The sequence below is a fragment of the Rhipicephalus microplus genome, chromosome X (genome assembly GCF_043290135.1).
Source record: "Rhipicephalus microplus isolate Deutch F79 chromosome X, USDA_Rmic, whole genome shotgun sequence".
Lineage (NCBI taxonomy): Eukaryota > Metazoa > Arthropoda > Arachnida > Ixodida > Ixodidae > Rhipicephalus > Rhipicephalus microplus.
In genome coordinates, this window is record NC_134710.1 from 430,377,783 (window position 1) to 430,486,839 (window position 109,057).

The 109,057-nt window shown below is 44.8% G+C and overlaps 1 protein-coding gene across 1 annotated transcript; it reads left to right on the forward strand.

Moving 5' to 3' along the window:
- Positions 1–9,407: 9,407 nt before the first annotated feature.
- LOC119161832 (uncharacterized) lies at positions 9,408–102,113 on the forward strand. Its single transcript, XM_075880434.1, has 4 exons — positions 9,408–9,823; positions 19,404–19,555; positions 22,789–22,987; positions 93,355–102,113. The coding sequence occupies exons 1-3, from the start codon at positions 9,754–9,756 to the stop codon at positions 22,948–22,950; spliced, it is 384 nt and encodes a 127-aa protein (XP_075736549.1). The 5' UTR covers positions 9,408–9,753; the 3' UTR covers positions 22,951–22,987; positions 93,355–102,113.
- Positions 102,114–109,057: the final 6,944 nt, after the last annotated feature.

The following is a 109,057-nucleotide window of genomic DNA, read 5'->3' on the forward strand; positions in this document are numbered from 1 at the left end:
ATAACCGCATACAGTGGCCCTTTCTATTCGGTTATTCATGTCATGACCACATTTGCAGGTTTGTTACACCCTCAGGCCTTTAAGTAACCAATTGTGAGCGCATCGATAGCTAGACAGACAGACAGACAGACAGACAGACAGCCAGACAGACGGACAGACGGACGGACGGACGGACGGACGGACGGACGGGCGGACGGACGGACGGACGGACGGACGGACGGGCGGACGGACGGACGGACGGACGGACGGACGGACAGACAGACAGACAGACAGACAGACAGACAGACAGATAGACAGATAGATAGATAGATAGATAGATAGATAGATAGATAGATAGATAGATAGATAGATAGATAGATAGATAGATAGATAGATAGATAGATAGATAGATAGATAGATAGATAGATAGATAGATAGAGTTATTTTTAAAAATGTGCTTTGTTCTTGAGAGCAAGAATTATCACAGAAGAACCAATACCTTTACCTCTTAGTCTGCATTTCATTAGGATTCGAGTGAAAACAAAGAATGATAACATGCCAATGAACGGTCTGACACTCGCCGCATATTATACTCGAATTGTTGATGGAAAGGGAGTCCGACATTTAAATGGGAGAAAAACTGTGTGAATGAAATTTGAAAGGCATTTTCAATTTTTTCAGATAAATAATAATAATTGAAATCATGCCTAAACGGTGATTTTGTTCCCGACAACGCTCACCCTTATCCGAAAAAATTGTTTGATGGAGTCACTCTCAGAATGCTTTTATCACACGACAGCCTTCGGATTCAGTATTCTGTCTACCCTCTTGATCCTACTTTTTCATTTAGGAAACCGCGCTGGATCCGTTAGTGCGGGGAACAAGACACCTTTTCCTTGTTCGACCGATAACTTCTTTGACACAGCGGCACAATACACGTCCTTTCTTTGCATTGCTGCTTAGCTTTTAACATCTAAGGATGTTGATAGATTTGTGGGGTTTAGCGTCCCGAAACCACCATATGATTATGAGAGACGCCGTAGAGGAGGGCTTCGGAAATTTTGACCACCTCGGGTTTTTTAACGTTCACCCAAATCTCAGTACACGGGCATACAACATTTCCGCCTCCATCGGAAATGCAGCCGCCACAGCCGGGATTTGATCCCGCGACCTGCGGGTCAGCAGCTGAGTACCTTAGCCACTAGACCACCGTGGCGGGGCATCTAAGGATGTTGTAGTGTACATATGGCACCGTCGAACTTCACAGTAAATAAGATGGCAGCTGTCACACATTGATTTTAATCTTGGCGAGGCCCTGGCAGCAACAGGACGAGAGGAATTTCGCGCGTTCGTGCAACCTCTCGACACACAGCGCCGCTTGTGGCATCTGAGTGCAGTCATCACATGCGGAGTCGCCCTCTCTCGTACGAAATGCGCGCGCTCAGACACTAGCCAGTACATTTCTAGACACTGAGCGGCTAAAACTATGGTCATAATCCACGGAGGAAGGAAAAAGGTAAGAAGAGGGCATGCCCAGCCGGCGCAGGGCGTAAAAAGTGTGGCGAAAATGACATCATGGCGGCCATATTCACTAGGCACAATGGCGGCGTTGCTATGGTTACGTGTTGCGCAGTGGAGCTGGTCTAGCAGTGAGCGGCCGCGGCTGGCGGCGGAATGTGTGCCTCCCCAGGTCTCGTGCTGAGCCGTGGCGGACAATATCTGTGCTCTGCGCCGCGTTATTGGTTACGCAGTGTTCTCCTGGCTGTTACATTACTCTTAGCAACGTTTACAAATCCCTTTGTCCATCACGGGGTTTCAACAGTGCGTAGAACAAGTGCATATCCATGTGTCGTGCGGCGGATGACGCGGATGAAGCAGTTAGTGTTCAGCGAAATTGCGTTGGGCACCATGACGAAGCTGAATGACGACGAACGCCTTGCAGGTCAGTGACGGTGGAGCAGTGCTCCTGCTTGTGACAACGGACGGCGCTGTTGAGCCCAGCAAGACGCCGTGAGGACCATGTGAACATACGTAGTTCCGTGTTGTGTGTGTACAGTAACAACTTGCATGTGCGTATTAAAACACCTTTTTTGTTCCGCTTGGTACACTCTCCACCAGCATTGCATGTAATCTCAACGTAACATCAACCAAGTTCAACTGTCACTAGCACCGTGCTCAGTCACCACGGTCGCAGAATGCTGACGCCGGCTATTTTCACGCGGAACACGGACACAGTGGCAGGACGCTGCGTCGGCCGCGTGGCGGAATGCAACCGTAGAAGGCGCACGACCGATCGTGTTGTCTGTACAGTTGCTGAATTAATGACGTGAAAGCACTCGCCGTTGTCAGTGCATCTAGCGCGCGTTCTCTTGTGGTTACTTCGTTGTCGGCGAGCTGTTACTCCCTGTTATTACTCGGACGAAGCGACTTCGCTGAAGGTGTCCCGCTGGCTCAGAGTGATGAGCCCAGTTCCATTAGTTTCGGATCGTCACGACACACGCGCTGCGCAGCCCACGTGCTTTCCGAGCCGGAGAGGGAGTCGCGCCTTCTGCTTCGCATTCATATGTAAACAAGAGAGGAGAATTTGTCTAGTCAATATGGCCGACTTCCGGCTTCATTGCGGCTTCACAACGAGCACGGACACGAGCGACGTCAGGGCCTCTCCTTACCTTTCCTTCCTCCGTGGTCATAATCCGACTGGAGCACTTGGATTGGCTCGAATCGGCCTTCATCAACACGTACTTCAACACTGATCAACTAGATGGCGCAACACGCTCCACGTTCGTTACGTACGCGGGTACTACAGCGTACTGAAAGCCCATTCGTGGCAAACGACGCCACGCAAGCAAGGCGCTGTCGTGATGCGCACGTAGCACCATTCCGCAGTACTAAAACTCTCTAATTAGCATTACATTTGCACTCCGACAATATAGGATCAATATCGCATTAACATCCCTGATCCGTTTTTATTGCAGTCAAATAAACGTTGCAGATGCACTCCTATGGCTCGGTTAACTATATCCAAATGTTAGTCGATTCAAGCAACGCTTGAATACTCGAACGAATGCTACGTATGACGTTATCGCAACGTAGCTTACCCTTCGTTTCTAAAAAAACTGATGTCTGTGCTCTGACCTTGTGCTGACGTTATGCGTCAGAACACAATGTCACCTTTAAACACCAGTGCCGTCGACTTGACTGAAAAGTCGTGATGATCACACAATTAGCCCATTTACAGATACACGTTGATACACTTCGTAACGCTGCGTCAAAGCCGAAAAATACAATATGGAAAGCCGCTACTCCTTGACTGGTTCGCATGAAACAGAATCCCAGCATATGTTGGGTCTATGGATTTTATTTTTGTTACTGTTTTGTACGTATATGGACGACTTTTGTAATTACGAAATAATTACATCCACAAAGCGTGTGAATATATTCCAAACAACCAAAATGAGGAATAAGAATAAAACAGAATCTGACCAGTGCACAATTATGACATATATGTAAATATATTCTATAAGTTGAAGAAATTTCAAAAGTATAAGTCGAATGAGCGCTACACTCGACATTGGTTGTAGTGCGTGGTCGCTCAGAAAAAAATAACACGGGAAAGCCATCACGGAATTCTAGCCACGTCTAACGCGGCTTCATCGAAACGAGCGACTTACGCAGAAATTTCCGTGGTCGGGAAAGCATCGGCCCCGCTTCTTTGGATCCGACTCAATGGAAGCATACAGTGCCCATATGAGCAGCCGACGCATTTTCGTATTCCTCAACAGGCACGAAGTCTTGTACCCCACTTACTCATCCCAGGTGGGAAAACAGGTGAAAAGCTCTCGGCCTACTCGAGGGGGAAGATGTGGCGACGGCGACTGCTTTAGGCTTGTCGGTGCCACGCGCTGCCCGTGCACACAGCACCACCGACGTCATGTTGGCTACCGCAGCACAGCAATACTGCGATGATCAGGTGGAAGGCAGACACTTTGAGGCCTTGGTATGGTACGCGCCGACTGGAACGACACCCTGCACCAACTGCGAGATCATTCGCCATCCTGTTGAACTGGGGGCGTGCAGCCGGAAGCGTTGACTTGATTGGACCACTTGGTGCTTGGTATGAATGGCAGGCGCTACCTCTTGGGTGTTGCCTTCCACTGAAATAAATATTTGAGTGCGGAAGAAATTAGAGCATTCGTGTCAGCCTCGATAAGAATGCAGAAATTCCATGCTTCGTTCGAATCGGTTCCATGCGTAGCTCAGCGTGTATGCATGCTGAGTTTTCCGGCTTTAAGCCTGCAGCTCAACGAAGGATGTACGTTTTTTTGTTTTAACGTGATAGCATCAAAGAGCTCGTTCAGAAGAAATTCCGGTGTCGGCGTCGTTGGTTGTGAGCAAAGAATAACCTTGTGCGTGAACTCCCGCGTCGTTTGTAGGGCAAGTGGGTGTTCTACCCCAGAGCTAGGCGCCTGCTTGCGAATACAGTGCAAATATCTTCCTCTACCTAGAAATGCAGTGAAAGTAGCTATCATGCTTTATAAACACGCGCGTCCTGTATAAGTGCTTCACAATACAAGATGAAAAATTGCAGTAATAATGCGTGGTACAAGCTTACATTGCAATCTGGCGTCCGAACAACTGATTATCATGACTTCATGGTTTAAAGTTGGCTACCCACTACAAAAGGCACACACGTTATGGCACCTTTTCTCTTAAGGCCATGTAGTGGGTGCATAGCAAGTCTGAAAAGATTTTATGCACTATGGGTTTGAAGTACGCGCTAGGTTGCTATTGCTATCGCGTTCATTTCTGAAAGGCAAAGCTTAACGGTCCCCCACTTGATTTTTTTTAAGTGTAATACTTGCGTGCACATGGTTGGATTATTAAGAACGTCGAGTACACTGGCGTTCAAAAGGTAACTTAAGGTACAACGTAACGTTAGCATTCACATAGAGCACAGGCGTGGGTATTATTGAAACAGAGTACACTTCATGGTGTGTTGACGTCAATATTATACGCGACTTTCGTTAGCATAGTTCTTCCTATTCGGGAAAGTCATATAACTTGCTGAGTTGTATGAATACAAATGTAGTATAGATTATACTGCTATAGCCACTGGGCCAACACTGTAACCCCAATTTTCGGTAAGCCAGCATGTCGTCGCCCGTGGGCATAAATAATTTGTCAGTCACCTGCGATGCATATCCACATGCCGTCGCCCGTGGTATACTTTTAAGTGCCGAACGTGCACAGATGCGAAGGTTTGACGACGTACGCGACAGATTTTTCGCGTTATATGTCATGACCTGACCATTGCGCAGTTTCATCCGTCAAGTCCTCTTACCCTGCCATTCCACCAATTTTGCTCTACAGCATGCTTAAGAATAGATAGATAGATAGATAGATAGATAGATAGATAGATAGATAGATAGATAGATAGATAGATAGATAGATAGATAGATAGATAGATAGATAGATAGATAGATAGATAGATAGATAGATAGATAGATAGATAGATAGATAGATAGATAGATAGATAGATAGATCGATAGATAGATAGATAGATAGATAGATAGATAGATAGATAGATAGATAGATAGATAGATAGATAGATAGATAGATAGATAGATAGATAGATAGATAGATAGATAGATAGATAGATAGATCCTATTGCAAAAATCAGCGCTACTGGGTACCGGTGTCCAGTGCCATGTCTGGTTATGGGCCCAGTATGGCGCTGGTACCAGCACCTGCCAGCGCAGGTACTGGGACGCTGTACTCTGCGCAAAATGGCTTCCCAGGGATAAAACGGGGGGCGCCCATTCGCCATAAATAAATTAATATATAAGTAAAATAACGCGCATTCACAATAAAAACTAAAAAAATTAAAATTGAAAAAAAAGCTTTCCACTTGACGGTATTTGAATTTGCTACCTCCTGATCTCTAACCGAGCACGCTACCCAGTACGCCACATATTGTAAAACGACTATTTATCAAAAGAACACGTCGTTCAACTTCATGTTTACAAGTCGCACAGTCAAGAGTGACACGGTATTTCTTTCCAAATAACAACTGCGTCTTGATTCGACAGTGACGTACCGCTTCCGGGCACCGAATGACGTGCAGATATTAGCAAGGGCGCAAAGTTTTTCGAAGCATCTACATCTTAACTCAGACAAATCTCAAATTGACTGGAGAAGCAGCCACAGATTGTCAGCTATTGCTGCCGATAGTCTTTTTTCCTTTAATAGTCGTTTCTAGCACTTTCTACTGGTCAACAAGTACAGATGATTTACATGTCTTGTTTGGTAGATATCCACGCACGCGAGTGAGAATTGAGTTCTTTTTTTTTTTTTCGCTCAAGCGATGATGTAGCAGTACACATCCGGCGTGCCAGATCACATATTTGCAGTTATCCGATATCTGCAACTAAGAAACCACCAAAGAAATGACTAATGCAATCCGCTGAAAAAGTATGCCAGTATGTTAGTTCACTAACGCGTACCAAATTGACAACTCAAAATTGCGTGTTCTTACATACGAGTCTGAGAAGTACCGGCTCCTGCGCTCAGAAGGAAGCTTTCGGTGATAGCCTACGTTGCTGAAAGCACGACACATAGATCGTCGCCGCTCCTTGTGCGGGCACCGTACACGCAGATAAGGGGTCGATTTAGGCTCAGGGATGTCGAAACTCTACTTTACAGTCATTCTTACACTTTAGAACTGTGCCTACTTAAAGTAAAAAGTGCCGGCAGCAGGTACACCGACGCGGCCGGCACGATAGGCCTCGCTGGGACGGGGCACTGGGTAAGGCTCCTTTCGAAGCAGCTGAGTTGCGACACTTGAAGTTTCTGCATTTGAGCTTCACAATATTTCTAACTGTTACCTAAACTGTAACTGAAGTAAGTGGAAGGTCAATAAATGCCAGGAATGGGTTTACGGAGTAGCGATGGCGAGCGACAGCCGTTTTTCTGGCCTCTGCTGGAAGTAAACAGCGGGCGTGCCAGTGTACAAATATATGCAGTTATATCAATACCAACAATTAAAAAACACTAATATAAATACCAATGCAATCCGCTGAAAACCTATGCCAGGGAGTCAGTTCACAAAGGCGCACCAAATTACCAACTGAAAATTGCGTGTTGTTACATATCAGTCAGAGAAGTACCAGCTAAGTACGACCGGCAGCTTTCGGTGACAGCCTGCGTAGCTGAAAGCGCGACGTTCGATCGTCAGCGCTTCTTGTGCGAACGTCGACAAAAGACAAAATAGTTTATTTAGGTTCATATGGATGTCTAAACTATACGTTACAGTTATTCTCACACTTTAAAGCTGTGTGTACACGAAGCAAGAAGCGCCGGTAAAATATATACCAACGCGGCTGGCACGACAGGTTTAATGCTCGCTGGGCCGGGCTCTGGGTAAGACCACTTACGTATGCTTAGTATCTGTTAAACAAATTACGTATGCTCGGTATCTGTTAGGGTGGCATCTCTCCTTGCCGTCCAATCAAGCGTTTTATATTCAACGACACCGAAACAAACCACGGCACACGCTACAATAACATGCACGCTGCAGCTGCGCTGTGCGTGCTCCAGTATTCACCAGCGCTTCCCAGTGAAAATTCGAGCGCTTCCAGCACTTCGCAGTGCACACCAGCATCACAGCGGTTGAGCCAGCGCCCGTATACCAGTGTGACACAGCTTTTTCCTAGTGCGCCCAGCGAAGTGCCAGGGATTACAAGCGTGTACCAGCGCCTCCAGCGTGTACCAGTGCCAAAAAAAACGCCCTGGCATCACGATGTTTTTGCAATAGGGGATAGATAGATAGATAGATAGATAGATAGATAGATAGATAGATAGATAGATAGATAGATAGATAGATAGATAGATAGATAGATAGATAGATAGATAGATAGATAGATAGATAGATAGATAGATAGATAGATAGATAGATAGATAGATAGATAGATAGATAGATAGATAGATAGATAGATAGATAGATAGATAGATAGATAGATAGATAGATAGATAGATAGATAGATAGATAGATAGATAGATAGATAGATATGGCTTGGAAGAACTGAAAAGGGGCGAGTTTGGTTCGGTAAGGGTAATGAAGCGCGAAATCAGACCGTTACACAAAAAGGCAAAGCCAACATGACGCGTGCTGTAGATACATTGAAGACATTGACGTCCTCAGGGAACAATGTCGGCAACTAGCCCTTCATTAGGTAAAGGTACGCTCAGGGTTCTCATTTTGGCTTCATAAGAATTGCACTACAGCGATCGGGAATTGAACCGACACCCCGGTAATCAGCAGTTCATAGAACGCCACCCACGGCCAGCGACTCAGCTACAGTGTATGCTTGTTTTTCGCTCTAGCGCGAAGGACAACTGTCAGAGTTCGCTGTTCACAGCACGCGTCGCAGTGATGTTCACTTGACCTTGAATATGCTGCAGTCAAATATGTGACATCAAATTCGTCCGCTCGGTTATTCAGCCGAGAGAACTCGCCCACGCACGAAATTCCACCTCGTGCCAACTGGCTTCGTGGATGTGGTGCACTCGGCTGTCTTGTCGGTTTTGCATCTGAGTTGCCGTTGATGTTGAGGCCGCAGTAACACGTGTAATGCGATCGTTTGGCTGTTTGTCTTCTGTTCTCAGTGGCACCGCATGATGAGTGGCGCATCTCACTCGCGAGTCGGCACACGAGCGTGCCGTTGCCATGTGACGGTGGTGAGGGCACCAGGCCATGCTCCCTCGCAGGTCACACAGCGTATTGATCCCGCCGCCCTGATGCCGTGCACGGAGCAAGCTATAATACCTGCGGCTAAAAGGTAGTGCCTAATTGTTCCGAAAAGATAACCGCTGGCCGAAAGGAGATTAACGGCCGCACTTTTGTTGTCCTTATGCACGACCCCTTTTACTACGTGTCTGCAAACAATCACAAAAAATGTTAAATTTTAGTGGAACACGCTGAGTGCCGGTACTACGCTTTACAAGTTGTCGTTTTTGTTTGATTCCCGTTTTTTTTTTTTTTTTTGCTGTCACGTCGTAGTGGCTCAGAACATTGCCCTACATTTAAAATAAGAAAGGAGGGCGACAGTACCCAAAATCACGTTTTGCCATTTTATTTACTACTACTTGATTTGCTGGCCAGCTGACGATAATTGCCTTTTTTTCCTTTCAATTTTTTGTGTCCTTCCAAAGCCGGTGTACACGTTCTAGGTAACCCAAAGAGCCACGACGTATTGGTCGATGGACTCGCAGAAGTACCTCAAACTGAGAGCAAAGGTGTCTCGCTTTCACTACCGAATCTGTATTTTCCTGTCGAACACGGAATGAAAACAAAACCAGAGGGGGCGATCCGTTGCGCGATGCCTTCGCGCTCTTCCGGGTGACGTCGCGCGAGGGAGCCCCGCGATTGGGCCGCACGGTTCGCCCTCTCCCGCGCGGGGCTCGCCAGGGTGACTCAAACGCGTCACAGCTCGGGTCACGTCCAAGAACTCCACCCTGTTCTGTCAGACGTCCCTTGAGGATTCTGCCGGCAGTTCGCGTTTGTCGTTCTCGTATTTTTGTTTTCTCCCGGCGGTGGCACAGCGCCGTCGTGCGATAGCCTGTCTCGCCCACTGTTCTGTGTTGTCAGCTCACGTACGGCGTGATTGCTACAGGGCTGTAATTAAGGTGCGCCCTTTTGACGGAAGTGGAAAAGGAGAGAAAAAATATAAGCTGCTTTCCCTATGCCACTGGTCAGCTATCAGTCTTTTTCGGGACATGGGACGGTACTGTCTTCTGGTCTCCGCCTGCATTCTGCTGGCCGCTTCTACATTCGTCCGGGCGCAAAGTGAGTAGAGTATGTCTCTTCCATGCGCGTATAGTATGTAGCTTCAACTGGCTAACAATACGAACTAACGCGAGGATGTAGTTCATTGTGAAGCGATATGTTTTTCATGGACGATATAGCACAGTTCACCGCAAGACATTACCGATTGCAGTTTCAGGTTTGTGCGATTGCCCAGAGAAAAAGGCCGTCAATTTCCACCTCGATACATACAAGCATCTAGCCAAAAAATAAACCGTCGCTGAAACGCCGAACCAAATGTTACCTTTATTGCCTATCGTATGGCTACAAAAGGAAAAAAATAAATGGGGGGGGGGGGGGGGGGTATGGGCACAACTTTTGAAGAGTACTGTCTTCAAGGAGTGACTGTCTTCAAGGTGTAAACATAAAATGGTTTTGGTGGTGAGGAGGGATTGTTGAGCGTGTTTGCAAAGCGGTGCGCTTGAGGATGATTATCGGAAACGACTGACACTTCATTTCGAGTATGATTTCCCTCCTTTTTTCCGATTGGGCTAATTTTAACCCAACACGACGCTTGGCTTCAAATTGAGCCCACATTGTAGGGACAGTCAAGAAATGTACACTGCTCGGGTAGTGCATGCATCATACGTGTTAAATATGATGGACAGGTACGTCTTACCGATCGTTTTCTCTTTCCTCCAGCTGCGAAAACTTTCCCGCGTCCTGCACTTTGACACCCGCATGATAGGAGGCGACTAACAACGCAGAATAACCTAAAAGATATTATTCATATTGGTATATAAGTTCATTAGCTTGAATGACGTGGACAAGAATTTCTTACGTGAGGTATAACCGGTTCTACTGCTCCCTGGAAACACTGTTGTTTGTCCTCCTAGCTTGTTCTAAGTGAATTGTGATGAACTCAACTCCAAGAAGAGCTACCGCAAGCAGGCTAACCTTTCATCAGTTGCGTGGAGATTAGCAGACTACGATAACGGCTTGTGCGTAAAACAGCACACAGCAGTGCTGTCGTTGAATATAATATTAGGCTGCCTCGGTATAACGCCACAGTAGAGCGGTAAATATGAACTGTATCCCCGCAACGCTACAGCGAATTGCAGGTTACTTACTCAAGCGTAACACACTGCGTTGTATTTATATTCCAATCATGCAGTAGCGTCACAGATGTATGAATCTGGTTTCATGCTATCGGTGGACAACTTAGACATTCATGAGGTTCAAGAGCAAAGACGGAAAATAGTAAACCATGCTCTCTTCGTTTACTTGATGAACCGTTTCCGTACTTCTAACGCATACTGTTGTAAGCTCCTCGTCTGTGAAGCGAATGATGATGCGAGCGAGCGGGGACACGGCTAATTTAGTGAAGTTCAATAGATCGAGGAGGCATGATTGACCTACAACTCTGTTCTGCTAATACCAAGACGCCGAAGAGCACGCCGCTGTCATGAAGACGCTGAATTTACGTAACAACTAGGTCAGCTCTTTTATACTCAGCGCTATAAAATTGTGTCCAAATAATTACCCATCGCGAATTGTAGCAAATGAGCTTTCCAGCCGTGATGAGTGAGTCGTTAGCTACCCGTTTCAACAACAAAAAAAAACAGATGCAACATTTTTTTTTTCTTTTTGCGTCGGTGCTCTGTTATTCGGTCCCCCATCCCATACCCACGGAGCTATGACAACACCCTCTAAAAATTCTTCAGGTTTCTTCCTAACCTCCTCTAACCGCATGCTACGTCAAGGAGAGTGTCGAGCGGAATGACTCTAAAAGCATCTGGCTACACTTTATGGCTCCACGTCTGTTCTCGGCGATTCAGCACGCTTGCCCGGGCAAGTCAGTGCATGCGCGCCAACCTGCTGTGCAATTTGTGTTCTTCGTGACGTGCGTTCGCGCTCAATTCAGTGTTATCGTGTCCGTGTGAGCGTTCTTTTTTTCGGCGTACACGTGTTAACGCCCGACGCGATGTTTGGAGCGAATTGCAAGGATCGCAATGACTGCAAGTTCGTGCAAGATGGGCCGGTGTTGTGTTCCTGGATGCCCCGGAAACTGAGAAATTGGGTCAAAAGTGTGCCTGTATGCATTCCCAATTGATGACGCCCCGAAACAAGCGTGGTTTTGAGCTATCCCCCGCAACAACAGTGCATTCCAAGGTACAAAATTCTAACATTGCTTTATCGGGTGTGTGAATCGCTGTTCTTAGCTGCAACTACTCTAATTATTGAAAGAGAATACTTTTTTGTACATATTGAGAATAGTTCAATACAACAATTAATAAACAAGCATTTCTCGTGAATATTCACTGACCAGTGGAGTCAGTTTATAAAAGAGCAGTGCTAAGAAGGGTATCCTTCTCGCAGTATAGTTAAAATACCTTCTATTTTGCTCTTTCTGTCATAAAGCATGCCTGGTTTGGTCGCTGTGTTTTGTTTTCTGCATGTTGATGTGTGCAACCATCCTCCGATGAAGCGTCTTATTTAGCAAGTTGTTACAACAATAAAAATGGAATTCTCAGAATGTGATACAAGAAAGAAAACAAAAGTAGTAACAATGTAATTCCCTTTCGTTGCAAATGTTGAAATCTGCCTTTAAAGTTAGCTTAATTTTTCTTCTCTTGCTTCCTTCATTTTTTTATTAATTGAAGAATCGTAGGCGCAGTACTTTCCCGGTCCGTGGATAGCAAAATTCATAGCGTCGCGTAAAACAAAAACTGTTTGCTATGTTACGCGCATCACTGTGCCGTTTTTGTTTTTTAATGAATGACTTCGTGCTTATACCGTAGTTAAATAATTATGAAAGAACATGTCTTCGCAGGTTATATCTACGCGTAGTGTCTTTTATGTGTAGCGCGTTTAAAACAGCCGCTTTTTTTTTTCATGCACTCGCAGGTTTGTGAGCTTCACTTCCAAGCAAAGAATATCATGACGACGCTGTCACATCAAGATGAACGAATAGGAAGGATAATAGAAGTAGAACGGGAGAAACGCAAGCTGAAGCACAATGAGCCCCGCCGCGGTGGTCTAGTGGCTAAGGTACTCGGCTGCTGACCCGCAGGTCGCGGGATCAAATCCCGGCTGCGGCGGCTGCATTTCCGATTGAGGCGGAAATGTAGGCCCGTGTGCTCAGATTTGGGTGCACGTTAAAAAAACCCAGGTGGTCGAATTTTCCGGAGTCCTCCACTACGGCGTCTCTCATAATCATATGGTGGTTTCGGGACGTTAAACCCCACATATCTATCAATGAAGCACAATGTTTTACCTTTCGTCTTTCACAACTGTCTAAAGTACTTGTCCTCAAATCCAACACGTCGTGAATAGGCAGCGAGAAAGATCGCAAGAAGGGAGAGTGCTGCTTTGCAAGAAGCTATAAACAGGTCACTTGAGTCTAGAGAACTTGAGCAAAAAAGAAACAAGGTGTCTTCATATGCGGACTTCAAAACAAAACTGTAAGGGATCTGCGATTATAATTTTTGGACAGTACCTATCAGCAACGAGTGCGTAAGGTTTCGTGTCATCAAAAACAATCATTCTCCTTACGTTAAATGCTCATTGACTGTTCTCCCAGATCTCTTACATTCCGTTGTTTGGAACAGAGTGCAACTCCGATTGCTTCTTTCTGGTAGCGCTGTTCCTAGTGCAGTGCTTGGGATATCGCTATGACATGGTTCTGGTAACGAAGCTAGTTGTGCAGAAACTGTCATTGAGAGAATACGCCAAAGAATTTCTCTCATGCAGTGACCAACGCGGTATCGTCGCTTCTATGGCATTTTCTTTGCTGGACCACAGACTGACATTTATACATCTAAAAATGGTCACACCGCACAAACTATCTTGCGCTTGTAGTTCACAGAGCAACCAATGTTGTCTTGAACAACTTCTTCAGGCTGAAAAACTACAACATCTAAGACAATGCGCAGAAGAAGGCCGGAGCACGGAAATCAGCAACACCGAAGAAAAAGTGACGTTTTAACGGAATAAAGCTCATTTTCTGTCGTATGGTTTCTTCTTACGAGATTGAAACTACCTTCAGAATGCTTACGTTGTGCCCGAGAAAGCTTTTCACATACATGACATGGCATTTTGTACCGATCACGGACTATTCCAACACCAGTAGAAGCAAGCGTGACGCTCCTAAATATCGGAACGCAGCGCCCGCACGGGCCCACAGGGTGATGTCACGCAGTCTTCGGAAAGGCCTTGGGAATCGAGGGGGTGTTGGCTATGACCGCCAAAGTAGGCGAACTGGGAGGCATGCAATCTTTAGGTAAGCACGAACTCAACATGTCTTAACCCCCGCGGAATTAGGGAGCACGATTAGCAAATGACAAAAAAAAGCCTTTTTTTTTTTCGAGAACCATTTTTCGTAGCGTCCAGCGCCAAGCGCCATCAACCTTTGTCTGTGCAGTGATTGTAACAGGGAAGCTTTCAATGGGCATCTTCTAACCATATTTCTTGAGGTATGAAGTGTTCCAAGTAGACCGTGCCGCCTTCGAAAACGGTGCGCGTAACAGACGACGAGCAGACGACGCACGACGCGTCGGGCACATCACGTGATCAGGGAGCAAAGTCAGCGCCTAGGCGGGTCATCGGTACGGACTACAGCGCCGTCTCACACTGCCTACGTGTGAAAATGAAGTCTGTGTACACATTGTACAAGAATTAGCAACATACTAAATTTATAATCGGAGTTGCTCGAAGTTGAATGCGTAAAAATCGCCTGTAAGGGTTGTGTCCACACCTCAATGTTTTCTGGTCGTCTGTTTGTCGTATGCTCGTCTTCTGGCACAGAGCGAATTGACCAAGTCTTGCAAAAGCATGGAATGCTATGAGAAGGAATGCTATCGGTTAACTTTTTAGGATCTGACCTCGCGTAACTCTTTGATACGCTAAGGGTGTATGGGAGTACGGTGGCTTCATTGAGCGAAGTGGATTGCGTGCTCTGTAATCTAAACGTGAACTAAGCGGGCCGTTTGCTTACGTCTACCGAGACAGCACGCACGTTATCGCCAGCGACCACGCTTTTGTGGTCAGAGTTCATAGCCAGAGTTCCCCGCTCACATCACAGATTTCAAATTGTGTTTTAAATGCGAAGCATTTTTTATCGAATTGCGGCGACTTTGAGCGTATCTATCTATCTATCTATCTATCTATCTATCTATCTATCTATCTATCTATCTATCTATCTATCTATCTATCTATCTATCTATCCGCCTACGACGTTCAGCTCTCCTGGCCGTTTCGATAATGGGGTCTATACCAAAATTGATATGGCATAACATGATTGTATGGCGAGCTTAAGTGACTTATCATAACATGAAAATCTTGAAATGTGTGTCATGAATCTCATTATTTATATGTCATGGTCCTACTGTTACTACGGTAATATGGTTCACATGACATATTGCAATACTGGTATGGTAGGACATTACTGCATGGCGAACATAAGTGATAGGCCCTAACGTGACATTCATGACAGGCGTGTCATGTGTGTCATGAGTACACGCCACGCTCATGGTGTGCTCGTGACCGTTTCGCTAGATTGTCACACACCTGATTTGATATTACGCGAAATGAAAGGATGGCGAATGTGTATGACTGGTTCAAACATGATAACATGCATGTCATGTAAAACATGACTACATGCTACGCTCATAGCGAGCTCGCGGCCGTTTCGCTAGCTTCACATATACCAACTTTAGTCTTATGTTACTTGAATCGACGACGAAAGCAATCGACACGTCCAAACAGGATAATCATCTCTGGATATGTGTGTCATGTAACATCACAACGTGCTATATACGCTCACGCGCTCACGGCCTTTTCGCTAGCTTCACATATACCAAATTTGGTGTTTTATAACGTAATGAATGAAGTTATATGACTGGTGCAAATATGACAATCATGACTTGCGTGTCATGTTAGAACATGACTACACACTACGCTCATGATGCGCTCGTAGCCTTTGTTAACTTGGCATATACCATGTTTGACATGCGAAATACAAGCCGGGTGAAAACAAATGCCAAGTGAAAACATGGTAATCATAACATGGAAGTCATGAGAGACGCAATCCGGGCTTGTTGGCCCGCAAGACATGTACGACATAATTTATACACCACGCTCATAGTACGCTTGCAGCCGGTCCACTAAAGCTATATACGTCTTAGTAGGGATCAAATGACGTCGCTATAATGCGAACTTGAATTACATATTCTAATATAGAAATGACGACATGGATGTCGTGTACATACGTATCTGCGTATCAATGCTAGCGCTAGTATTGCAAACGTTAGAGGTACCGTAGTTACACGACTATAAGCACCATACTTGCATCTTATCTAGATACGTGCGTCCGTCTCATAACATTGTGCTGATTTTAAAGTGACTTATCAAGCTATCTCATTTGTGCTCCGCATATTATCAATTCCCAGAGTACGCGGGATCTGCCAATTTTTTTCATACTTTGACGTCATTACTGAGCACAATTTCCTGAAACTTGGTATCCTTCTCTCAGCGAACAATGTACCTCATACTCACAGACTGGGAGCTTCGTAGGTCCTAGAAGATGCCGTAAAAATGTATAAAGTTGCTGATTTTGGTACGCAAACTTGAAGGTGGCCCTGGCCTGTCGCAATCTTCTTGTTGTTGTTGTTGTTGTTGTTGTCTCACTTGCAAAGCTTCTTCAGGCGGCAAGCGCGGTGATTTTGGAACGCTGAAGTAGTAATTAATTATGTGAAAAAAATCATTTTTTCTCGTCGTTGGGCCTTTAAACACAAACATGAACGAGACTATGTAGGTTGAGCGTGTGCAAAATGAAATGACCTGCACTGTGTCAAAAACACAGAAAGGCGGCGATGCCACTTCTTCCAGAAGGCATGCATACGCCTCGCTAGGGCTAATGCGCGCAAAAGCGACTCCATGAAGTGGCCGCGCATCCTTGTCGTCTATTATGTGTCTTAATGGGCTCCTCACCACCCAGCAGTCAACGACGAGGAAGTGGTTTCCTCCTCTCCTTCGCACGCGCGGTTCGCCATCCTCGCCTTTTAGTTCTTAAAAGCACGTGAACAGTGTCAGCACGAAGAGATTCCACGCTTCTTGGGCTACAGGCTGTAATCGCCGCTTGCGCACTTGTAAACACACAAAATGAAGCGTGATCGGTTGATCGTGCATGATATTCGTGTGAGACAAGCTAGAATGAATGGGCGGCCTTTCGGCAAAACAGTGCAAGAGACAAATTACATTTGACATTTCGCGTGAAGGCACTAATCGAGAGCATGTACACTATAGACATCATGGCAACTACTGTCTGCGTCACACATGTGCGCAAGGTGGACAAGAAATATCACAAATATTTTTTTTTGTATTTCTAGAGCCTGGTGAATAGCCCTTCAAGTTAAAAGAGCACCATTCTCATAGCTGCTTTATTATCGATTTTTAACTAGCAGTTTTGGTATGGCAGGAAAAAAAAAACGTCGGCGTTGTTGCCGAAAGCGATGGATGCACGACGACAGCATAATTGCGCATAGCGCTTGCGCTTATTAGGCAAACTTCTAGGCAAATTCGCCATGTTAGCGTATCTCACCGTTCCTTATTTAGTGCAGGTATTGCCTTGCGCATCCTCATATATTACTTGGGACCTTTGGACACGATGGATAACAACAAATTACTGCGTGTATTACGTGCACTCTACGTGCATTCTAGCTAAGCCCCCAGTGCAGCCAGAAATTTGTTATCGGGGTGGAGGAAAGGGGGGCGACGACGCACGTGAGAAGCTTAGTCACCCTCTATGTGGGTCCATGCGTGTATTTGTATGCTTACCTATACAGGATGTTTCAAGAAATGTGTTCAAAGGTCCTAAAAATGAGGGGAAATTTGTTAGGGTAGGGTGGGGTAAAATGAGACACGAGGCAAAACGCGGCAATTTGATTTTGCCGGCCTCTGTAGCTCATACAAAAACAACTTTTCTTTGTTTCTCTTTTCCAGCAATAAGTGCTCGTCCTTTTCCACCTTTTATTGTGTAAACGTTGGTGATTGCTCACGGCGTTCGCACGGGAAAAATTACGATGCAGGTGTCTGTTTCATCGCCGTGACCAGTCAAAGAGGGGCGAAATTCTGCTCGGCCAAATGTTCGTATCCATGCATGAACCTACTCCTGCGTCTGTGCAGTAACGTAAATATATATTTAGTCATGTATGACTACAAGCTACATAAAACAAAAAATTTGGTTTGTTTGATGCCCTGGGACAATGTTTTTTTTTTTAATTCTGGCATGTGACGGGGCAAATGCGACAAAAAGGCATCCAATTGCATGAGAGTGTGTATCATTGATTTAACCATTAAAGTACAAACTTTATGTATTATATTACTTTGTTCAAAGGGTTTCAACATACAAAAGAATATTACATAAAGCTTCCTGGGAAAAAAGCGACATAAAAATCATTGAATGCCGTTCAAGACACGACTCCCTCCATTCTTGCTGCAACGAGGTTTTTTCGTGTTCCCAATGATTCTACCTAGAGACGCATAAGAAATTGCGGAATCTCCAAGTCAAGTCGTTGACAAACACTTCATTGGATTATATTTTAACGATGTTTATCATATACCCCAAATAAAAAAAGAAACAAGCGTTATAAAGTCTGAATGTAGCCCAGTTTTAAATTATTTGGCTCCCTAAGTCAAGCGGACGAAGTTAAAAGTCATAAAAATCTTGAGCAGTGATGCATCAAAACTGTAAGAAGTGGTGAAGGAGATACGTCAAAATATATCTAGCCTCCAATCGCTGAATAATCTGTTGAGGTGCAAAGGTTTAACGAAACACAATATTAGCACAAAGAAAGACTGGTGAAGCTGGATTCGCAAGGAGATTCGTAGCAACATATCCCCGGATTCTTTCTAGATGTAATGCGTGGAGTCCAATGACCGAGATTCTTAAGGCTGGTTAAAGGGCCACAGGCCAGTCTTTTTACAGCGAAAGCTGGAAAAATGAATTTTTTCACATTGTTTAGTTTAGCCCCACGCAGTGTTTTGTTTTTCCTCGCAGGTTGGAGGAAAAAGAAACATCTGGAGCATTATTTCTCTATTTTGAAAATCATGTTTTCAACGGTGGCAACATGGCAATATATGTAGCACATACTTCGTACCGAAAGAGAAGTTTATGCATTGGTTTTAACTGGAAGTAGTGAAATGAAAAGAAATATTCACAGTTTTAAAACTTTTGTCGCATTTTACCTTATCATACGCTCTGCTTGCTCGCATTCTTTATACTTTTTTGTGCTGGCTGACATCTCAATAGCTTCAGTCGTTAAATCAGTGCTTGTCCATAGCTATTTCTCATGTGCTGTCTTGATGAAGCTGAGAGTGTGGCGGCGTCCCGCCTAGTCGTGGAATAAGATGGATGAAAAAACCACAGCGCCAACTAAAGTAAAGATATATTATAATCCTATAAAGATGTTTTGGCGTCTTTTTAAGGATATCTGTTTAGTTTGGTCTGCGCTGTGTTTTCTTCGCCCACGTTGTCTTCTTGGGTATTGCCCATGGATAGAAAGCATGTTCCCGCACGCTAAATTAAACCAAACGAACTACTGTGTGTGACGTTGGGGCCCAGGAGACACGGACTTCTACTTCGGCACCAGGGTGCGCTGCCACACGTGCGACGCCGACTTCACCATCGAGAAGTTCTCGGTGGACCACCCCTGCCTGGTTGGACAGCGGGAGAGGGACGTGGCCTACTGTAGCGTCAACTCAAACTTCTGTAAGGTGGGCAGAGCCTTTGATAGCGAGATCAAGTCCATCGGTCCTCGCGCGTGCCTTCACAGGCTGCCCAAACAGCTGTCGCGGGCTTTAGCTTCCTACCTTTGTGCAACCGATGAGAAAGGGCTGCCATGCGGGCTGAGGGGTACGCACGAGTTATTCGAGCTTCGTCTGTCGTGTATATGCAAATTAAGCATGCGCACATGCATATACTTGGTCTTATTGAATTGGTATCGATAAGTTGCGTGTGTTGATATCTCCGCTCCCTTACTGTCGCACTCCCGTGTCTCTCTCGGCTAGTGTTCTAGCACGAAATTGTTTTATGCCGGAGTCCAGCACGGCTCCACTTGCGGGTTTCCGTCAAGGATAAGACGTAAAATCTATATTAACATATTGCGTGACAGTTCTGTTTTGTGCGGCTTTAAAGGGCCACTCAACAGGCCCCGTAACAAATTTGAGTTGGACCGAGGAACTTGTTGTGTACTCGATGAAGAACATTATGCCATTTCTTTCAATCTGTTTATTACGAGCGGAGAAAATTGAAGGATGTGAGCTCTAAACCCTTGCCGCTCACCCCGCGTAGCTTTCGCAAGCCAAATCTCTTCCCTAGTCTCTTCAGCATCCCGTCAAGAGGTCACGTGCCCATGACGTGCCCGAATAATTCCGAAATCCGAGTAAGCGAGCGGCGTTGTTTTGCTGACCAGCATTATTTTGTGGTCTGCTGCTTGTTTCTCCAGGATGGTTTGGAGACGCTGGCTTTGACGTGGTAGAATATATGAGCATAATGAGTGATAGAATGCGCAGAACCATTCATTTTTTTACCAGGACAAGCGTCTGCTTGATGCGCTGACCGCCAGGACACGACCGCATGCGAAACGCAGGATCATTAGCCCCGCAACTCGTTGTAATTCATGGGAGAAAATGTAAAAGACGTGCACATTCCCTCATTGCGTCTCGTTATTTACCTCAAGTTTTATTCACTTATTCGAGCAAAAGTTGAATAAACTACACACGTGGTTGTTTCGTAATTTTAGCCATGTCACGTTCTACTGTTACACAGTCAGAGCACAGTCGTCTGCGCAGTGGAACAACATCACAGTACTGCCGTGCACATAAGGCAATTCTTACGTGTGCTTTATGCCCTCATTTTCTGGGCGCGTACACGCCCGCGAAAGGAATGGAAAGCAGCGTTCATTTCAAAATTTGACCCATTTATGCGGCGCGTAGCGTTGCATACTTTGGCAGACGCGATCGTGAACATCCCATGTACGCATTGCGCTTGTCAGGTCAAAATTGAGAAACCTGGTGAGTGGCCCTCTAAATTCTTTCTGTTTGAAATGTGCGCTTAAGTGTCGGGCTGCGACAGTAAGTCCGCGCTAGGCCTTTGTATGCTGTTTCCGTGTGCGCTTTCTGTTTGAGGTGCGCGTTGCAAGTTTCGAACTGGTTGTCCTTCTTCGCGTGACATCGCAATTTGTTGCTGTAGCATTCATTCTTTCGCCCTTGTGGTGAAACAATGCACAATATGCGCTAAGCTACCTGTGTAAAGACACGTTTCACTTTTGTGTCATAGCGATTCCTAAAAAGGGGGATCAGCACCATTTTTTCCACTATCCTAGCAGTCACGACTTCTCAAAGTCAAGGATTCTGTTCTTTCTCGTCGAAAAGAAAGATGGAGAAATAAGTGAAATGTGTCAACTCCCACAAACATGCTTTATACCTTCAGACACAAGAACACAGTGTGTGTGTGTGTGTGTGTGTGTGTGTGTGTGTGTGTGTGTGTGTGTGTGTGTGTGTGTGTGTGTGTGTGTGTGTGTGTGTGTGTGTGTGTGTGTGTTGTACAAGTGAATTTGATTCATAAGCCTACTCAATTGAGATCGAAATACAAGCATCAGGAAATACGTATTATGAAAAATAGCCTCCATTAGTTTGCCGCGTCTCTACATTTATAACTGCGTACCGGATACCAACATACAGGAGCTCCCTTGCCACTACACATTGCTCTGTTTCAGGCAAAACATGCTTTACAGGGACGGTCCCAGGAGAAGCATTGGCGGTAAGCGAGTTGCCTCAGTGGACAAATGAATTAGATGTTTATTGTTTAATGAGCCTGTGTGTTGTCTTCACATTTGGTAGGTGGCCATCACACTCCAGATAAGTATCCACTTTTGTGGCGTTCACGTAATCGCGAGCGCTAGAATAAGTTGAAGAAGCACCCTGCCTATAGTGGTCATATTTTCACCCGCAACTAAGTCAGCTCATCATACAAAAGAAAGGAGGAGTTTTCAGCAGCGGGATAAGCGTACGCCAATCAAACTACGCCTAAGGAGTGCCTTTAACGTTGCTTTTGTTTTGGTTAGAATTTTCCAACATTCACTGAAATACAGTGCAATCGCTCTGTTATGGCTTGCATGGCATTGCGAAAACGCAGACGATAGAGGGTTGCTGCAGTAGAGCTGATTTCGAAATGGGCAAAACAGAAGACTACGCAGGTCACCTTTTGCACCTAAGAAAAACAAAACTTCTTACTCGTCAGTATGATTTAGTAGAGTGGAAAGTTGGGCTAGCTGGAATGCTTGCATGATTGACGAAGCGCTAGTGAAGAAGACGCACTCTGTGTTCTTTCGTGTTCTCTGTATAGCACTGCGTCAATCATCCCATGCTTTGAGTGTGTGCAGATACAGTCTTTCTATTCCCAACAGGCTATGACAACTTATGACAGTTTTGTGAACAACAGAGCACTTCCACCCCATTCCAGTAAAAGACTTTGAAAGACTACCCTTTCTACTGTACCACATGAAATGAAGAAACGCTAAAAAAGAATATTCAAACACTTATTTTTTCATTTCATAACGTACAGTTATGTTTTTTTTTTGTCTTTCAGAACGTCGACAATGGGCGGCAAGCGAAAAGCGCTTGTCAATTGTCAATACTTTGTATTTCTTTCCTGGAGAGGATCGTAGCACTAGCTTTCTTTTTGTTACCTTTAGGTGTTCGCACTCGGAATATTTCGTTTACAATTTTTTTTAGGTATAATCTTCAATTTAGCTTTATGTCTCAACTCCTTTTTTTTTCTGTCTCTCTTTGTGCCGTTTCATCTTCTTCGAGAAGACTAGACTGGGTACAAGCTCAGACGTTGCGTTTTCCCTTTTGGGAAAATGCAATTTGTTCCCATTTTTTTCACTCGCCGCAGTCTTCTCGCAATGCATATTGTTGTTGTTTGTCTCCACCAATGGGCGCAGGTGGAGGTGACGCGCCTCAACGGCGTGCTGGTGACGTACTCGCGGCGGTGTGCCGACAAATGCTCCCCGAATTGCTACGAGAAGGGCTTCGGCATGCTCAGGGAGCAGTGCACCTATTGCTGCCGCCGCAACCCCGCCTGCGGGGAGAAGCGCAAGCCCTGACGCCCACCGCACGGTGCACGCACGGCCGCCACCACAGGTATACGTACAGGCAGAGAACGCATACTGGCCATTCCTTTCACAGCGAATGCTGCGCGCCATCTATCGGAGAAGCCACCAAGTGATTACGTACGATTTTAAAAGAGCATTTTCAACGTCCAACGGGCATTTTCAAAGCTGAGAATCATCAGTCGAAAGGAGCACACCTCCATGAGTGCCAGCAACTTCGCAAAGTATGCTTGCGCCTATTACAACATCCTTTGACACTTTGTTTCTTACAGTCAATGCAGTTGTGCAAGTAAAAATTTTGTTGTGTGTATTTAATAACAATACGTAAGAAGTGTGAATAAACCAAAAACCTGGCAAATTTATCTTTAGTGCTAGAAGAAAACAAGTGTCCGCATAAGAGTACGCTGGGAAGGCTGTTACGCTAGGTCCATCATACTTCTTCATTGTATACTTGGGAATTTCACCAGCCGGCAACTATTTTTCAGCGCATATTAGTTGTAATGATCGTTGACATCATCGTTCATTCTCGTTCATTATCGCCATCACCAACGCCTTATTCCTCACGTTCAACGTTTTCATCGTCATCATCATCCTTGCCGTTCAAGGCCCATTTCCTTTCCCACAGCTCTACTTGATTCACTGTGATACTGATCATATTTATCATGGTTTATCATCACTACTAAAGCGTTCATGGTTACGAACAAACTGAATGCTTCCATGATCATCAGCAGCAATGTTGAAATGGTTCGTGGATAGCTCTGCTTCAACGAACAAATTATTTCTGCTTTCCAAATCAGATCATTCGCTTTCGCTAGACAACTCAAAAACTATGGCAGATGTATCTTTATAACTAAATATCTCTCCAGAATAAAGCATATCGATTGGCAAGATAACTTTAAAAGTAGTATTTACCTATACTACAAATAATGTTCTGTAAAGCCGCTTGGTGATGAAACAACTTCTTGTACCACGCAACGTTCTACCAGCCTCTTAGATGAACTCGGCATGCCTGGCTTCCACAAACACGGACGCTGCAGCGCCAATTTAGCTTAAAAAACTTTGGTCATTCGCAATGAAACAAAACTCAAACAAAAACAAGAGAAACCTTTCCTTTCCTCAAATAAATCTGACTAATTGAGAAACGCTGTGGAGTTTAGAGTGAACCTATAAAAAACATCTATAGACATACACATCTACAAGTGACGTGAACAGAGCGCCATTTGTGTGCGCACACGTACAAACTGTTTTTTTTTTAAAAAAAGAGGACATGTATATATGTTTGTATGGAGCTCCACAAAAATAGCAACATTTTGAATCGATTTTCAGGTAATGCGTTGGGCAGCCTCATCGCACTACGCAGACATGTTCTTTCCACGTATTTGGGCGCTAGGATATAAAGCGTTACTGTTGTAATACGAAGAAACGCGGGTGTTTTGCATTCAAATATTTGTGCTTGTTTTGCATTTCGTGCTTTTGTGGTTTTTTATGTATTGAAGGTTCCAACCTTTCAGACGTTTAAACACACCTGGTGAGCATGGCCTACACTTTATCACATTAGCTGTGGCTGCCCAAAGCACTCACTACACCTGACACACACTCGCGCATGTGAATTGGTGACATCACGTGTGTCCAGTATTTACGATGTTTTATTGGTCATAATTCCTATGTTGCGCTGAGTTCTGTATTCCGTTTCGCCTTCGTTATTACTGGTTCGTTATCCGTGAAATGTTGAACCAATGGTTTTTCGACGGGATCTAGCCTTACCGTGTGACAAACAATGATGATCATTACAATAGGTTTTCATACAGATGAAGATGACGAAGTACATAGTGAGAGCTCACGCTATTTTCTTCATTTGTGAAATTGAAGTTTGCAAAAACGAGGTATATGCAGGTTTTCCTAATGGTTTCTGGTTGTTGTGTTCGTTTCGTATTTTGGTCATTTCGGTAAACGCGTTATCAAAGCACGGGTGATCTCGCATTTTGCAGCTGCGCCCGAAGCTCTGAAGCTTCGGAGTAAACAGCTAGTTGGCATTGCTGCTGTGCCACTGCTTTCCAAAATCTCGCCTCCGGGCTAGCCTGTCGTCTGCGTCAATGTTGCCTTTCACGGTCCAGAGTGCATTCACGAGCGTTCTCATCCGTTGCAGGAAGAGAGCGTGATTTGGAACGCGCTAATTTTTCTCGTCACCAAATTACAACTGGTAAAAAACAAGACGAATGCTTATTTTTAAGTCACCAAAACTCTTCGGGAAAATCAATCTCATATCCGAAGAAGGTGTAATGAACCCTTTTAATGGTTACATCCTTTACTACTGTCGTGAGCAGCTAGAACGCACCGGAAATATCACGTGGTAACGTTGGGACCACGTGACGCTGGGACCGTGCTATATATTCTACACAAGCAGCAAAAGCGTTCTTGGTAGTCATGTGTTTATACTCGTATACTCAGTGTTCCAGTAGTGTTATAGCGTCTATAAGGTGAACCCCTGGGACCAAGCAGCCGGTGGCGCTCGGAAAAAGCAGCGTCTGTCTCGCTTTTCAGAGCGAGAACGCTGGCGGTTAAGGGTTGTGATTTTCGCGTCATCTGTACATGGTCGTCCATAATCTGCCGAGAGAACCAAAACACAAATATGGTAAATACAAGCTCAGTGGTAGAAGACGGACTGATACGTGTCACTAGTTATGCGACCACTTCCTTACTTATAGTGCAACAAACCTGGACATTGAGGTTCGTACATATCTTATTCTTAAATTTATTTCAAGAAACGAGCGACGCAGCAAGTCCTTTTGCATACCGAGATGCATCGTGTAATTTTCATTGCTTCTCCTTTAACTGCCAGCGCCACGCTTTCGGTGGCGTCTTCGGAAGAAAACACCAAAAGGAAATTGTGGGTGCCGTGTGTTAAAAGTTTTTCCGCTTCGTAAAATACCAGTTGCGTAAAAACGTTTTTGTGCACCCGTGTGACAAAGGTATCCCGGATGTGTAGCGGGTACCTCGCTTATTGGCAGGATGAAAAATGGCATAGCGGGTGCTTCACTATTTTGTGAAAGTTGCACTCGACATGTAGGGGGTACCTTACATGCGCTGCGCCAGGACCGACACATGGACAGACAAGCCTAAACTCTACGGTGCTTTGCCGCTAAAATTTTGATTTATGGCGCGGTTGATACCATGAAAGTGTGCTTGCAATAGTTGCTCCAACAAAATGGGCTCTATAAAAAAAGTTCTTGCAGCTTTCGCAGTGACTGTGCAGCGCAATCCGCACAGGCCTGTCAGTTTCTTCAGTTATAAAAAATGAACATAAGTTTCATTTAGAACAAAGTGTTGAGGACTCATCTCCGCCATCTTATCTCTACATAGATTGTTTTCCTAAGATACTTTAGACAATAACTGAAAAACGTGCGAATTTTGAAGATACCTTTATTGTAGATTTTTGTACTCGGGCCTACAAGGGCTTCTATTAACGAGACGAAATTAACAGGAATTTTTTTTCTTCTGGTTTCCCCACCAATCACCAAGTTGTAACCGGAGCTTCACTTCACTCCACGGCTTCTTCGCCTTTTTACTTTCTCTTGAGGCGCTTCGTGCCCTTGCCGTGCCTCGTGCGTCTCCCGTGTGCTGTTGAAGATGCGCCGCTCGAAGCCCTCTCTGACTTTGCGCGCCTTCCTCCGCGGCCCGAGGCCCCATGACTGTGGAAGCGGCGTCGCTTTTCGCCTCGCTTCGAGCGCTTGCTCGTTGAGGATGCAGAGCTATACCTGGCACGATGGCGGCTCTCTCGGGGTCTCTTCTTCCTGTCGCGGCTTTCTTCGGACCGCGTGGCCGAACTTGTGCGGCTACGGTGTTTACGCGTGCGTCCGGCTCGGTGACTGCGGGACGAGCTCCGTGATCGACCTCGGCTCACCTTCCTGCTGACTCGGCGACGGTTCAGAGCCACGCTAGTCGCATCGCCGGTGCTGCTAGGAGGGGAGCTCCTCGAGCGCTCCTTGCGGCTGGCTCTCGGGCCGTTCTTCGCAACAGCCCTGCTGGTTGACGGCTTTTGGTCATCGGGCTCCGGTGCATCTGCTTTTTTTCGCGACTTCCGAGCCACCGTAGTCGCAAGAGGCGTCGGTGCTAGCGGCTCCACCATCACGGCCTTCGGTGGTCGACCTCGTGGCCGCTTGGCAGCTGGAGCCTCGTTTGCAGGCCCGGCGCCATTGTCGGTTGAAGCAGCGGCAGCCTTGCGCTTAGCTTGCCGAGTGGCCTTCGGAGGATTCTCGTCGGCCTCCGCCTGCTTCTTCGGCATGGCGGCGTCGCTCCAAGTTCCGTCCTACCACCAGCCGTCGACCACGTGCAGCCCGCTGTCGCCTTCAGCGTTGCCGCTCACCGGTGAGAGGGGCCCCCAGAAGACGGCTTCGGCGAGATCCCAGGCAGCCAGCCGGGCTCAGCAAGTGCCACCGACTGAGGCCGCGTTCTGCTCTCGTGCACCGCGTGGGGCCATTTCATCTTCGTCGTCTCGTTGATATCTACAGCCAGGACAGTTTAATCGACGGCCCAATGAGCAATATGAATAATCGCATTGCAACGCATACTTATAAATGTTCCTGTGATTTCAATAACGGAAGGCATTTAGTATACATGGTGCTAAACTTCGAATTGAAATGCCTGAAACGGAGTGAATTTTATCCGGGCCTTTGGTCGATCTTGAAAACAATAATGTTAACATAACAGTCACAATACTATTTTCAAAAACGAGCCCTACCAACTTAGTATACTAAGACCAAGCATCACTCTGAACAATGTTCCGAAAAAAAAAGAAAGTAAATCGACATTTGCTTGAGTCTGTTTCTTTAAACGTGCTCTCACCTTCTATCCTTTCAATTTCTTTCCCTTTTTTGTATTTCTCTCTTTCGCTGTCTTTCTAGCTCTTTCCGGATACTCGTCTTCTCGTGCATCAGAGTTGTTACAACGACCACCGGACAAATAGGTGCACGTGTTCTGGGAGCGAAGCAGGAGTTCGAGAAATGGAAGACAATAAAGAGGACGACGAGAATGCTCGCCAGTGCATGTTCATGATAAGGTCAGGATACGCGGCTCAACAAAATGCATAATAATAATAATAATAGTAATAATAATAATAATAATAATAATAATAATAATAATAATAATGTTAATATAATATCATCTGGGGTGTTACGTTTGAAAAACCCGGTATGATTTTGAAAAACGCCGTATATTTTTAGAGTCGTCTCCATCCTAAAGGAGAACGGGAACGGGGCGAGTTGCCCTCTCCCCGTGCCTTGTTAGCATAGAGGAGAGAATAAGAACCATATACGCGCTGGCGCTATAAAGAAATAAGTTGTAGCCTTGAAGAAGGCAGGTCCGCTTGTCGAATCGTCGGCTGCAGCACGCAACCCCTGTGAATTTGTTCTTTACATTAAAAACTTTGCAAGATCAGGTATTGGTAGATCGTTTTTTAACTGCACATGAATATCTTGTATAGTGCGAGCAATGTCGTTAACGCAGGTAAGGCAGTTTTGTATGTGTTACAGAAAAAAACTTTACTAAATACGCTACCGGTTATACGCTAACGAAAAAGGAAGGTGCTACCGCAGTGCGTTACCCAGAAGTTAACGCGTTACCGTCACCGTGGCCTAAAAAAAAAAAAGTAATTGACGTTACTCGCGCTGTTGCTCCATCGTCAAAAATTCTTTCATCTTCGCCTCGAGAACCTACATGGCTACTTTATAAAACATATATTTATATTTCACATCAAAGTTGTCATCTAAATCAAGATTCAACCCCAAACACCAATTAAACAATTATAATTGGACAAATCTGGCGAATGTTTTTTTTTTGTACTCTAGTCACCTAAGTATTCTGTATCTTTGCATGTCATGACTTCTAATTCTGTGGAACATTTTATGAGGTCTCATTAGGCATCAAGTAATCCATTTCAGCATTTACGCTTCTTGAAATAGAAACAAACACCACAAAACAAACATGCAGTATTTATGACAGCTTGTTTATACTGATACAAATCACTACGCAAAATGTGCAGCAATAGAGATGCCTTTAAATGGCATAAATCTGGGGGAAAGTATTACCACTCATTATTTTTTTTACATTGACCTGTATAATCATCCTAAATATGGTGACTGCGTACCTGAAAGGATTCGTCAGCCTCGTTTGCTCAGTTCAATAACCGTAAACGCTGACGCAGTTGTAAATATAAGAAGTAAAACTAATTTCCAATACGAAGTTAATAAACATGCACTAGAGTAAAGCAGGAATGATTTCGTAATGTAACTACAATACGATCGATATATGAGACATCTTCGTTAGCTTTACTCGGGCAGTTTGACTCGCCTATTAGAGAATACGTCCACACGTAGGCTAAATATGAGTTCGACGAGTGCACTATACGGTGCTACTGTATTAACTTCGGGCTAAAGCCGGTGAAAGCGCGGAGAGGTTTACTTCAGCCAACTCCACTCTTGGTGATGCTATGCGGTACAAACGGGAACCAGAACAGCCGCGCGTCTCTTTTGCGATTATTCTCTGTATACGTGTTTGCGAAGAAGTCATTCTCTGTTATGCTGGGGCTCACAATGAGCCTTGGCGGCCGCAAGCGGCCCGGAACTGCACAGCTCCTTTTCGACGGCCTCAAGAACCGCCTTACACTTCGCTTCATCGGCAATCAACAACTTGATTCTCGACTGCAACGTTGCTGTAACTCAAGCAAATGCACTTTAAAAACCTTTGGCTATTTGCTTCCCATGGTAGTTTCTACCGCGAAAAAAAAAGGATCCCATACGCTGTTGCTTTGTCAACGCTTCACGGGCCAAGAGCAGTACGCTGCAGCGACAGGATAGTATCTGGGCCAGCTCTCACAAAGGCGCTCCCACAAGACGATTCAATTTCATGTGAGATTTCGAGATAGGTCGAATGAGAAATAATGATTAACGTGACACCTCAGGTTACTGAAAACTACGACGAAAGCACGCAAACCGTTAGAGATCCGAAACAGTAACCAGTACTTAAGTTAATTACGAAAACGTCAAGCCGTTACCTGTAGTACTGTTGTAATGTTTCGTAAGAGAAGTGTAGAAATCCGTCAAGTGTCACACCACCTGAATTGCGCATCGTGTGGGTGGCTGCAGTAAAGAGACATTCACTACCAATCTTTCAAAAAGAAGTATTAGAAATGCTCACAAAAGGCATCAACGAAGTACGCAAAGAGAGAGAAAGAGAAAGGAAAGGGATAAATGCAGAGAGGTCTATCAGATTTGTAGTATCGAGTTTGCTACCGTACTCTAAGGGAACGGGGTGCGCGTGTTGCGTAACGGACGTGCATCGTCATCAATTCGTAAATGGAAGAATAAAGTCCTAGTGGGCACTTTTGAACTGTACGTACGGTAGAGCATTCTCTTGCCCCGCTAGCTAAGGTACTCGTCTGCTGACCCGCAGGTCACTGCATTGTATCTCGGCGGCGGCGGCTGCATTTTCGGTGGAGGCGAAAATGCTGTACACCCATGTGCTAGGGTTTGGGTGCTCAATAAAGAGTCTCAGGTGGTCGAAATTTCCGGAGCCCTTCTCTGCGGCGTCTCTCATAATCATAATGTATATTTGGGACGTAACCCCACGTATCAATAAATTGGTATAGCATTGTACGAGAGCGTGAGACAGCCGCTTACGATAAGACGTTCGATTCCTTGTGACACGGATGAACTGTCTAACGAGAAGTGAAGCTAGCCAAGGGATTGAGAAGACGACAACGGGTGTTGTTAACTCAACTGAGTCTTCAAGGCGAAGCTCAAGCGTTCTGTAATGTTTCAAAGTGCAACTCTAAGACGCCCGTTCGTGCATCGAGTGGTGTGACCGCTATCGGCGAGACCGACAGAGCGAACGAGTTCTAAAGCGAAAGAGACAGCCCCGTGAAGCTTTACATTATGATAGTAAGCGAGCCGTTGTCTAAACGCCTGCGAAGCCTCCTTCCTTCCTTCCTTCATTCCTTCCTTCCTTCCTTCCTTCATTCCTTCCTTCCTTCCTTCCTTCCTTCCTTCCTTCCTTCCTTCCTTCCTTCCTTCCTTCCTTCCTTCTTTCCTTCCTTCTTTTTTTCTTTAAGATTATCAATGAACGTTGCAGTGATATTGTTATTTAGCTGCACCTTCAGAGAGTTATAGTCGCAGGGATTTCCGCTCTGCTATGTCTGATTAGATAAGCGAACCAAAAAGATCCATGCTCACTTAGTTCATTTTTATGTCTGCATATATTCTTCCTTCAAAATCCGCCATTAATTTCGATATAGTCCAACCTTTCGCACGGTAAGCGTTTTCAATGATGCGATGTTCTAGCTTTCACTTAATTTGGCAGCTTTGTTCAGCTTCAAAGGCGTAACCTCAAACATCCTGCCACCCGAATCTTGGTCCATCTCCTTTGTGGTTGAGTGCCATGAGAGAGAGAGGAGACCATCCTCTTTATAATCATCATGCACATGCAAGAGTTTGATGTGGAAAAACAAAAATTAACATCAGAGTCACGCCACCATTTTAGAAAAAAAGTTTTTTTCACTTTATACCATTATAGCAGGCGTCACAAAGAACAATGTTTCGAAAGAAAAAAAATCAATGCTTACTTCTCTCTGTACATGTTTTTTCATCAAGCTTCTATGATTTTCTCTCTTTCTTTCCTTTCCTTTCTCGGTTTCGTAGTCTATCTGTTTTTTTTTTTTGGTATCATATATCTAAGTACTCGTTCTCTATAGCTCATCAGTTATTGCAACCCCTGCCGGACAAATAGACGCGCATGTTCAGAAAGCGAAGCAGAAGACCAAGAACAAGAAGACAATATTGAAGAAAACCAAGCGAGTGCTTGCCCATCGATTATTTTTTTTATTTTTCATGTCACGCGATGCGGCATCACGAGAATCTTAGTAACAATATTATCTGGGCGTTTAAGCACCAACTACGCGATACTATTTTAATGAAGAGCTTATTCCGCACGAGCTGCGGCGTCGACGTCGTGCCAGCTCCGTGTGAGGATCGAACCCAGGCGCGGCAAAGTGGGTGTTCTACCTCATAGCCACGCATGTGCTTCGAAATGCGGCGAATATAACCTTCATGCTTTACAAACGAATGGGTCTTCTATACAGGATTCACAATACAGTACATAATATCGCAGTTATATTGCATGGCACAAGCATACAATGTCATTGAGTGTCATAACTTGTGATTATCGTCGGTGGTTTCAAGCCGGCCACCCATTGCAAAACACGCAAACGTTACTTCGGTTTTACCCTTGAGACCACTTAGTGGGTGCAAGGCAAGTTCAAAAACACGCCACACGCATAATTGCTCGTTGTTTAAAGTACGCTACTCATTACAAAGGATGCAGTCGTATGCGACGATTTCACTCACGTAACCCACTTTCAAGTTCATTGATTACAATGAAGTAGTCCACATCAAAAAATTTTCCAGTAACATGATACAATGAAAAGTTTGCACTAAGTGGTTCAAGTACGCACTGAACGACAGGAAATAACTTTCGCGTTCAACTTTTAAATGTGAAGCGTAATGATCCCCCAGTTTAGGAGAAACGTTAGGTGTATATATATATAAATATATATATATATATATATATATATATATATATATATATATGTATATATATATATATATATATATATATATATATATATATATATATATATACATATATATATATATGTATATATATAAGGGAAAGAAGTGTATACCTAAGGACTCGTTTTTCCGTGTTTTGACACAAGATGATTGAGATTTCACAGACAATAATGTCAAGGAATGTATAGGGGAAGCTATGAGAACTATTGTAATGTAAATAAGAAGAAACATGCGTGAAAAAATAACTTGCCTTGAGTAGAAATTTTAACTACGACCTTCGAATAACGCGTTCACATCTCTTATTGCATTATAGCAATATTTCAATGATGCATTATTGCCTGTTAAATCTCATATATATATATATATATACATATATATAGACATATATATATATATATATATATATATATATATATATATATATATATATATATATATATATATATATATATATATATATATATATATATATATATATATATATAGACATATATTCATTTAATTATGTATATATATCTACAGCGAGCTGTGATAAAATGGTTTAATGGTTTTATTTACAGGAGGTGAACGATGGTCATTTGCGGCAGCGCACTGCGATCGTGCCAAGATTCCTCGTCTTCCTCTCCTTCTCTTCGCTACCTTTTACTAGTCCATTACATTCCCCCGCAAGCAGACGAAGCCCGTAGGGCGAGTTATGATGCACAAGGAAGGTAGAAAGGTTTCAGGCGAGCAACGTGAGTGAGCTGCGTTCTGTTCGATCGTCGATCATTAGACAAAAGACGAGCTAATACGTGAGTGAGCTGGCTGAGACGCCCCAAAACTACAAATGGGCCTGAATATTGTGTCAGAAGTTTTTGACACAATCCACGCTTGTGTTGCGGGGTCCCAACTAACGCCAAGTCCCCTTTTTCGAATAAAACCGGTTTGTGACGGTCGTCGTATCGTTTAACGACGTTGAGAGGCCAGAATCCGACGACGAGCGATTCGACAGGCTTCTCAAGCGAGGCACAGGCTGTTTTATACAGAATCATCATTGTGTAGAATGAAGGGTAAGAAAGTGTCTAGAGGGCTTAGTGGCAACCAGGCGTACAACAGATAAAATGGGCATAAGTTCGTTGTCTCATGTTCCGCCGTGTTGTACGCCTACGTGATAAAAGGCAGCACTTCATCCCAGTTCTTCTGATTGAAAGAAAAGTACATGTCAAGCATGTTGGTCAGTGTTCTGTTTGTCCGTTCAACGAGGCCATTCCTCTTCGGATGATACGGTGTGGAATGACGGAACTGTGTCGTGCACTTGGTAGTATTTCTTCAACGGCATCAGCAGTGAACTGGCGGCCACGGTCGCTGGTAATAACACGCGGTGGGCCATGGCGAAGGACCACGGAGTGAAGCAAAAAGCCTGCCACGGATGCAGCGGTAGAAGAGGAATAGCAGCGGTTTCGGCATACCGCGTAAGATGATCTACGCAGACGATTATCCAACGGTTCTTATTGTTAGATAACGGAAATAGACCCATAATGTCAATTCCTACTTGTTCAAAAGGTGTGCTGGGTTGTGCAAATGGCTGACGGGGACCTGGTGTTGTGGTGGCCGGGCGCTGGTGACGTTGGCACGTCTCGCAGCTAGCGACGTAGCGCTTCGTTGTTTCGTACATCTTGGGCCAGTAAAAGCGTTTCTGCGTGCGGTTCAGCGTTCGTATGAAGCCGAAATGAAAGGACGTCGCATCGTCATGCATGGCACGTAGAACATCAGAGCGAAGGCTCTCGGGGACAACCAGAAGAAAACGTGCTCCAGGCCTGGAATAGTTAGTTCTTTAGAGCAACTTTTCTCGGACCGTAAAGCGACCGCTGTGTTGGGAGGCACGTGCGGCGGCAAAAAGAGGATCCAAGTTGAGATCGTTGCGTTGTTTTCTCTGGAAGTCAGCCGCATTGGGGAACGTGCGAGTAACAGCAGCAAGGCAGTCGTCGAAATTCTCAGCATCGCAGTCGGTAGTCACAAGAGGAATCCGGCAGAGTCTTCTGCGTCAGCGTGACGACGGCCACTCTTGCACGACCCCGTAAAGTCATATTTCTGAAGTCGCAGTGCCCAACGTATGAAGCGGCCAGAGGGGTCACTCAAATAGACCAGCCAGCATAACGAATGGTGATCGGTAATTATCCTAAATGGCCTCTCGTACAGATAAAAAGGAAACTTCTGTACGGCGAAAACAGCTGCCAGACATTCCTGCTCCGTAATTGTGTAATTGCGTTCACATTTGCTCAGGCAACGCCTGGCATATGCCACGACATGCTCTGCGCCATTGTGACGTTGTACAAGCACCGCTCCTACACCGATACCACTAGCATCCGTGTGCACCTCAGTCTGGCAAAATGGATCGAAGTGACGCAACAGTGGTGCTGACGTTAGTACAAGCTTAAGTTGTGAGATTGCAGCGTCACACTCTGGTGTCCAGCTGAAGGTTGCATCCTGTCGCAAGATGTTCGTCAGCGGGTACACGATCTTCGCAAATCGTGGAACAAAACGACGAAACTATGAGCATAGGCTTACAAATGAGCGAAGTTCTCGTGCGGACTGCCGTGATTTAAAAGAGCCCACTGCTTCTATCTTGCGAGGATCGGGTCTGACGCCATCCTTGTCGACCAAGTGCCTCAGCACGAGAGTTTGACGTTCGCCAAAGCGACATCTTTTAAAATTCAGAACTAGCCCAGCTTTTGCGATGCAGTGTAGAACAAGACTGAGACGGTTGTTATGTTTCTGAAACGTACGGCCAAATATCACAACATCGTCAAGGTAGCACATGCATATCTCCCATTTTAGACCACGTAATACTGGGTCGATAAATTTTTCAAAGGTGGCTGGAGCATTACAAAGGCCAAAAGGCATGACAATAAATTCAAATAAGCCATCCGGAGTTACCAAAGCAGTCTTTTCTTTGTCACCGGGTTCCATAGTTATTTGCTAATAGGCTGACCACAAATCAAGCGTTGAATAATAGTAAGCGGCATGCAAGCAATCTATGACGTCACAAATCCGCGGCAAGGGATATACATCTTTCATCGTCACAGTGTTTAGAGGCCTGTAATCTACGCAGAATCTCCAGGAACCATTCTTTTCCTTCACAAGAATGACCGGGGCTTCCCACGGGCTGGACGACTCTTGCACCACACCTTTGTTCAGCATGCCCTTTACTTGTTCGGCGATAACTTTGCGCTCAGAGGATGAAACTCGGTAGGGCTTTTAGCAGATGGTGTGTGCAGAGCCGTGACGAGCGCGGGACGAGGGTAACTGAAGGGATGCATCTCTATGTTCGAAGTCGAAAGCAGCAAAATGCCGGGAAAGGACCCGCTCCAGCGCTTGCCTACTGAGAGTCTTGCTCATCATACCGAGCATTATATAGATCTTCATTATGGGGAATATCACAAGGAGAGGAAGCGGTGGTGAGGCCCGTAGCTAGTGTTGCTATTGATCTGCATGAGGCTTCATCGAAGAGAGCTATCTTCATCCCGCGAGGAAGCACAAACTGCGTGAAAGAACAGTTCAGCGCCCACAATGTTGCTACCCCTTTTCTCGTGCACACAGCAGGGCACAAGTATGTCCTTCTTAGAACAGTTCTTACGGAAAGGCCACACTACGAGGTAAACACAAGCATCATCGACCGCTGTGGAAGAGACTCAAACGGGTGTCTGGCACCAAGATGGTGCTATCACTTCATCAATCACAATAAGTGTTTTCGTGTCTTCGCCACGGTAGTCTTCTTCGGAAAGCGTCGGTAGAAACAAATTCTTTAATGGTATTTCCCCTCTACCACAGTCGACGGAAGACCGCATTGCTGCAGAAAATCGATACCAATAATGACATCGTGCGAACAACGAGATAGAACCAGAAATTTGGTTACAAATACTTTTCCAGCCAATGGAACACTGACAACACACACCAGGAGGATTAAGTCACTCGCCGCCTACACCACGAAAGGGGATTGTATCGTTTCATGAAAACATAACTTTGCGACCTAAGCAGTTCCTGAAGGCGAGGCTCATCACAGACACAGTCGCCCCAGTGGCAACTAACGCCATCGTCGGTATTCCATCAATCAACACCTTCACTTTGTTTTTAAGCATAACAATAGGCAGAGGTATATCTTGAAAAGGCCGTCCGGCGACCTCACCTCCATTGGCCGCGGATGCTAGTTTCCCGGCGGCGGAGAAGAAGAACGACGTAGAGGAGACGGCGAGCGACAAGAACGGTTGGAGGGTGGTGTCCAACTCCGCTCGGATGCTGGCGAATCACTGCGTCTGCTCTCGCACGAAAAACGGTCCCTTGGAAACAAGTCGGTTGTCCACAGGTGATATGAAGCACCGGGTCTTCGTGGCGAAGACATGGTTGGTGTCCTTCGTGATTGGAGGCGTTGTTGGCGGCAATACCGATCAATATGCCCAGTGAAGCCACAGTTGTAGCACACGGGAGGGTCATGGTTTATACTATAGTCATCGGAACGAATCCTGGGCCGCTGCTGTCGGCGAGGAAGTTCGTTATCACGCGAAGAACGGATTTCTGCCACTCTCTAAAATCGATTGTATTCGTCGTAAGTTGCATCTTGGTAGTAAGGTCGGTACTGTCCTTGTCGCAGCGGGACGTAGTCCGGCTGAGAGTCCTGAGTATAAGAATGCGGCTGTCCTCGTCGTGATCGTGCGTCATAGGCAGGGCCTCTATCGTAGAGACGTGGCTGATACTGAGGTGCGGCATCGGAATACTCAATGCCCTCCGCCACTCGGTGCTAGGAGAATGAAGCAACGTTTCGCTCGAACTCTGGTGACTGGTAGGGGGGATGAGTGCTTGGGCGGCGTGCCACTTGCGCGTACAGGCCGAGTTCTTCACGTAATATTTGCCGGATTGCTGATGCAAGATCAAGAGTCTTCGGAAGAAAACTTCAAAAGGAAATCGTGGGTGCCTTGTGTTAAAAGTCTTTCCACTTCGTAAAATACCAGTTGCGTAAAAACGTTTTTGTGCACCCGTGTGACACAGGTATCCCGGATGTGTAGCGGGTACCTCACTTAATTATAGTAAGAATGAAAAATGGCATAGCGGGTGCTTCACTATTTTGTGAAAATTGCGCTGGACATGTAGGGGGTACCTTACATGCGCTGCGCCAGGACGGACACATGGACAGACAAGCCTAAACTCTACGGTGCTTTGCCGCTAAAATTTTGATTTATGGCGCGGTTGATACCATGAAAGTGTGCTTGCAATAGTTGCTCCAACCAAAATGGGCTCTATAAAAAAAGTTCTTGCAGCTTTCGCAGTGACTGTGCAGCGCAATCCGCGCAGGCCTGTCAGTTTCTTGAGTTATAAAAAATGAATGGAGGCGGAAATGTTGTAGGCCCGTGTGCTCAGATTTAGGTGCACGTTAAAGAACCCCAGGTGGTCAAAATTTCCGGAGCCCTCCACTACGGCGTCTCTCATAATCAAGTGGTGGTTTTGGGACGCTAAATCCCACATATCAATCAATCAATCAGTTATAAAAAATGAACATAGGTTTCGTTCAGAACAAAGTGTTGAGGACTCATCTCCGCCATCTTATGTCTACATAGATTGTTTTCCTAAGATACTTTAGACAATAACTGAACAACGTGCGAATTTTGAAGATACATTTATTGTAGATTTTTGTACTCGAGCCTACAAGGGCTTCTATTAACGAGACGAAATTAACAGGAATTTTTTTTCCCTCTGGTTTCCCCACCAATCACCAAGTTGTAACCGGAGCTTCACTTCACTCCACGGCTTCTTCGCCTTTTTACTTTCTCTTGAGGCGCTTCGTGCCCTTGCCGTGCCTCGTGCGTCTCCCGTGTGCTGTTGAAGATGCGCCGCTCGAAGCCCTCTCTGACTTTGCGCGCCTTCCTCCGCGGCCCGAGGCCCCATGACTGTGGAAGCGGCGTCGCTTTTCGCCTCGCTTCGAGCGCTTGCTCGTTGAGGATGCAGAGCTATACCTGGCACGATGGCGGCTCTCTCGGGGTCTCTTCTTCCTGTCGCGGCTTTCTTCGGACCGCGTGGCCGAACTTGTGCGGCTACGGTGTTTACGCGTGCGTCCGGCTCGGTGACTGCGGGACGAGCTCCGTGATCGACCTCGGCTCACCTTCCTGCTGACTCGGCGACGGTTCAGAGCCACGCTAGTCGCATCGCCGGTGCTGCTAGGAGGGGAGCTCCTCGAGCGCTCCTTGCGGCTGGCTCTCGGGCCGTTCTTCGCAACAGCCCTGCTGGTTGACGGCTTTTGGTCATCGGGCTCCGGTGCATCTGCTTTTTTTCGCGACTTCCGAGCCACCGTAGTCGCAAGAGGCGTCGGTGCTAGCGGCTCCACCATCACGGCCTTCGGTGGTCGACCTCGTGGCCGCTTGGCAGCTGGAGCCTCGTTTGCAGGCCCGGCGCCATTGTCGGTTGAAGCAGCGGCAGCCTTGCGCTTAGCTTGCCGACCAGCCTTCGGAGGATTCTCGTCGGCCTCCGCCTGCTTCTTTGGCATGGCGGCGTCGCTCCAAGTTCCGTCCTACCACCAGCCGTCGACCACGCGCAGCGCGCTGTCGTTTTCAGCGTTGCCGCTCACCGGTTAGAGGGGCCCCCAGAAGACGGCTTCGGCGAGATCCCAGGCAGCCAGCCGGGCTCAGCAAGTGCCACCGACTGAGGCCGCGTTCTGCTCTCGTGCACCGCGTGGGTGATGATGATGATGATGATGAATCCACAGACATGGCTCGTACCCACTCAGGGGGATTGGCCAAGAATCGATGACTTAATTAAGTAAGTTTTTTTTAATATCGAAACCACCCACCACAAAAAAAGAATGAAAAAAGTAAAGACACCCTAGTCAGAATGAATGGAGTGCAATAGTTGCTTGTCACTGGTGCAGATAAGACAACTATTCATTACCTTGAATAAGAATCAGGATAGTTAAACAATGCTCTTGTGTTCGTTGGAATTATTTTTTTTCATGAATAATAATCACGCAATTAAAAGCTTAATTCTTTTACTTTCATTCAGGTACTTGCAAACTGCGTAGAAAACGTTCTCGTGGCTGAAGCCCAGATCGTAAGCACCGAAGGAAAGTATGTTTTCTATAGTGAAATTCAATCCCAGGCTAGCAAATGGGAGGGCTAAGAATGTTTTCCTAAGCAATTTGTATCGGCGACATGATAAAAAATAGTGCTCTATTGTTTCCAATTCTGAACAAAAGTTGCATAGTGGTGATATCGCCAGACCAGCCCTATGTGAATAGAAATTTAATGGGGGGACACGACATCTAAATCTGGTTATTATGGTTTCCAACTGTTTTGTAGGACACCAATGACTTTTCCATGGAAATCTTAAGTGAGTAAATTCTGGTGTTGACAATATTGCTTCCATAGCGTCTGCACTGAGCGCAAGCTTTCTGTATCTTGTCGCCGTTATAGTGGCCACTTCGGGAAGGACTGATAGTACTGGCCCTTCCAATGCTGTTCGTGCTAGAGAGTCGGCGATTTCATTTACTTCTAAGCCGCAATGACCGGGTACCCATACTAATTTCAGTAGCTGCAGCTGAGGAGGAACTAGCATAAGGAGCGTCTTTAAGGCCATCGATTTTGTTGACGCCGTAATCGACGTACATACTGACAGGGAATCCGTTATTATGATCGCATTAGCGGCATTCAAAGGTAGCTTTCGCAGCGCTAGAATTATTGCCAACAGCTCAGCTTCAAAAACTGGGGTGAAATCCGGTAATCTTAATGAAAAAGACCAGTCAAGCGAATGTGAGTATATACCTACACCTGTCTTTTCATTAAATACTGAAGCACCTGTGGCTATAATGTTATTCGTTTCCGCATGTGCAAGATAATCCTGCAGTCGGCTATTTAAGACCCTATAGGATTGTAATTTGGCCTTAGAGGGAAAAATGTCATCGAATTCAATCTTAAGAATTTGATTTGTATCCTGCGCAGCAATCACATCTCGAATGTTTACATTTAACCGATCTAGTTGTTTCTGGACAAAAGCAATTTGAGGTGTTCGAAAGCGTGGCCAATGGGCAAGAAAAAAGCTGTCTGGGTCATTTATAAAATCATACTCAGATCGTCTTGGCGCATAGCTATAAAATTTCAGAAACGTCTGAACCGTTAGGGTACGAAAACGGCAAGGCAATGTAGGTAATCGTGCTTCCTGATACAAAACATTGTTTCTTACAAACCTCGGAAGTCCTAGACACAATCTCAAGGCTTCTCGTTCCAGCATAACCAGAGGCTTTATTTTATAGGCAGAGCCACCTGAGAACAATACGCACCCGAATTCTAGGATTGGTCGCATATACATTTTATAGATCATCACCATTGTGCTTCTGCGTAGACCATATCGGCGGCTGCTCAGTCTACGAAGAATTCCTAAGGCGCGTTGTGCTTTAGATGCCATGCTTTCTATGTGAGGAGTCCAGTTTAGGTTGGCATTATAAGTTACTCCCAAATATTTAAGAGATTCCACCTGTGGAATGGGCTCTTGTTTATAACATATTGAAATTGAGATGGGATCGGATAACGGGAATATCAATACTGCACTCTTATTTACATTAAAGTCATGCAGACTGCATCTAGCCATCTCTCCAGCATATTGACATATCTCTGTAGCGTTTGATATAAAGAATATATGTCACTATGTGCCGTGAAAAAATGCAATATCGTCAGCATATACAAACACCTTCACGTCCTGGCAATGCGGTATAGTGCTCATTAAGATGTTAAATAGAACTGGCGATAATACAGCGCCTTGGGGGACACCACGTGTTTGTTTGCACTTTGACGATACGCAACCATCCTTAAAGCAATAGAACTCCCTTCCTCTCAAAAATTCCCTCACCCACGCCAATATATATTTTGGGAGATTGTGGCTCTCTAATATGTCTAATAATACTTAATGTTCTACACTATCGTATGCCTTAGCAATATCCAATGTCACTAGTGCCGCATGTTGTCCTTTTTTGCGAGCAAGCTGAATGCGGCTTTCTAAATCTGCGTGTGCACACCAAATTGAACAATCTGTTCTGAAGCCAATTTGATTTGGATTTAATATCGAATTTTCCTCCATCCATATAATAACTCTTTTATTGAGCACTCTTTCGATGAGCTTCACCATATTAGATGTAAGAGAAATGGGTCGAATGTTTTCTATGACATATCCGAATCCTTGTCTTTTTTGTATCGGCACTATTTTAGCTAATTTCCACTTATACGGAATCCAGGCATATTTTAACGAATAATTTACAGTGTTTAGTAGGTCACATGGTGATAATTTGAATAATATTTTTATCATAGCAGTTGTGATTCCGTCCAGACCAGGAGCTGACGAGGGCAAACCTTGTATCACTTGTGCTAACTCTTCCTTTGTAACTTCAGTAACTTCAATCGTTGACGCTGGTTTTTGTGGATCGTAAGGCTTAGTTGATGTAAATCTACATTCCAGGCCTTTAGCCATGGTTTCTAAGGATTTCTTTGTTTCTTCCAAGGACATAATCTCAAACCCTATATTATTTTGAGATGGCATCATTTTACGTGATCTCATGAACCTGAACAGCGCCTTTTTGTTACAAGCTTTTGAAAGGTGATCATAATGTTTTCTATCATATTGTTCCTTAGCTAAGGAGACCGTGCGTTTGAAAATTGCAGCGTGATACTTGTAATCAGACCAGTTTTGAGGGCACTGGTTATACATAAGTTTTTTCCAAGCTGCCTTTCTTCGTCGGAAATCCCGGGCACAGTCCGAGTTCCACCACGGACTGTGGGTTGTGCTCTTTGCGGATTGCACAACGAATTCTGCATTTTTATATGTTCTTTTGATCAGTGCACTTAGTCTCATGGCTTTTGTATCTTCTTGCTCTTCAGAATGAGTTGCCAAAGCAGATTCTAAATCTTTCCTAAATTTGGTGTAATTAATAAACACTCGAGTCTGAGAGCCTGACATTATAACGTGGCAAGCAATCTCGAATAATATTGGCAAATGATCACTGTTAGTTGCACAATCACACGCACTCCACGACAAACTAGTGAGTGATGAACTCACAAAGCTTAAATCTAAGGCTGAACGAGACTTATCACTAATGTAAGTGGGTGTTCTTGAATTCAGGCAACACAAGTTATTATCCGCTGTCCACTCCCACAATCTCTTACCGCATTGATCAGTTCGGAAACCCCAGCACGTATGATGAGAATTGAAATCGCCGATTAGAATTTTATTTTGATAACTAGAAGTCACTGCAGCGTCTAAACATCGAGTATCTATTACACCTTTAGGAAAGTATGCATTCACCACCAAAAAAGGCATGCAGCCTGGTAAGGTTATTTCTAAGGCGAGAATTTCACTGTCAGGTGACATGAGCTTATACGCAATTTTTGCTTTGAGACTTATTCTATTATTAATAAAAAATGCCAAACCTCCACCTTTCGATGGACGGTCTAGACGGAAAGATCTGAATCTATTTAATTGAAAAAACTGATGCATTGAAAGCCAAGTTTCTTGCGGTGCAATAATATCTGGAGAAAATTTCGATGCGAAATATATTAGATCAGTTGCTGCAGAGTGAATTGATCGGCAATTCCAATGAAGAATTTTAAGTGACCCTATTTTTGCTCTAAAATAGCCTCAGCGATGGCCTTGTTTAGAATATTTTCTTTAAGAAAATCAGCTTTAGACAGGGTGCTCTTCTGGTACTTTTTGGTTTTTGAATCGACAGGTGCGATGCCTTTTTTGTATAAAGGGGATCTCGAGCGCTTTAGCGATCGGGGATCCATCTCCATTTCGTCTGAGTCCTCCACTTTCTTGGTAAGCTCGCATTGAGATACGCTACCTTACTCTACTGAATCTGCAGCTACCATAGGTTGCTGTGGCGTATCGGAGCCATACTTCTTTGAACATTTAGGGGAGTCACGAATGTGAAGGGCTTCCGTAGCCTGATGTGGCGTAGCAGAGTCATACTTCTTTGCAAACTCCGAGGAGTCACTAATGTTACGTGGTGCACTGTGGTTGTTTTCCGCTGTACCCAACATTTGAGCCATCTGCTTCGATAGAATCTGGGCCAAGGACTCACAAATATTCCCAGCGATGCGCTCCATTGCCTTCTCCACTGCCTTCTCAATCGCTTCCGCAATAGGGACAGAAAGAGCTTCCATTGTTGGCATATTACGAGCTGTAACACCGGCGTAGCCTTGTGTTCGTGCTTGTATTTCAAGTGCTGCTTCCTTCCGTGAACACCGTCTTCGTTCTACTATCTCTAGAATTTGCAGTTCACGTACCTTTGCCGAACAACTAGAGCTATCGGCCGCATGAGCTTCGCTACATAGGCAACACTTTTCTTTATCACTCAGACAGTCGCTAGAATTGTGACCTTCCCCGCATACCTTACACCTGACCGCTGACCTACAACCTTTCATTGTGTGACCATAACGCCAGCACTTTATGCATTGGAGCGGACGAGGAGAGAGCGGCTCTACTCTGTAAATTAAAGGCCAAGCCTTAATTTCTGATGGTCGGACTGATCCCGCAAAGGTCACAATTACAGACTCAGTTGGTATTTTGTTGTTATCAACCACCCGTCCACACCGATAGACTGAAATAGCACCTGCTGGCAAAAACAGCTCTAGTACTTCGGAGGGTGGCATGTTGGCATCGACGCCACGCACTAGACCTCGGGTACATGCTTAATGAGAAGGTATGAACGCGCTCACCGGCTGGGATGCAAACGTTGAGCACTTTAGCAGATCTAGGACACAGGACTGGTCTGGCGAAAAGCACAGTATGCCTCCTCTGCCGAACTGGCAGACCTCCGTTATGGACTGGTATTGGGCCGTCACTGACCGCAATTCCGCCTGAATGATCTTCGGGTTTTTCATCCTAATGATGCCGTCATTGTTCGGGACTAGATCCACTGGAACCGATGATATTCCGTTGTTCAAAAAAAGATCCACTGGCACCTCCTTTGGATCCGTAGAAGCAGACCAAAGAAAAGTCCCTGGCCCTGGCGAAGATAAGGGCATTTTGTCTTGTCTGAACTGCACAAAAAACACTGATCAAACAACTATTGCAGTATAAGAAACGATGGTAGATCAATTAACCAACAACAGCTACTTAATTCTTGGCCACACCCCGAGAGCAAGCTTCAACGGCTAGAGCCGACCACCACCGTGTCCGCCGTTTGGGAGAGTACTTCTTCTTCTGCCAATGTCAATATCCAATTGGATATTGCACTGCGTGGGGCCATTTCATCTTCGTCGTCTCGTTGATATCTACAGTCAGGACAGTTTAATCGACGGCCCAATGAGCAATATGAATAATCGCATTGCAACCCATACTTATAAATGTTCCTGTTATTTCAATAACGGAAGGCATTTAGTATACATGGTGCAAAACTTCGAATTGAAATGCCTGAAACGGAGTGAATTTTATCCGGGCCTTTGGTCGATCTTGAAAACGATAATGTTAACATAACAGTCACAATACTATTTTCAAAAACGAGCCCTACCAACTTAGTATACTAAGACCAAGCATCACTCTGAACAATGTTCTGAAAAAAAAAAGAAAGTAAATCGACATTTGCTTGAGTCTGTTTCTCTAAACGTGCTCTCGCCTTCTATCCTTTCAATTTTCTTCCCTTTTTGTATTTCTCTCTTTCGCTATCTTTCTAGCTCTTTCCGGATACTCGTCTTCTCGTGCATCGGAGTTGTTAAAACGACCACCGGACAAATAGGTGCACGTGTTCTGGGAGCGAAGCAGGAGTTCGAGAAATGGAAGACAATAAAGAGGACGACGAGAATGCTCGCCAGTGCATGTTCATGATAAGGTCAGGATACGCGGCACAACAAAATGCATAATAATAATAATAATAATAATAATAATAATAATAATAATAATAATAATAATAATAATAATAATAATAATAATAATAATACCAATAATAATGATGATATTAATATAATATTATCTGGGGGATTACGTTTAAAAAACCCGGTATGATTTTAAAAAACGCCGTATATTTTTAGAGTCCTCTCCATCCTAAAGGAGAACGGGAAGGGGGCGAGTTGCCCTCTCCCCGTGCCTTGTTAGCATAGGGGAGAGAATAAGAACCATACTCGCGCTGGCGCTATAAAGAAATAGGTTGTAGCCTTGAAGAAGACAGGTCCGCTTGTCAAATCGTCGGCTGCAGCACGCAACCCCTGTGAATTTGTTCTTTACATTAAAAACTTTGCAAGATCAGGTATTGCTAGACCGTTTTTTAACTGCATATGAATATCATGTATAGTGCGAGCAATGTCGTTAACGCAGGTAAGGCAGTTTTGTATGTGTTGCAGAAAAAAACTTTACTAAATACGCTACCGGTTATACGCTAACGAAAAAGGAAGGTGCTACCGCAGTGCGTTACCCAGAAGTTAACGCGTTACCGTCACCGTGGCCTAAAAAAAAAGTAAGTGACCTTACTCGCGCTGTTGCTCCATCGTCAGAAATCCTTTCGTCTTCGCCTCGAGAACCTACATGGCTACTTTATAAAACATATATTTATATTTCACATCAAAGTTGTCATCTAAATCAAATTCAGCCCCAAACACATATTAAACAAGAATGATTGGCAAATCTGGCGAATGTTTTTTTTTTTTTGTACTCTAGCCACCTAAGTATTCTGTATCTTTGCATGTCATGACTTCTAACTCTGTGGAACATTTTTGGAGGTCTCATTAGGCATCAAGTAATCCATTTCAGCATTTACGCTTCTCGAAATAGAAACACACACCACAAAACAAACATGCAGTAATTATGACAGCTTGTTTATACTGATACAAATCACTACGCAAAATGTGCAGCAATAGAGATGCCTTTAAATGGCATAAATCTGGGGGAAAGTATTACCACTCATTATTTTTTTTTACATTGACCTGTATAATCATCCTAAATATGGTGACTGCGTACCTGAAAGGATTCGTCAGCCTCGTTTGCTCAGTTCAATAACCATAAACGCTGACGCAGTTGTAAATATAAGAAGTAAAACTAATTTCCAATACGAAGTTAATAAACATGCGCTATATAGAGTAAAGCAGGAATGATTTCGTAATGTAACTACAATACGATCGATATATGAGACATCTTCGTTAGCTTTAATCGGGCAGCTTGACTCGCCTATTAGGGAATACGCCCACACGTAGGCTAAATATGAGTTCGACGAGTGCACTATACGGTGCTACTGTATTAACTTCGGGCTAAAGCGGGTGAAAGCGCGGAGAGGTTTACTTTAGCCAACTCCACTCTTGGTGATTCCATGCTGTACAAACGGGAACCAGAACAGCCACGCGTCTCTTTTGCGATTATTCTCTGTATACGTGTTTGCGAAGAAGTCATTCTCTGTTATGCTGGGGCTCACAATGAGACGTGGCGGCCGCAAGCAACGCAGAACTGCACAGCTCCTTTTCGACGGCCACGAGAACCGCCTTACACTTCGCTTCATCGGCAATCAACAACTTGATTCTCGATTGCAACGTAGCCGTGACTCGAGCAAATGCACTTTAAAAACCTTTGGCTATTTGCTTCCCATGGTAGTTTCTACCGCGAAAAAAAAAAAAGGATCCCATACGCTGTTGCTTTGTCAACGCTTCACGGGCCAAGAGCAGTCCGCTGCAGCGACAGGATAGTATCGGGGCCAGCTCTCACAAAGGCGCTCCCACAAGACGATTCAATTTCATGTGAGATTTCGAGATAGGTCGAATGAGAAATAATGAGAAACGTGACACCTCAGGTTACTGAAAACTACGACGAAAGCACGCAAACCGTTAGAGATCCGAAACAGTAACCAGTACTTAAGTTAATTACCAAAACGTCAAGCCGTTACCTGTAGTACTGTTGTAATGTTTCGTAAGATAAGTGTAGAAATCCGTCAAGTGTCACACCACCTGAATTGCGCATCGTGTGGGTGGCTGAAGTAAAGAGACATTCACTACCAACCTTTCAAAAAGAAGTATTAGAAATGCTCACAAAAGGCATCAACGAAGTACGCAAAGAGAGAGAAAGAGAAAGGAAATGGATAAATGCAGAGAGGTCTATCAGATTTGTAGTATCGAGTTTGCTACCGTACTCTAAGGGAACGGGGTGCGCGTGTTGCGTAACGGACGTGCATCGTCATCAATTCGTAAATGGAAGAATAAAGTCCTAGTGGGCACTTTTGAACTGTACGTACGGTATAGCATTCTCTTGCCCCGCTAGCTAAGGTACTCGTCTGCTGACCCGCAGGTCACTGCATTGTATCCCGGCGGCGGCGGCTGCATTTTCGGTGGAGGCGAAAATGCTGTAGGCCCGTGTGCTAGGGTTTGGGTGCTCAATAAAGAGTCTCAGGTGGTCGAAATTTCCGGAGCCCTTCTCTGCGGCGTCTCTCATAATCATAATGTATATTTGGGACGTAACCCCACGTATCAATAAATTGGTATAGCATTGTACGAGAGCATGAGACAGCCGCTTACGATAAGACGTTCGATTCCTTGTGACACGGCTGAACTGTCTAACGAGAAGTAAAGCTAGCCAAGGGATTGAGAAGACGACAACGGGTGTTGTTAACTCAACTGAGTCTTCAAGGCGAAGCTCAAGCGTTCTGCAATGTTTCAAAGCGCAACTCTAAGACGCCCGTTCGTGCATCGAGTGGTGTGACCGCTATCGGCGAGACCGACCGAGCGAACGAGTTCTAAAGCGAGAGAGACAGCGCCGTGAAGCTTTACATTATGATAGTAAGCGAGCCGTTGTCTAAACGCCTGCGAAGCCTCCTTCCTTCCTTCCTTCCTTCCTTCCTTCCTTCCTTCCTTCCTTCCTTCCTTCCTTCCTTCCTTCCTTCCTTCCTTCCTTCCTTCCTTCCTTCCTTCCTTCCTTTCTTCTTTCCTTCCTTCTTTTTTTCTTTAAGATTATCAATGAACGTTGCAGTAATATTGTTATTTAGCTGCACCTTCAGAGAGTTATAGTCGCAGGGATTTCCGCTCTGCTATGTCTGATTAGATAAGCGAACCAAAAAGATCCATGCTCACTTAGTTCATTTTTATGTCTGCATATATTCTTCCTTCAAAATCCGCCATTAATTTCGATATAGTCCAACCTTTCGCGCGGTAAGCGTTTTCAATTATGCGATGTTCTAGCTTTCACTTAATTTGGCAGCTTTGTTCAACTTGAAAGGCGTAACCTCAAACATCCTGCCACCCGAATCTTGGTCCATCTCCTTTGTGGTTGAGTGCCATGAGAGAGAGAGGAGACCATCCTCTTTATAATCATCATGCACATGCAAGAGTTTGATGTGGAAAAACAAAAATTAACATCAGAGTCACGCCACCATTTTAGAAAAAAAGTTTTTTTCACTTTATACCATTATAGCAGGCGTCACAAAGAACAATGTTTCGAAAGGAAAAAAATCATTGCTTACTTCTCTCTGTACATGTTTTTTCATCAAGCTTCTATAATTTTCTCTCTTTCTTTCCTTTCCTTTCTCGGTTTCATAGTCTATCTGTTTTTTTTTTTGTATCATATGTCTAAGTACTCGTTCTCTATAGCTCATCAGTTATTGCAACCCCTGCCGGACAAATAGGCGCGCATGTTCAGAAAGCGAAGCAGAAGACCAAGAACAAGAAGACAATATTGAAGAAAACCAAGCGAGTGCTTGCCCATCGATTATTTTTTTTATTTTTCATGTCACGCGATGCGGCATCACGAGAATCTTAGTAACAATATTATCTGGGCGTTTAAGCACCAACTACGCGATACTATTTTAATGAAGAGCTTATTCCGCACGAGCTGCGGCGTCGACGTCGTGCCAGCTCCGTGTGAGGATCGAACCCAGGCGCGGCAAAGTGGGTGTTCTACCTCATAGCCACGCATGTGCTTCGAAATGCGGCGAATATAACCTTCATGCTTTACAAACGAATGGGTCTTCTATACAGGATTCACAATACAGTACATAATATCGCAGTTATATTGCATGGCACAAGCATACAATGTCATTGAGTGTCATAACTTGTGATTATCGTCGGTGGTTTCAAGCCGGCCACCCATTGCAAAACACGCAAACGTTACTTCGGTTTTACCCTTGAGACCACTTAGTGGGTGCAAGGCAAGTTCAAAAACACGCCACGCGCATAATTGCTCGTTGTTTAAAGTACGCTACTCATTACAAAGGATGCAGTCGTATGCGATGATTTCACTCACGTAACCCACTTTCAAGTTCATTGATTACAATGAAGTAGTCCACATCAAAAAATTTTCCAGTAACATGATACAATGAAAAGTTTGCACTAAGTGGTTCAAGTACGCACTGAACGACAGAAATAACTTTCGCGTTCAACTTTTAAAGGTGAAGCGTAATGATCCCCCAGTTTAGGAGAAACGATATATATATATATATATATATACTGCAAATAATTTCACACCCTTAAGGGTGGATTTTTCAATAAATCACCCACCTTACACCTATTATTTTTGCCAAACTCATCCGCACGGGTGTAATTTCTGCAATTCCACCTTTTGTGCACCCATTTGTTATTTTTAGGTGTACTTTAGGTGTATGTTTGCAAATTACACCCAAGGGTGTTTTCTGGAAAGTTACACCTATCATATATGCATATAGTTTAGAGCATCAATACATATCACATCTCAACGGCTCCAATCAAACCGCGTGCCAGTTTTGGTGAAATTATCGATGTTTCTTTCGGCCTTTGTTTTCATTTCCCGTATCCTTCGCCAAAATATATCGTGCTATGTATTATATTTATTATATTACCCCCTATTTACATTATTCAGAACATTTTTCACATGTTCAACGACTTAATTCATGGGTTACGTTTTTGGGATTCTTATTAAAAATATTTTGCTGCCGCTCATGTCCATTCTTCTCTAATTCTCACAGAGACATCGGTAAAAGAGACTATGTTGCGCTTAAACATAACATGAAACAATTACACACGGTTTTCGACAGGCTATCGTGCGCGCTTCCTCATTTGAAATCACACTAAGTTTTTCGTACCAGAGCTCCTGGTTTATTAAAAACGATAGTCTTTCATGGGGACCTTCGACGCAAAAATTTTGGTCTGTCTGTCTGTCCGCCTGCACATTTGTCTGTTTGTCCAATCTATTGAAATACTACGGGTTCAGCTGACGCTTTATTCAAGCAACAGCTGGATGGCGCCGATGATGAAGAGGAACGGAACGAATACTGATGATGGTTATTGACAGATGAGGAAGATGAAGTCCAATGAATTCTTTGACTAATTTCCCCCGTCGACGGAAGCGGCCAGCCTGGCCGCGAATTACGCTGTGGAACGCATACGATAGGGCTTTAGACGCGAAACGTGCACAATCTCTGTCCCGCGGCAGCGTTGGTCAGTGGGGGCATGAACAGGTGTGACACGGTAGTTCACCGTTGAGGTCTGTTCGACAACTTTGTAGGGGCCAAGATAGCGTGACTCAAGCTTCTCGCATAAGCCAGGCGTTCGCGCCGGAGTCCACAGAAGTACATCGTCGCCAGGGCGGTAGAGAACGACGCGGTGAGTGGCATCGTAACGATGTTTACGATCTTCTTGGCTAGCTTCGGTGTTTACACGGGCAAGACGACGGCATTGAACAACACGGGACAGAAACTGGTCGCAAACGAATGGTGAAGAGTTGACGGGGCCAGAAAAGAATGAAACGCCGAGTGGTGATGTCGGTTGGCGTCCGTATACTAGAAAAAATGGAGAATAGCCTGTGGTTCGTCGAACTGACGTATTATATGCATACGTGACAAAGGGAAGTATGGCATCCCAATTGCGATGGTCCGGTCGGATATACATAGACAGCATGTCACACAGCGTGCGATGAAATCTTTCCGTTAAGCCATTGGTTTGTGGATGATAGCTAGATGTTGTTTTATGAACTGTTTTTGATGCTTGAAGAACTTCACTGAGCGTGCTTGAAAGAAATGCTTTGCCCAGGTCGCTCAAAAGAACACGAGGGGCTCCGTGACGTAGGTAAATAGCATGCAAGAAGAAAGTAGCTACTTCCGAAGCAGTTCCTGAAGTGATCAAGGCCGTCTCAGCGTACCGGGTCAAGTGATCAACCGCGGTGACGATCCATCTCTTGCCGTCTGATGTAGTTGGGAGGGGCCCGAAGAGGTCAATTCCGACGACAGAGAACGGCTCTGATGGACAAGGAAGTGGTTGTAGGGTCCCGACTGGAGCAGTAGTGGGCCGCTTGCGATGTTGGCAAAGTGCGCACGAGGCGATATATTTAGCTACCGTCGTGGAAAGACCTGGCCAGAAGAATCGACTGCGGATGCGCTGGTATGTTTTGTAGTAGCCCAAGTGTCCTGACTTCGGGTCGTCGTGAGAAGCGCGCAGAACTTCAGTGCGTAGTGCGCGTGGTATGACGGGAACCCATCGGTGGCCTTCCGGGTGGAAAATGTGTCGATGGAGCACATCGTCCTCCAACTTGAATAATCGGAGTTGTTTCCGGAGCCTGGCATTTGGAGAAGATGAAGCGCCGGTAAGCCGGCCGATGATTTCAGTGCAATAAGAATCGGCTCGCTGGTGAGTGGTAAGTACTGACGGACGGGTGGATGAAGATAGAGAAGAAATCGATGATATGGACGAGGTGTCCTCCGTATAGCCTATTTGACAAGGTGATGTGACGTGCGCCGAAGACTGCGGCAAAGGGCATCGTGACAAAGCGTCGGCATCTTGGTGTTGTCTTCCAGTCTTGTAGATGACGTCGAAGTCATACGATTGTAACCGGAGAATCCAGCGGCCAAGTCGCCCCGACAAGTTTTTGATTGTGGACAACCAGCAAAGAGCATGGTGGTCTGTGACAACAGTAAAATGTCGACCATGTCGATACGGACGAAATTTTTGGATGGACCAGACAACAGCCAAGTACTCTTGCCCGATTATCGAGTACCTCTTCTCTGCAGAGGTGAGAGTGCCGCGTGTGTACGCGACAACTTTCTCGCGAAAGGCGTGGTCGCGCTGGAGGAGTACGGCGCCGATTCCTTGTCCACTAGCGTCAGTGTGTAATATCGTAGGTGCCTTGTCATCGAAATAACAAAGCACCGGTGGGGATGTCAGTGCCTGCTTGAGCTCTTGAAACGAGGCTTCGCATTGATCATTCCAATCGAAGGAACCGGTACTAGCAAGGAGCTTGTGGAGAGGAGCGGCAATAGTGGCAAAGTTGCGAATGAAGCGCCGAAAGTACGATGCGAGTCCAAAGAAACTGCGTAGTTCTTTGGAACGAAAGGATCGCGGAAAGTTGAGGACTGCGGAAATTTTGTCCGGATCGGGCTGGATGCCATTTTTACTAACGAGATGTCCTAGAACTTTCATAGCTGTGTTGCCGAAATGGCACTTCTTTGTGTTTAGTTGAAGTCCAGTATTAGACAGACATGTGAACACTTGATCTAGGCGTTGCAGATGATCAGCAAAAGTGGAAGAAAACACGACGATATCATCGAGGTAGCATAGACAAGTTTTCCATTTGAGGCCACGAAGAACAGTGTCGATCATCCTTTCAAATGTGGCGGGAGCATTCCATAGGCCGAATGGCATTACGTTGAACTCGTAGAGACCGTCCGGCGTAGAAAAGGCGGTCTTTTCTTTGTCTTCTTCGTTCATTTGTATTTGCCAATACCCGGACCGAAGGTCAAGGGTGGAGAAGTATTGGGCGCCTTGCAATGAGTCAAGTGCATCATCTATACGGGGCATCGGATATACATCCTTTCGGGTAATCTTGTTCAGCGCGCAGTAATCAACACAAAAACGTACCGATCCATCCTTCTTTTGTACCAAGACAACGGGTGATGACCAAGAACTGGTAGAGGGTCGTATAATGTTTCTTTTTAGCATATCGGTCACGTTATCCTCGATGATTTTGCGCTCGACCAAGGAGACTCGGTAGGGACGACGGCGTACAACAGTCTGACCTTCAGTGTCGATGCGATGATGCGCAACTGTGGTCTGTCCTAGTGCCGAAGCCTTGGCGTCGAAGGAGGCCTGGTGTTTTGTTAGCAAATTTAGCAACTCCTCACGTTTAGTAGCCGAAAGATCAGTATTTATACCGGGAGCAAAGAAGGAGGAAGTAACAGACCGGGCCTGTTGTGGCTGAGCTATCAAGGCGTCAAGAGAGACCAAAGATACTGGTTGGGTATCCACATAACACGACACTGCAGAACCTTGGGGTAGGAGGACAGGCTCCGGGGTAGGGTTAAGGCCAAGGATTATCGCAGCACTGTCTTTGAACCACACCAGGCTGGAGGGGACTACAACGCCGCGAGCTAGACAGTGGCAGGGAGGGGTGATAAGGACGTCACCATTGGCAATATTCGGAGAAGGGATGGCAATGAGTTGCTCCTGACCCGGGCGCAGTATGGTATTGGAAGCTGTGAAAAAACGCAATGGTTTCTCGTCGACACGTTCGCTGCAGTGATCGGTCTCGGTCATCTCGACTACTCGTTGACGGCAAGAAATTAATGCATATGCTGATGAGAGAAAGTCCCAACCTAAAATTAGTTCATGACCACATGAAATTAAGACAGCGAAGGTGATGTGGTGACGAATACCATCAATGAAGACACGCGCTGTACATTGGGCCGATGGTCTAATTATGGCTCCATTGGCCCCAATTAAAGATGATCCAAGGTAGGGTGTCTTCACTTTCCGCAATCGAGAACACAAGTCGGCATGCATAACTGAAATAGTTGCTCCCGTGTCCACCAAAGCCAACACCCGTACACCTTGCACAGTTACCAATAACATGTTTGACGGTCGTTCAGGAGGACTTGTGACATTTCGCCGCGATGCAGTTTTCCCTCCAAAAACTGCACTGTTTAGTTTTCCGATCACTGGGCAGCCAGTTGAGAGACAAGCCGAAGGGGTGAAACAGAGCATCGGCGTGGCGAAGGGGAGCGTGGTCGGGAGGCACGTGAATTGTTGGTGGTGTTGGAAATGCGCATAGGAGACGGGGATCGGTGGTTGGAAGGACTGTCGCCATAACGGTAGTAACCTCGTGCACATGTGTCGTCTCGTTCAAAAGCGGCATAACCACGACGTTCATCTTGCTGCCGACGTCGACATACCCGGGAAATGGGTCCTCGAATTCCGCAGTAGTAGCAAATAGGCCGTGGGGCCCGCCAGGAAGAATGGTAGGTAGGGTTCAGTGGACGGGTGACTAGAGGTGCGAGATGTTCGTGATCAGGCACAGGTGGTGGTACTTGAGACGGCGAGGGTTACATTGAAGCGATCTGTGCATACGAAGCGGGTTGGGTGCATGGTGGAGCACGGTGGTTGCTTTGAAATGCTGACATTTCTTTCCTATTAATGCCACGCAGATCGCTAGAAGCGGGTTGAGCGGGAACGTTGTGAGAAGGAGGTAAACTGTAGGCTTGCAGTTCCTCAAGAATTATGGTTCGAATGATGGATCGGAGCTCCATACTGTTTGCCAGGGGGTTCTCGAGAAGTCGGGTCGCAGGCGGATTGACTGCAAGGTATCAAGCCACTGGCATACAGAGACGACGTCGGAAACCGTCGAAGGGTTGTGCGCGACGATGGCGTTGAAAGCGGTAGGTCCGATACCCTTCAAAAGATGCCGGACACGATCACCTTCTGGCATGGTGTCGTCGACACGGCGGCAATGTGCAAGCACATCCTCAATATAGGAAGTGTAGGACTCACCGCAATGTTGAACGCGTTCTGCCAGTTTCTTCCGAGCAACTTCTGAACGGACGGTCAGTGCGCCGAAAATGCTTCGGAGCTGGTCTTTGAAGGAAGACCAACCGCAGAAGTCGCTCTCATGATTTAGGAACCACGTCTTGGCAACCTGAGAGACGTAGAACTGGACGCGTGCTAATTTCGATGCCTCGTTCCAGTTGTTGTAGACACCTACGCGGTCATAGTTGTCGAGCCAGTCTTCGACATCTTCGGCAGGCGGACCGGAGAAGATTGGAGGCTCCCGAGGGGGGTTGTTGACCGGGCTAGGGTTGGCGGTGGGTGGTTGAGCCGGCGGGTGATTCGGTTGGGCTTGCTCTTGCGCCATGGTGCTCCGCTGGCGTAAGCGACGTCCCGAACGGAGCTCCAGGAGCTGGCTTTGGATGGAGAGAGGTTCAAGAGATCGGAAAGCACCTTCCACCACTTGAAATACTACGGGTTCAGCTGACGCTTTATTCAAGCAACAGCTGGATGGCGCCGATGATGAAGAGGAACGGAACGAATACTGATGATGGTTATTGACAGATGAGGAAGATGAAGTCCAATAAATTCTTACAATATATATATATATATATATATATATAGAGAGAGAGAGAAGTGTATACTTTAGGGCTCGTTCACCGTGTTTTGACACACGAATTATGAGATTTCACAGACAATAATGTCAAGGAATGTATAGGGGAAGTTATGAGAACTATTGTAATGTAAATAAGAAGAAAACTGGGTGAAAAAATAACTTGCTGTGAGCAGGAATCTAACCTACGACCTTCGAATAACGCGTTCGATTCTCTTATTGCATTATAGCAATATTGCAATAATGCATTATTGCCTGTTATAATATATCTATATATATATATATATTTACAGCGAGCTGTGATAAAATGGTTTTATTTACAGGAGGTGAACGATGGTCATTCGCAGCAGCGCACTGCGATCGTGCCAAGATTCCTCGTCTTCCTCTCCTTCTCTTCTCTACCTTTTACTAGTCCATCACATTCCCCCGCAAGCAGACGAAGCCCGTAGGGCGAGTTATGCACAAGAAAGGTAGAAAGGTTTCAGGCGATCAACGTGAGTGAGCTGCGTACTGTTCGATCGTCGTTCATTAGACAAAAGACGAGCTAATACGTAAGTGAGCTGGCTGAGACGCCCCAAAACTACAAATGAGCCTGAATATCGTGTCAGAAGTTTTTGACACAATCTACGCTTGCGTTGCGGTGTCCCAACTAACGCCAAGTCACCTTTTTCGAATAAAACCGGTTTGTGACGGTCGTCGTATCGTTCCTTCGAACGACGTTGAGAGGCCAGAATCCGACGACGAGCGATTCGACAGGCTTCTCCAGCGAGGCACAGGCTGTTTGATACAGAATCATTGTGTAGAATGAAGGGTAAGAAAGTGTCTAGAGGGCTTAGTGGCAACCAGGCGTACAACAGATAAAATGGGCATAAGTTCGTTGTCTCATGTTCCGCCGTGTTGTACGCGTACGTGATAAAAGGCAGCACTTCATCCCAGTTCTTTTGATTGAAAGAAAAGTACATGTCAAGCATGTTGGTCAGTGTTCTGTTTGTCCATTCAACGAGGCCATTCCTCTTCGGATGATACGGTGTGGAATGACGGAACTGTGTCGTGCACTTGGTAGTATTTCTTCAACGACATCAGCAGTGAACTGGCGGCCACGGTCGCTGGTAATAACACGCGGTGGGCCATGGCGAAGGACCACGGAGTGAAGCAAAAAGCCTGCCACGGATGCAGCGGTAGAAGAGGAATAGCAGCGGTTTCGGCATACCGCGTAAGATGATTTACGCAGACGATTATCCAACGGTTCTTATTGTTAGATAACGGAAATAGACCCATAATGTCAATTCCTAGTTGTTCAAAAGGTGTGCTGGGTGGTGTAAATGGCTTACGGGGACCTGGTGTTGTGGTGGCCGGGCGCTTGTGACGTTGGCACGTCTCGCAGCTAGCGACGTAACGCTTCGTTGTTTCGTACATCAGTAAAAGCGTTCCTGCGTGCTGTTTAGCGTTCGTATGGAGCCGAAATGACCGGGCGTCGCATCTTCATGCATGGCACGTAGAACATCAGAGCGAACGCTCTCAGGGACAACCAGAAGAAAACGTGCTCCAGGCCTGGAATAGTTAGTTCTTTAGAGCAACTTTTCTCGGACCGTAAAGCGACCGCTGTGTTGGGAGGCACGTGCGGCGGCAAAAAGAGGATCCAGGTTGAGATCGTTGCGTTGTTTTCTCTGGAAGTCAGCCGCGTTGGAGAACGCTGCTTGTAACAGCAGCAAGGCAGTCGTCGAAATTCTCAGCATCGCAGTCGGTAGTCACAAGAGGAATCCGGCAGAGGCTTCTGCGTCAGTGTGACGACGGCCACTCTTGTATGACACCGTAAAGTCATATTTCTGAATTCGCAGTGCCCAACGTGCAAGCGGTCAGAGGGGTCACCCAAATAGACCAGCCAGCATAACGAATGGTGATCGGTAATTATCCTAAATGGCCTCTCGTAAAGATAAAAACGAAACTTCTGTACGGCGAAAACAGCTGCCAGACATTCCTGCTCCGTAATTGTGTAATTGCGTTCACATTTGCTCAGGCAACGCCTGGCATATGCCACGACATGCTCTGCGCCATTGTGACGTTGTACAAGCACCGCTCCTACACCGATACCACTAGCATCCGTGTGCACCTCAGTCTGGCAAAATGGATCGAAGTGACGCAACAGTGGTGCTGACGTTAGTACAAGCTTAAGTTGTGAGATTGCAGCGTCACACTCTGGTGTCCAGCTGAAGGTTGCATCCTGTCGCAAGATGTTCGTCAGCGGGTACACGATCTTCGCAAATCGTGGAACAAAACGACGAAAATATGAGCTTAGGCTTACAAATGAGCGAAGTTCTCGTGCGGACTGCCGTGATTTAAAAGAGCCCACTGCTTCTATCTTGCGAGGATCGGGTCTGACGCCATCCTTGTCGACCAAGTGCCTCAGCACGAGAGTTTGACGTTCGCCAAAGCGACATCTTTTAAAATTCAGAACTAGCCCAGCTTTTGCGATGCAGTGTAGAACAAGACTGAGACGGTTGTTATGTTTCTGAAACGTACGGCCAAATATCACAACATCGTCAAGGTAGCACATGCATATCTCCCATTTTAGACCACGTAATACTGGGTCGATAAATTTTTCAAAGGTGGCTGGAGCATTACAAAGGCCAAAAGGCATGACAATAAATTCAAATAAGCCATCCGGAGTTACCAAAGCAGTCTTTTCTTTGTCACCGGGTTCCATAGTTATTTGCTAATAGGCTGACCACAAATCAAGCGTTGAATAATAGTAAGCGGCATGCAAGCAATCTATGACGTCACAAATCCGCGGCAAGGGATATACATCTTTCATCGTCTCAGTGTTTAGAGGCCTCTAATCTACGCAGAATCTCCAGGAACCATTCTTTTCCTTCACAAGAATGACCGGGGCTTCCCACGGGCTGGACGACTCTTGCACCACACCTTTGTTCAGCATGCCCTTTACTTGTTCGGCGATAACTTTGCGCTCAGAGGATGAAACTCGGTAGGGCTTTTGGCAGATGGTGTGTGCAGAGCCGGTGTCTATTCTGTGACGAGCGCGGGACGAGGGTAACTGAAGGGATGCATCTTTGTGTTCGAAGTCGAAAGCAGCAAAATGCCGGGAAAGGACCTGCACCAAAGCTTGCTTTCCGTCGTACTGAGAGTCTTGCTGATCATACCGAGCATTATATAAATATTCATTATGGCCAATATCACAAGGAGAGGAAGAGGTGGTGACGTCCGTAGCTAGTGCTGTTATCGATCTGCATGAGGCTTCATCGAAAAGAGCTATCTTCATCCCGCGAGGAAGCACAAACTGCGAGGCAGAACAGTTCAACGCCCACAATGTTGCTACTCCTTTTCTCGTGCACACAGCAGGGCACAAAGATGTCCTTCTTGGAACAGTTCTTACGTAGAGGCCCCACTACGAGGTAAACACAAGCATCATCGACCGCTGTGGAAGAGACTCGAACGGGTGTCAGGCACCAAGATGGTGCTATCACTTCATCAATCACAATAAGTGTGTTCGTGTCTTCGCCACGGTAGTCTTCTTCGGAAAGCGACGGTAGAAACAAATTCTTTAATGGTATTTCCCCACTACCACAGTCGACGGAAGAACCGCATTGCTGCAGAAAATCGATATTAATAATGACATCGTGCGAACAACGAGATAGAACCAGAAATTTGGTTACAAATACTTTTCCAGCCAATGGAACACTGACAACACACACCAGGAGGATTAAGTCACTCGCCGCCTACACCACGAAAGGGGATTGTATCGTTTCATGAAAACATAACTTTGCGACCTAAGCAGTTCCTGAAGGCGAGGCTCATCACAGACACAGTCGCCCCAGTGGCAACTAACGCCATCGTCGGTATTCCATCAATCAACACCTTCACTTTGTTTTTAAGCATAACAATAGGCAGAGGTATATCTTGAAAAGGCCGTCCGGCGACCTCACCTCCATTGGCCGCGGATGCTAGTTTCCTGGCGGCGGAGAAGAAGAACGACGTAGAGGAGACGGCGAGCGACGAGAACGGTTGGAGGGTGGTGTCCAACTCCGCTCGGATGCTGGCGAATCACTGCGTCTGCTCTCGCACGAAAAACGGTCCCTTGGAAACAAGTCGGTTGTCCACAGGTGATATGAAGCACCGGGTCTTCGTGGCGAAGACATGGTTGGTGTCCTTCGTGATTGGAGGCGTTGTTGGCGGCAATACCGATCAATATGCCCAGTGAAGCCACAGTTGTAGCACACGGGAGGGTCATGGTTTATACTATAGTCATCGGAACGAATCCTGGGCCGCTGCTGTCGGCGAGGAAGTTCGTTATCACGCGAAGAACGGATTTCTGCCACTCTCTAAAATCGATTGTATTCGTCGTAAGTTGCATCTTGGTAGTAAGGTCGGTACTGTCCTTGTCGCAGCGGGACGTAGTCCGGCTGAGAGTCCTGAGTATAAGAATGCGGCTGTCCTCGTCGTGATCGTGCGTCATAGGCAGGGCCTCTATCGTAGAGACGTGGCTGATACTGAGGTGCGGCATCGGAATACTCAATGCCCTCCGCCACTCGGTGCTAGGAGAATGAAGCAACGTTTCGCTCGAACTCTGGTGACTGGTAGGGGGGATGAGTGCTTGGGCGGCGTGCCACTTGCGCGTACAGGCCGAGTTCTTCACGTAATATTTGCCGGATTGCTGATGCAAGATCAAGAGTCTTCGGAAGAAAACTTCAAAAGGAAATCGTGGGTGCCTTGTGTTAAAAGTCTTTCCACTTCGTAAAATACCAGTTGCGTAAAAACGTTTTTGTGCACCCGTGTGACACAGGTATCACGGATGTGTAGCGGGTACCTCGCTTAATTATAGTAAGAATGAAAAATGGCATAGCGGGTGCTTCACTATTTTGTGAAAATTGCGCTGGACATGTAGGGGGTACCTTACATGCGCTGCGCCAGGACGGACACATGGACAGACAAGCCTAAACTCTACGGTGCTTTGCCGCTAAAATTTTGATTTATGGCGCGGTTGATACCATGAAAGTGTGCTTGCAATAGTTGCTCCAACCAAAATGGGCTGTATAAAAAAAGTTCTTGCAGCTTTCGCAGTGACTGTGCAGCGCAATCCGCGCAGGCCTGTCAGTTTCTTGAGTTATAAAAAATGAATGGAGGCGGAAATGTTGTAGGCCCGTGTGCTCAGATTTAGGTGCACGTTAAAGAACCCCAGGTGGTCAAAATTTCCGGAGCCCTCCACTACGGCGTCTCTCATAATCAAGTGGTGGTTTTGGGACGCTAAATCCCACATATCAATCAATCAATCAGTTATAAAAAATGAACATAGGTTTCGTTCAGAACAAAGTGTTGAGGACTCATCTCCGCCATCTTATGTCTACATAGATTGTTTTCCTAAGATACTTTAGACAATAACTGAACAACGTGCGAATTTTGAAGATACATTTATTGTAGATTTTTGTACTCGAGCCTACAAGGGCTTCTATTAACGAGACGAAATTAACAGGATTTTTTTTCCCTCTGGTTTCCCCACTGATCGCCATGTTGTAACCGGAGCTTCACTTCACGCCATGGCTTCTTCGTCTTTCTACTTTCTCTTAAGGCGCTTCGTGCCCTTGCCGTGCCTCGTGCGTCTCCCGTGTGCTGTTGAAGATGCGCCGCTCGAAGCCCTCTTTGACTTTGCGCGCCTTCCTCCGCGGCCCGAGGCCCCATGACTGTGGAAGCGGCGTCGCTTTTCGCCTCGCTTCGAGCGCTTGCTCGTTGAGGATGCAGAGCTATACCTGGCACGATGGCGGCTCTCTCGGGGTCTCTTCTTCCTGTCGCGGCTTTCTTCGGACCGCGTGGCCGAACTTGTGCGGCTACGGTGTTTACGCGTGCGTCCGGCTCGGTGACTGCGGGACGAGCTCCGTGATCGACCTCGGCTCACCTTCCTGCTGACTCGGCGACGGTTCAGAGCCACGCTAGTCGCATCGCCGGTGCTGCTAGGAGGGGAGCTCCTCGAGCGCTCCTTGCGGCTGGCTCTCGGGCCGTTCTTCGCAACAGCCCTGCTGGTTGACGGCTTTTGGTCATCGGGCTCCGGTGCATCTGCTTTTTTTCGCGACTTCCGAGCCACCGTAGTCGCAAGAGGCGTCGGTGCTAGCGGCTCCACCACCACGGCCTTCGGTGGTCGACCTCGTGGCCGCTTGGCAGCTGGAGCCTCGTTTGCAGGCCCGGCGCCATTGTCGGTTGAAGCAGCGGCAGCCTTGCGCTTAGCTTGCCGACCAGCCTTCGGAGGATTCTCGTCGGCCTCCGCCTGCTTCTTTGGCATGGCGGCGTCGCTCCAAGTTCCGTCCTACCACCAGCCGTCGACCACGCGCAGCGCGCTGTCGTCTTCAGCGTTGCCGCTCACCGGTTAGAGGGGCCCCCAGAAGACGGCTTCGGCGAGATCCCAGGCAGCCAGCCGGGCTCAGCAAGTGCCACCGACTGAGGCCGCGTTGTTGTTGTTGTTGTTGTTGCCCCTTCGCACTGGCACATACCCACTATGGGGGATTGGCCATGAAATCTAGAAGTATCCTAAAAACTAATGAAAAAACTAATGATGTAATAGAAAATAATAATTAACTAAAAAGGAATATTAAACTAAACAAATAATTGAAGATTGAATCAAGAAGAGAAAAGGTGAGGTAATACTACAGTGGAAGACAGAAATTTTGAGTAGACCAGACAATCGAGCTTATCTCACCCGGTCACAATCAAATGAATATGCAAATTTCATTCAAAATTAGACAAGTGTCGTCAGAAATATATTTAAGCAGGCATTATTATGACATGCGCTTTGATTCTCGAATGAAATTGCATACAGCATCGAATACGCTCCTGTGGCAATGTCCCAAGCTAAAGGCACCGAAACTTAGAACATTATCTGCAGTTAAATTTAAACCTACTGCTTGAAACGGAACAATTAAAAGTCTTTTCCTAATTAATGAATAGTTTTTACATGTTATAAAGTAATGCTCTATTGTTTCCGTTTCTTCACAGAATGGACACAGGGGGGATATCGCCAGACCAGCTCTGTGCAAGTAAAAGTTTAATGGAGGGACACGACATCGAAATTTGGTTAAAATAACTTCTAACTTTTTAGATTGACTCCACTGAGGTTTCCAGGGGTATGTTAGGTGCTGATAGTCCGTATATTTAGTAATATTTTCCATAATATCCGTATAAATAGCCCATTTTCTATATCTGATCGACACTATGTGTTCCGATTCTGGTAGTACCGAGATCACAGGGCCATCAAGTGTGGCTCGAGATCTGCTCTCGTGCACCGCGTGGGGCCATTTCATCTTCGTCGTCTCGTTGATATCTACAGCCAGGACAGTTTAATCGACGGCCCAATGAGCAATATGAATAATCGCATTGCAACCCATACTTATAAATGTTCGTGTTATTTCAATAACGGAAGGCATTTAGTATACATGGTGCAAAACTTCGAATTGAAATGCCAGAAACGGAGTGAATTTTATCCGGGCCTTTGGTCGATCTTGAAAACAATAATGTTAACATAATAGTCACAATACTATATTCAAAAACGAGCCCTACCAACTTAGTATAAGACCAAGCATCGCTCTGAACAATGTTTTGAGAAAAAAAGAAAGTAAATCGACAGTTGCTTGAGTCTGTTTCTCTAAACGTGCTCTCGCCTTCTATCCTTTCAATTTCTTTCCCTTTTTTGTATTTCTCTCTTTCGCTGTCTTTCTAGCTCTTTCCGGATACTCGTCTTCTCGTGCATCAGAGTTGTTACAACGACCGCCGTAAAAATAGGTGCACATGTTCTGGGACCGAAGCAGGAGTTCGAGAAATGGAAGACAATAAAGAGGACGACGAGAAGGCTCGCCAGCGCATGTTCATGATAAGGTCAGGATACGCGGCACAACAAAATTCATAATAATAATAATAGCAATAATAATGATGATAATAATGTAATATTACCTGGGGTGTTACGTTTAAAAAACCCGGTATGATTTTGAAAAACGCCGTATATTTTTAGAGTCGTCTCCATCCTAAAGGAGAACGGGGAGAGGGCGAGTTGCCCTCTCCCCGTGCCTTGTTAGGATAGAGAGAAAGTAAGAACCATGCACACGCTGGCGCTAAAGAAATAGGTTGTAGCCTTGAAGAAGACAGGTCCGCTTGTCAAATCGTCGGCTGCAGCACGCAACCCTTGTGAATTTGTTCTTTACATTAAAAACTTTGCAAGATCAGGTATTGCTAGATCGTTTTTTAACTGTATATGAATATCTTGTATAGTGTGAGCAATGTCGTTAACGCAGGTAAGGCAGTTTTGTATGTGTTACAGAAAAAAACTTTACTAAATACGCTACCGGTTATACGCTAACGAAAAAGGAAAGTGCTACCGCAGTGCGTTACCCAGAAGTTAACGCGTTACCGTCACCGTGGCCTAAAAAAAAAAGTAATTGACGTTACTCGCGCTGTTGCTCCATCGTCAAAAATTCTTTCGTCTTCGCCTCGAGAACCTACATGGCTACTTTATAAAACATATATTTATATTTCACATCAAAGTTGTCATCTTAATCAAGATTCAACCCCGAACACCAATTAAACAATTATAATTGGACAAATCTGGCGAATGTTTTTTTTTTGTACTCTAGTCACAGTATTCTGTATCTTTGCATGTCATGACTTCTAACTCTCTTGAACATTTTTAGAGGTCTCATTAGGCATCAAGTAATCCATTTCAGCATTTACGCTTCTTGAAATCGAAACAAACACCACAAAACAAACATGCAGTATTTATGACAGCTTGTTTATACTGATACAAATCACTACGCAAAATGTGCAGCAATAGAGATGCCTTTAAATGGCATAAATCTGGGGGAAAGTATTACCACTCACTATTTTTTTTACATTGACCTGTATAATCATCCTAAATATGGTGACTGCGTACCTGAAAGGATTCGTCAGCCTCGTTTGCTCAGTTCAATAACCGTAAACGCTGACGCAGTTCTAAATATAAGAAGTAAAACTAATTTCGAATACGAAGTTAATAAACATGCGCTAGAGTAAAACAGGAATATTTTCCTAATATAACTACAATGCGATCGATATATGAGACATCTTCTTTAGCTTTAATCGGGCAGCTTGACTCGCCTATTAGGGAATACGCCCACACGTAGGCTTAATATGAGTACGACGAGTGCACTATACGGTGCTACTGTATTAACTTCGGGCTAAAGCGGGTGAAAGCGCGGAGAGGTTTACTTCAGCCAACTCCACTCTTGGTGATTCCATGCTGTACAAACGGGAACCAGAACAGCCACGCGTCTCTTTTGCGATTATTCTCTGTATACGTGTTTGCGAAGAAGTCATTCTCTGTTATGCTGGGGCTCACAATGAGCCTTGGCGGCCGCAAGCGGCACAGAACTGCACAGCTCCTTTTCGACGGCCACGAGAACCGCATTACACTTCGCTTCATCGGCAATCAACAACTTGATTCTCGATTTCAACGTAGCCATGACTCGAGCAAATGCACTTTAAAAACCTTTGGCTATTTGCTTCTCATGGTAGTTTCTACCGCGAAAAAAAAGGATCCTATACGCTGTTGCTTTGTCAACGCTTCACGGGCCAAGAGCAGTCCGCTGCAGCGACAGGATAATATCGGGGCCAGCTCTCACAAAGGCGCTCCCACAAGACGATTCAACTTCATGTAAGATTTCAATGGAGGTCGAATGAGAAATAACGAGTAACGTGACAACTCAGGTTACTGAAAACTACAACGAAAGCACGCTAACCGTTAGAGATCCGAAACAGTAACCAGTACTTAAGTTAATTACCAAAACGTCAAGCCATTACCAGTAGTACTGTTGTAATGTTTCGTAAGAGAAGTGTAGAAATCCGTCAAGTGTCACACCACCTGAATTGCGCATCGTGTGGGTGGCTGCAGTAAAGAGACATTCACTACCAATCTTTCAAAAAGAAGTATTAGAAATGCTCACAAAAGGCATCAACGAAGTACGCAAAGAGAGAGAGAGAGAGAGAGAGAGAAAGGAAAGGGAGAAATGCAGAGAGTTCTATCAGATTTGTAGTATCGAGTTTGCTACCGTTCACTAAGGGAACGGGGTGCGCGTGTTTCGTAACGGACGTGCATCGTCATCAATTCGTAAATGGAAGAATAAAGTCGTAGTGGGCACTTTTGAACTGTACTTACGATATAGCATTCTCTTGCCCCGCCACGATGGTCTAGTGGCTAAGGTACTCGTCTGCTGACCCGCAGGTCACTGCATTGTATCCCGGCTGCGGCGGCTGCATTTTCGGTGGAGACGAAAATGCTGTAGGCCCATGTGCTAGGGTTTGGGTGCTCATTAAAGAGTCTCAGGTGGTCGAAATTTCCGGAGCCCTTCTCTACGGCGTCTGTCATAATCATAATGTATACTTGGGACGTAACCCCACGTATCAATAAATTAGTATAGCATTGTACGAGAGCGTGAGACAGCCGCTTAGGATAAGACGTTCGATTCCTTGTGACACGGCTGAACTGTCTAACGAGAAGCGAAGCTAGGCAAGGGATTGAGAAGACGACAACGGGTGTTGTTAACTCAAATGAGTCTTCAAGGCGAAGCTCAAGCGTTCTGCAATGTTTCAAAGCGCAACTCTAAGACGCCCGTTCGTGCATCGAGTGGTGTGACCGCTATCGGCGAGACCGACCGAGCGAACGAGTTTTAAAGCGAGAGAGACAGCCCCGTGAAGATTTACATTATGATAGTAAGCGAGCCGCTGTGTAAACGCCGGGAAGCCTCCTTCCTTCCTTCCTTCCTTCCTTCCTTCCTTCCTTCCTTCCTTCCTTCCTTCCTTCCTTCCTTCCTTCCTTCCTTCTTTCCTTCCCTCCTTGCTTTCCTCTTCCTTTCCTCCATTCCTTCCTTCTTTCCTTCCTTCTTTTTTTTTTAAGATTATCAATGAACGTTGCAATAATATTGTTATTTAGCTCCACCTTCAGAGAGTTTTAGTCGCAGGGATTTCCGCTCTGCTATGTCTGATTAGATAAGCGAACCAAAAAGATCCATGCTCACTTAGTTCATTTTTATGTCTGCATATATTCTTCCTTCAAAATCCGCCATTAATTTCGATATAGTCCAACCTTTCGCGCGGTAAGCGTTTTCAATGATGCGATGTTCTAGCTTTCACTTAATTTGGCAGCTTTGTTCAGCTTCAAAGGCGTAACCTCAAACATCCTGCCACCCGAATCTTGGTCCATCTCCTTTGTGGTTGAGTGCCATGAGAGAGAAAGGAGACCATCCTCTTTATAATCATCATGCACATGCAAGAGTTTGATGTGGAAAAACAAAAATTAACATCAGAGTCACGCCACCATTTTAGAAAAAAAGTTTTTTTCACTTTATACCATTATAGCAGGCGTCACAAAGAACAATGTTTCGAAAGAAAAAAAATCAATGCTTACTTCTCTCTGTACATGTTTTTTCATCAAGCTTCTATAATTTTCTCTCTTTCTTTCCTTTCCTTTCTCGGTTTCGTAGTCTATCTGTTTTTTTTTTTTGTATCATATGTCTAAGTACTCGTTCTCTATAGCTCATCAGTTATTGCAACCCCTGCCGGACAAATAGGCGCGCATGTTCAGAAAGCGAAGCAGAAGACCAAGAACAAGAAGACAATATTGAAGAAAACCAAGCGAGTGCTTGCCCATCGATGATTTTTTTTATTTTTCATGTCACGCGATGCGGCATCACGAGAATCTTAGTAACAATATTATCTGGGCGTTTAAGCACCAACTACGCGATACCATTTTAACGAAGAGCTTATTCCGCACGAGCTGCGGCGTCGACGTCGTGCCAGCTCCGTGTGAGGATCGAACCCAGGTGCGGCAAAGTGGGTGTTCTACCTCATAGCCACGCATGTGCTTCGAAATGCGGCGAATATAACCTTCATGCTTTACAAACGAATGGGTCTTCTATACAGGATTCACAATACAGTACATAATATCGCAGTTATATTGCATGGCACAAGCATACAATGTCATTGAGTGTCATAACTTGTGATTATCGTCGGTGGTTTCAAGCCGGCCACCCATTGCAAAACACGCAAACGTTACTTCGGTTTTACCCTTGAGACCACTTAGTGGGTGCAAGGCAAGTTCAAAAACACGCCACGCGCATAATTGCTCGTTGTTTAAAGTACGCTACTCATTACAAAGGATGCAGTCGTATGCGACGATTTCACTCACGTAACCCACTTTCAAGTTCATTGATTACAATGAAGTAGTCCACACCAAAAAATTTTCCAGTAACATGATACAATGAAAAGTTTGCACTAAGTGGTTCAAGTACGCACTAAACGACAGGAAATAACTTTCGCGTTCAACTTTTAAAGGTGAAGCGTAATGATCCCCCAGTTTAGGAGAAACGATATATATATATATATATATATATATATATATATATATATATATATATATATATATATATATATATATATATATACATATATATATGTATATATATTAGGGAAAGAAGTGTATACTTTAGGGCTCGTTTGCCGTGTTATGACACAATATTAATGAGATATAACAGACAATGATGCCACGGAATGTATAGGGGAAGTTAATAAAACCAATATAATGTAAATAAGAGGAAAGGAAAATGGGTGAAAAAACAACTTGCCGTGAGCAGGAATCGAACCTACGACCTTCGGATAACGCGTTCGATGCTCTCATTGCAATAATGCAATATTGTCTGCTAGATCTCATTATATATATATATATATATATATATATATATATATATATATATATATATATATATATATATATATATATATATATATATATATATATATATATATATATATATATATATATATATATATATATATATATATATATAGTTTCAATCGAACAAATAGCCCCGAGGGGTTGTGTGACAGTGAAAAAAGAATTTATTTATATTTTCAATATATTACCCAGTATTCTGTTTTTATTTGTTTATTTATTTATCAATGAACAATATTTAAAATGTGTGCTATTCTTGGCTAATCCCCCAGAGTGGCTATGTGCGAAATTCTGTAAGGCTGAAAGAAAGAAACAAACAGAAGCTCAATTTTTTTCGCAAATTGAACACGTGCCTTGGTAGAAGGGACATTTCGTGTATGGAATGCTCTGGTTCACTGTTAGGAACCCTTTCATAGTTCGGCATAGCGTTCGCGTCAGCCAGCGGCGGCTGCGCAAGTTTCGACGCCGGGTTCACCGCGTTACACTGACGCAAAAACCAAAGCGCGCCGTGTCCACCTTGGCGCGTGAGCACTTGCGCAACTTACAGGAAAATTATTAGACCTAAACAGCGGCGCTCCGAAATCCCATTAGGAGGCGCCGTAATTGTCAGTGAGTTTTTGCTTATAAAAATGGACAAAGGTAGCTTTGCTTCAGAACAAAATATCCAGGTCTCATCCCTCCAATATTATCGAATAAATTTTCCCGAAGACACTTCAGGCAGTGACTGAACAACATGTGGCTTTTGAAGATAATGCTTTATGTATTCTTGTACTCTGCCCAATAGAACTTTTTTCCAACAAAACGAAGTTAGCGGGAAAAAAATGTTTTCGTCTCCATTGGTCGTCGTGCCGCCATCTTCTACATTCTCTTCAGGCGTTTCGTGCCCTTGCCGCCCCTCGGACGCCTCTCATGTGTTGGTGAAGAAGCGCTGCTGGAGGCCTTTTTCGCCTTGACACTTCTTCATCTGCGGCCCGAGCAAGCGCGACTGTGGGCTCCGTGGCGCCTCCTGCCTCGCTTCGAGCGCAGCTTTTGTGCACTACGTGCGCCCACTTCTTCATTGTCTAGTAGAGATCTTTAGAAGATTGTAATCAGCGGAGAAATTTGCAATATGAATGAGAGCCTGGCTAAGTTTACTTATAATTACTATAAAAGTGTATTATTTCAATCATTGACGGTATTTAGATCGATGCGAAGATTTGAAGTGATAATGCCTAAAACGGAGCTAATTCTTTCTGGGTATTGTTAATCACTGAGTGTGCAGCGAAAGGTGCACAATGAGGAGAAAGGTGGATAAAGAAAAGAAAGAAGATCACGTGTTCTCACAGCTCGTGAGCCCGCGAAGCCTATATTCCACCGAGACGTTAAACATAAAGAACACAAGGTTTCGTTTTGTTATCCAGCAAGTAAACACCGCAAACTTTCAGGTAGAAGACATTCGTGGAGCGAGCCGCTCGCGAAGTGCGCTTGACCATTGCTTGACGCCTTCAAGCTTTCTCGTGCGAGACCTGCTGGGGTGTGTGGTTTTAACTTTGCTGTCTTAGTGTTCGATTCTCTAGTTTATCTGTTTCTGAGTCTAACCATATTTATAGTCCTCTTGTCGACTACTTCGCCTGTCCAGGCGTGATTCGACTGGTCAGCGTCACTGTCGTCTAATAAAATGCCGCTAGACTGCCTTTTCCGCAGAGGCATCGACAGGATTCCCGTGGCACTGCAGTGCCACCAGTGCACTGGTACCTACAAATGCAGGCTTCATCAGACTTACCAACCCTCAGACGGTCCAAAAGGAACCTAAAGCCACTTCAGACCATTTCCAGACCATCACCGATGGGCGCCCATTTGGGCGAGGAGGTATCGTGTGTAGGTCCCCGGATCAGACCTGCGTGCAGGATCTTCTCAAATGCACCTCGTTTGCCGCTACACCGGTAAGTGCTTTCATTCCGCCTCACCTTACATGTTCGAAAGGCCTTGTACGGGGAGTCGACTCCAAGCTGAGTCCAGCTGAGACCCTAGACAGGCTCTCTGGAGCAGGCGGGATTTTGATTTACCGATGTAATCGCTTAGTCGACAATGAGAGGGCACACACCGAATCTGTCATCGCGACATTTGTGGGCACAAAATGCCCGTCAGAAATGAAATTATGGCCATTGATTTTTTCGAGTAGAGCCCCTCGCTTCCCGTCCGATTCAGTGCAAAAACTGCTGGAGAGTCGGCCACAGTGCAGGAGGATGTAAATCTGACGTTCGTTGTGCGTCTGCGGAGAGAGCCATCCTTCAAGTGCAGAAGAATGCCATAAACCTGAACATTTAAACCAAATTAGTCAAAATGAAGAAAAGGGACTATTTTTTATGTATTTTTATGTATTCTTGTACTCTGCCCAATAGGCAGAGTACAGGATGTGCACTGAAACAGCGGAAAAGTGTTGTCTCTGTGGGGGGAGTCACTGCGCCGACAACATTGACTGTTCCGCTCGTTCCCAGGAGGTTCAAATCCTAGAAGTTACTGACCGCCGCCGCTGTTCTCGAAGGGAAGCCATTGACATAATTAGAGACAGGGCTTTTGGATACTCTGGCATTACAGCGTGCTACACTTCCAGTATGGACTCAAACCTATCGCAGGCTATTAAAGCTGCTGTGGAAAAGGCAGTAAGTAAGGCAATGGATAAACTCATATCTAACCTTTCCGACTGTTTGATGCAAATTCTTTCAAGTCAGATTGAACAAACAGTACAGGCTGGTAGATAACTTGCAGTATCGGACATTACCAGCGATGCCACTCAGCTACGCAATGTAGTGTTGGACAAACTTTCTGTATCTGCAGGCAAGGCTAAGCAGTCAAGAACACAGGTGCACTTAGACCGACATACGCCTCAGCCGAGCACAAGTGCTGCTACAGATATGAAACTTGATATACGAACTAATATTTTATTTTATTTATTTATTTATTTATTTATTTATTTATTTATTTATTTATTTATTCACCAAAAGAGATATAATGGCGAAAAATGGGGAGACGGCAAAAAAGCTGCAGTTATTGCAGCTTGACTAAGCACCGTCCACCCTACGTCAGCAATGACAGGGTGAAAATGAAATACAATAAAATGGAAAAAAAATATTATAAAGCAGGAAACAATACAAGCAGAAGACAAAGTAAATGACAGGCCAAGGTATACAAACAAAAAAGAATATTTCATAAACACATGAGCACAGTAATCCGCAGAGTATGTATCATCGCTTTCGTACATAATAAAGGTACACAATGAGGTTACACAAAAGAAATAATAAGGAAAAAATATATAAAGGTACACAATAAATGATGCAAAGCAATACAGAGTGACCTATGTAAACAATACAAATCTACAAGAATAGTGTTTGCACATCGATCCTCTATCTTCACCGATCTCAAGTCCAAATCTAAACGGAATGAATCAGCTATTCCAAGTGAAGATGCTAACAAGGGAGTGGCATGCGCCTCTGTGATGCGCCTAACACTTTAGGTCAGTTGAGGGTACTACAGTGGAACTGCCGTTCTATATTCTCAGCCTCAACCGACTTACATTACTTTTGCAATATTTTAATCTTGCGTCAGTCTACCTTGCGTCAATATAATTCTCCAAGAAACTTGGCTTAAACAAGATAAAAATTTCCATCTTGCAGGTTTTCGTTCTTTTCGATTAGATCGCCCATCACGTGAAGGTGGTTTAATGAACCTTGTATCAACTAAATTATGCCATAGGGCGAAAATTTTTTTCGGAATGTTAGACTCTCAAAGGCAAAGGCAAAAAGGCAGATGGCCTTTTTTAGAGGCATGGACGTTCGATGTGGATTCGCAGGCATAACACCACATTGTTGAAAGTTAGCGCCGTGTATGTGTTTTGTCTTCTTCTCTGTCCCGTCCTGGATGCGCCATACCTCGAACAACATTGTCCATCATCCGCCTTTGTGACTGCTGCTCGATTCCGCAAACGTACTCGTATGGAAGTCTTTAGAGGTACAGCACTACAAACTCTATAGAATATCGTCATTTATTATATCCCTGGCGAAAAGAATTTTGCCACAGTCGTAAACAAGAAGTAGCTATCACAAGGTTGCGTTGCCGCGTACCAAATCTAAATTTCTATAAACACAGGTCTGATCAGGCACCTTCGCCACTATGCGCGTTCTGTCTTTTTGACCTGCAGGCGGTTTAATATATTACGAAAAACCCTTTTAGAAATACCGTTACGTGATATTGGTATTGACTAATCTGTGCCTGTCATTTTGTCTTTCGAAGCTTCCATTTCTGGGTTCTCTAATTCGACAGTATGCGGGGCTGTCGAGGACTATATTGATGAAACTAATAGGTTGACTAATTAATCTGTTTTATTATCCTAACGTGTCTACAAATTTATATACGTATAAAAATCAGATTATTGCTCTATTCTAAAAATGAATCTGTTTCTTTATTTATATAGTTGTATTCATTAGATCAAGCACCATCACTCTATTATATCTCCATTATTCTAAATCTGAACAATAATATTTAGAACTACTCGATTCTTGGCCAATCCCTCATAGTGGGTATGCGCCACGGTCAATAGGTGAACAAGAACAAGAACAAGAATGTAAACATTTTATGCGCAAGCAAGTGAATGTCGAATAAATCGGACATAACCAGAAATTTGAAACGTACAGGACGGTGCTCCTCACATGGAACGATCGAATATTTCTTTTCATTCTGTCGACGATAATTGAATTTAACCAAAAGCACTAAATGTTGGAATAATTTTATCATTTGGTGACACTCTCCGGGTTACTGTCAGAGCAATGTCTGGTCTCCTGTGTGTCATTAGACAAGTGAAACAAATAGATAACCTTGTTAGTCTATTCTTATCTCCGCATATTTCTTCTTCTAAATCCGCGATTATGTCCGTTAGAAAGCCCAGATGATAGCCTGACCACTTGCGCCTAAACCATTTGCATTTGTTCGATACTTTAATTGTAGCCTCCGTTTGCAATGCTTTATAGCTTCATACGCATTTGCCTCAAGCATCCTACCACCCGGCTATCGACCCACCTTTCTGGTTGAGCACCAGCAGGTATGGACATCATCCACATGAACATCATCATGCACTTAAGAGTTGTAAAAAACTATATTAACATGACAGTCGCAATGCTATCTTAAAAAAGTGAGCTCTCCCACCTCGGGGTGAGGCCGGGCAAATATATTTGCCTTTCTGAAACGCGTCCTCTCGCCTTCTATCCATTTCTCTCCTTCTTCCCTTTCTTCCCCTGTTTCGCAATCTTTGTATCTCTCTGTGTGTACTCGTTATCTGGCCTCCATCAGTTATGGAAATGACGCTCGTGTTCAGGAAGCGAAGAAGATCAAGAAGAGAAAAACAGTTATGAAGAAAACGAAGACAGCGCATGCAGTAGCATTTTATTCTGGCATTTAACACTTTTTGCCATTTCAACAAGGTAAAACGTACCTAAATACTTCGAACGCATTCCTATCAGGTTTATACTGCAGTCTAGAATGCATGCTCAACAGCATAATACTTGTCGTTTAAAATTAAAATATTGCGTAATATTGCCATTTCATATCTTCTCGAGCTGTGTGGCTGTCTGTCTGTTGTGTTTCCGTGCTTCCAGTTTGCTGCACGGATATGAACAACCAGCCAGCCCACCTTTATATCCTGTTGCAATGTGTGAAATGCGTTATTCGCTGTCGAAAAGCCCCCGCTGAAGCTTCGCCCTGACGGGCTATGCAGTGAAGGCGAGGCAAAGGCAAGCTTCCTACTGCCTTGTGGCTGTTCAGATGGATTTTTTTTTTATCCTTTAAAGGAAAAACAAAAATACGGTTTTGAAACTCTCTGCATGCCTTAATAACTCAACATACTATGCAAAAACATATACGTCATATTTTATGGGCGACACACCTTAAGCAGTGTGTCGTTCCCCCCTCCGTTTGTAGGTAGTATGTATGTAGCCACCTCTAGCTTATGAATTGCTCACTACATGGCGCGGTGCGTGTATGTCCTTGGAAATATTAACGCTAGATGACGCTTGTGGTTTTCTTATAATTGACGATTAAAGATGATAGATGGCGCTGTTACACGAAGAAATTCACGGCATATCTACGGAGTGAATGATGTTGAGTTGGGCGAAAGGTGCGTCCTTCCGACAGATGCGTGCTCTAGTGTGATAGGAGCGGGCGCCCGGCTGGACGGACAGACAAACGGACGCTTCGCGGCACTCATAATCATTCACCCCTATATATGCTGTCACTTTTTTTGTTTCGAATGGTACTTTGTGGAAATTAAGCCGCAATATGAGACAATATGATAGTTTACCCCAATTTTTTACAGTATGCTGGCAATTTTCAAGCTTCATTCATTCCTTAAGTATTGTAACCATTTAAAATAGGACCCTATAATAAAGAAAATACCAATATATTACTTGCGAAAAAAGTTATGCTTTCTTATAAGAAATACTCAACATGCAATATATTGCAAGTTTCGCCAAGGCGAAACATAAAAAAAGTTGAAGCAAAAATGAGTAAACTACCCAAGTCATGCTAGAGTATAGCGCCTCGAGATTAGGGTAAAAACTTTGTCGTAATGATTGCTCAAACCAGAATGGTATGTTAGATATTTTGCACAACTTTGGCTGCCGAAAATTCGAAGGGCTCTCTTGGCAACACTGTTTCTTTTTTTTTTTTCGAAATACAACGCCTTTTGATTCTTTTTCGTTTTCAGCATGATGGGAGATGGTCATAGATTGCACCAGGTGTCACATATGAATAGCGCATCAAGTCGGTTGGTTAAAGAGACTGCGATTACTAATCTCTGAAATGTCGTCATCATCACAAATAGCTTCAACAAAGTGCGCAGGTTCGCGTGTTGCCTTATGGGTACTTGATCATTTCTCGAGAGGTCGTAGTAGGTAAGCGGTACTTGCAGTAGGCATTGAAGGACAGTTTAAAACTGCCACTTTGCACGCGCTCACTTTCGTTTCCTTGCGGCACACTTGAGGTTTCCGCCAAGAAGCGATGCTATTAGCCCCGAAAAGTTGGAGTGGCGCCGGCTGGCGAATGACGGACTCTTCGATGCCAGCCGCGCCACGCCTTTATAATAAAGCGCTCGTTTCGTGCGCTGTTCCAATGTTTGCGTTCGCTTGTTGCTTGTCTCATGCTGCAGATGAATAAAGAAAACAGAACTGGTGATGTTTCGGGTATAGCAATAAAAAGTTTACCTTTGCTTCTGCAAATCACGTGCTGAGTCGTATAGCAATGTGAAAGGAGTGAAAAGGTCTGTGTCGTGCTGCCAACCCCAATGACGGATTCAATTCGTGGCCACAACAGTCACATTTCGACGGGTGTGAAAACCAATAACACGCTTCTGTTTGAATACAACATAATCTTATGATTTTGAGAAGGAATCAAGACACCGTGTTTACCTATTTTAGGATATTAGGATGAGATATGCATGGGTGATTCCTTTCGGAGATATCAGGGCTTCTCCTGCCCTAAAATAGTTTGTATCTGAGCAATCCACGTATCTACGAAAAGCACTTTCACAGGTGTGTCAAGCCCTGTGCTCGCGTGCAGTATCAAGTATTGCAACATATACTGGAATGCGTTCGTCCTAGAAAACACCACCGCCGTTGTTGTGTGGTTTTCTCGTGTACTTGGTCGCTGAATAGGTTTCTTAGTTTCATGTTTTTCTCGCAATCATTTTGAAGCTTTAATTGACCGAGAATATTGAGTTTAAGTGCAGTTGTGGTTAGGTGCGGAAATTCCTATTGCCATCAGATTCTGTCTTCGTGCGGAATTGCAGCAAAAGTGCGGTCGTGCTCCTAACTATCAGTTTAGATGGGCACCTCATATGTTAAATGTCCCTGCAGTTGCTTACCTGTTGGTGGACATGAGGTCATGGCCTCATCGGGGTGAAGGTTACTTAGCACATGGGCCCAGAAACCTATAGGCTGAAATGTTTTCACGTAGTCGGGGGGTGGGGGGCATATTCTTGAAATGGCCATTTTTCTTTCTGTATAGGGAATCGCATTCGGAGGGGCAGGCCCTGTAAGCCATCCCCTGGTTACGCCATCGCTTGGGCCACGTCAGTGAGAGTGCCATAGAAAGAGTTCATTTCGACTTTCAGACGTCTTTGTCAAAATCGTCGCTGTCAGCCGTGCCCCCACGCGAAGCTCCCATTAGCGTTTGTGCCACGGCTGTAGAACACTCCATCATTTCACGCAAATCAGGGTATACGACTACATAATCCCTGGTGACTGCTGAGTAGGAACCTGTACATATGATCCCAATAAACGGAAATATCTCATTATTTCCGAAATCGTTGTGTGCGCGGCACTATTATTTTGTTGGAAGAATATGTTGCGTGAATGCTTATGACAGTCATATTTATGTAATGTCTCCTGCTATAGAAAGCGCAGTTCTCTCAAATCAATTAGGGTATTCCCACATGCAGGCGTAACTTGCACGGGAAAGCGCAATGTATTTGGTGAATTGAAAATGTCCTGATTTTATTTATGCTACTTTGGCACAGATTTGTTCTTATCCCGGAGTCTATGCCTAGTTGTAATCACTTTAGTGCCACTTAACATGCTTTCTTAGCAAGCATTCCGTTTTGTACGCGATAAAAATAACGAACGTCTTCTCCTGCATCACCATGTTCACGATAAATCTTCTGTTCGGACGGGAGTCTCCCTATGCTAAGCTACATTATGGAAACTTCCTAGAGCTTTAAAATTTTTCATCAGTTGTGAAACCTTGCACCTTGCAACTTGAGAAATTTGCGTCACGAAATTCAGGAGTAATCGCCAACGTATCGCTAAAAAGCGTGTGCACGGCGGCCGCAGAAAAAGGTGACAAGCGCCGGCGGAGGAGGCGAGTCCTTGCCGTGACGTCACATCGCCGCGACCGCACCGACGCCAGTGTTCTTACTCGGGGTTAATAGCTTGTGACTGAAAAGGCGGTACTCACGGAGCCCGATTACGCTGCCGCGTTTCACTCTGCAAGATGCAGGTCAAGCGTCCTTCAAGATTCAACACCGAAGGTATTCAAGGCAGCCGTAACTCGTGCGGCTTATTCTGTACGGCCCATCGACTATGCATCACACAAACTGCTTAAATTCCTCTATACTCACCACTGGTTGACTAAAAAGGAATAAGGCAGCAGTTACTTCAACGCTAGAAAAGGACAAAGCGAATGGTGTCTGCGAGAAGACCCCGAAGTGATGGAAGGCTTACGCCGGTGACGACGTGCCCGTGAATACGTGAGAGCCTGGTGCGAATGCTTCTTTTCGGCGCGAGTTTATCTCTCTGAAATTGGACATCAGTGACATGTGACTAGGCGTGATTCATCTCAAACCTGCCTGCGTCAAGAATCATCGTAGAAACAAGGTACCTTAGCAATTACCAAAAAAAAGCTAAAAACCAACCCTCATCACATAGCTAAGACCTAAAAACAACCTGCAAGTAACCAAATTATTCTTCGGAAGCGTCCAGTTTCGCGATTTCAAGGCTCTCGTATCATTTTTTCCAAGATGCTTCGGGCAATAAATGGACAGCATGAGGGGTTCGTAGCAAATTTTAATTTGTAATATATAACTGGTGCCACGAAAAACTACCTCGACGAGGTTAGAAGGTAAACAATTTTTTCTTCCCCTGGCTTCGCTACCAATTGTCCAGTTGTAACCAGAGCTTCGCGTCTCCACATGGCTTCATCTATTTTCTGTTCAGGCGCGTCATGCCCTTGCCCTGCCTCGCATGGCTTCCATGACTTGTTCCATAAAAGGCTGTTTGAAGCCTACCTCGCCTTGACACGCATTCCTCCTCGGCGCTAGGACGCGTGGCTTTGGGCGCGGCGCCGCCTCCTGCCTCGCTTTGAACTCAGGCTTGTTGTGGCCGAAGATGAAGAGTTGGACCTGGCGCGATGGTGGCTCTCTCGGCGCCTCCTCTTTCTCTCGCGGCTTTCTTCGGACCTCGCGGGCGAGTTTGCAGGGGTATATGGTGTTCATGCGCGCGTCCGCCCCGGCGACTGTGGGACGAGTTCCGTGAACGACTGCGGCTCACCTTCTTGCTGACACGGCGACGCTTCCGAGCATCACTAGCCACATCGCTGGCACTGCTTGGAGGGAAGCTCCTCGGGCGCTTTTCGCGGCACGCTTGTGGGGCACCGATCGTGACAGCTTTGCTCGTCGACGACTTTTCGCCTGGGGGTTTTGCTGCATCCGCTTTTTTCCGCGATTTCCGAGCCCCCGTGGTGGTGGCAACGGGCTTCGGTGCTAGCGGCTCTAAAACCACAGCTTTTCTTGCTCAACAAGGTGGCCGCTTGACAGCCGGGGCCTCGTTGGAATGGCCGGCGCCATTGTCCGCAGCAGCAGCCTGTCACTTCGCTTGCCGGTCGGCCTTCGGAGGATACTCGTCGGCCTCCGCCTGCTTCTTCGGCATGGCTGCGTCACTCCGGGTTCCGTCCCACAGTCAGCCGTCGACCTAGCAGCCCGCTGTCGTCTTCAGCATTGCCATTTGGCAGTGAAGGGGGCCCCCAGAAGACGGCATCGGTGAAGGCATGTGAGATTCCTGGCAGTGCAGCCAGCTGGGCCGGGCAGCTCCCACTGACTGGCAGAGGCCGTGTTCGGTTCTTGTGCACCGCGTGCGTGCACTTATTCTTTGTTGTCCCGTTGAGATCAGGGTAATTCAATCCACAAATAAATGTGGAATATGAATAAAATCATCACCAATGCTACGTATCAAATTAGCGTTACTTCAATAATCGATGGTATCTAGTGTGGTGCGACGATTCGAATCAAAATGCTAGAAATGGAGCTCATTGTTTCTAGACATGTGGTAATCCCCGAGTGTTGTGATAGGAAACATCTTCTGCACAAGCAACTAAATATCGAACAACTCGGGCATAACGAGAGAGTAGCAATATGCAGGACAGGGTACAACACGTAAAAAACAGAGCATTCCTTTTTGTTTGTCACCGATATTTTTACTTGTAGCTCCACTTGAGAACTTACGATTAGCAATGAATGTTGGAGTAGTTTTATCATTTGGCTGCACTTCATAGAGATATGTTCACAAGTATATTTGCTCTGATATGTCCGATTAGATAACTGAAATCAAAAAATAACCGAGTTAGAATATTTTCATGTCTGCATATTCTTTCTTCAAGATCCGCCATTATGTCCGTCAGCAAGTGCAGATGATAGTTTGACCGGTTGCGCGTTAGGCGTTTTCAGTAATTTCACGTTTTATATTTAATATAAATTACCTGATTTGTCTAGTTTCGAGTGTGTTTACCTCAAACATCCCGCCGAACGGTTCTTGACTCATCATCCTCTGCGGATGAGCGTCATCTGAGACAGGACATCACAACCTTTTTCATCATCAAGCACAATTTCTACGTAGAAAAAAGAATAAATGTTAACGTCAGAGTCACGAAAATATTTTAGAAAAGGAGTTCATTCACTTTAGTGTGAAACCAGGCATCACTCGGAACAGTGTTCTGAAAGAAAAAAAAATGATGTTTACCTCTCTCTTTCTTTTTGTACGAGTACGCTCGCCTTCTATCCTTTTCTCTTCGTTCCATTCCTTTCTCTGTTTCGCAGACTTTCTATCCTTTTCTATCTCTCTCTCTCTCTTTCCTAATCCTTTCGCCCATCAGTTATTGCAACCCCCGCCTTCCGTGCCTCGACTTTCGTCTGTTTCTTCTAGCACATTCGTGCTCGCGCTGTAGCCCCTATTACCATGAATGCCTAGAGGGGTTGGATTTCGGGGCAGAGGCCAGTGTCGTGCGCCTCCCACTGCGTTTGTGTGCAACGCGGGCAGTTGTTATGGCTGCATGCGATGGCGCCACGCAGGCAGTCGCGTGCCACCCCTCCTCTGGCATGGGGTCTGGGCCATGGCCGCGGGGGTCTTGTTTTCGAGCTCCGGGAAGACGCCACGTCTGGTCAAGAAACAGACCACCCTGGGTGAGTCTGAAGTAGAGGTGGAGCTGTTGAAGGGCATGTGCCAGCGACGGTGCACGCTGCAGAGGCATGACCCCGTTTCGCGTTGTCTCCTGTAGTTTCCTGGCTAACGATGTCGTTGAAGAGCAGAATGTTTCAGCAGTAAATCGCGCTTGTGTGACATCCGCTACTGACACTGTTTGCGACCACTGGTGGATGAGGAAGGAGGAAAGTCGTTGTTTTTCTTAATAGTTTGGCTTTCCGCTTTGGCCCTGCTCGGTGGGCTGTGGTCTACGAACATTTTGGCCCTAATTGGCTACCACGGTGAAGGGCAGGCTAAAATGCGGCCAAGTTGAATTTTCATTGTTTTTGGCAGTAGATACTGATGTTCACAATTGTGTCTCGGCCTTCTGGGCTGAAATAAGTGGTGCTGATAGATCAGTGAGGATCCGTACCATGCACGTAGATCTAGCCTGGGCTGCAATCAGGATGCTGCTAGACCAGTGAGGCTAGAGGCAAATACAATTCCAAACGGTCTGGGCTCTAACTTTTTTTATAGGTAGAAGAGTGAGACTGTACGTCTTTCTTGTGTTTATCGTTGTATCTCTTATGCTCAGTTGTATAGATTATTTTCCGTTCTCATAAACGAAGTGTTCCATTCAACCTCAAATGCCGCCTGCGTTTGAGCTCATTATCACTGCCGATCATCGTCCAATATCTACGTGATCGATAAAGAACCATCAAGAACTTTGGATGGATGGATGGATGGATGGATGGATGGATGGATGGATGGATGGATGGATGGATGGATGGATGGACGGACGGACGGACGGACGGACGGACGGAATAGATGGATGGATGGATGAATGGATGGATGGATGGATGGATGGATGGATGGATGGATGGATGGATGGATGGATGGATGGATGGATGGATGGATGGATGGATGGATGGATGGATGGATATGGCTGTGCCCTTTAGATCGGGCGGTGGCTAGCGCCACAAAGCCGTAATACCTAATGAACCAAAAACTATATTTATTTTTTTCCTTTAGATAGTAAGGTTGAGGATTCGTACTTTGCAGTGAAGGGTTTAATTTTCACTCGTGCCTTGACTTTAGCCACCAATCAGATAACCTTCTAGTTAATTCTACCCCTTTAAGGTCTATTTAGCCATCACTGTCCCTAAACCCCAGTGCTTTGAAAAACTCTGTGCCATCATCCTGAACTATAGGGTGAAGCCCTTTACAGAACATTATCAAGTGTTCGGCTGTTTCTTCTTCCTCTCCACACGCACTGCATACTGTCTCTACCGCTTCGTATTTGGCCCGATATGTCTTGGTTCGCAGTACTCCCATCCTGGCCTCAAACAGTAGAGAACTACCCCGAGTATTATCATAGATCCTTTCCTTGGCAATTTCCTGCTTAAAAGTTCGATATATCTCTAGTGCGGACTTCTTAATCATGCCGATTCTCCACATATCGGTCTCAGCTTCCTTTACCTTCTTCTTAACCGATGATTCTTTTTGGTTTGGCACCCTGCTGTTTTCTAAGTATTTACCAGTCAATTTTCTGATTCGCTTCCTCTATTTTGTATCGACATTCTTCATGTACAAGTAGCTGAATACCTTCCTAGCCCAACTCTCCTCCCCCATTTCTCTCAATCACTTCTCAAATTTTATTTTGCGGCTAGCTTCCCTGCCCTCAAATGATGTCCATCCCATATCACCTTGTACACCCTGATTTGATGTATTCCCATGAGCTACTAAGGCAAGCCTACCTATTCCACGTTGCTTAATTTCTAATCTTGCTTGAACTTCTGATCTCATGCACAAGACCGCATTGCCGAACGTCAGTTTAGGAACCATGACCCATTTCCATATTCCTCTCACAACATCATACCTATTGTAATTCCACAGTGCCCTGTTTTTCATTACCGCTGCATTCCTGTTACCTTTAGTCTTCACGTATATTTCATGTTCCCTTAGGTAATCGGCCCCATTGCTTATCCATACACCCAGATATTTTATTTATCTGTTATCTGTAGCGTGACCTCCTGTATTCTAAGCTCACTACATTCATTATTGTTAAAAATCATGACTGCTGATTTTTTCCTTACTGAATCTGAAATCTAACCTGTCTCCCTCATTACCGCAGATGTCCACCAATCTCTGCAAATATTCTTTGTTGTCGGCCATTAGCACTATATCATCTGCGTACATCAATGCTGGTAATGCCTGTTCAATGAGTTTTCCTTGTTTTACGAGAGGTTGAAGCCCAGCCCACTTCCCTATAATTTGGCCTCTAATCTTTGTAGGTACATCACGAATAATAAGGGTGACAGGGGACACCCCTGCCTAAGCCCCCGTTTTACCTCTGCAGGCTTGTATACCTGTTTTTCCCTCTTTATAATTACCTTGTTACTTTTATAGATATTCCTTAAAAGATTAATGGCTACATCTGCCACGCCTAGTGTGTCCAGTATTCCCCACAAATCCTCTTGAACCACGCTATCGTACGCTCCCTTGATATCCAAAAATGCTAGCCACAGGGGTCTATGTTCCTTTTCTGCTATTTCGATGCACTGCGTCAGTGAGAACAGATTATCTTCCAACCTCCGGTGTTTCCGAAACACATTCCGCAGTTCAACCAGCACCCCCTCATCCTCTATTCATGCCTGCAGTCTTTCCTTTATAATCTGCATCGCCAGCCTGTAGACAACTGATGTCACTGTTATAGGACGGTAGTTGTTTATGTCAGCTTTGCCCCCTTTCCTTTATAGATCATGCTCATCCTGCTAAGTATCCATCCATCGGGGATTTCACCTTTTGAATATTATTTGGCTCACTGCCTCTCTCAAAGCCTGCTTAGACTTCGGACCTAATATCTTTATCAGCATAGTTTGAATGCCATCTGGGCCCGTTGATGTACTACTAGGAATCCTCTTCTTAGCCCTTTCCCACTCTCGTTGTGAAATAGGAGCCAATGCGCCACTTGATTCATCATTGTCTATTGAGGTGCATAAAGCACTTTTTTGTTAAATTTTTCTGTCACCCTTGTTCTTATATATTCAATAGCTTCATCCCCTTCTAGCCTAGCATCTTGAGCTTATGTTATGAACCTCTGCTCTAGGCTCGTCTCATTTCTTAGGGGGTTTAGATGCTTCAAAACTTTTGCAGCTGCCTTTTTATCTTTTTATGTACTTCTGCCAGCCACTGAGCTCCCTTTCTTCTAATTTTTTCATTGATCAGAAGGGATGCATCCCTTCTACAGCTTAGAAAGATTTCCCATTTTCTTTCAACATCATCCGTCGGTTCACCCTGCTGCTTAGCATGTCTGTGTTCCCTAGAGGCTTCCTGACGTTTTGCTATGGCTCTCTTAACTTCCTCATCTCACCAACTTTTGGGTTTGTGTCTTCTTTTTCGGGGTGACTTGTCACGTGCCCTGGCAAGCTCTAGCTCAAACAGTCTAATTATATTCGTGTATGTCCACACTGTTTTATTATCCTCAGTGATTACTTTCTGAATTTGTTTAGTGGCTATTTCAATTTGCCTTCCTAATAAAAATTTTCCTGTAGTTGCTCATCTTCTCTCCTTTCCACTTTCACTTCTCTTCCATAACTTAACTTGATACGTTTGTGATCACTACCCAGACTTCTGGTGCCACCTTCATTATTGCAATCCCCTGAGCTTATCGTACATCCTATGTGACATCAGTGCGTTTTCTATCGTCGACTGCAGCCTTCCTACCTCCCATGTTATTTGCCCTTCACACTTCTCGGTATTGTTGCAGTTGATCAAATCAAGCCTTTCACACATATCCATGATCATTTTGCCTGTCAGGTCGGTATACTCATATTTATCTTCTATGTGCGCATTCATATCTTTTAGTATAATTATCTCGCACTCTCCTCCTAACTCCTGAGTGTCATTTGATATACACTCTACCATTGCCTGGTTTTCCTCTCTGGCCTTTGCTCTTGTCCACAAGTATACGAAACCAAGAAGTGTCATTTGCCCTGCCCCTTTCCCTTTTAGCCATAAACGTTCCTCTCACTCCTGCTTGACCCTTTGCCAGTCTGTACTTTTATGAATGAATGCCCCAATACCACCCCCCTTTCTGCTGCCTTCTGTTCTAAGACAATATTCCCACACGTACTTGGTTTGTTAGGAGGTTGTTCCATGTCCCTACCATGTGTTTCTACAAAACCGTATACCATCGGCCTCTCCTCCCTTAGCTGTTCTATCTCTTCCCGCTTCAGCTTGTTCCTACCACCTTGCATGTTAATATACCCTATGCCTGAATTGGCTCGGCGCTCGTGGCTACATCTATTTCTGCCCCGGACTCTACCTATCTTAGATACTGGTGCCACTTTGGAATCTCATCTGTCCATACCACCTATCAAAGAGTTTCCCTGGTTGCTTTCCTCGTTACTAGCTAACCTGCACCGCGAAGGGCCCGCTTGCCCAGCAAAAAAGCTACTGCGCATCCTGCAAGTCGCCAACCCAACTTATGACCTAGCCGCCATTCGAAGTGAATTCTGTCTCGTTGAAAACCCCCCCACCCATGCACCTCTCTGTTTATTTTCACCACCTGAAATCCTTTCTCTCGACTCATCCGTCATATCACTTGGTTTGCGTTGACAAACGCTCTTTGCAGGTTGCTGTCACGCACCGGTACCTCCGGTATCGTGCATATCACTACCTGTACCTGAGAAGTGGCACGCATGTCATAGACCCCTTTCACCAGTGCGGTCGCCAGTCCTGCCCTATCTTCATTTAAGATATCGTTTAAACCGTCTGAAATTACAACGAGATTTCGACCATAAGCTGTAGTTTTGAGTTTTGCGCTCGCTTGCCTCATGACTGCTTCCAGCTTGCGTCCTGGGAACGCCCCTACTGCAACCCTCTTGTCACCTCTTACCCTCCCTTTGATGGCTTCTGTGCATCGATTTAAATTCGAGTCCCCGGCGATTATCACATGCTGTGACTTTTCAGCTGGAGCGTCCTGCACCTGGAGGTTACTTGCACCTGTGACGCCAGCTGCTTTATCCCCTCCCAGCCCCACCACTACTACGCTGAAGCTGTGCTTTGGGACAATTGAACCGGCTGAACCTCTTTTTTCCAAACTTGCTTGCTCTTTTTTCTCCGCCGTTCTGGTTGCCGGTTACCTACTGTTCTCTCCGTAGGCCGCTTCTCTGTTTACCTTGGGTAGTGCTTCCTCGGCGGACTTCAGCCTTTCTCCCATTGCCCGCATTTTCTCTTGCTCTGTCGCCAACGCAGTCTCGAGTTCGGTGATTCTCATCAGCAGGTCACTTTGGGCGACCATCAATTTCTTCATTTTTTCCTCGACCTAACATTGCCTACAATTCACGTCAGCTTATTCTCCAACAGCTTCTACTCTTGGGTCCACTTTGAAACCCACCCCACATCCTGAACACATTACAGTCTATTTTACCATGTCTTTCGGACACTAATTGTCCCTATGACTTGTCTCACCTGATAATTACAAAACTCGAGCCCTGGCCTACGAAAAGGAGAAAAACTAAGCTGTACTACAAAAACTTTATTAGGGCTACAAAACGCCCTCTAGTGTGGGATTTTACATTTCTCAGCATATATGAATTCGTTAAATTGTGTAAATAGCGCCATGTATGGCCGGATTTAGACTCAACGACCGGTGGTTACATACAAATAACAACGCAGACGAACGGTTGACGCCATTTTAAAAGTGATGCTTTGCCTTCAAAAGTCTTCACTAACTATACACTACTGGCACTTCCCTATAAGTACAGTGTACCACAAGAAGTAGCCAAGGCCATGAATCAAACCATTCATTTTGCAATCTGAAGATGGCGCTTGTTCTCCACATTTCTTGCCATATGATCCTCCCCTTCTTTGTTTCGCACGAAGATAGGGGATTTTGCCTCGTAATTGTATATCGTTACTTTGGCAAGTACAGCCCCAAAATTGTTATTGTGATGTAAAATTTTTAGAGCTTATTTACGCTGTTCTCGGGTTTCACCTGCGGTGCCTACCCGCATAATACGGATCTTAGTATGCGGGTGCACAACACACGTGACCGGGGCAAAATATTTCAAGGCGGTAGACCTGTCAATTATGTTATTCCTGACACATTTGAATCGTCCTATGCAAATTTCGGCACACACACACACGCGCATATATATATATATATATATATATATATATATATATATATATATATATATATATATATATATATATATATATATATATATATATATATATATATATATATATATATATATATATATATATATATATGCGTGTGGGTGGGTAGGTGCGTGTGTCAAGGAAAGAAGTTACCCTTAAGGGCTCGTTTTGTTTTTCGTATTTCACACGATATTATTGAGATCTAACAGACAATAATACTAAGGAAAGTATAGGGGAAGTTATTAGACCGAATTGTAATGTTATTGTGAAGAAAGAAAAGTGTCTGAAATCCACTTGCCGTGGGCAGGAAGCGAACTTGCGACCTTCGGATAACGCGTTCAATGTTCTACCGTTCAGCTACCATGGCGGCTATCCTCACGGCCACTTTATTGGTTATATATGTGAATTTAAACGTAGGAGTGTCAGTCAGCGCCATCAGTAGCGATGGCGGCGAGTGTGGCACACTCTTGATGAGCCTATATGGCGTCACGTGCTAAGTGAGCGTATTACGAACTGGCAGCTGACCAATATTCCCTCGTATACAACCTATGACACCAAGTCTGGCAGTACGAGACCCTCGTTAATGAATATGGAAAAGAAGTCTATAGACTTTAGGGCTCGTTTTTTCCGTGTTTTGACGCAATGATAATTATATCTAAGAGAGAATAATGCCAAGAAAAGTATATAGGAAGTTATTAGACCAAATAGTAATGGTAATGTGATAAAAGAGAGGTGTGTGAAAGGATAACTTGCCGTGGGCAGGAACCGAACCTGCAACATTCGATGTTGTATTATATATATATATATATATATATATATATATATATATATATATATATATATATATATATATATATATATATATATATATATATATATATATATATATATATATATATTGTGAGCGCTGACTCATCCTGCTGACGGCGGCGGCGGCAGAAACGGGATATATGACCCCTTATGCCACAGTAGAAGCAGATGGGGCGCGCAGGACGCCATGTAGAATAGTGGCGTGGTCTTGGCACTTGCGTTGTCATCGCAGCCACATGGTCGCATCCGACGTCCGCAGGTGCGGTTGGAACTGGTGCAGGGGCCCGCGATGCAACTTCTGCGTACGAAGGCACCGGGAAGCGCATAAGTGGCTGCCACTTATGAGACCACGTCCGGTACGGCAGCAACCAGGTTATCTTTTTTTAATCCAGACGAGCCAGAGAGCCAGCCCGCGTGACATATGATGATGATCACTACAATGGTTTGGTCATACAGATGAAGATGAAGTACATAGTCAGCGCTCACAATATATATATATATATATATATATATATATATATATATATATATATATATATATATATATATATATATATATATATGTGTGTGTGTGTGTGTGTGTGTGTGTGTGTGTTTGTATGTGTGTGTGTTATTTATTTATTTATTTATTTATTTATTATTTATTTATTTATTGGCGCGTTTTGGCTTCATCTGACTCCTATATATAACGGAAGCGAGAAAGCACGACGTACGACGAAACACTTATTAATCACAAACTTTTCGGCTAGTGGGCCAGCCTTCGTCAGTGTGACATGAACTGTTGCTTTCGTAGTCATTATATACATTTCTAAAATGTTTTGGGACATGCACAATGGCAATCGGAAGTGATTCGACATTATAAAAAAAGTCTAAATACATTTAGTGTGAAGACGCAATGCGTAAAGTAACATGGGCAGAGCGATCACCTCTTATTGTTATAGCGACATCAGAACGAGTGAAAAAGATTTCAAGTATAAATAGCGCATGGTGCGTAAAAGCATTGTGGCAACCATACGTGCAGATTGAAGCGCATGAGCGAACGACACATACTAAAGATGACCAGGTCAACTGAGTTTTTGAAGCAGGGAACAAGGATGGTTCTGCTGAAAACGAAAATAAGAAGTAAAATAACAGAAAATGAACTAAAAATCTCGGAAAGGCAGAGACACCTTAAGTAGTGTAAGGTAGATTAGTGAGTGTGCCTGCGTGTTCGTTTATTCCAGAGTTTAGTGTATTGAACTTGTAGATTAGAAACGATCCGTGGATTTCCCGCTCATTATGTGAGCGGAAACCGCTTTCCAGTACCGTTGCTTTATACTAGTCGAAAGAATGACCAGGTATTGCTAGATGTTTCGATAGAGGCAGATTTCGAAGAGTTTGACGTGCGACTTATGATTATTAAATCGAGTTCTAAGTGGTGTTTCTGTATGCCCAATATATTGCAGACTACAGATACCGCATTCGTGCAAGTATATTACTTTGGAACTGTCACAATTTAGATTGCCCCTGATTGTTAACTGAAAGCCAGTGGATGAACTGTTGACAGTTCGAGTAGTTACTATGTGCGCACACACCTTGCACCACGACTTCCCACAAAGAGCGCAGCCATTTCGCTTACGGGCAGCGAGCTTAGACGATGAAAGAATATCACGGAGGTTACGTGCACGTCTGTACACGACCCTAGGTGGTTCGGGGGCAAACAAAGCAAACACTTTCAAGGTGTTTGCTTTGAGTTAATATGTTATGGTGTCGCTTCAAAATCGCGGTGACGTTTGGAGCTGACGTTGAATGGGTGAGCAGAAGGTTGGCCTGGGATGTACCTGAAGCCTTGAAGTCGGCGTTGAGCAGGTCAACCCGGTTTAGTTTGTCAGCGCATTTTAAGGCGCCATTGACACTGCACGATGGATATTTACGTTGAATGAGCGAACGTTTTCAATCCTGGCAATTCGAAAGGAAATCTTCATGGTTGGAGCATATTCTTTTAAACCTGTGAGCTTGGGTGTACGGTGTCCATGTTTTGCAATGTCGGACGTGACTGCTATGTCGGACGTGATTCCATCACGTGATCGCGATGGATGGTGTGCTTACACGCTCCCATTATGCTTCATTTCTACTGCTTCGGCAATCAAGCCGGTTAATAAAAACGCATGTATTGACAAAATACGGCAGACAGCCGCACTCATTGCTCTGGATAGCAAAGTAACCATCGGCAGCCTTTTGCACTTTATTTTGATGTTCTTTTCCCTCTTATTAATGTATATATAAGTCTGCCCAACCTAAACGCTGCCGCAGAACAAGTGCACTCTATAAACAAGAGACTGTGCACGCTCAACATAGTAATTACAATGCTTATAATTTAAAGAAAGGTTGCAAAATCGCACTGCACGGAACGTGGGCTGTTGGTTGTTTGTTCTGCATTTTACCTTTCTTAATAAACGTTCAGCTGAAGGTAAGCACTTCTGTCTCCTCTTTCGTGTTCTCATGTAAAGGTTAAGCACTTCCTGTCAAGATCGAAGAATCAAATCATCACTCCTTCGTAGTCCTTGCATAATCAGAAACATAGAGTTTCCCAAAATTAACTAGAGGGCACTCTGGCGCTGCGATCGTTCAGCGACCATGGGAATGATGGGTAGTACACACATTTGCCTAGTCTTCGTACTTGCGGGCAGCGAATCGTACTTGCGGCTTCGTTTATTGCTGGTTACGGTTTTGTTTTGAAAAAAAAAAAACGAACGAACCCTTTTGAACTTAGTGACTTGATTCGAAATGGTAAGCCTCAAAAAATAAGGTTGTGAAGCGCAAATGGTGAACATTTGCTAATTTATGTTTTCGTGAAAAAACAGCTCCAAGCCACACGAACACACACGGAGCCAGAAGCAGGCCAGGAGTACGAAAATTAGACAAATGTGTCTACTACCCATCATTCACATGCTCGCTGAAGCGCCGTGTGTTGCAACTCCCATAGACACTAGCGCCAGAGTTCCCTCTAGTGTATATTAAGAAACTCTATGATCAGAAAGTTCCATGCCCTACAAATATTTCATGGTGCTTTGTTTACACTATAATGAAAGCATACTATAGCACTCAACGATATTTGAAACAGGAACCACTCTCTATGCGCCTTCACATTTTGCGTTTTGGACGGCAGCTCCTGAAATCCTGGTAAGACTGCTCAATGTGTCAATCCGCTAAATCAGCTCTTTCCCTCCACACCACGCATGGTCTTAAGCAAGCGTAAGGTTTTTATAACAGACTGCAGAACTGTGAGCTGACTTCAAGGTTATGCACGTTGTGCATTGAACAACCTCTTAGAAGCATGTATATTGATTGTTGAAATAGATAATCAATTTCTATCAGGGGAGTACATCAGGAGGCTTAAACTTTCTCAAATGCTCAGATTTGGGTGCATGGTGAAGAACCCCAGAAAATCGAAATTTCTGGAGCCCTCCACCAGGGTTATCACTGGTGGATATTTTTCACCAAATTAGCAAATTTGCGAGGCTCGTATAGCGACTAAAAATTGTCATAGGCGACATGGCGAATTTTCGGCGAGTGTCGGCTTAGGTATTGACTGAGTTAGGCATTCTATACTCAGTGGTTTCAAAACGAATGAGCGACAACATGTGTTAAACTTATCGCAGTTTCCGACCCTCCAGTTGAAGGCACACTTCACGCGCAATTCATTGCGCCCATTGCGTCTATCCTGTTTCTCGTGTGTATCTCCTAATTTAGCCAATGTCCCGGAGGCACTGTTGTGTCCGCCAGCAACCTTCCGGAAAAATTTGTCAGTGGACGGCTTCGCACGCCACAAGGCGGTGGTGCTAGACTACGTTCTTTAGGTGCCTAGCAAGGTTCAGCTTTTTTAAAGTTTCGCTTTTGAAGTGTCTGGATGACGGTTATGCCACGTGTTCTGACCACAGCTCCAACTGTTCTGAATAACTTGTAGATTTCTTCACTGCTCTAGTTCCCCTCACTTCGAATGCAAAGGTGAATCGTCTGAATGACGTATTTTTCGGGCAGGCCAGGAAGTCTCGTCTTTGGGCAGCCTTCAGAAACTGCCCTGAGGCGAACGTGTAGCGTAAGCTTGACCACGCAGAAAGCAAGCATGGTGCGGGCATATGGATGGTTAAGCAGTACTTTCAAATTTGTTTATATTGTTTCGTAATTACGTTGTTCGATTATCGGGCACATGATTCCACTGCAATGAAACTCTACAAATCTGCAAGAAAGCTACGCCTCTTTTCTTGTAGCGACTGCTTTGTCCCGTATTCGCTACAACTGATACCGTCACAAACTTGTGTAATGAGGCGCTAGCATTCAGGGACGCTGATGGTGCGTGCATGCATGCTCTCTCACAGTGCTCCCATGTGAAGCGGGTTATGTTATTCCAAGTCCACTAATCCCTCCCCTGGCGAAGCGGGCGATGTGACCCGTATTGAAAATTGAGAGAGGGATAGAGAAAGGTGAAAGGCAGGAATGTTAACGTCAGTGTATTTCAGGGGTGATAGAAGGTAGTGTACTTTACGTGCTACACATAATTTGCAATTTTTATTACTAGGTATCGCACACATATAAAGTGGCGACTTTTTGGAGAACTTTGAAGAAAAATGGCGACTCTTGGCGACTTTTCGCTCGTAGCTTGGCGAATTTCAGTCTCAAGTCAGTGGCAACCATGCCCTCCACTGCGGCGTCTCTCACAATTATATGTTGGTTTTGAGATGTTAAACAGCATATATCTATCTATCTAAAGTTTTTCGAAAAAGACAACGACGTCCGTCATCTTTTAGCCTTTGGGGGGGGGGGGGGGGGGGCCTCTCAAACCAGAGGGGCCGGTTTATTTGAATCCTCTAAACTCTGGACAATCCGCCCCGGACGCGCACAAATACAAACATGCTCGGACATGCACACTGCACACACGCACGCACACTTACACGCGAAAATACATGTGCCTACGTACGCACATCCGATCCGCACACACTTCATACACATACACACATGCCTGGAGGTCTCATGGCATACCCTAGTAAAAGCGCTGGAAATTTGCTTGCGCGTGCGTTTCGTGATGTCAGGGTTACCTGCATGGTTACCAGGCTGCGTAGTGTCGTGCCTCGCAGCCATCCAGTGTTGCGCCAGCTCCGCAAAAAAGAAGGGGGTGAAAGGAGGGAAGGTTGCTGGCGGCGTAAAGGCAGTTGAGAGCGTGGTGGCATAGATAGAACAGCTCGGCTACTTTCCAGCATCAAAGCGCTTAACCGTTCCAGGGCACGGACAGACAGGCGCGGATATGAGACATTAAAGACCTCCACCTTAAAATACCACAATGAGAGCACACAGGCGTAGCCGACTTTGTGTATTGTTGAATTACTTTGACTGATGACATGGTTAACTTTTACTATTTTGTTTGACTACTAACCAACACTGTTGTGTTGTTTATTATGTTTACTTCCGATTCTACTGTCACCCCCTCACAGAATGCCTGCGGGCCTGTAAGGCATTTTTCAGTATGGTCATGGTCGCAGTGCTTTTCTTTTGTCAAGAAATATATCGCCTTAAAGCAAGCTCTGCGCACGTCGTTCTTTTTTTTTTTTGATTTCGCAAGACGCGTTGATCTGGCGGTTGAGGCCCTTACATTTTTCACTTTATAGAGCAAGAAAATGCCCGAAGTGACATCTGTCATCTTGAGCATTGCCAGAAAGAAGGAAGCACGTGATGAATGATATAAACGAGAAGCACATGTAGCACAAAGTTGCATTGTCTCTTCTTTCCGCAGCGCATCCTTTCAGCCCAGCACGCGCAGTAGGCCAGCCCGCACCGCCGAAGCGGGTGTCAGGGCCCCAGACAGCGCCGGGCCAGCAGCCTCCGAGCTCCGTAGGGACTGCCATCACGAGCCTTCCTTCCTTCTCGCCTGCTGGCACATCCTGGTTGCCGCCATCGGCCTCTGTCGCCGCAGCTTTCCTCGCCACGCGTCTCTGATGCGCTGCCTGCTGATCGCCGACACGTGACCAGAGGCAGTTGTACCCATCAATGGTGTACCCTCAAGGCATCACGCTAATCCGGGCCTCTCATTAAACCAAGACTAGCTGGTCGTATAAACCTTGCAGCACTAGCAGGCTAGCCTGTTTCGCAGAGCTTTCCCTTCCATCCTAACCTAAGCCTATATTATAACGATACAGCCTGACCTATAATATCTAAAGCAACCTAGAGCTATAGATACTATTCAGGATGAAGTGCTTCGGCATCCAGCACCTTTGTCCTTTTATTCTGTAGCTGCTTTGCGCAAGGCGTTGATGCAGTTAGGGGTAGAAATAAAGGGTGGGGAGAAGGGGGGGGGGGACACTGTACTCTATTAAATGTTGTGTTGGAAGTCGAACCAACAATAGACAAGAACTTTCGATCAAATCGTTGTTGGGGAAGCTATTGTGAAAATAGCGCTTTAGCACAACAAAGATCCGATATGATGCGTCCCTCGCTGTATTTAGTCTTTCAGCCTCGTCATACTTTGGACTGCATTCCAAGATGCACATATTGCCATTCTCTGCTGTTAATTCTCCCAAAGAATGGGACTGTGCTCGCAGAAAATAGATGTCATAAATTTAAGGGAATATATTTGGTGAGAAAAGAAAGAGCAGAAAATGCATTGAGGAGAGTGTTAGCCTGATGAAACTTTGCACAGTTGGCTTCCCACATTTGTTCAATGAGAAATTGCTAGGGCAGGAAAGCATAAGAAACTGATATGACGGTTCATTGATAATTGGTTCAACACTTACATTAGCACTTATGGTACATGACTTAGCTTGGTGATCACATCTTGGCAAAGTAGCAGTTAATAATTGCATTCCAGCCCTTTAAAAAACAAAATGCAACAAAGCAGCATGCTCGAGTAGTGAAACACAAGTAGCATCCTAGTATTTGGCTTCTTGCTCAATATAAATGTAGAGATCACTATGGAGAAACACTATGCAGGATAAAAGCCAGGTTTCAGTCGCACAGGTTAGTTTTTGCTCTCTGCTGCAGAAATCATATCTTAAACCACTATCAAAAGCACTATGTATGTACAAGAGCCTGTAGGCTAGACGAGATAGACATACACTTGCTATACTAGTAGTAGTGCTAACATAGTATGTTTATACACCTTAACTTATATTTCTTGTAAGCCTCAAAAATAACGGTCGGACAAATAAACGAAAGTAAACTCATTCCTTATGGGAAAAATAAATTCAATATAAATAGTCACGCTGCTATCTCTCGATCAGATCTCTTCAGATCTAAGAAATGAAACTAAGTAAGCACACTCCTGTTATAGAAGTTTCGCAATTGCTCTTTTAAAGATATGCCAAAGCGAAAGTATGGAGCAAGACAAACATGCTTTAAAACTACTCCTCTTGAAGTGCGCTTGGTAAGAAGCCCCTGCAATAAATTTATCTCTGTTATGCAGCTTTAACAGTGAGCTCCTGCTATACCAAATGTATCAGCATATAATTCAAAATATATTCACGTAGTGAATTTTTTCAGTAATAATTATGTATGATGTTATAGTAGGGAAATAGGGCACGGAACTATAACAATTATGAGGCAGGGCAAACAACGCTTTGTCAGCGTCGATATGTACATTAGACTACAAGCAGCGGGCTCTATAATTTTTGACAAGTTCTTCCTAGTAAGGTAGGTTCTGCTACCTTCACGTCAGATGGAAGATAATATAAAAGACCTCTAAATGGACAATTTCTTTAGCTTTCTTCTGCTTCTCTACTATTTCTTCTCTAATATTTTAGCTTGGTTTTGTGTAATATAACAAACGTTTTTCTTTCAAGTGGAATACCTTAAAAAAACCTTATCTAGGCTTTTACCACCATATCTGATAGTGTATGCATATATATGAATCTTGGCATCACGAGAAAAAAACAATAACTTTGCTAATGAACTAAATATGCTATTTATGCTTTAAGACTAATACTTACATTCTTATATTTATATGTTAAGCGAACATATTACTTACCGAATATAAGGCATACTTTGCAATTACCACGGAATGGTGGAATTATGTATGCTTAGAGATATACTAAAACTACCACCACTTTCAAGATATATATGCGACCTAAAAATATGCGGACATGGAGATACGACTAGCACATCCTCCTGATGTAATAAAAACTCTATAAGCACTAAGGAGCGACTAGTGTCAAGCAGCCCAAATATGAGCAAGCACAAGTTTGTAGTAACTACCACCTTCGGTTGGCATATTCTGGTCTTCCTCTATTTCTTTACTTTATGTGCTACAAAATATGGTAACGTATGTTAGCAGATTTTGCCCACTGTATTATATTAGAGACAACAGAACAGAAAAAAAAATTGTCTTATTATATTGGCCACTTCATACTCCGTCCACGGCTCTCTTTTGCCCATGCCAACTGACCATGCATGTCTCTTACAGAAAGCAGGTGTACAAGTGGTGAGCAGGCAGTCAAGCCCACAAAGGGTCACACACCAACATCCTGTAGATAGTTCTCAGGGCAGCATGTACGCGAATACATTACACATCCAAATGTTAGGGACATTATTGTGCCATTCCAGATCTCGTGCACTGCCTTCTCATCATCACGCACTACCTACTGCACATTATGTCAATTATGGAGAAGGACGGTAGCCAACACGGAAGCTAATTGTGTTCTACTTTGGCACAGTTTGCATCACGTGCAGTGGTCACGCATGTGGCGTGCCAGAACTGAAGCTTGGAGAGCATGCACAAGGAAAATGTTGCTGCACAATAAATTAATTGGCATTTTTGCCTATGGAAACGATACAGCTACTTGTGAAGTAAAAAAACTTCTACACGAAACCTTGAATTTAACATTTATGGGGTCTCGAATTGGTGAGCGCCACGATCTTAGAGTAAAAGGACACAGTAGACATGGTCGGTACAAACCAAACGATACACACTCATTTATTTCTCTGCTTTATAACGACGATATCGTCCGCCAAATAATTATAACACGATTCGTTATCAACCCGATAGGACATCCTTACACAGTATTACAATACACTTCAAAACATGACAAACACAATAACACACCCATGGCGGCGTCGCCAACGCTTAACTTACCACGAGGACCCCCGACGCGCAACCCGCGGTGCCACGCATCGGGGACCCACGCTAGAGACAACCGTTCGCGGCAACCGCCACGCGCAGAAGAGACTCGCCCAACTCTCTCGCCCGCCACCAAGGCTTGCCTTCCGCCAGGGGTCACCGCCGGCGCTACCACTCTACCAACCATGATGATGATTGTGGTGATCACCGCTCGCGAACACAACGCCACCTACCGCCCGGTAGTTGTAACCCAAAATGCGCCTTTTGAGCGAGACACGTGTGCCACGCAGCGCAAACAACTTTACAGGGGGTGTCAGCTCCCTCACATCCCCCCAATCTTGATTCAAATCATATTCCGAAAAAACAAAGAAATCAGCTACACAAGCTTCAATAAAAAATTACAAACATATCCCTTCATAATGTCCGTGCACCGCGACAGCGCCGCCGGTCGACACTGCTGCACTGTCCGACTCGACTTCACCTACGTACTAGTCCCGCAACAGCAATGTTGCCGTCAGCGCGAGGAACCGTCACTAGCGCCGACACGTCTTCTGGTTGCGACCAGCACTTACGAGGGCACCAGACTGCAAGTAGTTGCGCAGGTCCCTGGCATCTCCATCGCCTGACCTCACGACCGCCTTCCTGGCCAGCGGCGCTGACGATGTGCAAAAGGCAGCCAGCCGTGTGTTGCATTACTCCCGCTCCGTACATTCCAAAACAATCGACAGAAACAATGGAGCAGGGCCTAGGCGAGAGAGCTTCGGGCTTTTTGCCCACGGGGTACGATGGTCAGTACTGCTAGCTAATACATCGGCGGTGGCCGAGATGCCCATCAGAATAAAAAAAATCACTTTCCTAATTTATGCATTGCAAGATAAAAAAAAGTGAGGGAGGCAGAGTGCAACACCTAAACGCCACGATCCACCTAGTTATGTCACATACGACAGGTGGCTCTGCAGAGCCTTAGGCCTAATGAGTCACTCGGCAACAAGCGGCGTCCACCCATCCACCCAGCCTAGGCACAGAAGAGGCAGCCGCAAGGAGACATCCCCTCTGTAAGGTGACCTTATCGCTCGCCGCACATAGCAGCTTACCGAGTGATCTGCGTCCACCGTGCCGGACGGTGTCACGACTCCCCGGCGTCGAGCCGCAATACTAGACAGCAACGACGCCCGACTCCCTGAGTCTAAAGAGATAGAAGAAGCTATTTACAGAAAATCGGACCACCCGCGAGGCTTCCGACTCACTCGCTTCGGGCCTGGCCTACAATTCACGTGCTCTAAGCTTTGCTCACCCCAGGATGCAGACCGCATGGCTCTCGTCCTAACTGAACAACGTTCTTGAAGACCACCCAACAACGAAAAAAAATCATTTGGGAGGAGAAAAAAATAAAAACTCAATCTTCCGACAAGTTCAGACACGTCGCAAATACCGATCTCATCACTCTCAACAAAGCACACCACCAACGCTAGCAAAGAAGTAAACCTAGGCCTACTCTACCCCGGCTCTAACAAAAGCTTGTACCAAACCACAAAAACAGTCGTGCGATACTCCAAGAACCCCATGTTAGGTGCAGTGAGGGGGCTCGAATTGGTAAGCGCCACGCTCTTGGAGTGAAAGGACACAGTAGACACGGTCGGTACAAACAGAACAATATACACACATTTATTTTACTGCTTTATAATGACGATATCGTCCGCCGAACCATTATAACACCAATCGTTTTCAACCCGCTAGGACATCCTTACACAATGTTACCATACACTCCAAAACATGACAAACACAATAACACACCCAAGGCGGCGTCACCAACGTTTGACTTACCACGAGGACCCCCGATGCGCAGCCCGCGGTGCCACGCACCGGGGACCCACGCTAGAGACAAGCATTCGCGGCAACCGACACGTACAGAAGAAACTTGCCCAACTCTCTCGCCTGCCACCAAGGCTATCCTTCCGCCAGGGCTCACCGCTGGCGCTAGCACTCTACCAACCATGATGATGACAGTGGTGATCACCGCTCGCGAACACAGCGCCACCTACCGCCCGGTAGTTGTATCCCAAAATGCGGCTTTTGAGCGAGATACGTGCACCATGCAGCGCAAACAACTTTACAGAGGGTGTCAACACCCCCACACATTGTCTGAGCGATGTCCGGGTTCAGGTTAGAGACTAGCCAATTAGAGTTTTCAGGTGGACTACAAGTGGCCATTACAAGCCCTCTAGGCATATTTACCGGTCCCTTAAAGGCCAACTCCGGCAATATGTCGAGGTTAATGAATCTAAATGAAGTTATTTGGGTACGTCCCTTTGCACATTTCCGACATTTGTGACAAATTACGTGCTTGAGAGATGCGCTGATTGTGTGCGAATAAATTTTAAAGATTGCTTCGAAACGCTCTCCTGGCTTGCCAGAATTATTGGCAACACTGCCTATGTGACGTCGTGTTAGTCATGTTAACGGAAGTGATGCAATCGATGATATCGCTAACTTTGGCCGCTACAGCGTTTACTGTGTGTTTACAAGGAGACGGTGGCGGTGTTTGGTACGGAAAAGTTTCCTTCCTTCCTCTGTAGTGTGTGGCCGGCTAGGCTCGGCGCACTTGCCTCTGCTCCCAGTGCCTGCTCGCCCTAGCTTTCACAGTTTTCATATTCCGCGCCGGCGGGACAAGTATACTACAACCGGTTCTTACCAAAGAGTGCATACATCATGCGTAGACAGTGCACTCGGTTAGGTTTCGTTTTCGGTATTGCGCCTTTTTACTTTTTATTTTTTACTATTTGTTGTGCATTTCAGCTATTGGGCTCGTGACAAAAGTGCCTCAGGAACATAAACCATGGTCAAAAAATTGCAGGAGTTGGCCTTTAATCACCAAACAAAAGCATGTAGTGGCTACGGCTGTGCCTAGACATTCTCTGTATGAGCTCTCATAGCCAAGATATGAACAGAACGTGAATATTGAGCTCGGTGAATGTCCTGTTTCATACTTCATGAAAGTTCATTTACAATGAGCAGATGCCTATGCAAGAAAAGAGAACAAAACCGAAAGAAATAAACAACGTACCACAATTCTTCCTCATTGACGCAAACAAGGTATGCCTCTCACTACTCCTGCACGGCTGCAACTGTGTGCTACAGAAAATTCGCTACTGTAACTTCGGAGAAACACTCAACACCTAGCATATAAAAATTTTAGTGTAATATTTTTGTGTCAAATCTGCCATGCGCAAAGTGTACCACTTTTTCTTCTCTCCCCTTCAAGGTCAGCATATTTACCTCATGCAATAACTTTTGACAAGTAGCAGTGTCCTTATTGGTCTAATAGTTGAAGCTACGCGACACATGGAGCTACGCGACACATGGAGCTACGCGACACCACCTGGGGTTCTTTAACGTGCACCCAAATCTGAACACACGGGCCTACAGCATTTTCACCTCCATCGAAACCTGAGCAGCCCCTCAGACAGTGACAAATGTATATTACGAGATGCAACTCTAAGAGTAGTGCTGTTTCTTTTTGCATGTATTTCTTTATTCTGAAATTAAAAAAGAATACAAGGTAGGACAAAATGTTTTTCGAAACCTTTGGCTCACAAGGGTAGAATACAGTGAGGTCATTCCATGCCAAACGTCTCAACCATTTTGGCCACCATCTCAAATGTATTAGAGAACCATTGTGCTTATTTACTGCATTGAAAACTGTGAATCTGTATAATATTTCCGAGAAAAAAAATTGTCACGTGGCTGTCTAGTGAACTTCCCGAAATGTCGTTTCGTTGTTGTTTGTGTGAAATAATATCTTAAAAGCACCGCTCTTTTTTTCTATACCAAATTTGGTCTACATGTTAAGTAAAGGACCTTCTGTAAGGTGTTTGAAGCTCAGTAATATCAGAGAAATTTTTTTGCAACATAAGCCTGAAATAATTTAGCCAAAATGTGTAATGTTTGCATTTTTTTATATTGCAATACTGCACTTTGTTTGAATATCTGAGTTGTGTGTACTTGCTCCAGAGAAGGTATACTTTGAGAAAAAAATAATTTGGGACCTCCTAAACTCCAAAGGTTACACAAAATTCACAAATTTCACAGAATCGTCCTTTTTATCCATATTGAGACACAATTTGCACCATTTCGTGATTGAATTAAAATTCACCGTTATACTTATATTCAAAGCAAAAAAAAACAGTTTTTTTCTATGGCAAATCTTATCATTACAATTTTTAAAAAGGAAATAAATTTTCAGCTTCCGCATTAACGGCAATGAGGAATTTCAAAGTGGCAGCTGTCGTATGACCAAAAGGGAAGATAGGCACCAATAGGAATGTTAAAAAAATTATTATCTGAAAAATTCTAAGAAACCAATTCTAAATTCTAAAAAAACAGGAATATTTTCTCGTGGAAATATTCTAACGTTTGACTGTTTTAGTGAAGTATATCAGCACATTTTTTTTTTTTCAAGTACATTTGAGATGGTCGCCAAAATGGCTGGGACGTTTGACGTGTAATGACCCAGAGCAGTTATTCATTCTTTTTTCTATACACCATAAGACAGACTGTAGCTTAAAAAATTTCCCCTCTCTCACAAACAATGCTTATATAAACGTGAAATATAAGTTCCTGTGAAAAAACAGTCAACACAAGTTGGCTTTGCTGGTGTCTGCAAAATGGGAGAAGCTGCCTGACTGAAACCGAATCATAGCCTACCATAATACAGTGACGTACAAAGTTTATTCTATATTGTCAAAAAGCAGAAAGTCTTGCATTGTTTCTTACTGTTAACAAACAGTTTTTGTATCGGTAGACAAGAACACAAAAATGCGTGTTGATAGTTTCACAACACCTGAGTGTTGACAATCATAACTACTTTGTTCCTAATCAGCTTGGTTATTACTTCAGGTTGTGGAGTATGCAGGCAAGAAAATGTATTCGATGGAGCCATGATGCAAATCTAATGAACTTGATCATTTAAGAAGTTTGTGCACCTGCGCAGATTATGTAGGTAGAGCGCGCTTGTGACACAGCTCCTACAAAGCTGTAATTGAAAGTATAAACACTGCAATATGAACAACCTATTTTCACCACTGAAGAGAGATTAATTATAGTCCATATGCCACGCTACAGTTGTGAACAACAAGCTACTTCTGTTAAGTATGTTGCCGGTACAATCAAGCCTTGGGCTAAGGAAGATTAATACCCTCATGCATCTGTTGTGACTAGCATGATAGAAAATAATTTATGTATTGTTGCCTTTGAAAGGGCTAACCTAGTTCTTCCCTTTCACAAAGCACAGATTGGAAGGCCACGGAGGCTGCCCAAGCCTACTCACATGTGGTGTTTGCGTGTTTTTAATGTCTAACATTGCACTGTTCACATTATCCTGTTGCAAGTGTCCTACTTTACACAACTGTTCCTCTATATGCGAATAAATATGCATGCTACAAGTCTACCAGCTCAGGTTCAGTACTTTCAGAACAAACGCAGTGTATGGTGCAACACGAGAGGTGAGTGCGGTTGGGCACCAGAGCACTTAGGAACATTGGAGCTGTGGCACCCACAACTCAGCTCTATCATATTTAAGGTCCCTTTCAGTCGACATGAAAGTACATGTATGTGCGTGCGTGCGTGCGTGCGTGCGTGCGTGCGTGTGTGTGTGTGTGTGTGTGTGTGTGTGTGTGTGTGTGTGTGTGTGTGTGTGTGTGTGTGTGTGTGTGTGTGTGTGAGAGAGAGAGAGAGAGAGAGAACACAGGGTTCGGGCACTGTAAATTGTCGATGGTCTTTAATCACACAACGCGAATCACAACAAGGCAACGTATGTTGCAAGCTCATTTATTCATCGCTTGAAATGCAAGTCGAACGGAACAAGCAAACGGAGGTGTCTGGCCCATGGGGCGTTGCACTAATTCTTAGGTTTTTTGAGCTCACTCGGCTTATGCGAAAGAGTCGATGTGTGGATGTTCAGAACTGAAGGTTACCGAAGGTCAGTTTTCTCCCAGCTTCCCTAGAGACAAACTCCTTCATCACTTGAGTTAAATCAAGCACAGCAGTTATCTCCTGATGGACGTGAAGAAGAAGAAGATGGGTTAGCCTAGACTGGGACATGGTACATCGTAGGTATGTTTTGAGGCGCCCAAGATCACTAAAAGACTTTTCCGAGCTAGCTGCAGACGCTGACAAGTCTGACCACTTGATCCATAAGATCGCGTACAACGGATGATTCCACGCTAATTCGTTTGACTATGGAGTCCACGTCACACGGTTGGAGATGTCCTGCAATAGATGGCAACACCAGAAGCTGCACGTGAAGCCGGTCGAGGTCGAACTCTGAAGCATGATCTCCTAATTGCTGCTTCAAATTTGCGTGTGATGGCGGACTTCCTGCTGCTGATGTGTATAATATTTCTTCGAGCCTCACTAGCGTGTCCAAGCCGCTTTGCGTAAACCTCCTCTGCCCGTCGTTGATTAATCGGTCTAATATTGCATAAAAATCGTGGAGAAGTTTTTCGTCAGACGTGGCGAAGTTTTTCGTTGTCAAGATTGTTGACGGCAAGTCGTTTATATACACGATGTACCATTTGGTAGTCCTCAGAGCTTAAAAACTTCAGCATGTTTTCATCATCAGTAGCGAGAAGGCGCCAAGGACGGGTTCAGTTGGGCCCGCTCTAAAAATCTCGCCTGTCTCATTTCGGAGAGCGCCGCCTCCACGGAGCATGATCTCTCCTGCATGTGCGCTTATCATATTGGCGTTTCGCTGCCGCCGCCACGTTTGCCAAAGAAGCACGCTGCTCACACACGAAGATCTAAGAATTGTGACAGTTCTGTTTTGTGCGGCTTTAAAGGGCCACTCAACAGGCCCCGTAACAAATTTGAGTTGGACCGAGGAACTTGTTGTGTACTCGATGAAGAACATTATGCCATTTCTTTCAATCTGTTTATTACGAGCGGAGAAAATTGAAGGGTGTGAGCTCTAAACCCTTGCCGCTCACCCCGCGTAGCTTTCGCAAGCCAAATCTCTTCCCTACTCTCTTCAGCATCCCGTCAAGAGGTCACGTGCCCATGACGTGCCCGAATAATTCCGAAATCCGAGTAGGCGAGCGGCGTTGTTTTGCTGACCAGCATCATTTAGTGGTCTGCTGCCTGTTTCTCCAGGATGGTTTGGAGACGCTAGCTTTGACGTGGTAGAATATATGAGCATAATGAGTGATAGAATGCGCAGAACCATTCATTTTTTTCCCAGGACAAGCGTCTGCTTGATGCGCTAACCGCCAGGACACGACCGCATGCGAAACGCAGGATCATTAGCCCCGCAATTCGTTGTAATTCATGAGAGAAAATGTAAAAGACGCGCACATTCCCTCATTGCGTCTCGTTATTTACCTCAAGTTTTATTCACTTATTCGAGCAAAAAATGAATAAACTACACACGTGGTTGTTTCGTAATTTTAGCCATGTCACGTTCTACTGTTACACAGTCAGAGCACAGTCGTCTGCGCAGTGGAACAACATCACAGTACTGCCGTGCACAAAGGCAATTCTTACGTGTGCTTTATGCCCTCATTTTCTGGGCGCGTACATGCCCGCGAAAGGAATGGAAAGCAGCGTTCATTTCAAAATTTGACCCACTTATGCGGCGCGTAGCGTTGCATACTTTGGCAGACGCGATCGTGAACATCCCATGTACGCATTGCGCTTGTCAGGTCAAAATTGTGAAACCTGGTGAGTGGCCCTCCAAATTCTTTCTGTTTGAAATGTGCGCTCTAAGTGTCGAGCTGTGACAGTAAGTCCACGTTAGGCCTATGTATGCTCTTTCCGTGTGCGCTTTCTGTTTGAGGTGCGCATTGCAAGTTTCAAACTGCGTGTCCTTCTTCGCGTGACTTCACAATTTGTTGCTGTAGCATTCATTCCTTCGCCCTTGTGGTGAAACAATGCACAATATGCGCTCAGCTACCTCTGTAAAGAAACGTTTCACTTTCGTCTCATACCAATTCCTAAAAAGGGGGATCACTCATGTTTTTTTTTCCCACTATCCACGCAGTCACGACTTCACAAAGTCCATGACTCTGTTCTTTCTCGTCGAAAAGAGAGATGGAGAAAAAGTGAAATGTGTCAACTCCCACAAACATGCTTTATACCTTCAGACACAAGAACACAGTGTGTGTGTGTGTGTGTGTGTGTGTGTGTGTGTGTGTGTGTGTGTGTGTGTGTGTGTGTGTGTGTGTGTGTGTGTGTGTGTGTGTGTGTGTGTGTGTGTGTGTGTGTGTGTGTTGTACAAGTGAATTTGATTCATAAGCCTACTCAATTGAGATCGAAATACAAGCATCAGGAAATACGTATTATGAAAAATAGCCTCCATTAGTTTGCCGCGTCTCTACATTTATAACTGCGTACCGGATACCAACATACAGGAGCTCCCTTGCCACTACACATTGCTCTGTTTCAGGCAAAACATGCTTTACAGGGACGGTCCCAGGAGAAGCATTGGCGGTAAGCGAGTTGCCTCAGTGGACAAATGAATTAGATGTTTATTGTTTAATGAGCCTGTGTGTTGTCTTCACATTTGGTAGGTGGCCATCAAGTCAAGTCAAGTCAAGTCAAGTCAAGTTTATTAAATAGTTCAGTTGAGTTACATGGTTAGCGTTATTACAGCAGGAGGTCCCAAAGTTTCAGAGAAACTGACAGGGGGACCTCCTATGGCTACATGGATGGGGTAATTACAAAAAAAAATACAGCAATAGTATACGGTCTTGTGAGTAATAATGAATAATCTTGATTAACAATAAAAACACGATCAATACACAACATAATGGTAATACTCACTATTGAAAAATAACAAGGAAACAATCAAAAGCAAGTTAAGACAAAAAACAATAATAATGAACTCTACGTGACAAATGTAACACGTTTCATTATCAGTGTTATCAATTATACAATGGCAAATTGAAGTAGTAAAAAAGCACAGAACTGTGGAAAGCTATTAACAGTTAATTACACAAATCGGATGAGTTGATTAATTCCTGAACGTAATATTTCTTACTACGCGAAGTGAAAATATGGATGTTATGCGATGATTTCAATTCGAAAGGCAATGAATTCCAAATGGCTATGCTAGTAAATAAGGTTGAGAACCTGCCGTAGTTTGTCCTTACGGCCGGCAAAAGAAGATTATAGCACTGAGAAAACCTGGTGATGTTACCATTAGTTAAGTGACGATGATCAATGCATGCAATAAAAATGTCATGCGTGATGAGTCTAAAGGCGACAACGGACATTCTATGACAAAATAATTGTCTCAATGGGAGTATGTTAAGCTGAGAAAACAACGAGCTGCAGGAGAAGTAAAATGGGCTGAAAGTCATTAATCTAACTGCTTGATTCTGAAGTCGCTGCAAACGTTCAATGTGCGTGAAATATGTGTTGGCCCAAGATGATACGCAATACGAAATATGGCTATGAATATAAGCAAAATACAAAGTACGTATGATGTGAGGCGGAAAATAAGTTCGTGTCTTGATGATAACGTGAATACCAAATGCAATCTTTTTAGCGAGTGATGCTGCATGTTTATGAAATTTTAGTTCGCTATCTAAGATGACGCCAAGAAACCGCGCTTCACTGGAAATGTTTATGACGGTATTACCAATGTGAAGGGAAGGTTGTATGTCAAGTGAAATGCGCGGGGAATGGAACAACATAAACACGGTTTTAGTAGCATTGATCTGAAGATAATTGGCCTGGCACCATAAAGTTATGTTATGTAAATCTGTGTTGAGGTCAGACTGGAGTGAAGAAACTGATTTAGATGACTGAAAGATGGTTGTGTCGTCAGCGTAAAGTATGCACTTGGTCCTTGTAAGAATTGTAGGTAGATCATTAATAAACATCAAAAATAAAAGTGGGCCTAAAATTGATCCCTGTGGAACACCGACGTTAATTAACTTGGGCGTTGAAAGATGGCCATTAACATGAACCATTTGAGACCGGTTACTGAGGTAGCTCTTAATAAAACTTAGTGGCGGACCAGACATACCAAATGATTCGAGTTTAGCAAGTAGAACGTGATGATTTATAGTGTCAAAAGCCTTCGTCAAATCGATAAACACAGATCCCACAAGTAACCCTCTATCAATAGCTTGTTTAATTTCCTCCGTTAGGGTAATTAGTGCCAGCTCAGTTGAATATCCATGACGGAATCCGAATTGTTGTGGAGATAAAAGGTTAAATTTTCACACTCCAGATAAGTATCCACTTTTGTGGCGTTCACGTAATCGCGAGCGCTAGAATAAGTTGAAGAAGCACCCTGCCTATAGTGGTCATATTTTCACCCGCAACTAAGTCAGCTCATCATACAAAAGAAAGGAGGAGTTTTCAGCAGCGGGATAAGCGTACGCCAATCAAACTACGCCTAAGGAGTGCCTTTAACGTTGCTTTTGTTTTGGTTAGAATTTTCCAACATTCACTGAAATACAGTGCAATCGCTCTGTTATGGCTTGCATGGCATTGCGAAAACGCAGACGATAGAGGGTTGCTGCAGTAGAGCTGATTTCGAAATGGGCAAAACAGAAGACTACGCAGGTCACCTTTTGCACCTAAGAAAAACAAAACTTCTTACTCGTCAGTATGATTTAGTAGAGTGGAAAGTTGGGCTAGCTGGAATGCTTGCATGATTGACGAAGCGCTAGTGAAGAAGACGCACTCTGTGTTCTTTCGTGTTCTCTGTATAGCACTGCGTCAATCATCCCATGCTTTGAGTGTGTGCAGATACAGTCTTTCTATTCCCAACAGGCTATGACAACTTATGACAGTTTTCTGAACAACAAAGCACTTCCACCACATTCCAGTAAAAGACTGTGAAAGACTACCTTTTCTGTAGTACTGTACCACATGATATGAAGAAACGCTAAAAAAAGAATGTTGAAACACTTCTTTCATTCGAAAATGTACAGTTATTTTTTTCTTTCAGAACGTTGACAATGGGCGGCAAGCGAAAATCACTTGTAAATCCTTTGTATTTCTTTCCTGGAGAGAATCGTAGCACTAGCCTAATTTTTGGTGCTTTTAGATATTTGCACTTGGAATATCTCAATAGCGATTTTTGTTAGGTATAATCTTCAATCCCTATTTGTGCCGTTTCATCGCCTTCAAGAAAACTGGGTACAAGCTCAGCTGTTGCGTTTTCCCTTTTGTGAAAATTCAATTCGTTCCCGTTTTTTTTTTTCACTCGCTGCCGTCTTCTCGGCAGATGCATATTGTTATTGTTTGTCTCAACCAAGGTGGAGGTGACGCGCCTCAACGGCGTGCTGGTGACGTACTCGCGGCGGTGTGCCGACAAATGCTCCCCGAATTGCTACGAGAAGGGCTTCGGCATGCTCAGGGAGCAGTGCACCTATTGCTGCCGCCGCAACCCCGCCTGCGGGGAGAAACGCAAGCCATGACGCCCGCCGCACGCACAGCCGCCACCACAGGAACTCATCCTGAACATTCCTTTCGCAGTAAATGTTGCATGCCATCTATCGGAGAAGCCACCAAGTGATCACGTACAATTTTAAAAGAGCATTTTCAACGTCCAAAGGGCATTTTCAAAGCTGAGAATCATCAGTCGAAAAAAGGCATACTTCCATCAGCACCAGCAACTTCGCAAAGAATGATTGCGCCTGTTACAACATCCATTGACACTTTGTTTCCTACATTCAATGCAGTTGTGCAAGTAAAAATTTTGTTGTGTATATTTAATAACAATACATTCGAAAGTGGGAATAAACCGAAAACCTGGCAAATTTATCTTTAGTGCTAGAAGAAAACAAATTCCCGCATAAGTGGACGCAGGGAACACTAGTTACGCTAGGTCCATTCTTCTTCTTCTTCATCAGCCTGACTACATCCACTGCAGGACAAAGGCCTCTCCCATGTTCCGCCAGTTAAATCGGTCCTGTGCTTGTTGCTGCCAATTTATACCCGCAAACATCTTAATCTCATCTGCCAACCTAACCTTCCGTCTCCCCCTAACCCACTTGTCTTCTCTGGGAATCCAGTTACTTACACTTAAGGACCAGCGGTTATCCTGTCTACGCGCTACATGTCCGGTCCATGTCCTTTTCCTCTTCTTCATTTCAACTATAATATCATTAACCCCCGTTTGTTCCCTACTCCACTCTACTATCTTCTTGTCTTTTATAATTACACCTACCATTTTTCTTTCCATTGCTCACTGCATCGTCCTCAATTTAGGCTGAACCCTCTTTATAAGTCTCCAGGTTTCTGCTCCGTAGCTAAGTACCGGCAAGATACAGCTGTTATATACCTTCCTTTTGAGTGATAGTGGCAATCTACCTGTCTTAATTTATGGAGGCGGAAATGTTGTAGGCCCGTGTGCTCAGATTTGGGTGCACGCTGA

Bases quoted from the DNA above. Each gene is read 5' to 3' on its own strand.
- LOC119161832 (XM_075880434.1), top strand. From the start codon at position 9,754: ATGGGACGGTACTGTCTTCTGGTCTCCGCCTGCATTCTGCTGGCCGCT. The intron at 9,824-19,403 runs GTGAGTAGAGTA...GTTGGGGCCCAG, and splicing joins TACATTCGTCCGGGCGCAAA to GAGACACGGACTTCTACTTC. The intron at 19,556-22,788 runs GTGGGCAGAGCC...CAATGGGCGCAG, and splicing joins TCAACTCAAACTTCTGTAAG to GTGGAGGTGACGCGCCTCAA.